General features: G+C 43.9%; 1 protein-coding gene across 1 annotated transcript; it reads left to right on the top strand.

Moving 5' to 3' along the window:
* The first annotated feature begins 64,873 nt into the window (after positions 1-64,873).
* On the top strand, positions 64,874-142,103 carry LOC126273118 (probable cytochrome P450 6a13). Its single transcript, XM_049976571.1, has 8 exons — positions 64,874-64,945; positions 82,341-82,610; positions 98,762-99,000; positions 108,945-109,207; positions 114,970-115,163; positions 117,340-117,558; positions 134,294-134,545; positions 141,765-142,103. Exons 2-8 carry the CDS (start codon positions 82,391-82,393, stop codon positions 141,929-141,931), a joined length of 1,554 nt encoding a protein of 517 aa, XP_049832528.1. The 5' UTR covers positions 64,874-64,945; positions 82,341-82,390; the 3' UTR covers positions 141,932-142,103.
* Positions 142,104-144,179: the final 2,076 nt, after the last annotated feature.

Below are 144,179 nucleotides of genomic sequence, written 5' to 3'. Positions count from 1 at the left end.
TCATCAGTTATTTTGCTCCCCAAATAGCGAAGCTCCTTTACTACTTTAAGTGTCTCATTTCCTAATCTAATTCCCTCAGCATCACCCGACTTTATTCGACTACATTCCAGCATTCTCGTTTTGCTTTTGTTGATGTTCATCTTATATCCTCCTTTCAAGACACTGTCGATTCCGTTCAACTGCTCTCCCAAGTCCTTTGCTGTCTCTGACAGAATTACAATTTCATCGGCGAACCTCAAAGTTTTTATTTCTTCTCCATGGATGTTAATACCTACTCCGAATTTTTCTTTTGTTTCCTTTACTGCTTGCTCAATATACAGATTGAATAACATCGGGGAGAGGCTGCAACCCTGTCTTACTCCCTTCCCAACCACGGCTTCCCTTTCATGTCCCTCGACTCTTATAACTGCCATCTGGTTTCTGTACAAATTGTAAATAGGCTTTCGCTCCCAGTATTTTACCCCTGCCACCTTTAGAATTTGAAAGAGAGTATTCCAGTCAACATTGTCAAAAGCTTTCTCGAGGTCTACAAATGCTAGAAACGTAGGTTTGCCTTTCCTTAATCTTTCTTCTAAGATAAGTCTTAAGGTCAGTATTGCCTCACGTGTTCCAGTATTTCTACGGAATCCAAACTGATCTTCCCCGAGGTCGGCTTCTAGGTCCATTCGTCTGTAAAGAATTCGATTAGTATTTTGCAGCTGTGGCTTATTAAACTGATTGTTCGGTAATTTTCGCATCTGTCAACACCTGCTTTCTTTGGGATTGGAATTATTATATTCTTCTTGAAGTCTGAGGGTATTTCGCCTGTTTCATACATCTTCATATTCAAAATAGGAGGATAGTATCCCGGCAAATCCAGAGCTTTTCCTCCTTTTTTGGACGAAATCTTGTTCAATAAAGGAAGGATAGGCCTACTCCGGAGACTTCAAGTTAAAGTGGTTTTTCGTCCACTATCCAAGGTTTCAGACCTTCTTGAATCGGTGAATAAAGAATTATTATTGTGAATGACTGGCTACAGCTAATTCTTTTGGGATTACATTACTAAAGGATCTTTACAGACACTCTTGGAGGAAAACCTTGTTAAAGGGCACAGTTAAACTGAATAAGGTAACGCAAGAAACCCTACTACGTCCACTTAGCGAACACAACAAAGAATGCCAATGGCGACTGCGCCTAGCAAGCTGAAAACCTCCAGACATCTGAGCTTAGCATTTCCGTCACCGTAGGTGCTGCTTGCTGCCAAAGTGCAGGGTAGAGGTCTGCGCGGATAAGAAAAGTGCAATCCGCATCCGCAAGGTCGTAATCCACATATATTTAAGTTTTGAATGAGTAATTAACAGTAATAGACAGCAGTACTTAGAATTATGGTACGTAATGACATAGTTATTGTTAGGGTGCCATTTCTGCGACAATTTAACTACTTTTGACTTCTTAAATCACAGGAAATGCTCTATACCTACTCTAAAGCAGACCATTCCAATCAGGAAAGCATTGGCGCTCCGGAGCACACACAGTAGCGGCTCGGATCTCGTGTGATTGCAAACGCTATTTAAAAAAAAATTAAATTCAATGTAATAGTATTAAATGATGAAAATACGTGTATAGAAACAATTATATTTCGCTGCTCTTGTGCTAAGGCATCTAAAAATGAAGATGGTTTTAAGCTGCTACTAGCACATTGCATCATTTACCGACAGTTTTTTTGTACCCACCGCTTGGATGTGTCAAATTTTGAAGCCATTCCTGTCAGCTGATGATTATATTATAGCTTACGCGTTCAGTCCTCGTCATTACCAGGTGAAAATATTTACAGTATTACGCCTACACTGCGAAACGCTGGCGCACCTGTGAAAAAATTAAACTGCCAGCAATAATTGACGTTGTCTGGAAGAAATAACTCGTCTTCCGAAGAGTGACAACAAAATCACTGGTTATAGAAATTAGGCGTCCATTTAGATTTAGCTAAAAATACGATTGAAATCTCGAACCTCACCTTTTGGCTGGTTTATCGAATTAAGACCTAGCGATAAATGAAATGTCTGTTTCATTCTCAACTAAACAAAGTTTTTCACACTTTAAAACATCCTCAACATTGGTCTAAATTACTAAGACAAAATTTGGCAGTAGATTTCGCAGTTAATACTTTCAATGTTAAAAAATAATTTTTTTCATAGTTTAATAGAGCTGAAAACGATTTCAAGATGTCAATATAAAAACCACTGTCCCATAACTTCAAATGTTAGGCACTGTTCCCTATTAAGCATTACCGAGTTAAAGTTAAAATGTTCAATTTTGTTACGAATTTCAGCACTTATCTTTACTAATTGGCTGGTACATTAAAAGACACATATTTTGTAAGTTTTCAATGTGATCAGAATAATCTTTCACGGGCTATCGCAGTCGTAGCTTGTTGGTGGTCGTGAGCCGTAGTTTGAAATCCCACTTGTAATTAATTACAAGGCCCGCCGTGCCACCGCCCTGTCTTCAAATTTGGCGGCACTTCAGGAACTCTAACGTCTGTCTTGGTATTTAAATAAGTAATTATGCTACTTTGTCCAGCCCCACACGAATGTGAAGTTCCACTTTTATGTCCAGGTCTTACATGTAAAACAAGCCACTATATCTTTCTTTTATCTTATCGTTGCCATCAAATACGTATCCGAATTTTTTTCCAAATTGGCGTATTTCAATTTTTTTTTTACTTCACTAATGTAAAATTACCTTTTTTCACCTTACACGAAATTGTATCCATCGATATGGTGTTCATTTGAAGAAAGAACTCTCACTGATATTTGCTACGATGCACGTTGTCACTCGGTCACCACAAAGTGCTAACTGAAGGCAGCGGAAAATTGCAACGGGCACCTGTCTGGCAGACAGTGGGCACGTTTTCCACCCAGAGAGCACTCCACAGGCCACAGAAATGACACGGTCGCGGAAACGGAGGACAACAGACATCCGCTCTACCCGGGCGCCACTAGAGTCCAAGAATGTCAACAGACTAGAAGTTTTCAACTAACATTGCAACATACGTACTGGGCAGATGCCTTGCTCATCATCCGCAGATGACACGCGGATATCCGCACCGGTCGAGATTTTATCCGCCAAGTAACAAATACCGCGGATATCCGCATCCGCGCAGCCCTCCAGTGCAGGGTCTTGCAGTTACGATCACGGGGCATGAGCGCAAAACATACATCATATGCAGTAGCTGTTCTGCCTTGCGGTAGGTCCGGGGGTGATACTTGGCCACCTCAGCCTGACTCGTAGTTCCGTCTGTACTTCCACGTAGTTACCGCTTTGCTCCCTGTCACCGCCCATTAGTTGCTGTCTTCTACTTCCTTTTCGGCTCTTTCCCTTAACCAACTCTTCAATTCCATGCTGCAGCTATTCATTTTGTCTTTATTTTTATTATTTTTATTTCACACATCTATTTCCTTAGGGCCAAACTGAGCAGTAATTATCCTTGGTCATGGAACAAATGTATGTAGGCGAAACCCATGCAGATGGCGAGCTGCTAGTATGTATTACCACAATCTACAATATAACACAAGAGTTAGTTTAATGTTTCCAGTATCTGCCAAAACAGAAAGAGTGACCCATGAGAATTTTCTTCAGTTCAGACTTGAATGTACGAAGATTAAGATTTTTATTAATTTCTGTATCAGCCAAGATGCCGTACAGAAGATACCGTCGCCGTTGTAAACAGACAGTGTACAAAACCATCGAGAACACTGAATTTGCTACAACAGCTGGAGACAGGAAGAATCGTATACCAGTCAAGTCTGTCGCTGCTCAAGCCTTGTTGGACGGACCTTCTGGTTTCTGTGGTTGTCGTCTTAATTTTAGTTTAGATATTAATGATTCTTTTGGTCATGGTAATGGATGGTTTACCGTAGCAATTGTACGTGGAGGTACAGGAGTACCCAATGTTCGCGGACTTGAAAGTTTTGTTGACAGAGACATTATTGCATTTCGTACCTACCATATGGCCGAACTTGCTAATAAAGACTTTGGTAAATCTGCTTATATGTCAACCTCTGCTTTGTCTTTGTATACACGTAATAGGAGGAAAATATCTCTAAATGAGTCTGTATTCATTTGGGTAAAAGGTAAAGGTGTATGTGAATATGTAAAGTTTGTTGGTGATTGTACTGTATATTTTCATAAATAAATTGTTACTATGCAAACTGATCTGTAGCGTAGCTGAGAACCGGACAAAGGTACATCTAGAACCGGGGGCTCAAAGATGCAACAGCATGTTACGCCTACAAGGCGTCTGACGCAACCCGCCGAGCAGCTTAAGCAATCTTGGCAGCGCGCCAGCGGCGGACTTAGCGCACAGTCTTTCTGCACAGGAGTCAGGAAAATACGAAAATGCAGATTGGATTTCTGCCTAGTATTATCTGAGTGGAAGCTGCTAATTCTTGGGAAGGATCTCATATCGTTAACAACAAACTACATTAATGAAAATAAATATTGAGAGGCCAGTGTCAGAGTTTCCAGACTCCTGAACAGGTGTCGACAAGTGGTTAGCCAACTTACACCATGTATTGCTCGAACTGCTCGTTTCTGAACCAAACGTATCCTTTATGAACAGAAGAGTTACCCAAGAATATAAAGCCGTATACCAAGAACGAAAGGAAATAAGCAAAGCGGAACAATTTTCCTGTTGGCTTCTCGTTTATTGCAGGTTCTGGTGTAATGGTAAATGTTGCTGTATTGAGTTTTCAAGCACAATCGTGAACAAGGTCTTTCCATGACAGTTTACTATCTATTTGGACACTTACAAGTATTAACAGTTCAGTCTAGCCAATAAATAATAAATGTCGTGTGACTAGGAACGGAAGGTTCCAAATGATTGGAAAAGAGCACAGTTAGTCCCAGTCTTCAAGAAGGGTCGTCGAGCAGATGCGCAAAACTATAGACCTATATCTCTGACGTCGATCTGTTGTAGAATTTTAGAACATGTTTTTCGCTCGAGTATCATGTCGTTTTTGGAAACCCGGAATCTACTCTGTAGCAATCAACATGGATTCCGGAAACAGCGATCGTGTGAGACCCAACTCGCTTTATTTGTTCATGAGACCCAGAAATTATTAGATACAGGCTCCGAGGTAGATGCTATTTTCCTAGACTTCCGGAAGGCGTTCGATACAGTTACGCACTGTCGCCTGATAAACAAAGTAAGAGCCTACGGAATATCAGACCAGCTGTGTGCCGGCCGCGGTGCTCTAGCGGTTCTAGGCGCTCAGTCCGGAACCGCGCACCGATACGGTCGCAGGTTCGAATCCTGCCTCGCGCATGGATGTTGTGATGTCCTTAGGTTCGTTAGGTTTAAGTAGTTCTAAGTTCTAGGGGACTGATGACCACAGATGTTAAGACCCATAGTGCTCAGAGACATTTGAACCATTTTGAACCAGCTGTGTGGCTGGCTTGAAGAGTTTCTAGCAAACAGAACACAGCATGTTGTTATCAATGGAGAGACGTCTACAGGCGTTAAATTAACCTCTGGCGAGCCACAGGGGAGTGTTATGGGACCATTGCTTTTCACAATATATATAAATGACCTAGTAGATAGTGTCGGAAGTTCCATGCGGCTTTTCGCGGATGATGCTGTAGTATACGGAGAGGTTGCAGCATTAGAAAATTGTAGCGAAATGCAGGAAGATCCACAGCGGATAGGCACTTGGTGCAGGGAGTGGCAACTGACCCTTAACATAGACAAATGTAATGTATTGCGAATACATAGAAAGAAGGATCCTTTACTGTATGATTATATGATAGCGGAACAAACACTGGTAGTAGTTACTTCTGTTAAATATCCGGGAGTATGCGTGCGGAACGATTTGAAATGTAATGATCAAATAAAATTAATTGTTGGTAAGGCGGGTGACAGGTTGAGATTCATTGGGAGAGTCCTTTGAAAATGTAGTCCATCAACAAAGGAGGTGACTTACAAAATACTCGTTCGACCTATACTTGAGTATTGCTCATCATTGTGGGATCCGTACCAGATCGGGTTGACGGAGGAGATAGAGAAGATCCAAAGAAGAGCGGCGCGTTTCGTCACAGGGTTATTTGGTAACCGTGATAGCGTTACGGAGATGTTTAGCAAACTCAAGTTGCAGACTCTGCAAGAGAGGCGCTCTGCATCGCGGTGTAGCTTGCTGGATGAGGTATCGAATATACTGCTTCCCCCCCCCCCCCCCCCCCCTACTTATACCTCCCGTGGAGATCACGAATGTAAAATTAGATAGATTCAAGCGCGCACGGAGGCTTTCAGACAGTCGTTCTTCCCGCGAACCATACGCGACTGGAACAGAAAACGGAGGTAATGACAGTGGCACGTAAAGTGCCCTCCGCCACACACGGTTGGGTGGCTTGAGGAGTATGGATGTAGATGTAGATGTAGAAGTCGGGTAGACTGTCTGCCGGGTGTAAGTCCATCGATTTGACGCCACTTCAGCGAATTGCGCGTCGATGGGGATGAATTGATGGTGATTAGGACAACACAAGGTCCAGTCCCTAAGCGGAGAAATTCTCCGACCCGGCCGAAAATCGAATCCGGGCCCTTAGGATTGAGATTCTGTGACGCTGAGCACTCAGCTACCGGGGGCGGACACAACTGTGTAAGAGGCCATACACAGATGATGCTTACTGCTGTCGATTACTTACCCCCGATATGAAGGACGGCGTGAGGCAACGACACCCTCAGTATCACGCCAACTGCACACAGTTTGATTGCCAACCTGCCAGAGACTTCTGCAATCCAGTAACCGAGAGATGAGACACCTATCAAATATGGGCATTCTCAACTGGGACCTAGGATACGAACTGCATCAACACAGAGACATCCTCGCTAATCATATGCCCACTTTATGTGATCAAAATGTCATTTTTACTTGAATTTTGTGTTGGAACTGTAAAAACCGAGTCGTAAAGTGATTTAGCATCAATTTATTTTCTACAGGCCATGAACTTATGTCCTTAGCTGCAGTATTTCATACACTGCCCATGTTGCACTCAGCATCCTTCACTACCTAGCAAGTGTCATCGGCAAACAGAAATACTTTAGAATCAACGGTTGTAATAGAAGGTACACCATTTATATGTATAAGAAACAGCAAGGGTTCCAGAACCGATCCCTGAAGCACCCCCAACTTAACTGTGCTCCAACGAGACCACCTCACAGCCATCCTCTTTGCTGTGGAGAGTGATTCATTGCTGTCTGTTCTTAAACTGTGTGAGAAACCAATTGTGAGATACCTCTCTTATTCCATAATCGTCGAAGGCTTCAGTTAAATCAACTAGGATGCCTAGTGTCAGTAACTTGTTTTTTGATCCGCCCAGTTCCTCACCGAGAAAAGGGAATATAGCGTTTACACTTAAGTGCTAACCTTTCGGCGCTTGTGAGCCCGTCGCGAGATGGAAACCCTACATTTCAGCATGATAATGCGCGACCGCATGTTGCAGGTCCTGTACGGGCCTTTCTGGATACAGAAAATGATCGACTGCTGCCCTGGCCAGCACATTTTCCAGATCTCTCACCAACTGAAAACGTCTGGTCAATGGCTCGTCACAATACGCGAGTCACTACTCTTGATGAACTGTGGTATCGTCTTGAAGCTGGATGGGCAGCTGTACCTGTACACCCCATCCAAGCTCTGTTTGACTCAATGCCCAGGCGTATCAAGGCCGTTCTTGCGGCCAGAAGTGGTTGTTCTGGGTACTGATTTCTCAGGATTTATGCGCCCAATTTGCGTGAAAATGTAATCACATATCATTTCTAGTATAATATATTTGTCCAATGAATACCCGTTTACCATCTGCATTTCTTCTTGGTGTAGCAGTTTTAATGGCCAGTATTGTATGTGTTTGCCATATGTAAACAAACTGCTCTACTCACAGTCGCTAGGTGAGACTGATGTACAATGCAGAACGTTGGTTGTAGGTGTCCGTTCATCGTCTTCAGTAGGTACACCTGTCCGATTAGAATAGGTGGCAACCAGTGAGTGAATGTTGTGAAACACAAACATTGTTTCACATGGAACGAGCTAAGTGACATGAACTTGGCCTAAGGCGTTGTTCACGGCAATGCAAGGGCGGATTTACCAGGAACGTTATCCACATCTCAGGCTGTCCCAGAAAAATATTTTGTGGCAAATGACACACATGTGAGAGAGCCAGGATCTGTGTGGGCTAATTAGGACGATACAGCCAGGAGACGCCTGTTCGTGAGGCTGAGTCTGACGTAGATGTTACACCGCATAGAGTAAGATCCAACGACAAATACTAGACGAATCGCTCATGAATTTGGCGTGGACCGGTGTCACGTCTGAAGTGGCATTCATGAGACTGGTCTACATCCTTTCCTGCGACAAAAGGTGCAATCTGTGGGTCCTGACGGCATCCTTAGTCGGCTGGAAAATTGTTTACGGAAGAGACTTGCTTTAACCGTGAAGGCATATTCAATTGACAGCACAGCCACCTTTGGACACTACAGGATCCTTGTGCAAAGTACGTCCGTGGTCAAGAGCGATTCACTGTAAATATGTGGTCAGAAATTGTGAAAGACTCGCTCACTGGACCCTACACGTTACCTCAAAGGTTGAATGCTCCCACGTACCTTGTGTTTTTGCAACAAGTATTGCCTGAACTCGTATAGGATGTACCGCTTTGAGTTATGCAGACCCTTTGGTTCCAACATGACGACACAACTCCGCATTTTGCTCACGCTATTCGAGATCACCAAGACAGGACATTTGCTGTCAAATGGATTTGATGCGGTGGACCATGGCAGTAGCCTCCACGTTCGCCAGACTTGACATCGCTGGTTTTTATCCTCTACGGTATCACGAAAGGCAGCGTGTATGCAGTATCAGTGAAGGATGAATAGGCCTTGGTGGCTCGCATTGTGGCAGCGGCAGACGTGATTCAGACTACCGCTGGTGTATTTCAGAGAACACACCAGTCCCTGCATCGCCGCTATGTTTTATACCATCGTGAAAACGATGGTCAGTTTGAACATTTGCTGCGACGTACTCACGTTAATTAAGTGCTGGCAAGTCTGTCTACAAGAGCATGCTCATTTTTATAACGAAGTATACGAATACAGCAACCATCCGCAATACCCAGATTTCAGCTATAGATAACAATCTTCAGTGTGCAAATACAAGGATATTACAGATTTAGAACTGTTTTAGATAAAACAAAGGTAAAACATCACGTTATCTAATAGAAATGATCCATTCAACATAGATTTGAGTGCATTATAATCCAGCAAACTCCTAGCGGTACATGTTACCATACGTCTTTATTGTTGTGCAGGCACGAGCAAACTGAGGTTTGCTCTTTACAACAAACACAACAGCCTATGTTAGCGCCATTTAATGTAAGGGACGCTCTGTACATTTCAAAAACTAGCTAACACATTTCCTTTCCGATTTAGACAGCTGAAAATTATTTCTTCGTTAATAAAATCAAGTGTATTTACATATCATCTTTAAAACACATGAAGAAACTCCGATTTATAAGGGTTTGTAATTAATTTAAAAGAAAAGTTCATACAAACCCTTTTTCAAAACACTAGAGGTATGAATTAAAAAATGCCTTCAGTCACAACTTTTCGTGTTTTATTAAGTTCACGATGCATTTCGGACCTTTTAGGTTCATAATAAGGCGTAATGAGTCTTAATACATGCTTTACTTTTTTCTCTTGAATGCATATTCCTCATAATCGAAGAAAATCGTTTTTACCGTTTTATCACCAACCTACATCTTTTCTCCGTCGTTTTCGTACATGTAACTCCATTCGAGAGGCACATTTGCATACACATGTTTATTTTAAATCTGTTAACATCATAGTGAAATACTGAAGGTCAACACGACATGGGTATTTTAACCAAATACAATTATTAAAATCATACTAACGTCCTCTATTGACGTAAATTTCACACGTAACGGGTGCTGTTGGTGTCGCTCCCACTGTGGTGTGCTACTTTTAAAGAACGATAAAATACTTTGCCTTATACTTAGCGCTTAATGCTAATAGATTGATTTTTTTATTTGTTTGATAGCGTTACTTACACTACCTGACGCGAACTGAGGCTGTTGTACTTGTTGTAAGCAACAACCTCAGTTTCCTCCTGCCTATACACCAATAAAGGCGTATGGCGACACGTACTGCTGGGAGTCTGTTGGGTTATAACTCACTGAAATGATTTGCCGACTAAAAGGGATCATTTCTATTGTGGTACAGTTGTGTTTTACTTATTGGGGTGTATAATATAGTTCTGAATCTATAATTTCCTTGTACTTTAGCACTGGACCTGAAATATAGATATGTAATAATTAAATGACACCAATGAGAATGCGACTGATTGCTGTATTCCTACCCTCCCTTATAACAATATACAGTCGCTGTGCACAACGGTTCCGTATGGAGTCAATGTTAGTGGACGCTCGTTTTTCATTTAGTTTGATCCTTTTAGGACATTTTGTAACATAAAATGTGGAAATGTGATTGTTTTCATATCTAAAGAAGTGCTGTATGTTACTTCAGCAAAGTCCGATAAAAGTGTATATGAGGCTTCAAGTTTTTATTTTCCTCATCGTGACGATAAGTTGGTCCCAACATTTTGCCGGCCGCTGTGGCCGAGCTGTTCTAGTCGCGTCAGACCGGAACCGCGCTGCTGCTACGGTCGCAGGTTAGAATCTTGCCCCGTGCATGGATGTGTGTGATGTCGTTAGGTTAGTTAGGTTTAGGTTTAGTCTAGGGGACTGATGACCTCAAATGTTAAGTCCCAGAGCCATTTGAACCATTTTTGAATCAAACATTTTACTTACCTACACATTTTTCGTTAATTAATTTTAATTTCGAGTAAAAACGACCAAATGTCAGATTTCACTTACGATCATGTGGCGCCGAAAAACTTGCAACTGCGACCCCTATTCCTATACTGAAATTCCTTTGTTAGTTGCTATTTTTCTGCCCTATTCTTTCGCTCACGTTGGTTTTCTGCACTCTGCCTCTCCACTGCCTTCCCTCGTTACTTCGCTCATACCAAGTACGTCCAGTTTGCTTTTGTTCCTCTCACTTAGTGCCTATAGAATTTGCCTTGTTGTAGGTGTCACAACATTTCATGCATTCACTATGCCGGGAAGATTTCAAGATCCACGAGTTCATTCTTATTTATTATCACACAGTCGCTGTCGTTGTGTGTTAAATTTCTTGCGAGTATGGGAATATTGGCAGAGAAACTGTTGTCCTTGTTGGACAGTGCATTGTATTGCCATGCAATGAGCGCCGATTGTGATGGGGCGTGTCGCCCAGCTGTTGAACAGTGCAGTTACAGAGAGGTTATACTTGTAGGTGACATGCTGTCCTCTTATCTCGGCCCCAGTCTACGAGTATAGTCTCTGATAATTGTGCTCATGACCATGTATCAGTAGTAGCTGACAGCCACGCCACTGGTGCTAAATTTCAAAGAAACATGATGTGGGAAACCTTCAACACGAAGCATAATTCACGAAAACTAGTAACGTCCCTCTTTATTACGTCACAGCTTTAGAATACCTTATATGACAGCTACCTCGTCACTCCACTTAGTCCCCTGTAAAAGCAGTGTAAGCTAAAAATTCACTTCACTAAATTCTTTTCCCGGTACGTACACAGGAACAGTGTTATAAAACTTAGATCCTGATTCTTCATTGTTTCAAAAAATGCTCTCTTTCCTATCTCCAAGCCGGCCGCGGTGGTCTTGCGGTTCTAGGCGCGCAGTCAGGAACCGCGCGACTGCTACGGTCGCAGGTTCGAATCCTGCCTCGGGCATGGATGTGTGTGATGTCCTTAGGTTAGTTAGGTTTAAGTAGTTCTAAGTTCTAGGGGACTGATGACCACAGATGTTAAGTCCCATAGTGCTGCCGGCTGCGGTGGTCTCGCGGTTCTAGGCGCGCAGTCCGGAACCGTGCGACTGCTACGGTCGCAGGTTCGAATCCTGCCTCGGGCATGGATGTGTGTGATGTCCTTAGGTTAGTTAGGTTTAAGTAGTTCTAAGTTCTAGGGGACTGATGACCACAGCAGTTGAGTCCCATAGTGCTCAGAGCCATTTGAACCTATCTCCAAGACTTTCCTCGGTGTACACGGATCACGTGTTAGAACTAGTGTGACGACTCTTTATGGTCGAACAGTGTGATTATTGGTGATTGTTGTCATGCAAATGACATGTTCATTGAGGATGTGAAGATCCTTATCTGTTTTGAAACATACTTGTCACCCGGTGAAATGTTAGCGGGAATACTATTTTCTTGTAAGTCACTAGCAGAACAATATTAATTACTAATGACCATTATAACGAAATGCTTCTTAAATTCTGCAGTAGAAGGTAATTGCATTCCAAATAGGACTTCTGCAGTAACCACAGACTACATTTCCCACTCTCGCCCATCATGGCTTCCTTCTGCCATTATCTTCGGAACTCATGCTGTTAGTTCCCTGAGAAGCCGCATGTGAAGCAGTGTAAGGGGAGCTACTTCTACATGTAAGCCTACTTACATACTCCGCCATTTATCGTGTGGTGAGTGGAGGAGGGTACTTAGTACCGCTGCTAGTCATTTCCTTTTCTCTACCACTAGAAAATATATAGCTCCGTATGAGCCCTAATTGCTTCTATATTAGCTTCGTGGTCCTTAGGCAAAGTGTACGTCGCTGGCAGCAGAAGCGTTCTGCAGTTATCTTCGAATGCCGGTTCTCTAAATCTTGTTCCGCGAAACGAACGTTGTTTTCCTTCCCGGCATTCCCACTTGAGTTCACGAAATATCTCCGTGATATTCACTTGTTGATCAAATCTGCGGGTAACAAATGTAGCAGTCGGTCTCTGAATTGCTTCTAAGTCTTCCGTTGATCCGGCCTGGTGGGGATTCCAAACACTCGAGAAGTACTCAAGAATGAGACGCTATAGTATTTTATATGTGACCTCCTTTACCGATTAAATTATAATTTCCCCAATAACCCAAAGTCGACCATTCACCTTCTCTACTACTGTCCTTCTGTGCTTATCCCATTTCACATCGCTTTGCAACGTTACGCCTAGATATTTAATGGATGTGACTGCGTCAGTGCTCTTTCGAAACTGTTCTACAGTCTTTCTACAGTCCATGAACGACGACACCTTACCTTACCTCACACCAGCATCAGCAGAGGGCGGCAGATTTCTGCACACCCTGTCGTGTTGCTTAAGAAGTCTTCGACCCACTGACGTATCTTGGAATCTATTAAACATGCTCATAACTTCGTTAACAGTCTGCAGTAGGGCGACCGCTTCATGGAAATCAACGCGAGTTCATTATTACGTCTTGGTTTCTAAGAGTCAACAAGTGTCATAGTTATCGTCAGGCATCACAATATAACACGTTCCTACCGCACTATAAAGGGTCGCCAATTGTTTTTGCAACTCTCTTGAAGTCGCACTTGTAGTAAATCCAATGAGAATGTGGGAAGGTTCAAATGGTTCAAATGGCTCTGAGCACTATGCGATTTAACTTCTGAGGTCATCAGTCGCCTAGAACTTAGAACTACTTAAACCTAACTAACCTAAGGACATCACACACATCCATGCCCGAGGCAGGATTCGAACCTGCGACCGTAGCGGTCGCTCGGCTCCAGACTGTAGCGCCTAGAACCACAGGGCCACTCCTGCCGGCGTGAGAAGGAAAAAGCCACAAATATTCAAAATAAACGAGTACAAAATTAATCCCAGTTTTCTTATTCACAACCCGTTTTGAATAATAATTTGTGATAATCTATAGAAAATGTCCACGGAAGCTAACTAGCTGCCCCTGGTGAGTTCCTCTGAAGAAACAGCATTGTAATGACTGTAAGGCCTGCCTACCACAAGACATCCATAAATTTGACGTCCGCCAGCAATATCAACATTCATGCATCAATAACCGATTTTACCCACGACTTTCTGGACCCAAGGAGAATGACGGGACTGCTGCGTTTACACCCGTATTCATAATGGCGTTTAAAGCGAGGAAATATCGGAATACGCTATCGGTTGCTGTGCATGAGAAAGTGTATGACGTCATGGAACAGCGGGAACTATACCGAGTTTATTTCGACGCGCTGGTGGAATTTAACAAGCTGTGGAACCAGGAGACAATATCGGATAAACTGAGAGGATGTAAGAACTTGAAGTAACAGTAACGACTCCACCAAAGGGGATTACTTTTAACCTGCGACCATATACTTCTACTTAATCACGAGATCATTTCAAAAATAATAACACTACAGAAAATACAGTAAATGATGCTAATGTCATCAGTACTTTAAGAAGGGGGAAATTACTAAAATATCTGGATTGGACTTTGATTGCAGTTTTTTCCTGATATTAATTATCAGAGTACAATCATCAGTCAGCCTTCAGTTACTCGTTTCAGCAGTTCATCATTAACGTTACGTCCATCTTTATCTCAGGCAGTACACCAAAACCCATTTAAGCTTGATACTGAAATATTGTGTAGCAAACCGTCACGCCAAGTAATTACATTTTAAAGTTCCCGGCACTGTTACAGCAGTGCACCCAAATACTAATGCCCCCCAAAATTCACTACCATACAACGTGTATTAAAAGAAGTACTGCATCTAATGTTTATAAATAGCCGCCTACCTAGCCAATCATTGCAGTGAACTTAATTCGCGATACACTGCTTCCCATCTTGTGACTTAAGTAACCAATCGCTGTTCAAAGTAAGTGTTGAATGCCTCTACCGTTTGTAGGCCCAGGTGATCACGAATCTTTTCAGTCGCAGTAACAAAATTCTGAACTGACGTCCTTTACTATATCTGAGAACCGAACAACATCTCAGCCATCAAAATACAGTTAATTACCACTGTAATGTACGCTTTGGTCCTGTACACATCCATTACAACTAAGTACCCTTCCTTCCAACAAGACTTTCGTCATTTCCAAAAGCTCTTACCCGATACACTCAGCTTACATACCCTTCCTCAGAACACGCTATATCAGTAAATATCACTTTTGCGTAAGTATGAATACTTCTTACATCTTTTACTATAACTATTATTACGAAGGGACTCCGAAAAGTAAGGCCAAGTAACTATTATTGAATGCTGCATTACATTTCGGAGAGACACAGATACATGACACTTTTTTTTCAACATAGCCACCAAGTCTCTGTGAGCAACGGTCGGAACTTTCCACCAGTCGTTCAATTCCTCAACGATGGAAACCCGTTCCTTGGCCACGGAAACATTCAAGGATCGCTGTGTGAACGTCTCCATAGCTTGAAAGTCTGCGAATCATTTATTCTATTGCCTGAACATTGTCATCTGTGGTCAATGTCTATGGTCTTCCTTCCGGATCAGCGCCACCCTATTCTGTGCGGCCTTGGTCCAATTATTGTCATCATTTCACTTTGGCTGGACACTGTATTCCATTTGGACCAAATGCCGTCAGAATTTTAAGGTGGATCTGTGTACATTCTAGTCAGTTTCCCAACTGACCTGCGTACTTCCGTTGCAGTACATTTCCCGTTGCCCTATCATTCCATTCGCACCTGACTGCAGCAGAATTGTGCCTGTAGAAAACACAGAACTTATACTATCCTCTGATCAAGCCCCATTCTTGCTGCGGAAAGGTTTTAGCGTGGGACGGCATGTGTAACTTACTTTTTGAAGCCATCGCGTATTATTAACAGCAGTAGTAGAGTACCTAGAAGTGATACTGTTAAAGCTATTAATTCTTATTCAGCAGTTTAAATTACATTGCAGCGAAATACACTCAGTTCTCTTTTCAAACATTTTCATTATTTTAACACAATTTTATTACAATTTATCATGCAGTGAGACGGCAAAGGTGATGGGATACCTCCTAATATGGTGTCGGACTTCCTTTTTCCCGGTGTAATGTAGCAACTCGAAGTGGCATGGTCTAAATAAGTCGTTGGTAGTCCCCTGCAAAGATATTGAGACATGCTGCCTCTAAAGCCGTCCACAATTGCGAAAGTGTAGTCGGTGAAGGGTTTTGTGCACAGACTGACATCTCGATTGTGTTCAATAAAGATTTGTCGAGCAATCTGGGTGGCCAGGTCATTCACTTGAATTTTCCAGAATGTTCTTCTAACCAATCAAGAACAACTGTGGCACCGTGCCATGGCGCGCTGTCGTCCCCAAAAATTCCAGCGCTGTTTGGGAACATGGAGGCCATGCATGGCTGCAAATGGTTTCCGAGCAACGGACCGCCAATGATCGGTTCTGTTGGACCAGAGCTCCATTTAATGCAAACACAGCCCACGCCATTTATGGAGCCACCGCCAGCTTGTACAGTGCCTTGTTGACACCTTGGATCCAGGGCTTCGTGGGGTCAGCGCCACACTCTAACGCTACCATCAGCTCTTACCAACTGAAATCGGGATTCATCGGACTAGTCACCTGTTTTCCAGACGTCTAGCGTCCAACTGGTATGGTCGCGAGCCGAGGACTGGCAATGCAGGCAATATCGTGCTGTCAGTAGAGGATATATTTCGCCGCATTGTCCTAATGGAGAAATTCGTTGTACGTCGCACATTGATTTCTGGTGCTATTTCAAACTGTGTTGGTTTGTCTGTTAGCACTGACAACTCTAAGCGAACGCCGCTGCTCTCGGTCGTTAAGCTAATGCCATCGGCCACTGCGTTGTCCGTGGTGAGAGGTAGTGATTGAAATTAGATATTATCGACACACTGTTGATATTGTGCATCACAGAATATTGAATTCTCTAACGATTTCCGAAACGGAATGTCCCATGCGTCTAGCTCCAACTACCATTCCGCGTTCAAAGTCTGTTAATTCCCGTCGGGAGGCCGTAATCACGTCGGAAACCACATCACATAAATCACCATTGCCGGCACGGTAACTCAGCGTGTTCGGTCAGAGGGTTAGCTGCCCTCTGTAATAAAAAAAACTGAGTTAATGGATCAATAACGAACTGAAAGGGGTGTCTTGCGACTCCCGCAACGAGCAGATGAAACGAACGAAAACGAACAAAATGAGATTACAAAAAAAAAAAAATGGTAATGTGCTAGCCTCCCATGCAAGCGGGTCCGGGTTCGATTCCCGACCTCATTATAATTTCACCCTCATCACCGGCGTGCAAGTCGCCCAATGTGGCGTCGAATGATATAAGACTTGCACTTGGCAGCCGAACTTCCCCGAATAGGGGCCTCACGGCCAACGGTGCCATCCGCTCATTTCCATTTTACCTGAGTACAATAAGAGCTCCGCCAATACACCGCTCTATTATACCTTGTGTATGTGGTACTATCGCCATTGGTGCATATCGCTATCCCATGAATTTTGCCATCCCATTGTATTATAATTACTGTTATTTCTTAATTAACTACGCTGCGAAAGGTACTGTACGTGTGAAATCCTCGTCCGTTATGAGAGAGGGCTTGAAGGCTCTAATCTTATCATGATGGATATGAACAAATAAGTAAAAGAAACTACTGCTCTAAAATGCCAAACACTTATGAATAGACCTACTTATCACAGGAAAAAGATCCATAATTTCTTCAAGTCATAGTAATTAAAAATTTTTTTCGTTACTGGATTTCAATTCCCCCGCCCCAGAGGGGGAGGAGGAGGCTGGCTGACAGCAGCGAAATATGCTGCTCTACAGCCTACAGAAAAGTTAAAAAAACATAATGAAAATAGAGACAAACAAGAAAAACAGGCGATAAACCGGTGACATTGTAAAAAACTGTAAAATGGCGGTAAGCTGTGGAGTTTAAAATATAAAAATACTGCGGTACGATGGGGATGAAGACACACAAGATGTAGACAGGCAGAATTGAAAAACACGGCGACAGTCTGGTTTCTGTTCGCACGAGTTAAAAAACACAACTAGCGACATTATGCTGGCTGTTCGCAACACTGAAAGTGGACGCACAACACTAAACACTCACAACAGTGCTATACAGGTGACACAACGGCAGATGGGGAGGGGGGGGGGGGGGGAAGGTCTAAGTTTTAGAAACATTTTACATTTTACCGCAATACCCTAACGACATCCTGGGTGAGAGCAACTGGGAATTTTCCTGAAAAAAGTTTGTTTAAAGCACCAACTAAGCAAACATCACAAACAACAGACGGCTTTTATAAGTTACATAATATATCGCGTTGGATGGACCTCACATTTTAAGTGAAACTAGCTCCATTGATGTATACTGGACGGTTGATTTCAGTGAGATGGTTTCTCATTGCCTTTATGAATTTCTGCCTACAAATCCGCTGTCCGTCTCCTCATTGATTAAGGAATCCATAATTTACAAGAAGATATGTAATCTTCTTGAGAAATCTCGACGTCTCAGTACCTTTTTATCACATAAACAGAGAGGGCTTGGTAAGTGGTTCGAGCCAATCTCGGTACATTTAACGATGTATCGCATCAAAAACTGTCTTTTCCTCGTGGTAAATTTCTGTGATATATTTGCCATATAATACATTTCAAAAATGGTTCAAATGGCTCTAAGCACTATGAGACTTAACATCTGAGGTCATCAGTCCGCTAGACGTAGAACTACTTAAACCTAACTAACCTACGGACATCACACACATCCATGCCCGAGGCAGGATTCGAACCTGCGACCGAAACAGTCGCGCGGTTCCGAACTGAAGCGCCTAGAACCACGCGGTCACTACGGCCGACAATACATAGCAACTGTTTGCTTTACGAATCATTCTTGCTTATTTCTCGTCTTAAAATCGAACAGTAATACAAAATGCCGTTGCTCACTTATACATATGTTTTTGTACTCACTTTTTCACGTCAAATTTCTCATTTTACAATCAAAAATTTGCATAAATAGATATACTAAGTAGCCTTCACATTGTGAATTAACAAGTTCTCTCTTCTGATTGTTCGATCGTGCGCTATCTGTTGGTTAACCAGTTAACTACCAGCTTCTATATCTCTCCGCCAGATGACACACGCCTGCCAAGTCTGTGTTCGCAGCGCTCTTGGTCCTGGCAATCTGTTAGACTGCATACGGAACTGATTAACAAAGCAAACAGTGTTTTAGCGTTAAGAGCTGATGTGTTACATCTCCGTCAACTGATGGACTTCGTCGCCTAATTTGCTACCTAATGTCACATGCACAGCCTCGATGTGGCAGATGGTGAGCAGTGACTGCCTAATATGATACTATATCTACGGCCGTACAGTCCATGTATATAAGTTTTTCGTCATCCGTACATATAAATTTTGTATTGATCCACTACAATGAAAACTCAACGAGGATGAAGCGGCAAAGGGGCATGTAACTATGTTCTCAATAGCAAGAAAACCGAATGAATGGAAACGTTTATCTTTGCAACCATGGCAAACACTCCGCTTCACATTCAGTTACGCTAGTACACACATCAAATAAAGCTTTGCATCAACCCGGTTCCGAGAACTCCTGAACATCGATGTTGACTGTGGATATTCTATCACAGACATAGTTCCTTTGACTCTTCAGCGATGTCAGTAAACCCGCCCAAAGATGTCAAAAAAGGATCCAAGAGCTACGGAACTTAACATCTGAGGTCATCAGTCCCCTAGAATTAGAACTACTTAAACCTAACTAACCTAAGGACATTACACACATCCATGCCCGAGGCAGTTTCGAACGTAGCAGCAGCGTGGTTGCAGACTGAAGCGCCTAGAACCACTAGGCCACAGCGGCCGGAAATACCGCTGTTCGATCGCGTCCGCATTGTTATTTTGTGCCAGGAGAGGCTCTCAACAAGGGAAGTGTCCCGGCGTCTCGGAGTGGACCAAAGCGATGTTGTTCGGACGTGGAGGAGATGCAGAGAGACAGGAACGGTCGGTTACACGCCTCGCTCAGGCCGCCCAAGGTCTATTACTGCAGTGGGTGACCGCTACCTACGGATTATGGCTCGGAGGTACCCTGACAGCAACGCTACTATGTTGAATAATGCTTTTCGTGCAGCCACAGGATGTCGTGTTACGACTCAAATTGTGCGCAGTAGCCTGCATAATGCACAACTTCATACCCGACGTCCACGGCGAGGTCCATCTTTGCAACCACGACGCCATGCAGCGCGATACCGGTGGACCCAATAACATGCCGAATGGACCGCTCAGGACTGGCATCACGTTCTCTTCACCGACGAGAGTCGCATATGCCTTCAACCAGACAATCGTCGGAGACGTGTTTGGAGGCAACCCGGTCAAGCAGAACGACTTAGTAACATGTCCAGTGAGTGCAGAAAGGTGGAGTTTCCCTGCTGTTTTGGGGTGGCATTATGTGGGGTCGACGTACGCTTCTGGCGGTCATGGAAGGCGCCGTAACGGGTGTACGATACGTGAATGTCATCCCCCGACCGATAGTGAAACCATGTCGGCAGCATATTGGCGAGGCATTCGTCTTCATCGACGAAAATTTGCGCCCCCATCGTGCGGATTTTGTGAATGACTTCTTTCAGGATGACGACATCGCTCGATTAGAATGGCCAGCATGTTCTCCAGACATGAACACTATCGAACATGCCTAGGATAGATTGAAACGGGCTGTTTATAGACGACGCGACCCAACAACCACTGTGAGGGCTCTACGCCGAATCCCCGTTGGAGAGTGGAACAATCTGGACCAACAGTGTCTTGATAAAAGACAAAAACAGGCATACATCAATGCAATAGGACGTGCTATTGGGTATTAGAGGTACCGGTGTGTACAGCAATCTGGACCACCACCTCTGAAGGTCTCGCTGTATGGTGGTACAACATGCAATGTGTGATTTCCATAAGCAATAAAAAGGGCTGAAATGATGTTTATGTTGATCTCTGTACCAATTATCAGTACAAGTTCCGGAACTCTCGGAACCGAGGTGATACAAAACGTTTTTTGATGTGTCTATTTAAATGGCCTTAGCGCAACCTAGCCCTAAAGGAGCGAATAACTCTGTAGCGAGTCGCTGTTGTGAAGGGTATTTTGAAAGAAAATATACATCAGTCGCCTCTGATCTATTTCTAACAAGCTGTCGGCATCTCTGACTCGCTCTGTAATGCCGAGCAGTTGCCACAATCGAAGCGCTGTGATAGACGTATGGCAAAAAAAAAAAAAAAAACCATGCTGTTACTCATCGGGTTGGTCGTACCATCAGTGGCTGAACTTTGGACCCTTGTCGATAACGAATCTGTATTACTTCCGAGGCTTACCGAGATTATCTACACTCACTCGTGTCAAAGCGATGTTAATCAGATATCTTCCCAGGAGCGTGTACTGTAACTAATCGTATATGAGTGAAACGAGCTTCAAACAGTTGTTAATGCACCTCCAACGTCGGCTGCATAATAGGAATGATTTGCTACATACAGAGTCTCATCAAAAGATTCTGGATTCCCCTCTGTAATTCGGTATTGACCGCTAGACGTGACAACCGCCAGTATGAAAGGAGACCGGGAGTGCTATGTTGTCAGTAGCTGCAACAGCTGAATGGGTCTGTGGGCAGAGCTCAGTGACTTTGAGCTTGGACTAGTCATCGGATGTCAACTGAGTAACAGATTTATCAGGGGCATTTCAATCCTTATAAAGGTGCCGTAGTTGACTGTCTGCGGTGTGATTGTGAAGTGGAAACGCAATGGGCCAACTACAGCGGAACCAAGACAAGTCCTCGTAAAGGTGCCGTAGTTGACTGCCTGTGGTGTGATTGTGAAGTGGAAACGCGATGGGACAACTACAGCGGAACCAAGACAAGTCCTTGTAAAGGTGCCGTAGTTGACTGTCTGTGGTGTGATTGTGAAGTGGAAACGCGATGGGACAACTACAGCGAAGCCAAGACAAGTCCTCGTAAAGGTGCCGTAGTTGACTGTCTGTGGTGTGATTGTGAAGTGGAAACGCGATGGGACAACTGCAGCGGAACCAAACAAGTCCTTGTAAAGGTGCCTTAGTTGACTGTCTGAGGTGTGATTGTGAAGTGGAAACGCGATGGGACAACTACAGCGGAACCAAGACAAGTCCTCGTAAAGGTGCCATAGTTGACTGTCTGAGGTGTGATTGTGAAGTGGAAACGCGATGGGACAACTACAGCGGAACCAAGACAAGTCCTCGTAAAGGTGCCATAGTTGACTGTCTGAGGTGTGATTGTGAAGTGGAAATGCGATGGGCCAACTACAGCGGAACCAAGACAAGTCCTTGTAAAGGTGCCGTAGTTGACTGTCTGAGGTGTGATTGTGAAGTGGAAACGCGATGGGACAAATACAGCAGAACCAAGACAAGTCCTTGTAAAGGTGCCGTAGTTGACTGTCTGCGGTGTGATTGTGAAGTGGAAACGCGATGGGACAAATACAGCAGAACCAAGACAAGTCCTCGTAAAGGTGCCATAGTTGACTGTCTGAGGTGTGATTGTGAAGTGGAAACGCGATGGGACAACTACAGCGGAACCAAGACAAGTCCTCGTAAAGGTGCCATAGTTGACTGTCTGAGGTGTGATTGTGAAGTGGAAACGCGATGGGCCAACTACAGCGGAACCAAGACAAGTCCTTGTAAAGGTGCCGTAGTTGACTGTCTGAGGTGTGATTGTGAAGTGGAAACGCGATGGGACAACTACAGGGGAACCAAGACAAGTCCTTGTAAAGGTGCCGTAGTTGACTGTCTGAGGTGTGATTGTGAAGTGGAAACGCGATGGGACAACTACAGCGGAACCAAGACAAGTCCTCGTAAAGGTGCCATAGTTGACTGTCTGAGGTGTGATTGTGAAGTGGAAACGCGATGGGCCAACTACAGCGGAACCAAGACAAGTCCTTGTAAAGGTGCCGTAGTTGACTGTCTGAGGTGTGATTGTGAAGTGGAAACGCGATGGGCCAACTACAGCGGAACCAAGACAAGTCCTTGTAAAGGTGCCGTAGTTGACTGTCTGAGGTGTGATTGTGAAGTGGAAACGCGATGGGTCAACTACAGCGGAACCAAGACAAGTCCTTGTAAAGGTGCCGTAGTTGACTGTCGCTGGTGTGACAAGGCAGACCGGATTTACTGACGGGCAGGGACCGTCGAAAATTGTTTAAGGTGGCTGTTAAAAATATCATGAAATCAGCAGGAGGGTTCACTCGTTAGTTCCAGAATACTGCCGGCAGTCCAGCTAGCACAATGACGGTGCAGAGAGGGTTATAAAGAGAGGGATATAAAGGTAGCAGCAGGCACTCCGACTTAGGCCACAAGTGTCCCATCGGGTTTTCTTTGACCGGAGCCGCTACTGTTCGGTCGAGCAGCTCCTCAATTGGCATCACGAGGCTTAGTGTACCCTGATAAATGGCAACAGCGCAGGACTGCTCGTATGCTCACCCATCCACGCCCGACAGCGCCTAATTTCGGTGATCTGACGGGAACCGGTGTACCCACTGCAGCAAGGCCGTTGCCTTCATATAAAGGTAGGGCTACTGTTAATAAGCCACACACCTCTGTAAATGCTAAGTGACCCTTGAGGTGGTGTAAAGTGCGACGCTACTGAACATTGAATGACTGGAAACAAGTGATTTGAAGTGACGAATCACATTATACCGTTTGGCAACTCGACAGAATGGTTTGAGTTTGACAAGTGCACGAAGAACGTTACGTGCCAGAAGTGATGTACGGAGGAAGTGGTATTACGGTGTGTAACTAGAAATTAGTGATTTCGAGTGATGAATCATGCGAAACCCTGTGGAAATTCTATGGAGAGGGTGGTGGTGTTGATGGCGGTGGCGGCGTTGGTGTCAGTGTAGGAGACTATTCTTCGTGAATGGCGTGCGGTCCCCTTACTGAGCTTATGAAAACGCTAAACGCAGGGGAATACAAACATATTTAACAGCACTGTATACTGCGCACAGTAGATTTATTTTATGAGTCTCAGACGATAATATTTGTATCGACAGTGCACCCTGTCAGAAAGTAACATCTGTGAGGCGATGGTTTGTGAACAATAACATTCCTGAAATGCGCTGGCCTTCCCAGTGTCCCCACCTGGACCGAATGAAATACCGTGATGGTGAGTTAGAAACTCGATTTCGTTCCTGACCCCAGGGTCCAACATCATTACCTTCACTGGTTTCGACTCTTGAGGAAGAATGGGCTGCTGTTCCTCCACACACATTCAGACACCGTACTGAAAGTGTGTCCAGCAGAGAGGAGGCCGTTGTAGAGACGAATATTGGCTCCATGTACGTTCAGACAAACGTCAACCTTTGGTAGTGATACAATATACATTGTACTGTCCAGCTTCTTATCTTTAGCTGCATAAAACCCTCCATTATATCGCTTTGAGGGCACAAGCAAAGAAATCCGAGAGAAACATTAGCTCCTGAATCCGGTAAACAAGACTAACTCTGAGTAAAGTGATAATAAATCTGCTTTGCACTTTCCAAATAGTCAAGTAAGCGACAGAGAGTCGTCTATTGTATGAGATGCTAGCAATTTTTGTTGATGAGAACTGTAATCGGTGCACGGTATATCTCACTAGACTTCATCCACCTACATCTTTAAATTACAGGCATTGTTATAAGTTTACAAGTATTTAACTTCATCACCAATTCTATACCATATACAGCGAATGATACTCATGAAAGAATTTCCAGGAAATCCTTAAATGTGTTAGAACTAGGGAGACCTAAAGTGTTACAATATTTCTAAACAAATTTTTGTCCCAAATCTTTATTCATTAATTGACAAGGAGATGGCTTGAGAGGCTCTATATATCCTCGATGCAAAACACAGAGATGAAGAAGAGCTTTGTAATCTACTGGCCGAAGAGTTCCTGAAACGATTGGGGCTTATTTATCAGCTCACATGGGGTCGAATATGGGAAAGATGTTCTTACTATGAAATCCTGTGTTGTTTATAATGATTGTTGGTTTTGGGCGCAGCAGCAGCTCGGCTATATTCGGTCTTAGTAAAGTATTCCAAGATGATAGTCAAGAAGATAGTCTAGAATGCAGGAAATTATATCATTATATCCTGAATGAAAGAGCGCTCGTTCTCTGCGTCAGTCACCATGTACGCTGCAGTCACCCTCTCAGTGCCGTTACAATCAGAAATGAATGAATAATGAAGATGGACTGGACCCAATTATTGCTGCAGCAAATGCTTATAATGGCAGTTTGAGAGTTGAGAATACATCATTGATATCCGACGCTGCTGAGAGCATTAGTAAGACCACTACAAAATTAAAACGACAAATTGCAAAAAAAATATTTTTCACTATCAGTTACACCGCCCACTCACAGTAATGTGACCGCCTGTCAAAAGCCTGGATAACTTCGTTCTGCAGCGCTGACCGTTGCGATGCGTGCAGCAACGGAGTCAATGAGGTTGCGGAAGGTAGCGACAGGGATGTACAGCCATACCGATTCTAGAGCGGCAGCCAGCTGCGCTAGGTTTCTCGGTTGAGGATCTATCGCACGAGCAGCCTGAGTGATGTGGACCTAAGGATTCCGAATTGGGTTTAGACCCAGGGAGTTTAGTAGCCAGAAGCATGTGGTAACTCGTCCTGACGCTCTTCGAACCATGCACGTGCACTGCGAGCCGTGTGACAGTTGGCATTGTCCTGCTGGTAGGTGCCATAGTGCGAACAAAAACAAACTGCATATAGGGGTGGACATGCTCCCTAAGGATGTCTGTTTGTGTTGATCCATTATGCCGTTCAGAATGACGAGATCGCCCAGGGAATGCCACCAAAACATTCCCCAGACCATAACGCACCCTCCTCCGTCCTGGACTTATCCGACGATTACTGCCAGGTGTTTACTTTGAGACGTTTCACGCCGTAACCGCCGACAACCATCTCTGCGATGGAGCATGAAATGTAATTCATCTAAAAAGGCTATCTGTCGCTACGCAGTAGACGTCCGTTTGCTGAACTGGCGTGTCAGTTGCCGCCTTCGTCACCGATGAATAGCAGTCATCTTGGATGCGTGAACCGGGCCCCTGCCGAGGAGACCCATACGAAGCAACTTCACTGAGTGGTCATTGAGGAGACGCTATTGGTATGCTCTTAGTTCATCTGAGTGGTCAGTTGCCAAACAACAGGACGTCTGTTCTACCGTACATACCGCAGCAGTCATTCACGTCTGTCATCTGTGGCCCGTGCATCACAATTGCCTTCAAGCCGGTTTTGGATAGTACCATTTTACCGTGCACAGTATACTTTAACCGCGGCATCACTCGAACAGTTTACAAGCTTAGCCTTTTCGGTTCAAATGGCTCTAAGCACTATGGGACTTAACATCTGAGGTTCAAAAATGGTTCAAATGGCTCTGAGCACTATGGGACTCAACTGCTGTGGTCATTAGTCCCCTAGAACTTAGAACTACTTAAACCTAACTAACCTAAGGACATCACACACATCCATGCCCGAGGCAGGATTCGAACCTGCGACCGTAGCAGTCGCACGGTTCCGGACTGCGCGCCTAGAACCGCGAGACCACCGCGGCCGGCTAACATCTGAGGTCATCAATCCCCTAGACTTAGAACTACTTAAATCTAACCAAGCTAAGGACATCACACACATCCATGCCCGAGACCGGATTCCAACCTAAGAACGTAGTAGCAGCCCGGTTCCGGACTGAAGCGCCTAGAACCGCTCGGTCACAGCAGCCGGCTAGCCGTTTCGGAAACTCTTCCACCCTTAGCCCCGAAAGCCAACGCCCTTCATTTGGAGATCAGATAAATCGCTCCGTTTCCACATTACGATAGTAATTGCCCTGTTTTCCTAGTCAGACGGAACCATTCTATATACCCTGCAACGTTAGAGCCGCTATCTGCCGTCTGTCAGTGGTTGTTACACTTTCACGTCGAAAATACGCAGTGGTCACATTAACGTGACTGGACCACGTTGTAAGTAGGCTGTTTATATGTTTGTATACTGGTAGCGCTATGTAGCGCTCTGTATTACATCTCTGACTGCGCTGTGCTCACTCGGTAAGAGACTCTCTGTGGCTGGTCGGACTAGCAGTTGGAGGTGAACAGGCAGCCGTGGTGAAAGTTGGAGGTGAACAGCCTTCAATGATGGAGGTTAGAGGTTAATAATTAGCAGTGTTGGAGGTTTGCAGTATTAGCGCGAACGGACGATCTGGACGTGTCCTACTTGGAGATTGAAAATTATTCATGATTATATAATTTTTGGAACTGGATGTCACGGATGATTAAATGTTTGTCTTCAACTGGATGCCATATTATTGAGGCCAAAATACATTGTTTGCTTTGCAAAAATCTTTCCTTTGCTAACCACATGCCTATCAATAGTCAGAGCCGTCAGTACCTAGAATCTTTTATTTAGCTAGCAGTATTGGTTCAAATGTGTGTGAAATCTGATGGGACTTAATTGCTAAGGTCATCAGTCCCTAAGCTTACACACTACTTAAATTACCCTAAGACACACACCCATGCCCGAGGGAGGACCCGAACCTCTGCCGGGACCAGCCGCTCAGTCCATGACTTCAGCCCTCGGTTAATCCCGCGCGGCAGCAGTATTGGTGCTTGCGGCATTGCTGTAGTTCGGGCAATGAAGATTTTTATGAGGTAAGTGACTTATGAAATGCATAGGTTATTGTCAGGATTGCCTCTTATTCAGGTTATCATTTTCGAGCAGTCAAATTGCGTTGCGGTAGGATATTGTGGGTCAATGTTGAAATGATAAAGAATAGTAAAGAGACACTTTAAGTAAAAACATATTTTTCTTGTATTTTATAAAGAAGTTTCACCGTTAATGTCTCGAAATAACAGTGCTGCTCACCTTAGAGCAGTTATCTATAGTGATTCTTTAGAAGCTGATACTCGTCATAACAGATATGGTCACTTGGTTTTGCCACAACAGTTAGTTCTGTGTCCGGCTACCGTGGTCTAGCGATTCTCGAACGGTCGCCATTTCTAGAAAAACAATCCTGTTATTCCTGAAAGTGCTACTTTTGAGGGGAACGAGTGTGATGTTGAAGACATGTTGTGGACATGACCTTTGGCAACTGATGGGTCGGATGTAGTCCACGATTCTAGACTCTCTATATGAGCTGGATATGTGATGTGAATCTCCGGCATTCCCCCACTCTGCAGCGCCGTACACCGAGACTGGAGCAGCGACTTGTGCCGGATGAGAACGAGTAACGCTAATGTTGAAGTAGGGTACGGCTGCGGACAGAAGCGTTTGGGACGATCCCGATGCTCCACCACCTCTCCCCTCCCTCATGATGGAGCAGACTGCCCGGCATGTACTGAGCTAATATGCAGTTCTGATCCATCGCCCTGAGACTCAATGAATGTAGATGGACTGTTGGAAGGCATTGTGCTCCTAACCGTAGCCATGTTCAATCCCCGTTAGATCTCTTTTTAGGGAACAGTGCTATACAATGAGTAAGATTTACATGCTTTATCAAGTAAGTAAACGAAGAAAAATATGTCGCTGTATATCATTCCTCTTCTCTGAATTATCTTGGTTAGCGGGAATGTAAGTGTTAAACAAATACTTTTGAAAAATGTGACAGTGTCAAACCTTAATTCCTTCTGTCAGATTTAGTAAATCTGTTATGGTGCCTAGGAGAATTAAATACGTACAACCTTTGGTACAAAACAGAAAGATTAGGGATTAACGTCACGTCAACGATCATTGGAGACGGAGCATAAGCTCAGATTGGGGAAGAGCAGGGAAAGAAAGAGGACGTTCTCTTTCAAAGGAACCATCCCGGCATTCTCGATTTAGAAAATCACGAAGACATAAATCTGGGTGTCTCGATCAGAGTCTAATGTCTTACCAATGAGCAGCATCATTAGGTCAAAGTGCTCTGCACTCGCATGGTGCATCGAAGGACTGTCCATGATCAAATTCATTGATATCTAGCTTACTGTGCGTAATTATCCCGCAGACTCGCAGTATAGTATCTGATGGTGTAGGGATATATACTCTATTAAGCTCAACTGTCCCATTTGGAATGGCAGAAGGAACGTTATCTCCTCACTTCGACAGCTACCGAAAGAAAAACTGGAAGATAAGAATTTAACATCCCGTCGACAACGTTGTCCTTAGGGTTTTGGCACAAGCTGGAAATTGAGAATGATTGGATAAGCAATGAAATTCAGAACTCATTCTTGCAATCCCCAGAATGAAATTTCGCTTTCCAGTGAAGTGGTGCTCTTATTTGAAACTACCTAGCACAACAAACCGTGTGCCAGACAGGGACACGAAAACCGAACCTTTGCCTACTGTGGACAAATGTTCTACCGACTCTATTATTTCGTTAGGCATCAAGGATACATTACTTGAATTGAACAGCACTGATGTTACTGGTAACACAATATGCATATACTACAAATAAAATAGATTACATTCATTTATGGCAATAAAAGTCTTAGATTAGATCGATAAATTTATAATATACATATGGATAAAAACACTAGGATGAGTTACATGTAAAAGAGAAAATGTGGTTTTTATAAACAGTAATATTGACAACAGAGCTTCAAGTTGTAATAAAAACTATAGGTTAATATCTAAAGCTTCCGGCCAGGAGATTGCTTCCTCAGAGACCTCATGTATGCTGGTCAGAGTTCCAGCTTATTTCCGTAGGGGACACTCTGTGACTATGTGACGTATTGTTTGTCGTTGGTGTCCGCAGTCACACTTGGCACTTTCAGCGATTCCCCACTTATGCTTCAAGTCCTGACATCTTCCGTGCTTGGTGCATATGAGATTTAGGGTGGTCCACGACCTCCTAGGTAAGTGGAATCCAGGAGGGACTCGTGTAGGATCAGCAACGAGACCTGCAGAATCGGGATTGGCTGCGAACCATTCTTCCCGCCATGCTGTTTCTCGTTGGAAACCTTCAGAAGTAAGCCTTTTTCCAAGTCTCCAGGAGGGTTTCCTGGACTTAAGACGTTGCCTTTGAGTGGCATCACAGTCCTGGTGTAGCGGTAACTCGGGATTCTTGGAGCATTTCTCCCATTCCCTTTTCAATGTTGCTTGACGTCGTAACTTCGATGGTGCAATATTAGACAGAACAGGTAGCCATTCTGTGGGTGTGGATTTTATTGTCCCGGATACGCTTCTCATGGTTACATTCAGCTGCGTGTCTACCATGGCTGTATAAGCGCTGTTCAGCCATACTGGGCTGCAATACTCCGCAACAGAGTATACAAATGAGAGGGCAGTTGTTTTGAGTACTGATGCCTTAGCTCCCCAGCTTGTTCCGGCGAGTTTGTGTAATATATTGTTTCTGGTTCTCATTTTTAAAGCTGTTTCAGTTAGGTGTGTTCTATTTGTTAGCGAACGATCCAACGTCACGCCGAGATATTTTGGGGATGGGTTATATAACAGCAACTGATTTCTAAAGGAAATTTGCGGTTTACAGCGAGCATTCCTATTACTCAGATGGAAGGTGGAGGATTCAGTTTTATTTCTGTTTACTTTGAGTCGCCATCCATTAAAAAATTCATCCAGAATTCGCAGATCCTGAGTGAGAGTCATTTCTGAAGTTGTAAAATCGTTAGCCTGCGTCACCAAGGCTATGTCATCAGCATAGATAAATGTTCTTGCTTTCGTTTCTGGCAAGTCAGCGACATATAAATTGAAAAGTAGGGGGGCCAATACTGATCCTTGTGGTAGTCCGTCATTTAAATTGTATACCTTGCTTTCTTGACCTTTTAGGTGAACTTGGAATTTCCTGTTGGACAGCATGTTATTGAGTAATTGTGCAATTCTTTTACATGGAATTATTCTTAAGAACTTAAGAAGCATGCCCTTCCACCACACTGACCTATCCACACGACCAGCCTGAACAGCTTTACTTCCGCCAGTACCGTTCTCCTACGTTCCATAAAGAACTTCTCCTACGTTCCATAAAGAAATCGTCCAAGGCCTTTCTGCCATGGGACCAAACCACAAATGTGTCATCTACATATCGATACCAACGAGATGGTTTGTTATTAGCTTTGTCTAGAGCTAATTGTTCAAATCTCTCCATGTAAAGATTTAAAGATTGGCAATCGCAGGGCCTAATGGATTACCCATTGCTACTCCATCAAGTTGTTCATAAAATTCATTATCTTACTGGAACTGACTTGATGTGAGACAATGTCTGAAAAGAACAGTCAAATCTTCTGGAAAAATATCCGCTATGAAAATCATAACTTCGTTAACAGGAATCATTGTGAATAAAGACACAATGTCAAAACTTACAAGAATATCTTCAGGGGCCAGAGTTAGTCCCTCTAGTTTTTCAATAAAATGACGCGAGTCTTTTATATATGAGTCCGTTTTTCCAATAAATGGTTGAAAACAAGTTGTTAAATATCTTGCTATTTCATAAGTGGGAGAATTGATGGCACTGACTATGGGTCTTAAAGGAAAATCTATTTTGTGAATTTTAGGTACACCATACAATCGGGGACACATAGCTTCACTTTTCAACAAAGGTTTCTTGACTTCAGACTCTGATGTTCTGCTATTAATGTATAGCTGTGAACGGGTAGCTGGGGGTTCTTCTGAATGTTTCTCCAGATCTTCAGGAGAGCATCTCATCTTCGTAGAGCTGTAGGTTGGATGTTACTTAAAACTGGTAGCGATGCAGTTTGAGTGCTACGTACGCACCCTGTGATAAGTCGCACTGTCTGACTGAGTTGCACATCTGTCTTGCTACAGTGAGCACTGTTCATCCAAGTTGGACAACAGTATTCACCGACAGAGTATGATAGCGCCAAAGCAGTTGATCTTAGGGTTTGAGCGCTGCAACCCCAGCAGGTACCAGCAAGTTTCTGGATGATAGTGTTACGGGTCTTCACTTTTGCGGCCACTTTGGAGAGATGTAGTCGGAGAGTTAGGGACCTATAGAGTGTTATTCCGAGGTACTTCGGTGTGCTGCAGTAATTCGAGGTTTGTCCTCGGAGTTTAACTTCTGGTTTATAATCAGAGTGTCTGTTCCGTGGGTGGGATGATGAAGTAAGTTTTCTGAGGATTTAGGCGGAGGCACCATTTCCTGAAGTATGTGTCCAGGATTTCCATGGCGGCAGTTAATTTGCTTTCAGCAGTGGTGAAACTGGAGCTCTGGGCTACCAAACGGATGTCATCGGCATATATGAATTTCCTTGAAGTTGTGGCTGGTACATCATAATTGTATAAGCTGAAAAGGAGGGGGACCAGTACAGACCCTTGAGGTAGTGCGTCACCTACTTTGAAGACTTTGCTTCTGCTATTATCAGAGTAACGACGATATATGTACGAGGTGGCGCACATTTCCTTGTTAAGTATAGATGTTGAACTGAGCCCATTACCGACAGCCGCCTAACCTCTGGACGACGTCCTTCGGCAGCGTTCCGGTGGTGAATCCGCGTTGAGAGGTGATAAATATCTCGCGTAATGGGGGCACTAGTGCGAGAAAAGTCTTCATGGACATAATATTGTTCAAGAAGAAAAAGCCTGATATGTGATAGCGCCAGAGCGATCAGCGGTTCTCATGAACTATGTGCGAGTTCGTCGATCAACAGTCCAGTGATACTGTTGAGACTGTGATTTCATAATTTCAAGATTTTATGTTCGTAAAGAGCTGTAGTGCACACGAGGACATTAACCAAGGTGAGATCCCCTGTTAACTTAGGGAGTGAGAGGGTGAAACTAGCAATACGGAAGTGGAGCGGGTAGCCACATGAACGTCGCCAAATCTTGCGTAATGGCCACTGGGAGACCTGCATGAAAGTGTAGTAGCTCTGTTAAAGACGATGGAGACACTGCATTGTGTGTAAATAGTTTTCACTCGAGATATCCGTGGCACCATGGGGGTCACCATTCCGCGTCTTGTTCAGAACATCAGGACGGGCATTCGAAGTCAGTTGTTGCGAGCAATTGACATGTTACCAAAAGGTACAGTGTATTAACATTTATATGGCATACATCGCACAAATTTTACCTCTCACTACAGTGACTATACATCCGATCCAAGTGGGCTTCGGCTATTTTGTCAGCACCGGTCACATATTGAAGTTCAAGTGAGACTCCTTACTCGACCTTGAATATGTGTATTATGCGGGATACCATATAAATGTTAACACATTGCACCTTTTGTAACATGTCCATTGCCCGCAACAACTGACTTCGAACGCCTGTCCTGATGTTCTAAGAAGACGCCGAAATTTGAAGGCCGTGTTATAACGGGTGTCTCGAGTGAAAACTATTTCTAGACGCCGTAGAGTCTCCATCGTCCTGAACAGAGCCACGTTTTCATTCAGTAGTTCCCTTCCAGTGGCCGTCGCGCCGGACTGGGCGACGTTCAAATGACTGCCCGCTCCGCTCCTGCATTGCTAGATCCACCGTGTTGCCTCTCGAACCTCCTCATCGGTACGTACAGTGAATACGAGGTCTTCTGCATAGGCGTGGCATCTGAATATGTGTTCCCGTAGACTGATACCTGATAAACGACGTTGGAGGCCTCAGAGAAACGGTTCTAGCAAGATGGCGTACATGATCGTTGAAAGGAACCACCCTGATCAACTGACATTGCTATCGACACTAGTGTCATCTCCGTCCACTGGCCATCACCCTCGACGAAGTGTACGTGATTACGAGGATAAAGGCAGGTGGGAAAGCCATCCGTTCCATCACGAAGGTGTGGTTCGAATGCCTGATCGAAGTCGACGCAAAACATGGCTTCCTGCAGTCGACAGAGTGTTGCGCTGGCGATGACATCTCCATCATCACACAGTGTTGGCTGTAAGCTAGTTTCTCTACCCAAGGACATCTGCGTGGGTGACAGAACCTGCTACAGGACTTGTCTGAGATGTTTCGCGAGGGGGTTCATAAAAATCTTAAGATGTGAGATGGGTGAAGTGATTGCCCAATAGCTGTCCAGTCGCGTGCCTCCAGAGGGTTTGGATATCGTGATAATTAGACCTTCCAGATATTCCAATGGAGGTGCAGTCGTAAGGTACGGTAGTTCCTGATACATTCCCCTCCATCGTGGCAGCATCAAGTGTTCAAAGGTCCTATAAAATCTAACGGCTGTCCGTCTGATCCTGGTCGGTTGAGAGCCCCGCTGGCGAGGGTATCAGTGATGTCTTCAGTGGAGACGTTTGATAAAAGGAAGTCCGCCGCCTAACCACCAAGGGTATGGTGAACTGTCTATCGCTTGTCTCTAAGGGCCACAACGTTATGGTCTTCCTCATGATAATGAGCTTTGAAGGCTGTTATGATATCCACCAGCCGTCGGCCGTCAGGTAAATCTAAAGATGTTAGGATAACTTATCGGCTCATTTCACATTATTTGCTGTCAAACGTATAGTTTGGTTTTAGAAACGGTTACCAACGGAAAATGCTATATTCTCTTTTCTCTGTGACGTCCTGGATGAATGAAACGAGAGGTTTCGAACGCGAGGCATATTTTTTGATTCAACTAAGTCATTTGATTGTGTTGACCACAAAATATTGATCCAGAAGTTGGACCATTGGGGAATACAGGGAGCTTATCACAATTGGTTCTCCTCTTACTTTAAGAACAGACGGCAAAAGTTATTCTCCATAGTGTTGAGAATGGCTGTGATGTAGAGTCCGGGTGAGGTACAGTTAAATGGGGTTGCATCAGGGATCAGTGCTGGGTCCATCCCTGTTCCTTATTTACATAAATGATATGCCCCTTAGCGATCAGTTAGGGCCAAAATCTTAGTTTTGACAGCTTGAACCTCGACTTGACATTACGGGGACGGAGGGTACTCCATAAGGTCCAGGCGGAACATGTAGTAAAGTTCTGCCGTGCGTCGGTGCCATCGCATCCGTTCCTTGTCATATTGTACCAGTTGTAAGTAGGTTGTTTAGGGTTTTTTTTTAATGGTAACGCCACGTAGCGCTTTGTATGAAAATCACTGGCTGTGCTGTGTGCAGTCTGTGACTGGGTGGCATTGTTGTAATATTCGCTATTGTAGTGTTGGGCTGTTGGCTGTTAACAGCGCGTAGCGTTGCACAGTTGGAGGTGAGCCTCAAGCAGTGGTGGACGTGGGGAGAGAGATGCCGCAGTTTTGAAATTTGTAACACTGGATGTCATGAACTGCTACATACATTATGACTTTTGAACACTATTGAGGTAAATACATTGTTTGTTCTCTATCAAAATCTTTCATTTGCTAACTATGCCTATCAGTAGTTAGTGCCTTCAGTAGTTTGAATCTTTTATTTAACTTGCAGTATTGGCGCTCGCTGTATTGCAGTAGATCGAGTAACTAAGATTTTTGTGAGGTGAGTGATTTGTGAAGGGTATAGGTTAATGTTAGTCAGGGCCATTCTTTTGTAGGGATTAATGAAAGTCAGATTGCGTTGCGCTAAAAAAAAATTGTGTGTCAGTTTAAGCACAGTCATGTATAATTTTTCTAAGGGGACATTTCATACGTCCAGCCTTAGCCAAGGATACCTCACTGGAATCTTCTGATTTTTTCTTGTAGATTGTGTAATTAGTGTAGATTTTGTTTATTGTTAGCGCGTAATTGTAGAGAGTATCTCCTTTGTAGTTGCAGTCTTTCATTCTTGTACAGAAAAACAGGTGTGGCACGCATGAAAATTTGCACCAAGTATTTCGCAGCTGCGCTTGCAATTAACTAGATATTATTTTCAGTGCTATGTTAATGTGTTCTCTTATTTTTGCTCTTAAAATTGTCTTTTTCTGTGTTGTCGTGTGAAATATTGTGACAATAATGGCGTGTGAAAAACGTAATACTAGGCTCCAAAGTAAACTGAGAAATGACAGTGAAGACGAAAGCAGTGTGTTAGCGCCACCATGTAATGAATTAACTAATTTTCAAAGTAGTAATTTGGTAATTTTGCATAGGGAAATGGAGCGGGCTGCAAATAATGGTGTAGGCAGTGAAACAATTAGTATACAGGGAAGCATTATCGATCGATCGGTCGGCAACAGCTCGTCTCAGGATTACGAAATGACAGGACACAATCTTGCAAACACTGTAGATTCAGGTTTTGGGTCCTCACCGTATTTCTCAAATAAATCAAGACACATTTTCTGCTTTTCAAAATGCGAATATTGCCGGGTCAAATGCACTGCCGAAAAGCACTGAGGAACATGTTTCAGACACCAGTGCAGTGTTATTACAGTTATGCAACAAATGGGACAAAGGCTACAAAAATTAGACGCAACGCTTGAACGAAATCAGAAACAAATGGGACAAAATCTTCAAACGTTAGACACAATGGAACAACACCAGAGACAAACACAGCAACAGTTAGACACAATGGAACAATATCAGAGACAAACACAGCAAAAGCTTCAAAAGTTAGACACAATGGATCAAAGTCTTCAGAGTGCATTGAGAAGGTATAAGAAAATGGTTTGGCCAAAAAAGTATTTTGAAAGAGGATATGAACAAAAAAGTAGGGTTTAGAAACAACAGGTTTAGGTAGGATTTTCTTGGAAATAAATAATGAGGAAAGATAATGGAAAATGGACAATGAGGTAAGAAGTATGTGAACATATAAATACAGAAAGCATGCTTGGATAGGATTTTTTTGGTGCAAACAAATGTTGAAATAAGATGAAAGATCTATGGAATGAAGTTTTGGGTTGACTGCAGTACCAAATCTTACACTGAAAACAAACCCTGCACTTTCCTCTTGTGTTATTCTGCTGTGTGCTTGTATACCCTTGTTTATTCGTATTTTTCCTGTCTTTATGTGTTTAGCTGATGAGAATTATGTTGTAGAATTTTTTAATACTATGATATTTACTTTGTAATGATGTTTATACATTTTTATATGTTCTGTTTTGTTGCTCATGTGTGATGTTGATGTTTCAAAAGTTATTATGTTCTTTTATGTATGTACTTATGTCATAATTCCTGTAACACTGATGTATATGTTATTTCGATTCTTTTGTAAAGTCCGTATTACTACAAATGTTATCTGTATTGTTATGTACATTAATGATGTATTTTGTATCTTTTTTATTGTATTCTCATGTTATAAAATTGTAATTGACACCAGTTCATCAAATTAAGTAACTTGTAAGCATTCATTTCACAGCACATATTTCTGTTGGTCATAGTATATGCACAATATGTGAAAAAAAGAGGACTGTTAGTGTTTGGACGTGTGTTAATAATTCAGCAAGGGACTGGTTAACAGCATTGCTGGTGCTAAGGACAATTCCAAAAACTTTGTGAGTGCACAAGCGGTGGTTTATGGACTAGCTATACTCTCTGCAAGACTCTTCGATGGTGATTGTGCACCTGCACAGTCGCAACAGATGACTGCTGTCAGTCTCTACATGGACTATAGTGGGTCTGCATCTTTGATGGCCCACCAATACCATAATCTCTACCAGGACTACAGTGGGTCTGCTCTGTGATGACCTACCTACCAATATTCTTCAAAACGTCGATTGACTCTGCTGTGGGTTTGCTCTGTTGTGGCCCATTACCTGTCAGCATGTCAAGAGTCAACACTGTCTTTCCGTTGGAAGAACAACACTTCTTCAAGACTGCATGGAAATCCACTACTTCCGTGTGCATTCTCTTTGGCTGTTCAGACTTTGAGAAAAACACTGCAATTTTACTGTGATGAACGATCAGGACTGTCTTTATGGACTGTGAGAAAATTTTAGCTTTTCACCAACTTTGTATCAATAAGAGTGTGTATTTGATTTCTTTGTTATTGTAATTGTAAAAAAATTTAACAAATATGTATTGGCCAGTGCCCAAAACAATTTGTAAATTTTTTTGTGGGGAGCATGGGGCTATGTAAGTAGGCTGTTTAGGTTTTTTTAATGGTAACGCCATAGCGCTCTGTATGAAAATCACTGGCTGTGCTGTGTGCAGTCTGTGACTGGGTGGCATTGTTGTAATATTCGCTATTGTAGTGTTGAGCTGTTCGCTGTTAACAACGTGTAGCGTTGCACAGTTGGAAGTGAGCCACCAGCAGTGGTGGATGTGGGGAGAGACATGGCGGAGTTTTGAAATTCGTATGACTGTATGTCTGTTGTTGTTGTTGTTGTGGTCTTCAGTCCTGAGACTGGTTTGATGCAGCTCTCCATCCTACTCTATCTTGTGCAACCTTCTTCATCTCCCAGTACCTACTGCAACCTACATCCTTGTGAATCAGCTTAGTGTAGTCATCTCTTGGTCTCCCTCTACGATTTTTACCCTCCACGCTGCCCTCTAATACTAAATTGGTGATCCCTTGATGCCTCAGAACATGTCCTACCAACCGATCCCTTCTTCTCCTCTCCCCAATCCTATTCAATACTTCCTCATTAGTTATGTGATCTACCCATCTAATCTTCAGCATTTCGAAAGCTTCTATTCTCTTCCTGTCCAAACTAGTTATCGTCCATGTTTCACTTCCATACATGGCTACACTCCATACAAATACCTTAAGAAATGACTTCCTGACACTTAAATCTATACTCGATGTTAACAAATTTCTCTTCTTCTGAAACGCATTCCTTGCCATTGTCAGTCTACACTTTATATCCTCTCTACTTCGACCTTCATCAGTTATTTTGCTCCCCAAATAGCAAAACTCCTATACTACTTTAAGTGTCTCATTTCCTAATCTAATTCCCTCAGCGTCACCCGACTTAATTCGACTACATTCCATTATCCTCGTTTTGCTTTTGTTGATGTTCATCTTATATCCTCCTTTCAAGACACTATCCATTCCGTTCAACTGCTCTTCCAAGTCCTTTGCTGTCTCTGACAGAATTACGATGTCATCGGCGAACCCTCAACATTTTTATTTCTTCTCCATGGATTTTAATACCTACTCCGAATTTTCCTTTTGTTTCCTTCACTGCTTGCTCAATATCCAGATTGAATAACATCGGGGAGAGACTACAACCCTGTCTCACTCCCTTCCCAAGTTAGTGCCTTCAGTAGTTTGAATCTTTTATTTAGCTGGCGGTAGTGGCGCTCGCTGTATTGCAGTAGTTCGAGTAACGAAGATAAGTGATTTGTGAAGGGTATAGGTTAATGTTAGTCAGAGCCATTCTTTTGAAGGGATTATTGAAAGTCAGATTGCACTGCGTTAAAAAACATTGTGTGTCAGTTTAAGCACAGTCATGTATAATTTTTCTAAGGGGACGTTACACAGTGCGCGGCATAGGGGTAGCTTTACGTATTGTACCCACCACAGAAGCAGGGACCCGTTTAGTGTGATGTGTCATTCACAGGATTTCCGTTCATCCGTGACCATTCCAGTAAACCGGCAACGTTAAGGTTCCACTGCGTCTACTGCGCCATATTGTTTGACGCCCAAGGCTGATAGTGCACACGAAAACGCTATGGTCTGAGAAGGCTGAAGGCCACTTTTCCGCATTCTGGACGTCCGAAGCGAGTGGGGAAGTCAGATAGATGCGATTCAGTCGACTGGCTGAATGGTTCGTGACGTACGATATCACAGGCGATCGCCGTGAACTGTTTCCCAGGTATTCTCAGGACTGACTCGACATACTAAGTAACGGAGTCGCTGGTCTATGCCGGACAGCGCATAGACATTCACTTGATTGATCCCATGTATTGTTAGTTCTAGCCCTCGTTCTGAGTGCAAGTAAGTGACGTCTTCTGCTGCAACGTCATCGACACGATAATCGCTGTTCCACTATCTCCTTTGGCGGTTGGGGTGACATATCTAAAATATCTATAAAAATCGAGACGAGTCTCCATCTGTAGCTCTTGAAACAGGGCAATTTCAACGTCCATTGCTCATAACATGTCGAGCAACAGCTGAAGTATAACATACGAGCCAATCCTATTTAAACTAATGTTGGCTGCTCTGCGCGCCTGCATCAGCAGCACACTGCCATCTGTACTCATATCAGTAAGAACGGATGTCATCGGGTCTTTAAGCACCGTCTGTCAGCTGGCAAGACCCGTTTGACTAGGGCATCCTGTGACATTTCTTCATCTGGTAAATGGAAATGAGCGTTTGGCGTCTTTGGTCGGGAGGCCTCTTACGGAGCAGGTCCGGCCGCATTGGTGCAGGTCTTATTACATTCTACGCCCCAATTGGCGACCTGGGAGCCGGATGGGGATGAAATGATGATAAAGAAAACACAACAGCTAGTCCCTGAGCGGAGAAAATCCCCGACCCAGCCGGTAATCGAACCCGGGCACTCAGGATTGCAATCTGTCTCGCTGACCACTCAGCGGCGGACTCTCCTTCTGGTGGGGGTTCAGTAGCTATGGTTTGCACATGCGGCAGTCAGATCCGATCATAACTGATACACGAAGAACCTGTGTCATTCGGGTATCCATGCTAGTGGCTCGAGAACTGTCGCCGCTGGCGTTTTCAGCATTCTGCTGTTTTCTGGAGTCATCAGTAAATTGTCCTGTCCATGATGGGGGTGGTTACCAGAAACAGCACGTGAGACCTGCTCTTGGGAACCATCTGGCGGACACGTGATAGACTCGTCCTCCAAGCGCGACTCCGACTATGCCGTCGATGTCATGTCCTGTTTTTCCGTCGTTTTGGTAACCTCTGTTTACAGTGATGTGGTTCCATGACAAACAACGAGATGGAGTAAGATTCAGGAACGAAGGCGACTATAGGCACAACTGTGGCATCGAGCAATCGAGATCCATATCATCTTCACGTCTGTCAGCATCTTCATCCAGCACCAGGATCTCCAGTGAGAGACCAGCCGCTGTTGTAGACGGTTAGCCTCATCTCGTCCAGTCTTTGGAGTTTGTGGAAGATCTTGTGGAGGTTGCTGTACAGGTGGCTGGAGGTCACTGGGTCTCATTGCGCTGCGTAGGTGTGTGTAAGGGATCTCGTAATTTTGCATTGTGACATTCGTTTCACACATGTTCTTCTTTTCCGCATTCAGATCTTTGGCTGACCATCATTTACGCCAATGGTACGGTAACTACCGATGAAGAGGTAGGATGGGACATGCTGCTTTGGCCCCAGATGGATTTGCCACACTCTCTTCAAAAGTGGGTATGTAGAGAAGCGTGCCTATTCCTCTGCTACATGCCTGTGAACTGTTTCGTAAGGGTGCAGTGCCACCACCACGTCTTCCGCCGGCATTTTGAACTAAAGTTCGAAGATTTGGACTGTGCATAACCCCAGATCAGCATGTTCACCAATTACTCAACTGATATAGCCATCTAAATGCTGAAATTTGAGACTGTCTTTTGTCCATGGTAAGATCTTGTCACAAGCTGCTTCGTTTGTCAGTTTGACGTCAATCACACTACTAACGATCGACACGTTTTTTTCTAATAGTATCTTCACAAGGGATGTTCACTGAGTCACGTAGGAATTGTTTGGTGGAGAAAGCTTTCGGTCGCAGTTATTCATTCCAGAAAGTGAACATCAATGTTGCTTTACAGTAGGAAATAGCCATTCTATCGTTGATCGTAACACCTGCAAATATCGCTGTGAAAATAAACAAGCACGTGGCGAGGACGTCCACACCGTTAGGCTGCCAAAGGCAGACTGCCGCTTCAGCTATCAGCGGACACACACGGCGAAACCCAAATTTCCATATGTCGTCGTCCGTGTGTTATATCTGTACTCGTGCAGCACATTACCGTTATTCCTGTACCGGGGAGACAGTTTATTTGTAACCGCAGGTCCAGTACCAGCCGATAAACGCGATATTGCAGTGCCTGTATTGTGAAGAAGCACGATGAAATGTTCCTTTCCACTGCCTATTTCCTCACACCACAGCCACGGAAATTCTGCAATATTAGACAGTAGCTTCCTTTCCTTTCACAAAGTGCCCACCTCGTCCACATGAGTTCGCGACTGTAGTACAGTGGTGGTGGTGTTGCGATCGGGAAAGCGAAGCTTTGCCGCGGGGAGCAGTGAGCTGGGAACGACGGTAAGTTGCCTCACACCTATGGGCGTTTTGCTCCAGTGGAGAATCTGAGCTTTCGAAATGTGGTGCTGCAGAAGAATTCTGAAGATAAGGTGGTGAGATCACGTAACAAATGAGGAGGTATTGAATGGGATTGGGGAGAAGAGAAGTTTGTGGCACAACTTGACCAGAAGAACGGATCGGTTGGTAGGACATGTTTTGAGGCATCAAGGGATCACAAATTTAGCATTGGAGGGCAGCGTGGAGGGTAAAAATCATAGAGGGGGACCAAGAGATGAATACACTCAGCAGATTCAGAAGGATGTAGGTTGCAGTAGGTACTGGGAGATGAAGAAGCTTGCATAGGATAGAGTAGCATGGAGAGCTGCATCAAACCAGTCTCGGGACTGAAGACAACAACAACAACAGTCTCAACCTTACTGAAACCCAAAAGGTTGGTAATATACTGGAGGGTATGGCGCTGGCCGACCCTTTATGTATTACCTTCGCTAAAAGACCTTCCACCTACCTTGAATTGCATGCCTCCATTTTCGTGATTGAGGGGTTGGGTTTCGTAGACCAACAGCGGGACGATATTGATAATCATTGTCAGGACGCCATCGTGGATTCTACAGAACATAAAGATGATTCATTGAAAGGAGAGAGGGCTGGTGGATGTTTTTAGTGCCATGAAATGGGGCGTTTGGTACGCGAGTATCCTGTTCAATGGAAGGAGAGACCGAACAGCCGACGCCATTGGAAGGGTACCTGCTCCTCAAATGCTGTTGCCACGTTACAAAGCGGTGGGAGAGCCCTTACCTTACATTTGCGCTTAGTTTAAGCAACAGCCTATTTGGCCACTAATTTATTCTGGCAGTTCAGTTTCTCTTCCTGACAATCGGTGGTGTTTGGAACACAGGCTATTTGTAAATTACCTTGCTCGCGCCCTTCCTCCCGGAGTTGTCGGGCTGTTAATGGGAAAGTGTTGCCTCTGGTTGGGGAATTGTGAGCCAAGTTAAGCATTGTAAATTTTTCATGGCAAATCAATTCACTGGTGGTCAAGAACTTATCCGACAATTTAATTTTGGGGTGCGATTTTATCCAGAACACTGCGGTAATGTTGGATTATCGAGAGAGAGTTAACAATGGTTTTATCTTGGAACTCTTCCATTTGGTCTGTGTTTACATAGAAAACGGTAACATCAGAAAATTTGAGTCCGCTCTGAAGCAAAACACCTTGTTATTCGTTTATTTCTTTGTTCTCCAAAACTAGTTTCGGTGAAAAATATCACCATCATCAGTGGGGTTTTTTAATCTTATTTATTGTATATTACAGTGTGTTTTAAGCAATTATTATCGCTGTCTGCGACATATTTTCTGTGCGCTTTTTGTTTCTGTTGCCGTTTTTTACCTAGCGAACATCATGTCATGTTCGTTGGATGGTATTGTAGCTGCTTTTACACACAGAAAAACAAAACTTTCGCAGTCTGTTTCTGATCCTGAAAATTACACCATCTTGCTGTTCGCGTGTGTCAACGAATAACAAGGTGTTTTGCATCAAGGCGGACTCAATTTTCTGATATTAAACGAGAGAGTTGTTTACTTCAAGTTTCATCCTTTTTGGAGGTTGCTTTGTGTTCCTGTCATAGTCATTTGGAAGTTTTTATTGTGTGTTGCGCACCTATAGAAAATCTTAGGTCGGTCACTTGATTCAGAACGAGGCCAATCAATTATTGCTGCTTCTTAGTCTTTCCCCACAGGTCTTAATTGACAACCTTGGCCTAACGAATAAGATTGAGCATAAGATCATCATTACTGATGAGGTGGCAGTTCGGCAGTTTCCATATAGGCTGTCCCCTCCGAAAATGTATAACTTACGTTCTTCGATTGTGATGGAGTGACCAGAGCCTCTACATCGCTGTATGCATTGTCCGTAATTCTAGTACCTAAAGCCGAGAGTGGGAATTCCGTCCGGTGGCTGACTACAGATTAGATAACCAAAACGCTGTTTTAGAATGTTTAATGAGTTTCGCTGGAGCCTATACAGTTCTTGACCTTAATCAGGCATATTGTCAGATCCCTTTATCCAAGGATTCTGCACATATTACTGCCTTCTGTACGGACTGGCACTTATGAGTTCAACAGGGTTCCTTTTGGCTTGTGCACTTGTGTGGCTGTTTTGTCCCGTCTTTTAGATTGTGTCTTGGGTAATCTGAAATTTAAATGTTTATATAACTATCTCGACGATTATAGGGCTACCTCCGCTGATCATTTGAAACAACTGCAGGCGGTTCTGGTGCGTCTTGGGGAGGCAGGATTGACAGTCAAACTATCCAAATTTACGTTGGCGCGTAGGCAGATATCATTTTTGGGGCATTTAGTTTCTGCCGCTAGCATTAGGCATCCTTTGAGGAAACTGAAGAAGCCCTTAGTAATCCCCTCGTTTGGGCTATTCAGATTTCGAGCGCCCATTTCTTGACCAAGTGGATGCCGTGACGGTTCTCGTGATCTTGATATTCCTTGACTAGTTGGTAGTGGTTAGTCATCGTTAATGTTGTATTCTTTCTGATCTGAGGGAGCGACAATTGTTAATTTTCTTTGTGAGAAGACGCCACAAATTAATGTTTGTAAAATTTGTCGTAAAACAGTGTTCGCAGTAGAACTGGATACTTCATAGTATCTTGCTCTCTTTAACTTTGATGGATTAATCAATGAATGAAGCCGGTAATCTGAAAGTCAAAGATCCTACGCCTATGATAATTTTTTGTTCGATTTTATTTTTGTTCGATTTTATTTAAAGAATTGACGATCGCTGAGCTGGGCTGTGTAATATAGCAAGTGACGATCGCTGACTTGGGCTGCGTAAAGTAGCAATCGAAAGTAGACATCTAAGTTAAAGCTTTGAATTAAAGTCTGTCGATTGAAACTCCCTATCTCACTTCCCCAAATTCACATAAAAAAAATTTATTATCATATCTTTTTTATAATAAAACTTATCCCTCTCACAAAAATAATTACTTTCGGATAAAACGGAAGGTATCAAAGCTTTTACTACTTTCACACTACGTATTTTCACAATAGTTGCTCACACGAGCTAACACAATACAGACAACGTGATACAAGACAAAAAGAGATAAATTGACGAAATGAGATCCAGACACTATTGACTATTTATAGACTTACAATTCACAATTATACAAAAACATATACACGAAATTAGTTAAAATTATGATTTACGGCTGTATAAGAGTGGCTTCAGTGCTTCCACTTGTGGAATAGCAGCCGTTCTTCTGCAAGAACAAAACAGGGGTGGCATCCCATAACCTACGCTTCTAGGAAGTTGTTACCCCTTGAAGCTAAATACCACCTTTATGGATGTGAAGCATTGGCAGTCCTCTTTGCCCTCAAGTAATTTAAGTTTTATTTTAAGCACAGGGAGTTCCTTCTGGAAACGGATAACCAGGCCCTGAGTGAAGGCCTGCGTCGTCCCAGGAAGACTGGATGAATAGCACGCGCTGGGCGATTCTGATTTCTGCCTTCCGTTTTAAGGTCAGGCATACTAGGGGCCCCGATAATCAGGTGGCGCGTGCCTTAAGCTGCATATTTAAAGGCGAGGTTCAGGATCACCAGGAGAAGGGGGGTATTCCGCGGACTGGGTAAAATAGGTGTTGACGGAGAACTCTTTACTAATTTGAAAGGAAAGTAGACCTTAACCCTAGAATTGCCGGGATTGAACGGAGGTTGTTACAAGGGAGGCAAGGCTCTGGGTATGGCCTATACAAAGGACTACTTTGTTATGGTCGCCGTGGCAGTCGCGAACTTAAGATTTGTTTGCCTATGGAACTTGTCAGTCCTGTATTCAGTTACTTTCACGATAGCGTGGGGAGCGGCCACTTCTTCCTCTTCTTTTCACCTCACGGCATTACAACCCTGTGTGGGTTTTAGCCTCATCAACAATTTTCCTCCATTCTGCCCTCTCCAGCGCGGTTCACCGCTATCCTCGGACTCTGCGAGATTTTATATGTTCTTCCACATCATCTATCCACCGTTTTCGTTGCTTTCCTCTCCGTCTTCCTGTTGGCATCCTTTCAAAAACCTTTTTAGCTGTTCTTACAGTACCGATTCTGAGGACATGTCCAAGCCAGGCTATTCTTCTATTTTCATAATTCTTAGTATGTCAACTCCTTGTATGAGGCGGTCCAGCTCAGTATTCGTCCTAGATCTCCAGAAACCATTATTATCCTGAACTGCCCCATAGATCTTGCGCAGCGCCCTTCGTTCAAATATCCTGAGCTGCTGCTCATCAACACTCGTTAGCGTCCGTGTTTCCAATCCGTAGGTTAGAACTGACCTCATCGTGACCTTATATAGTTGCAGCTTCAACTGCCTATTTAGTAAGCTAGAGGTAGAAAATTTCTTAAACGTGTGCAAGCATCTATTACCACTTAGGATGGGCAGTTTTATTTCAGTTGACGTGGAAATTGTGCTTTTAATATTAGAGCCCAAATAGTCAAAGTTCTCCACATTCTCAAAATTGAAACCGTCTGCTGATAGTCTAGCCAAGTTATTACTTTCTTTCCTGGTGAAATTCAGGTATTTAGGCTTTTTTCATTTGTAGAAAGACCTGTAGGTTCTGTGGCTTCTTTCAGCTCGCATACTGTTCTCTAGTGACACCCTTCTTCTACTAATAATTTCCACATCATCAGCATATGGTCATATATGAGTCGACTTTGTGCCTATGTAACCAGATATCTGAAGCTTCCGCGTGGCTGATTCAAGAGTCAGATTGAAAAACATTGTAAAGAGTGAGCCCCCTTGCCTGACTCCTTTACTAATGCTAAACCAATTGCTCAGTTCTTCATCCACTCGCACTGCAGCCTTGGAACCAGCCAATGTTGCTTGAATAAATCAGACATACTTCGATAGTACATTCCAAGCAGCAGAAAATCATTTAGCATTTGTGCTCTATCGTGAATATCAAAGGACATCTTGAAGCCTATGAAGAGTTTATGAAGCTCACTGTTTTCATGTATTTGCCTCAACACAAATATATGGTCTGTTGTTGACCTATTAGGCCGAAATCCACACAAATACTCTCCCAGAACCTGTTGTAGATCATACTAGAGAAGATCTTATAGGTTACATTCAGCAGAGTAATTCCTCGGCAATGTCAACAGCAAGTCGTGTGTTCTGGGATTCTTTCCTGATTCCATATCAACTTAATAAGTTCGTTGATCCGCTTATGAAGATCATCTCCCCCTTTTTAGCAGTTCTACAATTACTTCGTCACTTTCTAGTGCTTTGTAATTTTTTAGACAAACATGCCTTCTCTATCTCCTTTAATGTTGGTTCCTCTATATCTGTATCTGCAGTGTAATAAAATGGATGCTCATCCCTGATAGAACAGCCCTCCAAACTTCCGTTGAAGTATTCTCTTCATCTATCCAGAACGTTTTGATTGCATATTAGCAAATTGTTTGTCTTTAAAAGCTGCTATTTTTGGTATATATAATTGAGTTTCCACTTAAATTTTCCTGTAAAATTTTCTGCTTTCATTCCTTTGGTAATACTCTTCCAGCTCTTCACTCTTTCTCTTCATGGCTTCCATTTTTTCCTCCTGCGTATGCTTGCTGCCTCTATTCTATTTTTATTATGTAAGGCCTAATTTGAGCTAGTGTACAGCTGCAAGTATTTTAGCCTTCCTTTTTCTGTTCCACTACGTGTGTAGTCCATCATAATACCAGGTTTCATTCCTAAGTCTCCTTGTTTCCCCCAGTATTTCATGCGCTGTTGTTCTAAAGGCATCTGTAATACAGTTCCATTCTTTGTCTGTATGATCTCTTCCATCTTTTCTTTGTAACTCCTGCCAGGGACCGATGGCCTTTGTAGTCTGGTCCCTTCAACCCCGCGATCCAACCAGCCAAGCGTAACTCCTGTCCCAATATTGTCTGGTACTCCTGAACAGTAGGCCTATCTTTCAGCTGTTCTATATTCCATTTCTTTACTCTGGTACCACTTCCTTGGGCAACCATGGCAAGTTTCATCCTCATTCTGCCTCCTACTTCACTACTGGGCATTAAAATTGCTACACCAAGAATAAATGCAGATGATAAACGGGTATTCATTGGACAAATATATTATACCAGAACTGAGTGATTACATTTTCAGGCTGTTTGGGTGCATAGATCCTGAGAAATCAGCACCCAGAACAACGACCTCTAGCCCTAATAACGGCCTTGATACGCCTGGGCATTGAGTCAAACAGAGCTTGGATGGCGTGTACAGGTACAGCTGCCGATGCAGCTTCAACACGATACCAATGTTCATCAAGAGTAGTGACTGGCGTATCGTGACGAGCCAATTGCTCGGCCGCCATTGACCAGACGTTTTCAATTGGAGAGAGATCTGGAGAGTGTGCTGACCAGGGCAGCAGTCGAACATTTTCTGTATCCAGAAAGGCCCGTACAGGACCTGCAACATGAAGTCGTGCATTATCCTACTGAAATGTAGGCTTTCGCAGGGATCGAATGAAGGGTAGAACCACGGGTCGCAACACATCTGAAATGTAACGTCCACTGTTCAAAGTGCCGTCAATGCGAACAAGAAGTGACCGAGACGTGTAACCAATGGCACACCATACAATCACGCCGGGTGATACGCCAGTATGGCGATGACGAATACACGCTTCCAATGTGCGTTCACCGCGATGTCGCCAAACACGGATGCGACCATCATGATGTTGTAAACAGAACCTGGATTCATCCGAAAAAATGACGTTTTGCCATTCGTGCACCCAGGTTCGTCGTTGAGTACACCATCGCAGGGGCTCCTGTCTGTGATGCAGCGTCAAGGGCAACCACAGTCATGGTCTCCTAGCTGATAGTCCATGCTGCTGCAAACGTCATCGAATTGTTCGTGCAGATGGTTGTTGTCATGCAAACGTCCCCATCTGTTGACTCAGGGATCGAGACGTGGCTGCACGATCCGTTACAGCCATGCGTATAAGATGTCTGTAACCTCGACTGCTAGTGATACGAGGCCGTTGGGATCCAGCACGGCGTTCCGTATTACCCTCCTGAACCCACCGATTCCATATTGTGCTAATAGTCGTATCTCGACCAACGCGAGCAGCAATGTCGCGATACGATAAACCGCAATCGCGATAGCTACACTCCGACCTTTATCAAAGTCGGAAACGTAATGGTACGCATTTCTCCTCCTTACACGAGGCATCACAACAACGTTTCACCAGGCAACGCCGGTCAACTGCTGTTTGTGTACGAGAAATCGGTTGGAAACTTTCCTCATGTCAGCACGTTGTAGGCGTCGCCACCGGCGCCAAGTTAGTGTGAATGCTCGGAAAATCTAATCAATTGCATATGACAGCATCTTCTTCCTGTCGGTTAAATTGCGCGTCTGTAGCACGTCATCTTCGTGGTACAGCAATTTTAATGACCATTAGTGTAGATCGCTGCGGGCTCTCATGAGCAAAATCAACGAGAAGTAGTTACTTCCATAAAAATAAAGAAGAGGAGGCGCCCCACCTATTCTAGTTTTGGTGGGGCGCGTTGAACCGTGTCGGCACCGTTTCCTTTCCGCGTCGTCCGCATAGGTGCGCGGCCACGGTGTAGTGCGCTGTTTATCAAGGGGCATTGTGGCGGTGTCGCGATAGGGGAAGTGAGGCGTTGCCGCGGGCGGGAGTGAGCTGGAAACCAGTGGCACTTGGCGGCGACGCCGTCCTCCCTCGGTGTCAACGGGGCTCGAATGTGTGGCGACGTGTACTAGCTTTTGGCGTTGGGAAGTTACGTGCCTGTACAGCGGCGTTCTGGGGTCAGGCTCTTTCTTAGTGTACAGCTCACTCAAGTCTTCCTGAATTGCCGTGTGATAATCTAGTTGGGTATGGTAGCTGTCTCGTGGCCACGGAATTAAGCCCCTTGTTGATTCTTCGCTTAGCCGGCCGGTGTGGCCGTGCGGTTCTAGGCGCTGCAGTCTGGAACCGCGAGACCGCTACGATCGCAGGTTCGAATCCTGTCTCGGACATGGATGTGTGTGATGTCCTTAGGTTAGTTAGGCTAAAGTAGTTCTAAGTTCTAGGGGACTAATGACCTCAGAAGTTGTGTCCCATAGTACTCAGAGCCATTTGATTCTTCGCTTACTGTAAATTTTGACTCTGTGAAACCCACTTCTCACTCCCGGTACCTTGGTAAATCAGAGAGGAGCCGAGAGGAGTTGCAAATTTCTGGCTGCTTATGTTTCATTATCCATGCTCGGCAGTACTTCTGACATTGTGTTTCTATTCTATCATAATGTTTTGTGATGCTCACACTGCGTTTGTACTGTAACACGTATAGTCAGCCTTAGCCATCCCGCTACAGCAGTGTTGAGTGTACAATAGTGGGCCGCACTTAGACGCACCTTTAGTCTGTTCCAGCACCACGGATAGTGTGCTATGCTGCCTTATGGGCCTCTCAGACCGCAGTGTCTATGCGGCTGTGCTTCTACACGCCACGCCAGACTGCACCATCTTCGCCGCGGAGGAGGTCGCCGCTCACTAAGTTATGCAATTGTAATCTGCTGTTTTCCTCATTCTAAAGGCTAGAGGTCACCGCTCGCTGCCTTACTGAATTGTAATCTACTAACTTTTTTTGCTGTTTTTCTCATTCTATGGGCCTAAATGCCCAGTCATTCTACGCCAGTTTGGTGCCAGTTGTTTTAACAGAATAGTATGTTATGTAAACTGCAGCATGTTTTTTTAATTAGTATATGAAGCTACAACTGTTGTAGACCGCCCATTCTTTTGATTCAGTAGTTTATTTAATGTGGCAATGTTAACCGTGACCGGTCTTGCGTGGGGTAGGGTTCCATGATCTTGCGTTGGCAGAAGAGCCAACACCGTGTAACTAGTGGAGGCCGAAATGCACGCGTTTTAGCTCACGCAGGCTGGCGTGAGGAGGGAAGGACTATACTGACGTGAGATCTCGAACATGACAAGGAATTAGAATTCAGAAAGCGGACGTAATTAGTTTGATACTTAACATTAATCCATTAATGATGAACGTCGCTCTTGACGGTACATGATTCACAATATTATCTGTTCAGAATCCATTCCTGAAAAATATGGAGCTTTGCTAGGTCATAGCAAATGACGTAGCTGAAGGCTATGCTATCGTCTCTGCAAATCAGAGAGTATGTAGACAGTGATCCATCGCTAGCAAAGTCGGCTGTACAACTGGTCGAGTGCTAGGGAGTCTCTAGACTAGACCTGCCGTGTGGCGGCGCTCGGTCTGCAATCACTCATAGTGGCGACACGCGGGTCAGACGTATTCTAACGGACCGCGGTCGATTTAAATGCTACCACCTAGCAAGTGAGGTGTATGGCGGTGCCACCACACATGATACGGAAACATTAAAAAAAAAAAAAAAAAAAACGAAAAGCACGTCGTCGGACCTGAATCTCTGGGACCACAATTAACGCTGACAGGTACTGTGAGACTCTGAAAAAACTCAAACGGACAATTCAGAGCCGAAGAATGTTGAGCAAGGGCATACACATTCTCCACGCTAACGCTCGCCCACACATTGTTCGGCAATCCGTTTCTCTCCTGCAACTGTTTCAGTGGAACATAATCACCCACCCACCCTATAGTCCTGACTTGGCACCCAGTGACTATCACCTGTTACCTAGGTTAGAAGAACATTTGGGCGGAAAGCGATTCAGCTCCGACGATGAGCTGAACAAGAGGTTCATAACAGCATGGTAGCGAGCTGGTATGACATGGGCATACATAAACAGCCACAACGTCTACAAAAATGCAAAGACAGAAATGGTTATTATGCCGAAAAATAGCTAAATTTTCAAGCTTTTAACTGATGTAAACCATTGTAGAAATAAGCAGGTCTATGTACTTATAAAAAACATAGGACCTTACTTTTGGGGTTACCCTCGTATGATAATAAGGTTTGTCAGATGGTGAATGCTGTGTACTTAAAAAAAACTGGCTCAATCCTTTTACGTCTTTGATTTTGGTTGAACCACACTCTGAAAGGACAGATTTCAGCTGGGACAACTTTCTGGTGTAACCCTAAACAGTACTTTAAGATCACGAAGGGAACTAGGAGATGTATAACACAAGGGTGTTATCCTGCTGGTAAACAGGTTCTGAATTCGATGCAGCTACAGTATAGTGTACTGTGGGAGCTATCAGTTCCACGAGTGAGTTGGGTTGCCAAGGGAATTACGGCTCCTTTCGGACCAAGGGAACATTCGCATGCTATGTTCCAGGTAACACTATTGTTAATTCAGTCGCATGAAAATGCTGCCTATTATGATCTCAGTTACCGAGCTGTAAGTGGTACATTGAATGAGAAGTTTGCTTTTGCACATCTCAAACTGGTTGTAATGCCATACTCGTGAGACTCACACAAGTTATCTTTTAAACGAACTTAAAGCACTCCGTCGTCAGGCCGCAAGTGGCCCATCGGGACCATCCGACCGCCGTGTCATCCTCAGATGAGGATGCGGATAGGAGGGGCGTGGGATCAGCACACCGCTCTCCCGGTCGTTATGATGGTATTCTTGACCTAAGTCGTTACTATTCGGTCGAGTAGCTCCTCAATTGGCATCACGAGGCTGAGTGCACCCCGAGAAATGGCAACAGCGCATGACGGCCTGGATGGGCACCCATCCAAGTGCCGACCACGCCCGACAGCGCTTAACTGCGGCGATCTCACGGGAACCGGTGTATCCACTGCGGCAAGGCCGTTGCTTTAAACGAACTTAGCACAAACCATATCGTACTTAATCATCGCTAGGAAAATTAGGCCTCAACGTTTCGTCATTAGTGATGAGCAAAATCTAAAATTGGGGAAGTATGAGGAATGTAGATGAAGCGTTTTGAACAGGTGACGGAAACCCTAAATTTGTGTGGACGGCAGGGAGTTTGATGAATGGCGGATTTGAAACCAAATAAACCAATAAAGAGACTAACGGAAAAGATTTCAATAACCCATGCAGTCGTCAATTCCATGAGACCCCTTAATGAGTCGTCATAACTTGAAATCGGAGTAGTCACGGTATTGGAAGAGAACCTGGAATTCCCACACACACCGCAGCAATAATCAGTTGGGCAAAGTACTTGTGCTCATTATCGGATAAGCGGTACCTAGTCATCGGTAATCTCGCACCCACTCTTATCGAAATGACCCCTGGTATGGAAACAAATGCTTAAACCATCGACTCAGAATCTAATGACGTCAGATTCACGCGGGGACACCTTCTCTAAGAGCCTGCTTGCACGTTGTGGAGTTTACAAAACCAATAACAGCAGCTGTTAGTAACAATAATGTGCTTCCTGATGAATTCATCAGAAGATTCATCATGGGACGCTGTCTCGCGGAGAATATTGGTATCGAACGAAACGCAATTAAGTGGAGTTTAAAGGTTTTGGGAATATCTATACTACAAAAAGGCAACATGGTCCCAGTTGTGGGTTGTGCCGGCCGGAGTGACCGAGCAGTTCTAGGTGCTACAGTCTGGAACAGCGCAACCGCTACGGTCGCAGGCTCGAATCCTGCCTCGGGCATGGATGTGTGTGATGTCCTTAGGTTAGTTAGGTTTAAGTAGTTCTAAGTTCTAGGGGACTGATGACCTCAGAAGTTAAGTCCCATAGTGCTCAGAGCCATTTTTGCAGGTTACGTATGTGACGGCTTCCATGTGCAACAAAAATTTGGTTATCAATATTTTGCGAATTTAAAGATTTAAAATGTCATAATCAACTCATTAAGAGGAATAATCTTGTGTTAATCTTATGTTAAAAGGTTAACGCAATTAGATAACTATTACAGTTCGAAACTGTGACCGCACGGGGTAGACCATTGAAGAGAAAGCAAATGGTCAATACTACGAGCAGACCGACGGAGTAGTGATGGGGATCACGCTCTCCCCAGTGGTGGCCAACCTGTTCATGGAGAGTTACGAAGAGGAAGCACTGGAAACCGCCGAATTGAAACCTGTATGCTTCTTTCGCTACGTGGACGACACGTTCGTCATCTGTCCACATGCACAGGAACAGCTACAGATTTTTCTACCACCTCTAAATTCGGTCCACCATGGAGACTGAGAAAGATGGAAAACTACCCTTTCTTGGTGTCCTAGTGGAACGTAGGTCTGATGGCTCACTGGATCACAGTGTGTACCGCTAGCCTACACACACTGACCTGTACCTACATGTCTCCAGCTGCCACCATCCGGCGCAGCTTAATGGAATGCTCAACACCTTGGTACATAGAGCACACTCGACCTCTGATGAGCAGAACTTGCCAACGGAAGTCAAACACCTGGAGACCGTGTTCCGCAAGATTGGGTATGCCAACCGCCAAATCCAAAGGGCCTTGCAGAAGTGCAGCAAGAACCGAGATGAACAACAACCCGAAGAAGAGAAGCAAGCTCTGGACTTTCTGCCATTTGCTGGCAACGTGTCGTCAAAAATAGGGAGACTGTTAAGGCGAAACAAGATTGACACAGTCTTCCGACCACCAGCAAAGATTCGTGACCTACTAGGAACGGCAAAAGATGACGTAGGCCTTAAGAAAGCGAGCGTATACAAAATCCCGTGCTGCTGTGGCAAATCCTACATCGGCAAACAGTTCACACGGTCGAGGACCGATGCAAGGAGCACGAACGTCACACCCGCTTACGCCAACTCAACGATTCGGCCCTAGCAGAACACTGCATTGAAACCGGACATACAGCGAAATTCGAAGAGACAAAAATCCTGACGGTCACAAGTGCCTACTGGGACGGTATCTACAAGGAGGCCACAGAAATTTGCGTAACAGATTACATAATCATCAGGTACACCGGGTTTCAACTCAGCAAGGCCTGGAAACCATTATTAAACACCATCAAAGAGCAACGGCGCGAGAGGATGCGAGATCTTTCAGCCACGGCGGACGGAGATCAACTGCGCCTACCACCGGGCGTGGTACAAATGGCTCTGAGCACCATAGGACTCAACTCCTGAGGACATCAGTCCCCTAGAACTTAGAACTACTTACACCTAACTAACCTAAGGACAACACACACATCCATGCCCGAGGCAGGATTCGAACCTACGACAGTAGCGGTCGCGAGGTTCCAGACTGTAGTGCCTAGAACCGCTCGGCCACCACGGCCGGCCACCGGGCGTGGCTGCAGCTACCCCCACCCCTCCCCACAACACGTCGTTCCGCCGGCCGTCCGCGCCGGGGTACGATTCGGGACCCCGCGGACATAAATACCACGGACACAGCGCAGACAGATCATTCCATCAGCACCATCTGATGATGGCGGAACGGTTATTCGCCGAAGTATCGTGGAACTTCGACGATCGGATCCGGCTGGACACCCGAGAACCTTGGATACAACACATTCGCCGGAAAAGCCTCAGATCACATATCCACAAAAGCTATTCGAAACTTGCACCCTTTGCAACTCGAACTAAAGTATTGCATCTCTCACTCACATGCCTACATTGATGTCTCCTCAGTGCAGCACTCCGTGAAGAATGGTCTGCCATTCCGCAAGAAACCTTCCAGCACCTGATTTGAACGTATGCTTGCGACAGTGGAGGCTAAGGCTAAGGATGGACCAACATCATATTGAATTCCAGGATTACCGATGGAGAGCGCCACGAACTTGTAAGTTATTTTCACCGAGTTGTCCGAATACTTTTGATCAGATAGTGTAAGTATATCTCTAAATGTATGTACGAAATTACATCATTGTACGACACTCTTCAGATAATATGACGTCATAAACACCGATATGGGTGAAAAACTGCCTTTTGCTTAAAACAGAGCACACTATACTCATACCATGTTTGATAGTGAGACCATTTTGCGACTTCCAACAAACTTTAAACATAATGTCAACCTTTTTCCCGCTAACGTTCTTAACGTCAAATATTTAACACATTAACTGATTTGCAAAGTGATCAATTGTTTGAAGCTGTTTCAACAAGGAAATCAGATTCTGTACAGAACTGAGAATTTACTGGTGTTTGTCTGTATCTACATCTAAAGTCAATATATTGCGGATTATAGGACTTCCGGTTCTCTTTCCTGTTGCAATCAGGAGTGCTGTGCACGAAGAGCGACTGTCACTAGTTCTCTGCATGGGCTTATACTTCTTTAATATTATTGTGATGATCCGTTCACAAGATGTATGAAGCAAGAGGATACACATTGTTTGACTGTTCTTGAAACGTGCGTGCGCGGAACTTTGTAGTATGTATTTCATGGATGCTCAACGCTCCTCTTATAGCGTCTGCCATGTGCGTTGGAGTGGCACGCCCGTGACGCTGTATTTACTACACCACCCCGTGATGAAACCAACTACTCTGAGCTGCATCTTCTCTGCTCCTCCTTTACTTCAGTCTGCTAAGAGTCCCAAGTCTCAAGAAGGAAAGTTGAGACAGGGAGCATAGTCATTCTGTTACACTACAGTGCTACCCTACGGCTGAAGGAATGTGTGTAAATCCTATATTTTTAAGGTATTTCCCCCTTTTGTTTATTTCTGTGATACGATTACCACATTTTAATAGACTAGGCTTTATGGGAAATGGAAATGGGGAACATATAATACGTAGGTTACTATGTATTTTTTGACTGTCTCTCTTTTAGTGTTCAACCCTGAGGTTGGTTTGCAGCAGAGCGCCATTCCTCTCTTCTGTCTGCTTTCCTCTTCATTTCCACATATGTGTTACATCCAACGTCATTCATGATCTGTTGCATGTATGATATCCTTGGTCGCCCCCGCCGATTCCTTCCCTCAATAACTCCTTCTGCTATTGTTCCAATGATATTGTTGTGTCGTAGGATGTGCCCTACAAGTTTGCCTCTTCTTGTTTGGATGTGCCTCCACAGAGATCTGGTTTCCTGTACTCTTCTAAGCACCTCTTCATTTGTTACTTTGTCTGTCCAGCTGATCTTCATCATCCTTCTATAGCACCACATCTCCAGGGCCTCTAGCCGTCTTCTCTCTGCTCTTCCAACTGTCCAAGTTTCACATCCATATAGGGCCACACTCCAAACGAAACCTTTCATGATGCGTTTCCTTATTTTCAGACTGATGTTGTTGCTGGTGAGTAAGTTCCTTCTCCGATTAAATGCAATTTTGGCCTTTTGTATTCTGGTCGCAATTTCTTTCCGGCTTCTACCATCCCTTGTGATTATGCTTCCCAGGTAAGTAAATTCCTGTATCACTTACAGCTCCTCTCTTCCAATTCTAATTCTCGGAGGTTCATATTCTGCTCCTGTACTGCATACCATCACTTTAGTCTTTTTCTTGTTTATTCTCATTCCATACTGATTGTATAGAATTTTTTCCGTTGTTCTGAGGACTTCCTCTAGATCTTCTTCTGTCTCCGTGACTATAGCAATATCATCTGCATAACGTACCATGTCTATCTTCTGCCCATTAATTTTGATCCCCACCTCAGTAGTTTCTCGAACTTGGTCTATAGCTTCCTGGATGTAAGCATTGAATATAAGAGGAAAGAGAGCACATCCTTGTCTTACCCCTTTTCTAATATTTGCTTGTTGTTCCTGGTGACAGTTCCTAATCACTGCCACCTCATTCTTATAGAAACTGAGTATCACGCGGATGTCTTTGTACTTTATTCCAATTTTCCTTAGCACTCTGAACATCTCTTGCCAGATAACGTTATCAAATGCCTTTTCCATGTCTATGAAGGCAATATAAGTTGGTTTATTTTTCTGTAATTGCTTTTCGATAATGAGTCTTAGTGCCAGAATCGCCTCTCTTGTTCCCAATCCCCTTCTGAAACCAAACTGATCTTCACTCAGCATTTCCTCCACCTTCTCTTCAATTCTCTTCAGAACTATTTTTATGAGAATTTTTGATGCATGTGATATTAGGCTAAGAGTTCGGTGCTGTTCACATTTTGTAGCTGCTGCCTTCTTTGGTATAGGAACAATGATAGATTTCTGGAAGTCTGTCGGTATCTCTCCTGTGTAATAGATGGACCTAATAAGTTTAAGCAGCATCATTTTCATGCCGTCACCAGCATTCTTTATTAGTTCTGCAGGGATGTCATCAATACCCGTTGCTTTGTTGTCCTGTAGTTCTTTTAGAGCTCTGTCAAATTCTTCTTGCAGAATGTCATCTCCCTTATCATCTTCGTCTACTTCCTCTTCTCTTCCTATTACTTCCTCCGAAAGAGGTGTTCCAGCATACAACTCCTCTATGTATTCTTTCCATCTCTTCAGCATGTCTTCACCAAACAGCATTTTCCCCTCTTTATTTTCTATTGTGCCTGAGAGTACTGTTTTACGTTTGTTAAAAAAAATTGATTTGCTGTTCTGTAGGCTAAATCAGTTCTTCCGTTTTGCATATTTTCTTCTACTTTCCTGCACATTTCTCCAAGAAAATTTTCTTTTGCTTTCCTAGCTTCTCTATTAACTAAATTCCTTAGTCTTCTGTATTCAGCTTTTCCTTGTTCCTCAGTTGCATTTTTGTATAATCTTCTGTTTTCTATAAGCTCAATAATATCTGCTGTAGAGAATAATAATTATTCTGTGGTGAGCTAGTAATCCTACGGGAAGAAAAGAGGCAGATGAGCAACTGTGTGGTAAATCGACGGATGTCCCGTAAATAAATGCAGTCGACAGACAGTTAAGTTTACGGGTATTCAGACCATTGAACAAATTAATCCGATAAAGAATTGTGCTCACAGGCTAACAAAGGAATTCGCCTGCGTTACATACAAAAGTGTCTTCATGATATCGTATTTCATTCATTAGAGTAGCTGCGGTACAAAGTGGTGCAGTGGACGAAGAAGAACCAGAAATATTTACGAGTGATAATCTGCATTATCTTACGAGGATCATTTCGTATCTAATGCCTCCTATTTGTTTTCGTGGAAACTACACAGATTCAGAAAGCATAACAACGCAGTTACTTACTGCTAGATTTCAACCGCACACTGACGTTTTTCCGCGTATTCACCACCATTCGTTTTGTACTTTATCCAACGATGAACAGTGGCACGCATGCCGCGCTCACAAACGGCAGCTGACGTTAGCCACTGCCTTGCAGCTTTCACGATATCTTCTGACTGTGGAAGACGCAGGGATGCAGTCCATCTCTCATGCGGCCCGAGATACGTATTTCTATAGGTGCTATATCCGGAGTGCCTGTTGGATTTCGTAGGACAGTCCAGTTAATCGTCGTAAAACTTTTGTGTGGCCTGACTTTATCGTGTTGGAAGCGAAAGTTTCTCCGCTTCTGTAACCTGAATCTGAAAATTAGTGGTTTCAGCCTGTTCAGTGTCGTCTTGTAGCGTTCTCGATTGACAGTTGCTTTAGGCCCCATCCACAAAAAAATCACCCTGCCTATTCCAGAAGACTGTCCACATCACTTTTCCTGAAGACGTCTGTGTCTTGTACTTTTTTCTTTGTTATATAATTTGCATGTCGCCACTCAAAGGCCTGTCTACATCTACATCTACATCAATATCCGTACTCCGCAAGCCACCTGACGGTGTGTGGCGGAGGGTACCCTGAGTACCTCTATCGGTTCTCCCTTCTATTCCAGACTCGTATTGTACGTGGAAAGAAGGATTGTCGGTATGCTTCTGTGTGGGCTCTAATCTCTCTGATTTTATCCTCATGGTCTCTTCGCGAGATATACGTAGGAGGGAGTAATATACTGCTTGACTCTTCGGTGAAGGTATGTTCTCGAAACTTTAACAAAAGCCCGTACCGAGCTACTGAGCGTCTCTCCTGCAGAGTCTTCCACTGGAGTTTATCTATCATCTCCGTAACGCTTTCGCAATTACTAAATGATCCTGTAACGAAGCGCGCTGCTCTCCGTTGGATCTTCTCTATCTCTTCTATCAACCCTACCTGGTGCGGATCCCACACTGCTGAGCAGTATTCAAGCATTGGGCGAACAAGCGTACTGTAACCTACTTCCTTTGTTGTCGGATTGCATTTCCTTAGGATTCTTCCAATGAATCTCAGTCTGGCATCTGCTTTACCGACGATCAACTTTATATGATCATTCCATTTTAAATCACTCCTAATGCGTACTCCCAGATAATTTATGGAATTAACTGCTTCCAGTTGCTGACCTGCTATTTTGTAGCTAAATGATAAGGGACCTATCTTTCTATGTATTCGCATCACATTACACTTCGCTACATTGAGATTCAATTGCCATTCCGTGCACCATGCGTCAATTCGCTGCAGATCCTCCTGCATTTCAGTACAATTTTCCATTGTTGCAACCTCTCGATACACCACAGCATCATCTGCAAAAAGCCTCAGTGAACTTCCGATGTCATCCACCAGGTCATTTATGTATATTGTGAATAGCAACGGTCCTATGACACTCCCCTGCGGCACACCTGAAATCACTCTTACTTCGGAAGACTTCTCTCCATTGAGAATACTGGCTCTTAGCGATAGCTCTGTGTCTCGTATCTGGTGATGATGCTGATCAGAAAATCGTCAGCTTCATGTGGCTGGTCCAAAGGTCCCAGCAAACTTCCATTCGTTGTAGCCTCTCGTAAATACTTTGCGGTAAGTAATGTTAGGTAATATTTTATCTAAGGATTTACAGACAATTATTATGTAGTTATCACGCGAGACGGCAGCCGAACAGCCTCGACTGAGGTATGGATTGTCGTGCACAATCTTTCCACCACTACAGAAACGCAATACGCACTGCCTCACGTTACTCGCGTCAACTATTTCCATGCACTTTTAATAAGAGTCGACGGATTTCAGTGGCGGCAATTTGTTCGCCGGACAGGAATCGGATGACACATCTCTGTTTGATGCGTACCAGGATGTCAGACACCATTCTGGAATGCTCGCCTGCTGCTGCTACCTGGTGCGAAAAATCGAAACTAACAAGAGATAAGTGCACTGATAAGAAATTACTACTATAACAGCATTATCTAGCTCGTGTATTCGAAGCGAACCCGAAAAAAACAGTTATTAGTTTCGGAATGACCTTCGGTAGTAGATAGAGTATGAATCACCGACTGTGCACGAGTTTTCCAGGGAAAATGGAACAATAAGCAGCGCTGAGCGCAGTTTATTGATGATAAAAATTGACAACGTGGTAGCACCATACAGATATCCATGCGGCATAACGTGAAGGCCAGGAAACCAAAGGAAAAGGACACTGATCAGAATATACAAAAGTCGGAGGCAGAACTATTGATTTTGTGCTTTTAGTGTAGCAATTTTGCTGTAGTTGAAAGAGTTAAAAGCGGTAACTATAGAACATGGGACTTTAGAATCAACTGAACCACACATTTCAGTGGCAGTAGAAAGCAACGTGTTAAGGCTATAAAAAGTGATTCTAAGGTAGAGTCGAATTTGACACACAAATGAAAACTGTCTGACCTACGCCCGCATTAGTTGGGGAACTTAGCATTTATGCTGAAGTAAATGGAGAAAGAAACAAAGTTGTAGATGTAAACAATGGAAATGAAAGCGCTGTTACTATGATGAAATATAAATTGGGCAATATGGATTGGAAGGTATCATAGCAGAAGAAACAATCACAAGTACGAAAACTGAGTGTAGCTAGGGAATGATTCAGGTTGAACAGAAATTTGTGCAGTTGGAGGTACAAAGCAGCCCTTAGTGTACCACTGTATGAGAGACAATTGTCACTGAGGGATAATGTGGAAAAATTCTTGATATTTCAAAGAGAGTGCAGCAGATCATTACATATAGGAGGGACTGAGGAGGAGACTTTGGTGATGGACCCAACTTTGGTGATGACAATAACAGAAATAAGTCTCGTAGTGAACAAAACAATTATGCTACCGTATCTACCACTCTATGGTAGGCTCATGGGTAACTCAGTGGTGACTGCAGATATACTTAGTTTTTCCTGTTCTGTAATATCTGCTTCCTTAGCTATTCTATGTAGTATTTTATAGCACATAGAAATGAGCCAATTGATCTGGCTAGGAGATAGAGGCAATTTCAAATGCTTTTCCAGTTATGAGCCACGGGGTATATAACTTTTAGCTTGTGTATATTTTAAATCATTTGGTATAGATGATAGACTGTCACAGTAGTAATTATGGTTTGCTAAAGGAGACTTCAAATATCAACACTTATTTGTTCAAGGAATGGTATAACAGTGGAAACCGACACGTTTTCAGAGAATTCAAATGAGTACCATCATTTTTTCATCGGGAAACTTCATATTCGCTGGCCACTTGCAGAGACAACACGTATTATTTTAGGGGATCATATGAGAGTCTGAAGGGGTTACAGGTAGAGACCTCATTGTTAGTTGGTATTGCAAAAGGTACCATTATGTCCCATGTGCGTAAGTTTATATTTTGGGAAAGCATGTGTACCATGGATGAAGAACAGTGCAGAGAATGAAAGAGTTTAAAAGCAGACGTTCTAACTAATGTGGTTTCATTGTGATGCTGCCAATTTCGAAAGCCAGGAACTTATAAACCTGCATATTATGAATGTTTACGTCGTTAAAATACCCAAGGAATTAACGTAGAATAATAATCAAAAACATATTGTTATGATTATGGATGAAAAGAAAAGAAAAAATTCAAGCAAATGGCAATTGTTCTGCAATGCATCTAATCCAAGATATCGTCATTTTGTACTAATTTTTTGAACAATCCGAAATTCACCGTAGTAGGTGGGCCATGGGTGGATGTTTTTTTTTTTCCTACTACATTATAAGAATGACAGGCTTCGACCGTTCTTATAGTTATGAGGTGTAACCGCCAACGTATAGTTTTTGCATGCTGCTCGGACATGATTAAAAGTTTCGGAAATTTAGATAAGAGGTCACGTTGTACATTTATAAGAAACTAAACTAGTATTTCGTGCTTGTTTGGTCCTTTCTGTCGATAGAATAAATGTGTATATGTATTTTAGGTTTTATTTATGGATACAGAATTTGTTGTTTAATATTGCAACTGGTCTGCAATGTAAGGCTAGTAGCAATATTTCAGAGCTTGAGGCTGTCCATGTTAACGATCTCCACTGGGTATTGTGTACAAGAATAATATATTATTTTTTATTTTCATTTAATACTTAAAAAATCAGTATTTTATGATAAATACTGATTTCTGTTCTAATAGTTGTTTTGTGCTTTAATGTGTGTGGTAGCTATTATGTGTGTTTTTCCCTATAGACTATTTTCAATAAAGAAATTCTGTGAATGACAGTGCTTAAAATGTGAATAAAGTGTACATGAAATAGGTTGATGATTTTGGGAGCGATGTCCAGATGAATGATCGAGATCAAAATCAACATCAGGCTAAAGAGCTAAACAAAAACGTCCACATCTACAGCAACACTGCGCAAGCCACCTGACGGCATGTGGCGGTGGGTACTTTTAGTACTGTTAACTGATTCCCTCTTCCCTGTTCTACTCACAAATGATGTGTGGAAAGAGTGATTCTCAGTAAGTCTCTATATTAGCTCTAATTTCTCAAATTGAGAACTGCTGGTTGGCGTCTGAAATCAAAATTCTTCAAAAAAAAAAAAAAAGAAAGACTGGCTTAACAGGAAATTTATGTACGTACAGTTAGAATTAGCTATTTACTTTAACAACTATATTCTGATAGAAAATTTAGATGAAGTCACCTGTATTAATGAATATATCAAGATCACTCACAATGAGCGTTATAAAATAAACTAATTAAAAAATAAGCATATACGACCTCACAACAAATGTATCCACACTACACACAAATTTTACAACAGAGTTTTCAATCAGATTTACATCATGTTCCCAGACAGAGAAAACATCCTGCTTAACAAAGGCCTGAAATATGATGTATAATCCAAAATGTAATGCATAACACGAACATGCGAAAGAAAACGCAACGAACTTACACACCTACCTAATATTTGTACGTTCTCACAATGTTTCTCGTGTGTTATTAATTCTTTTTGTAATCAGCTTTCTGTAAACTATGTACTAAATTTTGCTTGCGTGGTTTGCGAAAACCAATAAATAAACAAAGATAAAATAAAAGTATCTTTGAATCACTTTTTTTTAATTTTTGGTACATTTAGTTTTTGTTATAGTAATGGAAGGTGTTCTGCTTTCGGTATAAGGTCCATCATGGAATGAAACATGTCACATGCGGAATGCTACATTTTCAAATAGCATACAGAGCTGAGGACGAAATCGTTACACGGCCTTAACAGATTCTGGTGGCGGAAAAAAATTTTCACTGTCAGTATTTGGCCGGCAAGCGGAGGACAGGGGGGGAAGCGTAGAGTTTTTGATCACCAAACCTTGTGTCAGTGTCCTGGTCTAAATACCAAAACCTTCCGTAGTGTCTCATGAAGTGAGGGTATGTGACAGAATTGACACGTCTCATTGGCACTTTAATGTCAGTGTCCCCCTTGATGCTATTCGTGAGAATGTCCCGCCACCGGGTTTCCATTCCCTCATTATCATTATTATTATTATTATTATTATCATAGTCACAATTATCATACAACATAAATATTATAGTACAAAAGTGGTTCAAATGGTTCTGATCACTATGGGACATAACAGCTGAGGTCATTAGCCCCCTAGCACTTAGAACTACTTAAACCTAACTAACCTAAGGACATCACACACATCCATGCCCGAGGCAGGATTCGAACCTGCGACCGTAGCAGCAGCGCGGTTCCGGACTGAAGTGCCTAGAACCTCGCGGCCACAGCGGCCGGCCATTGCACTACACTACACACACAACACATACAGTACATTTAGTATTACAAATGTTGTAATGGAGCATGTTGCATAATGTAAACTCGTTGTTAGCGCGGGCTGCTAAATGTGTGTGTGTGGGGGGGGGGGGGGGTTGCGGGAGGGAAGAGGGAGATTGGAATGAACTTTCGTCCTTGATACACAAAAAGATGACCATGTGGTGAACGGCGTAAATCCGCTCAGTCACGAAAGCGGCAACTCCCGGCAAGATATGGCGCTGAGTCATGTGAACTAGCAGGACCGCGCGCCGCTATATATTCGCTGCAAGGCTATCTGTGAGCAGTTCAGCCATCGCACACATTGAAAGCAACACAGCCGTCCCTGCGCAACCTGCTAGCTACTGGACGCACTTTACGTAAGTCCTCCGTCAATCAAATATCTGTTTCAAGTCAGGTTCGTGCTTTTGTATCATCTGTGACGTGCGACGTGAGAAGTGACGCGAATGTGCTGTAGGGAACAGCAGTAGCCGATTTTGTAAGAGATGTACTGAACGCACTTGTCAAGTTCAAAATGTGAATCGGCAATGTTATTTCTGTTTGACAATGCAAGATTCCCAGGGGCGGGAAGCCTTACTGCGCAGGAAAAGAACATAGAGGATGTGGCTGTACATATTGCCTTTCTCCTACATGTTACGAGGAGACAAATGTGGGTGACAGCGGTGCTTTTGTGTTTTTATGAACGAGGATAGAATGAAAGAGAAGTAGACGAGGATGTCGGAGTCACTACATGGTCTGTTCCAGGAGCTACCAAGATTAATGACCCCATCTTAGACATTAATAACCATCAACACTGTCACTGCCCTCACGCCTTGAGGTTTTGAGGAGAGGACTGTAGCTCAACCCAGGACACTGGTACATAATCAGTTTACCAAGAACTTAACGTTACTGCGTCTCCTCCTTCTGCTAGCCAAATTTCGATTATGTTAAGCCGGCCGCGGTTGTCTCGCGGTTCTAGGCGCGCAGTCCGGAACCGTGCGACTGTTACGGTCGCAGTTTCGAATGCTTCCTCGGGCATGGATATGTGTGATGTCCTTAGGTTAGTTAGGTTTAAGTAGTTCTAAGTTCTAGGGGACTGATGACCACAGCAGTTGTGTCCCATAGTTCTCAGAGCCATTTTTTTGATTATGTTAATTCCCCGCAGCGTAAGAGTCCGACCCTGATACCTTGTTGTGGATTTCCATCGCTCTATTGAGTGGCGCCGCATGTTAGGGTCCTTGCAGTGTTTCAGGTAGATCAAATTAGATTTCAATGTCATACTAATAAGTCTGTAAACATACTCCAACACAACGTTTCAAAAGGAATTCATGTAGCACTGAACGCATACTCATCTCCCTGCAGGCCATGCTCAACTATATTCCAATTTAATAAGAGTCACTATGACGTCCTACATTACCGCCTGTCCCTTTGCCTTATTCTTAACACACTTTTTCTCATTACCCCTTAGAAAAATATCATTTTTTTGATTATATGTCCCTTTAAGCTGCATACTTGTTGGCTATATTTATTAATAGAATTTAAGTTTCACTTGTAGCATTTTATAGTCTTTAAGCTTCAGTTATACACTGAAGCCCCAAAGAAACTGCTACAGACATGTGTATTCAAAAACAGAGATATGTAAACAGACAGAATACGGCGCTACAGTCGGCAACGCCTATATTAGACAACAAGTGTCTGGCGCAGTTGTCAGACTGGTTACTGCTGATACAATGGCAGATTATCAAGATTTAAATGAGTTTGAACATGATGTTACAGTCGGCGCACTAGCGATGGCACACAGCATCCCCGAGGTAGCGATGAAGTGGGGGTTCTTCCCGTACGACCATTTCACGATGGTACCGTGAATATCAGGATTCCAGTAAAACATCAAATCTCCGACATCAATGCGTACGGAAGAAGATCCTGCAAGAACGGGACCAACGACGACTGAAGAGACTCGCTCAGCATGAGAGAAGTGCAACCGTTTCGCAAACTGCTGCAGATTTCAGTGCTGACCCATCATCAAGTGTCAGCGTGCGAACCATTCAACGAAACATCATCGATATGGGCTTTCGGCGGCGAAGGCCCACTCGTGTGCCCTTGATGACTGCACGACACAAAGCTTCACGCCTGGCACCGGCCGATCAACACCAACATTGGACTGTTGATGACTGGAAACATGTTGCCTGGTCGGATGAGTCGCGTTTCAAATGGTATCGAACGGGTGGACGTGTAGGATATGGAGACAACCTCATGAATCCATGAACCCTTCGTGACAGCAGGGGACTGTCCAAGCAAGTGGAGGCTCTGTAACGGTGTGGGGCGTGTGCAGTTGGAGTCATGAGGGACCCCTGATACGTCTAGGTACGACTCTGACAGGTGACACATACGTAAGCATCCTGTCTGATCACCTCCATCCATTCATGTCCATTCTGTATTTCTACGGACTTTGGCAATTCCAGCAGGACAGTGCGACACCCCAAACGGCGAGAATTGTTGCAGAGTCGCTCCAGGAACACTGAGTATAAACACTTTTGCTGAGCACCAAACTCCCCAGACATGAACATTGTTGAGGATATCTGGGATTCCTTGCAAGGTGCTATTCCGAATAGATCTCCACCGACTCGTGCTCTTACGGATTTATGGACAATCCTGCCGGATTCATAGCGTCAATTCGCTCCAGCATTACTACAGACATTAGTCGAGTCCATGCCACCTCGAATTGCGGAGCTTCTTCGTGCTCGCGCTGGTTCTACAAGATATTAGGCAGGTGTATCAGTTTCTTTGGCTCTTCATTGTATTAATAATAATTACATTTCAGTGCGTCTTTCTCGCTTATTTTCTTCATTAGGCCTGTATGTCTGGATGGCCCATTCCATAGTACAAAGTCACGAGTTCAACAACTGGAACGTCTTTATTTATTTTCATTTTCTTAATAGAAACTCTGGTTGTAGTTTACTGAAGTTTCAGGTCTATTCTCAGGTTTACGCTACTGAATCTAGACTTTCATTTTTAAAGCTCTTCTGCATTCGAAGAAAACAGAAAAACGTTATGTGAACATGAGACAAAAACTGTATACTGCATAGCCTGCCTGCACCTTTGTCAAGAGATTTAGAGAAAATTTTCAGTTCTTCAGAAAATACTTGTCGATCTACAAAATCACATTGTACAATACATTTTTAAACACAATTTCATGTTCTCATTACACTGAGATGACAAAAGTCATGGCATGGCGGGATGCATGTATACAGACGGCTGTAGTATCGTGTACACAAGGTATAAAAGGGCAGTACATCGACGGAGCTGTCACTTTTACTCAGGTGATTCATGTGAAAAGGTTTGCTGGTCGTAGGTCGTGTTCCAAAAATGAACAGCATACAGACAGAAGTGATGACACTTTCTGAAGACCTGAGCATCATTTTGCAGGACAATGATCAAGCACGTACAGTGCAAGCTGTTACTCATTTGTTTGACTGATGGGACTGCTAAGTGCTATACCACCTACTGCTCTCCCCTAACTAAAGCTCTCGTGGCTTCAACTCAGTTTCTAAACTGAAGGAAACACTTCACGTCATTCGCTTCAGAACTGCTACAATTCGTAGGGCAATAGACCACGCCACTTGAACTGTCAACACAACTGGCACTGCTAAGAGTATCCTACGACTCCCACATCGCTGTCAACAGGTTATACACAATTCTGGTGACTACTTTGAAGGTCAGTAAAACTTTCAAGCACGTATCTACTTTGTACGAGCTGTAAATAAATAGTTGCCACTATTAAAGTTCCAACCCTCGTATATATTCTACAACATAAAATATTTCATTCTCATTGCTTCTTTTGAAAGTTAATTTCGGTCATCGGCTTACTCAGTTCTAATATAAAATTCCTCTATGGTTAGTTTCGAGGGTAAAGTTTTACCCAGCTACTTACTAAACGTCTTGGGACAAAAATTTACCATACCATTGAGGAGAGGCTAATGGACCAATATTTTTTTACGTAATTTTTGCTTCCTTTCCTGCGAAATGACAACTACGCCAATATAAAAAACCAAACCCAGCTGGAGATAATAGTATTTTATATAATTTATTAAAGCTCGCCACAAAATAATACAAAATGAATAAGCAAAAGAGAAAATTTTTTGCATTTTTTTGGGAAAGAAGACAGTTCCTCGCGAAGGAGCAAGGCAGTAAATATTCTATTTCACAAGAAAAGAGTCGGAAAAATTATGAACAACTGTAGATTTACCAGACACCTGTAGTAATGTGCAAGGTATTATCACCAACCAAGTAGATACCGCAATTACTGATATGACTACAATATTAATGAACTAAGTCCTGGTTGTAACACTTTTTAGGGATATATAGTTGAACGATCACGTAGGATGAGTCGAAGATAAAGCAGGTTGCAGACTTGGTTTTATTGGTAGTATAATAGCGAAATACAATCAGTCCACAAAGGAGACTGCTTTCAAAACACTTGTGTTCCTCGAGTATTTTGCATCCATATCAAACAGGAGTAGCAGAGTATATTGAAGGTACAGAAAAAAGGACAGCATTTAGGGTCACAGGTTTGTCTGAAGCAATGGGAGAGTGTCACGGGAAATGCTGAAAAGACTGAGCTGGTAGGTACAAACTATCCTTTGAAGGCCTCCTTACAATGTTTCAAAAACCAATTTTAACTGATGAATTTAGGAATAAACTGCTAGCTACGTAACGCCCCCACCGGCTCGCGAAGACACTGTTCAACTAATTACAGCGCACACAAAGGCGTCCGTGAAATTACTCTTCTTGCGCTCCGTAAGTGAATGGAACGGGTGGAAACCCTAATAATTGGTACAATGGGAACCATCTCTGCCATGCACTTCAGAGAGGTTTAAGAATACGTATGTTAACAGACGTTGAAAGATGTTCGGACTAAGTTTCAACAAAATCTGCTTTTGCAACCGATGAGAAACGCGGTACTTATTCAAATATTGAGATATTTAAAACTTAAAGAGCGAGACAAGCAATAAGATTTCTTATCACCATCACAATTCTCAGCAGACCTCAGAGGGTCTTGAGATTCTTAAACTGGATGAACGAACAAGTCGTATTTGTTATTGAGACACATTTGAACCACATTCGATTTGCTGATGATATGTTTGACTGACAAACTACACAAAGGAAATGAAAAAGGAAATAAAATGGAAAATACACTCCTGGAAATTGAAATAAGAACACCGTGAATTCATTGTCCCAGGAAGGGGAAACTTTATTGACACATTCCTGGGATCAGATACATCACATGATCACTCTGACAGAACCACAGGCACATAGACACAGGCAACAGAGCATGCACAATGTCGGCACTAGTACAGTGTATATCCACCTTTCGCAGCAATGCAGGCTGCTATTCTCCCATGGAGACGATCGTAGAGATGCTGGATGTAGTCCTGTGGAACGGCTGGCCATGCCATTTCCACCTGGCGCCTCAGTTGGACCAGCGTTCGTGCTGGACGTGCAGACCGCGTGAGACGACGCTTCATCCAGTCCCAAACATGCTCAATGGGGGACAGATCCGGAGATCTTGCTGGCCAGGGTAGTTGAGTTACACCTTCTAGAGCACGTTGGATATCACGGGATACATGCGGACGTGCATTGTCCTGTTGGAACAGCAAGTTCCCTTGCCGGTCTAGGAATGGTAGAACGATGGGTTCGATGACGGTTTGGATGTACCGTGCACTATTCAGTGTCCCCTCGACGATCACCAGAGGTGTACGGCCAGTGTAGGAGATCGCTCCCCACACCATGATGCCGGGTGTTGGCCATGTGTGCCTCGGTCGTATGCAGTCCTGATTGTGGCGCTCACCTGCACGGCGCCAAACACGCATACGACCATCATTGGCACCAAGGCAGAAGCGACTCTCATCGCTGAAGACTACACGACTCCATTCGTCCCTCCATTCACGCCTGTCGCGACACCACTGGAGGCGGGCTGCACGATGTTGGGGCGTGAGCGGAAGACGGCCTAACGGTGTGCGGGACCGTAGCCCAGCTTCATGGAGACGGTTGCGAATGGTCCTCACCGATACCCCAGGAGCAACAGTGTCCCTAATTTGCTGGGAAGTGGCGGTGCGGTCCCCTAAGGCACTGCGTAGGATCCTACGGTCTTGGCGTGCATCCGTGCGTCGCTGCGGTCCGGTCCCAGGTCGACGGGCACGTGCACATTCCGCCGACCACTGGCGACAACATCGATGTACTGTGGAGACCTCACGCCCCACGTGTTGAGCAATTCGGCGGTACGTCCACCCGGCCTCCCGCATGCCCACTATACGCCCTCGCTCAAAGTCCGTCAACTGCACATACGGTTCACGCCCACGCTGTCGCGGCATGCTACCAGTGTTAAAGACTGCGATGGAACTCTGTATGCCACGGCAAACTGGCTGACACTGACGGCGGCGGTGCACAAATGGTGCGCATCTAGCGCCATTCGACGGCCAACACCGCGGTTCCTGGTGTGTCCGCTGTGCCGTGCGTGTGATCATTACTTGTACAGCCCTCTCGCAGTGTCCGGAGCAAGTATGGTGGGTCTGACACACCGGTGTCAATGTGTTCTTTTTTCCATTTCCAGGAGTGTAGTAATGGCTCGAGTGCTTTTGGTAAACCAAATTGGGATTTCAAAACTATGCTTCCATTGTAATCAAAAAATGTTTATAATCAGTACGTATTACCAGTAGTCAAGCAGTAACAGCAGAATGGGTTGGTCTAGAGAGGTGAGAGACTTCCATCGTGGACTAGTCGTTAGATGGCAGTTGAGTAACAAATCCATCAGGGAAATCTGAAACCTTCTCACGCTGTTCAAGTCGACTGTTGGCGATGTCATTGGGAAGTCGACATGCCGAGGAACAAATAGAAATAAACAAAATCCATGCAGACTGCATCTTCTGACGAACTGGTACGGTCGGCCATTGCGGAGGGCGGCTGTAAAAAGTCGCATGAAATTCGCGGAAGCAGTCACTCATGATATCCAAAGTGCTACCAGGAGTCGAGCAAGTACAGTGACTACGGGTAGGGCGTTAAAGTGTGGCGCACAGTGTTCGAGGAGCTCCTCGTAAGCCAGACATTTATGTAGACAGTGCCAAGCAACGACTGATGTGGTGTGAAGGACAGTGGACGACTGGAAACGACTGATTTGGAATGATGAATTACGCTGTATAGAATGGTTCGAGTTTGGCAAATGCCCGAAGCACATTACTTGCTATCACGTGTAGTACCAACGGTGAAAAACAGAGGAAGCGGTGTTAGGATATGGAGGCGCTTTAAGCGGTTAAGGTGTATTTTCCATATTGTGCTTAAAAAAACGCTAAATGCGGCAGGGTATGAAGACATTTTACAGCATTGTGTACTACACACAGTAGGGGAACAGTTCTGAGTGATTGTATCAGTATGATAATGTACCCTTTCGTAAACCAGCAGCGGTCAAGCAATAGTTTGTGGACACTAACATTCCTGAAATGGACTGGTTTGCCCAGAATCCCAACATGAGGAACAGCTTTGGAATGACTCAGAACGACGACTTTGCTCCAGACGCCACTGTTCACTATCCCTACATCCTCTACTTTCGGCACCTCAGGAAGAATCGGGTGACATGCCCCCACAGGCAATAAGACACCTCATTCAAAGTGTCCCTAGCAAAGTTCAAGCAGTCATAAAGTCGAAGTGTGGACCCACCTATATTAATGACCACTAGTATGTGTCCAGTTGCTGCTTTATATCAGATGGTGTATGTCAGTGAGATAGAGACTTTAATGCAAAAATAATATAAAAACTGAGGGTTGTTTAGCGAGATGTACGATGGGCATTACTTCGAGAAAGAAGAAGGAAATAAATGGACCAGGGAACATATTGGTATCGAAGATTAATGGTGGCCGCAGTTAAAATGGAAAGGAGCTAACCAGAACATGTAGCCTGACGAAAAAATGGCTCATAGACCAGCGAAGTTCTTTGCTGGATACGCCTAGAGCTCGATTCCTTGGAATATATGTGGCTAGTTACGCAGAAGCAATAAGAAAGCAAGAGCAATGACAGCTGTGAGAAAGTGTTAACATGGAGAGAAGATGAAGGGATATTTATTATAAAGAAATCAACAAATACGAAAGGAGTGTTGAAACTGAAACACTGTCTTAGGTAATCAATATGAAAATATAAAAAACAGATCAAATATATTACATGCAGATTGATAACTGTATGTTTCTGGGGTGAGTACTACAATCGTACATTACTGAACAGTAGTACCTCAGATCAATAAGGAAATGAAAAAGAAAATTCTCAACTCTTCCACTAATGTTCTGCCCCACTGGCGCCGGCAGTGAAGGTCGTTAATTTTTAATGAGCGAAAATGTGTCAAAATGACCAGCGGTCTGCACGCTTTGTCTGGGACACTGTGCTACAGTAAAATATTCACCCTCAACATAAATTTACATGTTTCTACTTTTCTTCGTGCAGGGGAAATGCTACACATGTTGCACATATACTTCAGACTAGGCGTCATCTTAAATTTGGCCCTGCCGCCATGAATTGTACGTAAATTGTACATTATTTCCTCTATATCACTGTCCTTCGTCTCTTTACGTAGGACTGGCAAAACTTCTCTGCTCCCTTTGTAAATGTGTCCTCCGCTACTGACGTGATCTGCTCTAACGCGTGAAGGAACATTTAGAGCCAATTATATGCATGCATCCACCTCTCTAAGCCAGACAGTGAAGACAGCACACGAGCACTCATCTTGGCGTTTGACTCTTGGGATGGAGTGTGCGAAATGTTTTCAGAAATCTATAACAATAAAATAATTGCATAGTTAGCAAAGTACTTTTGTATGTTCCTCGAGGCATCTACCACGCGTTTGTTTAGTATCTTACGGATATAAATACTCGTAAGACTACACAAGTAATTCTTCGACATTACAAAGTTGTGTTGAACACGGTCGGTTCTGTTGTTGATTTATTTAGGGATAAAACTTGTCTACGTTTTACAGTGAATGCCACTCTGACTAATCTTTCGCCAGAGTACAGGATGTCTCAAGCAACGGGACAGTAGTGACTGCAAGAAGTCAATCGTATCCAAATGGAAAGACAGTTCTGTCGAAAAAATTAAAAATTTCAACAATCTGGCTAAAAAATAGCCGAAGCGCAGCCATTGTGCTCTTATTTTAAAGGGAAGAGGTAGAGATGTTGGCCAGCTGTCGCGAAAGGCTTACGCGCAAAGGGAAACCTCGATTTTTGACGGATTTGACAAGTGTCTTTAAAAGGTTTCTTATCTCAGACACTAGTTTTCCGATTCGACTGAAGTGCTCTTTTGAGGGGAATCATTTTTATCACAATGATATCTATACTACAAAACGGCTGTAACGGAAACACGGCACACATCTCTCTGGCGGTTTCCAGGTGCAAAAAAATCTGATTTTCAGTATTTAGTGTAATTACTGGGCCAATGTAAAAGCTTAAAATGCTGCTATAATCTATTGATTAAGAGGTATAATCTTTCGTGAAAGGTTTAACACAATAAGTCAAGTACTAGAGTTAGAAAATGTCTGTATCTGTCTTGCAGCATAATTCAGGGCGCGCACTATATTCATACAGTATTTAAGAATGAGAGCATTTAGTGACTTTGCATGTAATTTTAAACGTTTTAAAAACTCTCTCGCTGACATTCACAGAAAATAATGAATGGAAAAGTTTATGATTTACTACATTTTTGCTGCTCATGCAATAAAGCTTCAGCACCAGATAAGCTGTAATTTATTACTTCTTTACTACTAACTCTGTTCACAACACGTTTTCCAGGCAGTATCCACATATCCCACCGACTGTACCTGCAAAATTATGTCATTTTACGATCTAGTTCAGGAAATACGATGTCATATATGATGAGGTGCATTCTATACAAGCGAGTTCGATTCCTTAAGGAATCTATTTGGGCAGGGGGAATGTGGGAAGATAGGTTGTTTACTAGTTCGTCTATAAGCGTGTAGCTCAAAACCTCAGAAAAATATAAGAATGTGAATTGGGCCAAAGTATGAAACTTCCCCATAAGATATCGGAATTATGAGAGTAATGTACAACTTAAATTACAAGTTACTAAAATACGACTATATATAGCAATAAATGGCACCATAAACACTGAACCTGTCACCTAAACAAACGCACGGGCAATACACGTAGAGGCAAGTGTTCTGACAACACGAGCGAGACTTGAGTAACCGGGTTGAGTATTGATCTGGATTTTTATGCTGATGAGACGAAGAAAGTAAAAAAGGACTTTTACATATCGAACTCTCTTGGTGGACCCAATATTACGATGGGAGCCCATATTTAGTCTAATATCAGTAATGACAATAAATTTTAATCTTTTTGTAATATTTGAAAACATCGTACATAACGGACGTTTTCACGAAAACACCAATGGCAGTGTCTGACACTGTCTATAATTTTTGTCTACCGAAATAGTGCAGCAAACCTTTTTATTCTTTAATTATTCCTTAATTAATCGTTACGAGCTCTCCTCAAAATATCAGTATTTTGGTATGATGCTTGTTAATACTTTCAGGGGAACGTTTCGCAAAAGTGTACTTCATGTGAAGCCATAGGCTGCCAAACAGTATAGTGTCAGTCACGTTAAGTTATATTCATTTGGCCGTCAAGTCGCTCTCATTTGTACTGTTAAAAAGAAGTCTGCACGCGGTTGCCCACAAACTTTCATTAACTGAAAGAAACTCAGCAGGACGTAACAGAATAGAATTCGCATGCCAGTGTTTTTGACGTTGCACTGGCGAACGTATTATCGATATAATGGGCGCAATGTGTCGCTAATTACTCCTCTGTCACGAGTCATTTCGAAGGTAGGGTAGTCTCAGGTGCTGCGTACAAAACTAGGACGTCACACAAATATAAACAATGCGATCTCCGTCACACGAAATTTTGGTACCGACAGGAAAGAACCTCTACAATAGTACTGACGTTGTATAACGTAGTAAGGCCTTGCTGTCTGGAAGAGCCCTCGGGATAGGTTCAGGCGCCTGACTGCAAAAGTTTTCTTCCTTCTGGTATGTAGCACAATTCGCCTGCCGACATAAGGACTTTCTGCTGTTCACGCTGTTGTAACAGCAAACAATTGGCCTGTATCCATTTTCAAAGCGACAGTCTTCTTGTTCAGGAAGCGCAAGATACAAACGAAAGATCAGATTACTCCAAACGGCGAATTTCTCTATGTCCGCTATCGGGTGTGGAGTTATAGGGTTCCACGTAATAGGCCTGGCGTGCACTACACGCAAGAAGGGGCTACTGGAGTAGCGGCGTACGTGTGGCGTGCACATTTTTTTTTTTTTTTTTTTTTTTTTTTTTTTTTTTTTTTTTTTTTTTTTTTTTTTTTTAAAGGTTAGAGGATCATCCCCGTCCCCCTCCTCCGCCTGGGGATCAGAGATGAACTGCGGTTCTAAAATTGCAGATACAGCAGCCACAGTGTTCTCACAGAATAGAAAAGGTTAATAAGATATCAATAAACTGTAGGAGCGTCCGTGGCAAGGTCACATAATTAGTATCGCTTACTGAAGGTTATAATTCCCATACAGTACTACCTACAGAAAATTGGTTCAAACCGGAAGAGAATGGCAAAGAAATCCTAAATTCAGATAGGATTGTTTATCGAAAGAGTAGATCAGTTGCCAGTGGTGGCGGCGTATTTATTTGTAATAAAGAATTAGTTAATATCTAGCGAGATTACCACGAAGTGATGCTAAAGAATACAGTTGTAAATTAAATTAGATGATGGCAGTGGCTTGAGCTGAACAATCAAAGTTAGGCAAACTTTAAATTCCTGTCCATAGGTGGTTACGTCGGAATCTTCTTTGATGTTTACTAGGTAAATCTTGGCTATTGAATCATCTACACTAAAGGTATTGTAATATAATTAATAATAAGCTGTACTGTTGAAACAGCACTGCAACAAAATAGTCGACATGTGGAACTATACGCTGCAATGTTATTTATAATGCAAAATGAAAGCCACATGTTTTAATTTTTTGAAAATGTGCAGAGAACTCGAATCAGCTGTTATTCTTAAAAGTACAGTACAGGAGGTGGACAGAACTATGGAAACACTAAAAACGAGGCACATTACCGTGCTTAACACGGTGTAGGAAAACTGTTGGCATTCAAAACAGCTTCCAGCCGTCTCGGTTTGGGTAATTACACCTCTGTGTGGTTTTCAAAGGAATCTTTACCCATTCTTCCTGCAAAAAAATTGTTCAAATGGCTCTGAGCACTATGGGACTTAACTTCTGAGGTCATCAGTCCCCTAGAACTTAGAACTACTTAAACCTAACGAACCGAAGGACGCCACACACATCCATGCCCGAGGCAGGATTCGAACCTGCGACCGTAGCGGCCGCGCGGTTCCTGACTGTAGCGCCTAGAACCGCTCGGCCGCTCCGGCCGCCATTCTTCCTGCAAAATAGTGTTCAGTTCAGATAATGATGCTGAAGGTGGATAGCGATCACAAAGGTTCAATAATACTGAGATCTGGTAACCGTGATGGCAAGGGGAGATGCGAAATTTCATCCTCGTTCTCACGACACCAGTTCTGGACGATGCGAGGTGTGTCAACATGGGCTCTGTCGTCTTGCTACCCTGCCTCACCATTGTGGAACAAAATTGTAACAAAATCATTGGCAGTAATGCGATCTTCCAGAGCAACCAAGCCAACGGTCTGGCCACAATGGTAACACCGTTTCCCGCCAGATCACCGAACTCAAGCACTGTCGAGCTGGGCTAGCACTTGGATGGGTGACCATCCGATCTGCGGAGCGCTGTTGGAAAGCAGGGTGCGCTCAGCCCTTGTGAGGCAAACTGAGGAGCTACTTGATTGAGAAGTAGCGGCTGCCGCCTCGGAAACTGACATACGGCCGGGGAGCGGTGTGCTGACCACCTGCCCCTCCATATCCGCATCCAGTGACGTTTGTGGGCTGAGGATGACACGGCGGCCGGTCGACACTTTTAGCCTTCATGGCCTGTTCGGGAGGGGAGAGTAACCAAGATATGGCTTTTTAAATCACCACCGAAGTCCTGCATATTTCACCCTTGGAACGTAAACTCGGCCAGAAGGTGGACACCGAGTGAAACAAGACTCATTCGACCAAATGAAATTCCTCCATTGCTCCTTAGTCCAAATTTATGGCTTCGGCACGACGTTTTCCTGTTATTGGTACTTGCGCCACCGGTGAATGGTTTTGGAAATCCAAATCGTCATGCGATTCCCTTCTCATGAAACTCCATTCATGTTGTATTCAAGCTGACAGGGTTCGCGAGTGTGACATTCAGTTCTGCAATAACTTTTGCAGTTGACGCCCTCTTATTTATCGTCACAGTCTCTTCAATGACCGTCTGTTACAATCGCTCAACACACACTTTCGTCCGCGTTGACTTAGTAGATCATGTTTTTCCGCTTTCACTGTTGCGTTATACACTCATGCTCATAAATTAAAGTTAATGATGATACATGGTGAAACAACGCTCTGGTGAGCGGTTTGCGCGTTTAAATCACCTCGGGGTATGACCATGCGGTGCATTTGACCTGCGCCGTCGCACGGAGGCGCTGGTAGCAGTCCACATACGCAGAAGTTTGTTGGTGCATGTCATAGTACGGTGCAGCGAGGAAGTGTGCAGACGTTTCCAGACGTGCTAATGGTGACTGTGTGTTGAAAATGGCTCAAAGAACACATATTGATGACGTTATGAGGGTTAGAATACTAGGGCGGCTGGAGGCTGGTCAAACATAGCAGGTCGTAGCACGGGCCCTCCGTCTGCCCCGAAGTGTGATCTCAAGATTATGGCAACGATTCCAGCAGACAGGAAACGTGTCCAGGCGCTACAGTACGGGACGTTCACAGTGTACAACACCACAAGAAAACCTATATACCACCATCAGTGGCCACAGACGGCCACGGAGTACTGCAGGTAGCCTTGCTCGGGACCTTACAACAGCCACTGGAACAGTTGTCTCCAGACCTACAGTCTATAGGCGACTGGACAGACATGGCTTATTCGCCCGGAGACCTCCAAGGCGCATTCCACTGATTCCTGTCACAGGAGAGCTGTTAAAGCCTGGTGTCAAGAACACAGTACATGATCATTGGAACAGTGGTCCCAGGTTATGTTCACAGGCGAGTCCAGGTGTAGTCTGAACAGTGATTCTATCCGGGTTTTCATTTGGCGTGAACCAGGAACCAGATACCAACCCCTTAATGTCCTTTAAAGGGATCTGTATGGAGGTCATGGTTTGATGGTGTGGTGTGGGATTATGATTGGTCCACGTACACCACTGCATGTCCTTGACAGAGGAACTGTGATAGGTCAGGTGTATCGGGACGACGTTTTGCACCAGTATGTCCGCCTTTTCAGGGGCGCATTGGGTCCCACTTTCGACCTGATGGATGATAACGCACGGCCCCACCGAGCTGCCATCGTGGAGGAGTACATTGAAACAGAAGATATCAGGCGAATGGAGTGGCCTGTCTGTTCTCCAGACCTAAACCCCATCGAGCACATCTGGGATGCTTTCGGCCGACGTATCGCTGCACGTCTTCAAACCCCTACGACACTTCAGGAGCTCCGACAGGCACTTGTGCAAGAATGGGAGGCTATACCCCAGCAGCTGCTCGACCACCTGATCCAGAGTATGCCAACCCGTTGTGCGGCCGGTGTACGTGTGCATGGTGATGATATCTCATATTGATGTAGGGGTACATGCGCAGTAAACAGTGACGCTTTGTAGCACGTATGTTTCGGGAGGGTTTTCTCAACTTATCACCAATACCGTGGACTTACAGATCTGTGTCGTGTGTGTTACCTTTGTGCGTATGCTGTAAAGTTTGGAAGGTAGGAGACGAGGTACTGGCGGAATTAAAGCTGTGAGGAGGGGCCGTGAGTCGTGCTTGGGTAGCTCAGTTGGTAGAGCACTTGCCCGCGAAAGGCAAAGGTCCCGAGTTCGAGTCTCGGTCGGGCATACAGTTTTAATCTGCCAGGAAGCTTCATATCAGCGCACACTCCGCTGCTCAGTGAAAATCTCATTCTGGAAACATCCCCCAGGCTGTGGCTAAGCCATGTCTTCGCAATATCCTTTCTTTCAGGAGTGCTAGTTGTGCAAGGTTCGCTGGAGAGCTACTATAAAGTTTGGAAGGTAGGAGACGAGGTACTGGCAGAAGTAAGGCAGTAAGGACGGGGCGTGAGTGGTGCTTGGGAAGCTCAGTTGGTAGAGCACTTACACGCGTTAGGCAAAGGTTCCGAGTTCGAATCTCGGTCCGGCACACAGTTTTAATCTGCCAAGAAGTTTCATATCAGCGCACACTTCTCTGCAGAGTGAAAATTTGATTCAAGATATTACGTTACCTTTGTTACGGCAAAGTGTGTGCGAAACTGGTCCCAAAGATGTATACAAAAGACCGTAAGAATCGTAGAATGGAAATTGGTTGGACTGGTCCAATATGAGCCTGAATATGATAATAATCTCAACACAATTTTGACTGGAGATGAACTGGGTTTTACCATTTCAAGTAGGAATCCGAAAGGCAATCCAAGGAGTAGCCACATGGGGATTTTTCAGTAAAGAAGAAGTTCAGGACAGAGCCTTCTTCTGGCAAAGAGATGCACACAGCCTTCTGGAATAGGAAGGGTGAGGCTGCTCTTGATGTCTTGGAGTCTAAAGCAACTGTCAATTAATACAGAGCGGTACGAGAAGGCACTGACTAGGCTGAAAGTCCCAGTTTCCTGAGTCAGGTCTAAAAAAAAGACATCCCCCACTAACGCCGGACTCCTCAACACTTTTGTGGCCAGGATCTCATTTCCAAATTTGCCTGGGCTGTCCCATTACGTCCACCATGCAGTCCTGATTTAGCAGCTTCAGAGTGCCACCTCATTGCACCCATGAAAAATGGCTACACGGCAAATATTTTCCAGATTCAGATGCTGTCTCAAAACTTTAAGGCAGTGGCTAGTCTCAGACAGCTCAAGTTTTTAAGAGCGCTGCATGTTCATATTTGGCACATGTGCTTAACGAATGATAGTGAATAATTGGAAAAATTATGTATCTACCTGGAGTCTTACTCTATTTAACTGTGTTATTGTGCTTTTAGCATTTCTTGTTGCTTCCACGAAAATACGGGGTTGTGCAGAGAAGTAAAACAATGGAATTTTTTATGTAAAAGGTCTTAAAGCTTTTTAGATAAAACAGATGTTATTGACATCCTACATCTTTATTCTTCATGTCTACATACAGAGTAAGACAAAAGAAAAAGAAGTACCACGAAGAAAGTATCCAGATGCACATAAATCGGTAGATATGATGTACATGTGCAGAAAAACAAATGATTACAATTTCAGAAAAATTAGATGATTTCATCAAGAGAGTTAATAACAAGTTCGTCCACCTCTGGTTCCTATGCAAGCAGTTATTCGGCTTGGAATTGATCGATAGGGTTGTTGGGTGTCATACTGAGACATCTGAGGAATATCGTGCCAAATTCTGTTGAATTGGCGCGTTAGAACGCTCAAATGCGGAGGTGGTTGGAGGTCGCTGCCCATAATACTCCAAACGTTCTCATTTGGGGAGAGATCTGACGATCCTGGTGACCAAAGTAGGGTTACGTAACCACGAATACAAGCAGTAGAAACTCTCGTCGTGTGCAGGCGCGCATTATCGTGCTGAAATGTAAGCCACGAAGGGCAACAAAAATGGTTCAAATGGCTCTGAGCACTATGCGCTTTAACTTCTGAGGTCATCAGTCGCCTAGAACTTAGAACTAAGTAAACCTAAGTAACCTAAGGACATCACACACATCCATGCCCGAGGCAGGATTCGAACCTGCGATCGGAGTGGTCGCTCGGCACCAGACTGTAGCGCCTAGAACCGCACGGCCACTCCAGCCGGCAGGGGCAACAAAAACGTACCACCATGATGTAAGGGTGTGGCGGATTACATCAAAAGAAATGGCCCCCAGACCATCACTCCTGGTTTTCCGGCTGTATGGCGGGCGACGGTCAGTTTGGTATACGACCACTATCCAGTGCGTCTGATGTTCAGATGCTTGTGAAGTCTTAAGGGACTTAACTGCTAAGGTCATCAGTCCCTTACACACCACTTAACCTAAATTATCCTAAGCACAAACAGTCACACCCATGCCCGAGAGAGGACTCGAACATTCGCCGTCCATGACTGCAGATCCGGGGTGTCTCTAGACTCATATTCGGTCTGCCAAGTTCTTGATAAATTAGACTCGATTTTGCAATCAGACATCATCTCAATATGTGAAATTCTATTTCGTTTCATCCTCAACTTCTGGGTGCTTCAATTTTTGTGGCAGGCAGTTAAGTGTGAGGCATTTATTTCGGAATGACCGTCGAACTAGGAGCTGTAGAAAGCAAAAATTGTGGAGGAGAACACTGATTAGAACATAGGAAAGAAATAATAGAATAAGTTGAGAGGAACCGCTATTTCAAATGAAGACGTAGGGGAAATCGTGTACTATGGCATCAAATCAGTGAGAAGAGGGATGGGATGAAAAAAAAAACTATCAGAACAGAAGCTCCAATAGAGAGGAAAAGAGGACGCCTCATATACTGACCAATTAGAATAACATAACTTGACATTTAAAGCTGTTGTAATCATAACTTTACTACTGTTTCACTATCTTAAACTTTTTTTATGATCGTGAGATGTTACAAGTGTACATTTGTCGCTTTTTTTCAGAGTTTTCATCAGCGAGCAAACGTTTTCGAAACAGTGCAGTGGTGGACGCAATGGGCGTGTTCTTTGAGTCGTGGCTGAGCGAGGCGGCGGCCGTTCTTCTTGCAGCAGTGGCGGCGCTGTATGCCTGGTTCTCACATCGATACACCTACTGGAACAAGCGTGGAGTGCCCCAGGTGGAGCCGCACGTACCTTTCGGGAACGTTGGAAAGCACTTTACGGGACAGAAACGTATGGAGTTCATCTTGCAGGACATCTACCGTCGATTCAAAGGTACAAACCATTTGTAAGCTATTCTGACAAATTTTGACGTTATTGGAAAGAATAAACCGCCATTTGACTGTGCATTCCTATACTTGTCTTCCGTACTATCTAGATTTCAGCTTTTATGCCATTATCAAGAACAATGTAATTTCTAAGACTTTCCCGGGGATTTGTTGACATCTCGTAAAATCGGGTGTACTGCCGGAGGTCCGCGTCTTACCAACACGATATTTCGACGTCGTAACTCGGCGTCTTCATCAGGTGTTCCCTGAGACTGGTTGGCGAGCTGACCTCGTCCCATATTTATGCCTGGGCGGTGTGTGGTGCTCCCTATGCCGTCCGCGCCAGCTGTGGCCATTTCTGTCGGTGGTATCAGTCTCTAGGCGCTTCCTCTTCGGTCCGCGCCCGTTGCGGCTGTCTTCTGAGGTATCGGACGTCCCAAGGCGTTCCCTATTGGGTCCGCGCCCGATAGGCGCGATCCTAGCACTATCATGGCTCTGCTGAAGCTCCTTATGCTGTCCGCGACCGCGGCGAGTTTCTCTCGTGGCCGAGCCATTGTCCTGGCCTTCTGAACCCGGTGTGCGCCTGTGAGGTGCGCTTCCTGTGGCATCCGACTGTTGTTGGAGCTGCATATTATGAAGGCCATCCTCCAAGGAGCTTGCTGCCGCCTGGTGTCGCGTATGCCTTTCTGTTCCGTTACTTATACCCTCGGACGTCTGTAGCTCATTCCTGGAGGATGGAACTTCCTTCCGTTGTTTCTGTAGTAGTTCCAAAGCAGGATTCCACGCAGTACTAAGCTGATATCCTGCTTCTCGGTTGATCAAGTTCTCCGTCATCTGGATTTCAATCGATTCATTAATGACACTAGCCCAGAATCGGGGGGTCTGAGCCAGAATCCTAGTTTTGTCATACTCCATGGTGTGGTCAAGGCAATGTTCTGCTATTGCAGATTTAGTTACCTGTCGTAACCTGGTGTGTCTCTTGTGTTCTTTACATCTTATTTCAACTGTTCTTGTAGTTTGACCGATGTAAGCCATCCCGCATTCACACGGTACATGGTAGACACCAGGTTTCCTTAACCCCAAATGCCGGCCGCGGTGGTCTCGCGGTTAAGGCGCTCAGTCCGGAACTGTGTGACTGCTACGGTCGCAGGTTCGAATCCTGCCTCGGGCATGGATGTGTGTGATGTCCTTAGGTTAGTTAGGTTTAAGTAGTTCTAAGTTCTAGGGGACTGATGACCAAAGATGTTAAGTCCCATAGTGCTCAGAGCCATTTGAACCCATTTAACCCCAAATCATCCTTGACAGTTCCAAGGAGCGTCCTGATCTTGTTAGGTGGGCAGAACACACTCTTGATATTGTGTTTCTTCAGGATTCTGCTGATCTTGGCAGATATAGGGCCCGCATATGGTAGAAAGGCTACTTTCCTGGTCTCTTCTTCCTGCTCCTATTCTGTTGCCTCAGGTCGTCTGGCGGGACGGAGCGCTTTGTGGATGTCCCTGGTGGAGTATCCATTGTCTGAGAACACTCTTTGCAGATGTTCTAATTCCACTGTCAGGCTGTCTGGGTCAGAGAGTGTTTTGGCTCGGTGCACGAGTGTTCTCAGCACTCCATGCTTCTGTGCTGGGTGATGGCAGCTGTCAGCCTGTAGATATAAGTCAGTGTGTGTTGGTTTCCTGTACACACTCTGGCCTAAGGTGCCGTCTGCCTTCCTCTTTACCAGGACATCGAGGAATGGGAGCTGACCATCACTCTCTAGTTCCATGGTGAACTTGATGTTGGGGTGTCTTGTGTTCAGATGGTCCAGGAACTCATCCAGTCTTCTCTTGCCATGTGGCCAGATGACGAATGTATCATCAACGTATCTGAAGAAACACGTCGGCTGGTAGGCAGCAGTTGTAAGTGCCTCATCCTCGAATTTCTCCATAAACAGATTGGCCACTACCGGAGATAAGGGGCTGCCCATGGCCACTCCCTCAGTCTGCTCATAGAATTGGCCTCCACAAAGGAAGTACGTCGATGTCAAAATATGCTTGAAGAGATCCAGCAAGGCTCCATCAAATTTTTCACTAATAATATCGAGAGTGTCCTGAAGTGGTACCCTGGTGAACAGAGACACCACATCAAAACTGACCATGATGTCTGTGTCCGAGATCCGTAGGTTGTTGAGACGTTCCACAAAGTCCGAGGAGTTGCGGATGTGGTGGGCACACTTTCCCACATATGGTGCTGACATCTTCTTAAGGTGGGAGGCTGTAGGGTAGGTGGCTGCGCCGATATTACTGACAATCGGGCGAAGTGGTACACCCTGTTTATGGATCTTAGGTAATCCATACAGTCTGGGTGGTACCGGTGCTTCAGCTTTTAATTGTTTGACCACCTTCTCAGGCCATCCTGTTTCCTTAAGAAGAGACCGGGTTTTCCTGTCCACTCTATCGGTGGGGTCCTTCTCTAATAGATTATAAGCAGGGTCCTCCAAAATTTGACAGATCTTCTGGTCATAGTCAGTCTTCAGCAGTATGACAGTCGAGTTCCCCTTGTCCGCTGGTAACACCACCAAGTCTTCATCTTCCCGCAAACTCTTGAGCGCCAACCTCTCGTCTCTTGAGATGTTTGTTTTGGGCGGCCTGGCTCATGGTTAGCGTCCTGCATGTCTCTCTCCGAATCTCTTCTACAACACTTGATGATAGAGTGTTGACCACTTGCTCCATAGAGCTGATGAACCTGGAAACTGGTAGTTGTCTGGGAGTGACAGTTAAGTTTAGGCCCTTACTGAGTACTTTCAAGGTGACACCATCAAATGTGTGACCACTCAGATTTACCACTGTGCGTGTGTCATATGTTGGTTGCACTCTATTATTCAGGCGCTCAAATTTCGCCATTTGTCGAGCTGTAGCATTATGTTTGATGCATGCCGCCATCGCCCACGATGTACCATCTATCCTGTCCCAGTCTTCAGGTGCCAAGTTGCTGGCTAAATCCAGATGTAGACGTAGTAGATCCCTGGAGGTGACGTCCAGTCTATGCCGCATGTCCCGGATCCTTTCCCTCACCATGGCACGATGCTTGATCCTATTAGCCGCCCTGGATGTGATATGATGTTTAATCTTGGCAAAAACAGGCACCACGTCTCCTTCTCTGCATCTGAGCAGGAAGTTGAGAGAGCTCAACATCCTCTCTTTGCGCTGTCGTAGCTTGTCCAATAACTTCATTTTCATGCACGTTTCCCCCCCGTAGAGTCTTGCAATGACCCAGACAGTGGAATTAGAACATCTACAAAGAGTGTTCTCAGACAATGGATACTCCACCAGGGACATCCGCAAAGCGCTCCGTCCCACCAGACGACCTGAGGCAACAGAAGAGGAGCAGGAAGAAGAGACCAGGAAAGTAGCCTTTCTACCATATGCGAGGCCTATATCTGCCAAGATCAGCAGAATCCTGAAGAAACACAATATCAAGAGTGTGTTCTGCCCACCTAACAAGATCAGGACGCTCCTTGGAACTGTCAAGGATGATTTGGGGTTAAGGAAACCTGGTGTCTACCATATACCGTGTGAATGCGGGATGGCTTACATCGGTCAAACTACAAGAACAGTTGAAATAAGATGTAAAGAACACCAGAGACACACCAGGTTACGACAGGTAACTAAATCTGCAATAGCAGAACATTGCCTTGACCTTGAGCACACCATGGAGTATGACAAAACTAGGATTCTGGCTCAGACCCCCCGATTCTGGGCTAGTGTCATTAATGAATCGATTGAAATCCAGATGACGGAGTTCTTGATCAACCGAGAAGCAGGATATCAGCTTAGTACTGCGTGGAATCCTGCTTTGGAACTACTACAGAAACAACGGAAGGAAGTTCCATCCTCCAGGAATGAACTACAGACGTCCAAGGGAATAAGTAACGGAACAGAAAGGCATACGCGACATCCTTGGAGGATGGCCATCATAATATGCAGCTCCAACAACAGCCGGATGCCACAGGAAGCGCACCTCACAGGCGCATACCGGGTTCAGAAGGCCAGGACAATGTCTCGGCCACGAGAGAAACTCGCCGCGGTCGCGGACAGCATAAGGAGCTTCAGCAGAGCCATGATAGTGCTAGGATCGTGCCTATCGGGCGCGGACCCAATAGGGAACGCCTTGGGACGTTCCTCGCTCCTCGCTCGCAAATTCACAGAGCTTCATGCTCTGGTGTGTCGTAGGGTGAGCGGATCACGCCTCTCCTACTTCTATCTTGGGTTGATGGTTGTTTTCCTCTTTTTCTGGATCTTCGTCTCGGTTGCGTTGTTTCTTTTCTTTCTTCTAGCTCGTGTTGCGGCGTATATTTACGCCAGCAACAGATCTGGCCACCTTGTGGTCGGGAGCCAGTGCACCTGGTTGCCCAGGTTGCGGACGAGGTCGTTCTCCGAAGTCCTCGCGGCCGCATAAAATCTATGCGCCGCTTGCCGGAACAGGTGTTTGAGCAGCGGTACTCCGGCTATTCTGTGGAGTTCTCCGGTGCTGATATCTCGTGGCAGGTGAAGCGCTAACCTAAGCGCCTTGTTCTGGACCGTCTGCAGCTTGGCGAATGACGAGTCGGCCGCGTTGCCCCACACCACAGCAGCGTACTCTAACAATGGCCTGATCAATGTTAGGTACAGTGTAACACCGCAGTGTGGGGGCAGGGTCGTCGCTGGGTTCAGTAAGGGGTATAGCAAGCGCAATCTGCCAAGCGCTTTACCCCTTACTTCCTTGATGTGCGCCTTCCACGTCAGGCGCCGGTCCAGTGTGACGCCTAGGTAGCGACCGGTGTTCGACCATGGGATGGGGCCTCCCATGATGTTGAGTGGCTGGAGGTCGGCCGGAATTTTAGGCGTCCGCTACCTCAGAAGAGAGCCGAAACGGGCGCGGACCGAAGAGGAAGCGCCTAGAGACTGATACCACCGACAGAAATGACCACAGCGGGCGCGGACGGCATAGGGAGCACCACGCATCGCCCAGGCATAAATATGGGACGAGGTCAGCTCGCCAACCAGTCTCAGGGAGCACCTGATGAAGACGCCGAGTTACGACGTCGAAATATCGTGTTGGGAAGACGCGGACCACCGGCAGTACACCCGATTTTACGAGATGTCATCAAGAACAATGCTAAAAGTTCTTGCTTTAAATACACGCTGTAATGGCCGTGAGCCTGAGTTACCTTTGAGACTGGAAGAGGTGCGTTGACAGTCAAGATTGCCTTTTAGGCGACAAAGACGCCATTATCAACACCTCACTAACTTTCAACGAGATCGTGTGATAGCCTGACGAGGAGCTGGATGTTCTTTTTGCCATACTGCAGAAGGACTTGGCAGGAAGGTAGCCAGTGTACATGACTGCTGCCAGCGGCGGCCATAAGAAGACCAGGCTCCGGACGGCCACATGGCACTACCGAGAGAGAAGCATCGCTCTGGCGCATCATACAGCATCTGCTGCAGCAATATGAGCAGTAGTTGGCGTCTCAGTGACACAACGAACTGATACAAATCAATCAAGAACAACTCCGAACCAGATGCCTTGTAGCGTGCATTCCTCTGACACCAAACCACTGACATTTGCGACTTCAGTGGTATCAAGCGAGAGATCATTGGAGGGCACGGTGGAAGTTTGGTGTGTTTTCTGGGGAAAGCTAGTTCTGCCTCGGTGCCAGAGATCGCCGTGTATTGGTGAGGGTGAGGGCAGTTAAGGACCTGCAAACAACTTCCAGAATGAGATTTCCACTCTGCAGCGGAGTGTACGCTGATATGAAACTTCTTCAAGGTTCGCAGAAGAACTTCTGTGAAGTTTGGAAGGTAGGAGACGAGGTACTGGCAGAACTGAAGCTGTGAGGAAGGAGTGTGAGTCGTGCTTGGGTAGCTCAGATGGTAGAGCACTTGCCCGTGAAAGCCAAAGGTCCTGAGTCCGAGTCTCGGCCCGGCACACAGTTTTAATCTGCCAGGAAGTTTGCAAACGACTTGTCCGTGTGCTAGACACATTGGGCCTACATCTTGAGTTATGATCTAGGGAGCGATTTACTGAGACACCAGAAGCACTCTAGTAGTATTCCCTGACAGCAAATCTATACGTTAATCTGGTGATCCGACCTGTTGTGCTCCCATTCACGAACAGCATTTCAGGCGGTGTTTTCCAACAGAATAATGCTTGCCCATATACCGCTATTGTAACCTAACATACTCTACAGAGTATCGACGTGTTGCCTTGGCCTACTCGATTACCAGGTCTGTCGCCAATAGAGCGCGTATGGGACGACAAGTCCAGCATCATCCATAACCAGCATAAACAGGCCATGTATTGATGGACCAAGTGCAGCAGGAATGGAACTCCATTCAACAGACTGACATCTGCCACCTCTGTAAGACAATACATGCACGTTTGTACGCTTGCACTCAGCATTCTGGCGGTTACACCAGTTATTAAGGTACCAGCATTCCACATTTCCAGTGGCTTATCTCCCGCTTGCATTAACCATGGGTTGATGCAATGTTAATTACTTACTAGACAAACTTTTTCCCGAAATTACATTACTTTACATTAATTACCTTTTGGTGTTGCAATTTTTTTCCGTCAGTATATGTTGTCAGCATCTTATTGGAAGGTGGGCTCTCGAAAGTTCAGTAGTATACCTCACCGTGGTGCACAACGCCTCTTCTGTAGCATCTGCCACTAGTATTTGTTAAGCATCTGTGTAACGCTCTCGTGCCGACCAGCCTATCCCGTGACGAAACACTCTTTGATGGACTGTCTCTATCTCTTCTATCAGTTCTACCTGGTGAGGGTCCCAGATTGATGAGTAGTACTCAAGAATCGGTCGAACAAGCGCTTGTAAGCTACTTCGTTCATGAAGAGCCACGCTTCCGTAACATTCTTCCTATCGATCTCCGTCTGGCATCCGTTTTCCGACTAATTGTTTTATGTGGTCATTACACTTCAGGTCGCTTCTGATAGCTACTCCTAGATATTTTATGGTAGAGACTGTTTCAAGCACTTTTTCATCGATAGTTTGGTTGTACAGTAGTGGGTCTGTTTTCCTGTGTATGCGCAATGTATTACATTTCTTTTGTATCCTGCCTGGATAGGCGGAGCGTGGATCTGCTCCTGTGAACTGCTTCTGCAAAATAGACCGAGAGTGAAGGACGCGGGTACGAGCAGGAGACGGCGAAGTACTTCGGTACTGCGTGTAAATTTAAAGCAACTTTACTACAGGAAGAATATGAATACATAAATTGTTACTTAACTTTGGCTGAGATGAGCACATAGGTGCGAAGCCGTACATCAAGCAAAGCTAACATCGACTAGAAGTTACAAAGGCATAAATCTGTAGGGGCTCGCCCACTATGAAATAGAAGCAATGTTGCCTGGTCGTCTGCTCGTGATCAACTGGCTGAATGTGGAGCGGCGCTCGTCGTGCTCCACAGCGTCGGCTAGAGGGCGCTGTGGTCGGCGTTGTTCGTCCGCTCTCGTAGTGCCAACCTAGGGTCCATGATTCGACTCGTAGATGCCATCTGAATTTTTTCTGGGATGGGCAGGTATACTCATCCTTGGGGACCAAATGAGAAATTGATCCACAAAATGAGTGAGGAAACTGACACACAAAGAGATGAATTAGTGGCAGGTTGCACCTAACAGGCAGCCACACGATATTTGTATTTACCCTTATCAAGATGAGTAAAACGAAAAAGATGCTGCTACTAACTAGCATTAGAGAAGTAATCTTAACTAATGAGTTGTTTGTTTCAAAAGGAACCATGTCAGTCAATATAATTACAGTAGAAGTTGCGACGTCAATGTGCGCATCGTAGTTTACCACGGGAACTAAAGTGCCGAGGTAGGGTGCACCCGATTGGTATACTGAAGACACATTTCCGAGTGTGCTGTCATGCCATAAAATTTGCTACTGTAACACGTTCCATTATTTCATGCCATTCGATAGCCTATTATAGAATTAAGCTTGTTGCCCACACATCCTTTGGGGGGGAGGGGGGGGGGGGGGGGACTACAGATAGAGGAACTGGTGGAAATACACCTTCCGTAGAACCTCGTCAAAACGGACGACACTTTTCAGTTGGATTCCGAAATGAACCCCTTCTTCTTGGAAATGGTCTTGTCTGTTACCTCAAAAGACAAGGATGATAGACCTAGGGAGGACAGGACGCTCTGAGAAACCTATCATTTACAATTAAAGCACATGCTCTCAAGTGAAGCCTGCATTGGGCGCACGTGACACGACAGTCGTAAAGGATCGGAGTGTACAATCACCAGTTTACACCTGAAAATGGTCAGATCACCCTGTACGGAAACATTGTGACGGGAAGTTTGTAAGCCTGACACTTTTCCCTAAGCATTAGGGAACATTTGATTAATTGCTCTTCGTGAAATTTACCAGAATTTGTAGCCACGCTGAGTGGCCGCGCGGTTTGACGCTTCATGTCACGGATTGCGCGGCCCCTCCCGCCGGAGGTTCGAGTCCTCCCTCGGGCATGGGTGCGTGTGTTGTTCTTAGCATAAGTTATTTTAAGTAGTGTGTAAGTCTAGGGACCGATGACCTAAGCAGTTTGGTCCCTCAGGAACTGACGCGCACACACACACACACACAGACACACACACACACACACACACACACATACAGAGCAGAAATCGTATGTCATAACTCAGGTGATGCAGTCTGCTCTACCACGTAAGAATCAAACATTTCTGTAATAAGGAATTATAGACCAAGCGACTATTATAAAAAAATTATGAATGGGAAGTTCTGTATTATACGGGGTATCTAAAAAATCATTATATTAAAAAACACCACAGAGTGTCCAGATGAAAACTACATAGATTCCTGCTTTTGCTGCATTATGTAAAGCAAGTCAAGAACTCTTGAACAAAAGTTAAATACACTTATAAATGGGGACTTTCGTAACCAAAACAACATTTAGACAATTACTTCAGCCCACGTGTGCACATGGGGTGATGGAGGCTATTGCTTATACTTCTTCTGAAGAGATAGACAAGGTCATGTACAGGCGAGGCGTGAGCAATGACTTTCACATATCCTCACAGGAAGGTATCCAGAAGGCTTACGTCCATAGATCGCGGTGGCCACTTCGTTCGTCCACCACATCCTATCCATTGTTGTCGAAATTCTCCGTCCAGAAAGCAACAAACAAGATGACTGTTGGATTTCAAACACTTCAATCATGCATTCTCTGTCCGTTTTCAGTCCTGCACTTCTCTCTCAAGTCCAAAATTGACTCTCTCTGTCTGGTGGAGGGAAAAAATTATCGTTAGAATTTAATCGCGTCAATGGTCGTCTCGTTTGCTGTTATGTGTTTTGCCATCTCCCACACACGAGGATCTCTTCCTCACTTCAAAACAAACATTTCTTTCAGGCGGTGAGGAGATATTTTGGTTAAAGTTTGCTATCTCCTTCACCCAAAGCACGTGGCTTCGTCATGCTCATGGTCTTCTGGGCTAGGGCAATCTTTGTTAATACCTGAAAACCAATACGACGTTTCCGTTCGTACTGCACATTTCCTTTTTCTGTCACGATGATTCGTTAATTCCTTACTACCCGCACTACGGAGTACGGAGTTGATATTAAAATCCATGGAGAAGGAATAAAAACTTTTGAGGTTCGCCGATGACATTGTAATTCTGTCAGAGACAGCAAAGGACTTGGAAGAGCAGTTGAACGGAATGGACAGTGTCTTGAAAGGAGGGTATAAGATGAACATCAACAAAAGCAAAACGAGGATAATGGAATGTAGACGAATTAAGTCGGGTGATGCTGAGGGAATTAGATTAAGAAATGAGACACTTAAAGTAGTAAAGGAGTTTTGCTATTCGGAGAGCAAAAACAGAGGATGGTCGAAGTAGAGAGGGCATAAAATGTAGACTGGCAATGGCAAGGAAAGCGTTTCTGAGGAAGAGAACTTCGTTAACATCGAGTATTGATTTAAGTGTCAGGAAGTCGTTTCTGAAAGTATTTGTATGGAGTGTAGCCATGTATGGAAGTGAAACATGGACGATAAATAGTTTAGACAAGAAGAGAATAGAAGCTTTCGAAATGTGGTGCTACAGAAGAATGCTGAAGATTAGATGGGTAGATCACATAACTACTGAGGAGGTATTGAATAGAATTGGGGAGAAGAGGAGTTTGTGGCACAACTTGACTAGAAGAAGGGATCGGTAGGTAGGACATGTACTGAGGCATCAGGGGATCACCAATTTACTACTGGAGGGCAGCGTGGAGGGTAACAATCGTAGAAGGAGACCAAGAGATGAATACACTAAGCAGATTCAGAAGGATGTAGGTTGCAGTAGGTACTGGGAGATGAAGAAGCTTGCACAGGATAGAGTAGCACGGAGAGCTGCATCAAACCAGTCTCAGGACTGAAGACCACAACAACAACGACCACACAATCGGCCATCTGTACTCGCACTTGGAATGAGGAATAAAGGAGCTTAAATTAAATAATAGCCCTTACATTGAACCGTCTTCCTTCATAATATTTTTGAAATTTATTAACAACATAGTCAGCGATCTTAAAAGTGATTAAAATTAAAATTTAAAGCAGTCTTGATCGCTTTCGAGCAGTTACACGAGCGTCGGGGGTCGAAGAAACTCATCTAGCAGAGTCTATCCACCGCTCTGGAGTCTGAAGATGATTCTTTCATAGAGTCGGAACCGGTCACTCACTCCGATAAAAAATACTTTAACAAGATTGCGATCAAGACTGCTTTAAATTTTAATTTTAACATCTTCCTTCAAGCAGGCTTGAGTGCAGTTTTACGAAGTTAAAATTATGGTGGCACACACTATACGGCGCCGCCGCATGCGTCAGTCTATATGAAAGAGACCGATAGTCAGTCAACCTTCAATCTTACTCTGTTATTTCTCGATCTTCCTCTGATCATAATATTCTTCTCCACATGGATTTCTTCTGTAGTGTTGTCATACATTTAACAAGAACGTAATGAGGAAATTGCTTCATGTTACTGAGACTGACGTCTGGTTACACGTACGAGAGAGATTGCAGGCTCTAACCTTGGCAGGTGAAATAAATTCATAAATTCATAAGTCCTATAAATACTTATATAATATGTAATCTTATGAAATCGAATGAATATTTCTGAAACACCCTTTATATTCTCTTTTACGTTTACCTAAAAATTACACAAATGTTAGATACACTGATTGGAAAAAATTCGCAACACGAAGAAGGATCTATGAAGATAGTAACTGTTCTCGAAAGAACAGATACCATTGATGACCGTGCAGCTTCTCTAGAATAAATGATAATTAATTGAAACCCTCAGCTGTCGACAGGTGTTGTTGATATACCTCGATGTGGACAGCTCGATACCCATCGAGGTATATCAACAACACCTGTCAGCAGCTGAGGGTTTCAATTAATTATCATTTACCAAGAAGGAGTTATGTGACATAAAGCCGGCCGCGGTGGTCTCGCGGTTCTAGGCGCTCAGTCCGGAACTGTGCCACTGCTACGGTCGCAGGTTCGAATCCTGCCTCGGGCATGGATGTGTGTGATGTCCTTAGGCTAGTTAGGTTAAAGTAGTTCTAAGTTCTAGGGGACTGATGACAACAGCAGTTGAGTCCCATAGTGCTCAGAGCCATTTGAACCATTTATGTGACATAAACAAAAATTCGTAGGCGTGTTTCTACATCTCAAACATGATGTCTACTCAAATTTCAAGCCAATCGCCTAAGAGTGGCCCTAGTAGCGCCATTGACACGATACAAATTAGGTTTGCTTTAAATACGAGCTGTAACGTCCGTGGGCGTCAGTTACCTTTGAGACTGGACGTGGTGAGTTGATGTTAGTCAGGAACGCCTTTAACACGACGAAGACGCCGTTATCAACACCTCACTAACTCTGAACGAGATCGTGTAATAGGCCGACGAGATGTTGACTATTTTTTCTTCGATACTGCAGGAAGATTTGGAAGAAATTAGCCAGTGTGCATGATTGCTGACAGTGGTGGTCACGAGAATGTACGGTCCCAGGAAGACCGGGCTCCGGACGCGCACATGGCACTAACGGGAGGGAAGACCATCGTGTTTGGTGTATGAATGTGGTACAACGTAAAGCATCTGCAGCAGTTGGCACCACGGTGACACAACGAACTGTTACATATTGATTATTTCAAGGACAGTTTCAAGCCAGACGCCCTATAGTGTACAATCTACTGACCCCCCCAAACCAGCGCAGTTTGCGACTTCAGTTGTGTCATTGGAGACCAGGCGGGCACGCCTGGTTTTTTTTTTTTTTTTTTTTTCGATGGAAGCTGGTTTTTACATCAGTGCCAATGATGGTCGTGTGTTGCTTAGAAGGAGGCAATTGAGGACCTGCAACCAAAGCTAAAATACTAAACACCTTTTCCCAAAGTGGTTTCACAGAGGAAGACCGCACTGCAGTTCCTTCTCTAAATCCTCGCACGAACGAAGAAATGGCCGACATCGAAATAAGTGTCCAAGGAATAGAAATGCAACTGAAATCACTCAACAGAGGAAAGTCCACTGGACTTGACGGGATACCAATTCGATTCCACACAGAGTACGCGAAAGAACTTGCCCCCCTTCTAACAGCCGTGTACAACAAGGCTCTAGAGGAACGGAAGGTTCCAAATGATTGGAAAAGAGCACAGGTAGTTCCAGTTTTCAAGAAGGGTTGTCGAGCACATGTTGCTTATAGGCCTATATCTCTGACATCGATATGTTGTAGAATTTTGAAACATGTTTTTTGCTCGCGTATCATTTCATTCCTGGAAACCAAGAATCTACTGTGCAGGAATCAACATGGATTCCGGAAACAGCGATCGTCTGAGACCCAACTCGCTTTATTTGTTCAAGAGACCCAGAATATATTAGATACAGGCTCCCACGTAGATGCTATTTTCCTTGACTTCCGGAAGGCGTTCGATACAGTTCCTCACTGTCGCCTGATAAACAAAGAGCCTACTGAATATGAGACCAGCTGTGTGGCTGGATTGAAGAGCTTTAGCAAACAGAACACAGCATGTTGTTCTCAATGGAGAGACGTCTACAGACGTTAAAGTAACCTCTGGCGTGCCACAGGGAAGTGTTATGGGACCATTGCTTTTCACAATATATATAAATGACCTAGTAGATAGTGTCGGAAGTTCCATGCGGCTTTTCGCGGATGATGCTGTAGTATTCAAAGAAGTTGCAGCATTGGAAAACTGCAGCGAAATGCAGGAAGATCTGCAGCAGATAGGCACTTGGTGCAGGGAGTGGAAACTGACCCTTAACATAGACAAATGTAATGTATTGCGAATACATAGAAAGAAGGACTCGTTATTGTATGATTATATGATAGCGGAACAAACACTGGTAGCAGTTACTTCCGTAAAATATCTGGGAGTATGCGTGCGGAACGATATGAAGTGGAATGATCATATAAAATTAATTGTTGGTAAGGCGGATGACAGGTTGAGATTTATCGAGAGAGTCCTTAGAAAATGTAATCCATCAACAAAGGAGATGGCTTACAAAACACTCGTTCGACCTATACTTGAGTATTGCTCATCAGTGTGGGATCCGTGGCAGGTCGGGTTGACAGAGGAGATAGAGAAAATCCAAAGAAGAGCGGCGCATTTCGTCACAGGGTTATTTGGTAAGCGTGATAGCGGCACGGAGATGTTTAGGAAACTCAAGTGGCAGACTCTGCAAGAGAGGCGCTCTGCATCGCGGCGTAGCTTGCTCTCCAGGTTTCGAGAGGGTGCGTTTCTGGATGAGGTATCGAATATATTGCCTCCCCCTATTTCTACCTCCCGAGGAGCTCACTAATGTAAAATTATAGACATTCGAGGGTGCATGGAGGCTTTCCGTCAGTCGTTCTTCCCGCGAACCATACGCGACTGGAACGGAAAAGGGAAGTAATGACAGTGGCACGTAAAGTGCCCCCCGCCACACTCCGTTGGCTGGCTTGCGGAGTATGAATGTAGATGTAGATGTCAAACCTGTCTGAGTTCTAATACACTCGACCTACACCTGGAGTTAGGTCTGGGGTGCAGTTTCGTATGACAGCAGGGTCGTGGTTAACCCAGGCACCCTGACTGCAGCTTTGTAAGTCGATCTGGTGATTCGAAAGGTTGTACTCCCATTAATGAACGGCCTTCTAGCGTCCATTTTTCAACAGCACAACGCTCGCCCACATACCGCTGTTGTAACCCAACATGCTCTACAGAGTGTAGACATGTTGCCTTGGCATTCTCGATCACAAGATCCGTTTGCAGTCGAGCACATATGGACATTATTTGACGAAAACTCGTGTCATCCACAAACACCATTAACCGACCCTATATTGACCTATTAAGTGCAGCAGGCATGGAACTCTGTCCTACAAACTACCTCCGGCACCTGTAGAATACATTGCTTGGGCTTTTGCTTGCTTGCATTCAACATTCGGTCGATTACATCAATTATTAATGTACAGCATTTCACGTTTTCAATGGCTTGTCCCACGATTACAATAATCAGTGATCTTATAATGTTAATCCCTTAAATTTGTTACCTATCAAATGCATTTTGGATATTTCATTACTCTACAGTAATTATTTTTTGGTGTTGCTATATTTTTCCATCAGTCTTCTTATATAATATTAAAGACGGTGATGATAAAAATGGTATACGTAGTGAAATACTACTAATATCGAATTTACATTATTCACATTCCCACAGGTATTCCAGTTTCAGGCACCACTAAATAGGATACTTAACAAATGCTTTTCTTACCTGTGTTTGGAAGCAAATATAGTGCAAAGTCATGTTAAAAACTAGTTCGACCTTATTTATAAATATAGTTTTGTTTTTGGAGACAATATGTTACGTTTAATTCTTCTAGTTAATGTTTTTAATGATTAGTTGTTGCCACAACAGAAACCACTTGTTTCATTTCTATGTAAGCTACTAAAGAAAGTGATAAAATCAATAATCACGAGTTTTTAGTGTAAATACAAAGTACATACTTGAATCATTCAGACAAGGAAAGTATTCATTTGTCATCACTCTCGCTGCACTAACCACTACTGAATATGAGACCAGCTGTGTGGCTGGATTGAAGAGTTTTTAGCAAACAGAACACAGCATGTTGTTCTCAATGGAGAGACGTCTGGGTGAGGGTTTATTTCCCCAGGCAGAGTAATAAATATAAATAATATACGTATCATGTGTAACACGGATAGGGCTATCACTAAGAACGTAAGTCCCAATGTCTCGCATTATTGCGTTGTATGTAATTATGTATCATTGTCTAGATTTTCATATTCCTTCTGTTCTATTTGTGCGCTGAAGGAATATGAAAACCTAGACAGTGACTGCTTTCTGTAAATTTTTTCTCGCTTAAGACACAGCTCGAATTTTTGATTAGTTATTTAGACAGTATCAGTGTGATACATAATTACATACAAGTATAGATTTAAGTGCCAGGAAGTCATTTCGGAAAGTATTTGTATGGAGTGTAGCCATGTATGGAAGTGAAACATGGACGATAAATAGTTTGGACAAGAAGAGAGTAGAAGCTTTCGAAATGTGGTGCTACAGAAGAATGCTGAAGATTAGATGGGTAGATCACATAACTAATCAGGAAGTATTGAATAGGATTGGGGAGAAGAGAAGTTTGTGGCACAACTTTACCATAAGAAGGGATCGGTTGGTAGGAAATGTTCTGAGGCATCAAGGCATCACCTATTTAGTATTGGAGGGCAGTGTGGAGGGTAAAAATCGCAGAGGGAGACCAAGAGATGAATACACCAAGCAGATTCAGAAGGATGTAGGTTGCAGTAGGTACTGGGAGATGAAGAAGCTTGCACAGGATAGAGTAGCATGGAGAGCTGCATCAAACCAGTCTCAGGACTGAAGACCACAACAACAACAACAACTTGTGCACTTGTGTTTCCATGCTATCGCTGTGCTATCAAATCATTGAGCCTTTGAACACACTTTCAAATTTGGGCTCCATAAGAATTTTTGTATCTTCCAAATTTTTCATTCTTACAGTTACAATGAAAGCAATTCTAGAAGATTCATAAAAATACTGTAAAAAAAGTACATTTGACGCGGTAACAATGTTTTTATGATCATGATCTGTTTTTGTGTTTCAGATGAGAAGTATGTGGGAATATATGCATTCACCAAACCAATACTCGTCCTGATTGATCCGAACCTCATACGCCTGGTACTAGTCAAAGACTTTGACTCGTTCACAGAAAGAATTATCCCCAACAACGAGCAAGAACCACTGAACCACAATCTCCTCTTCATTGGGGGTAGCAAATGGAAACGGTTGCGGACCAAGTTGACGCCAACATTTACGACAGGAAAGCTCAAGATGATGTGTCAGGTGAGCAACAGTTAAGAGGAAAATGTTATATATGTAATTTTGAGACCAATGGCTTCCGTTGGGTATTAGTCCTACGGTGGCTCCTGTTTCCATTTTGGAAACCTCACTTGTATCACTGACGAAGCGGCACTATTTAAGTTTTCAGATTCACTCTGTTCTACTTGAGTGGTTTCGATTTTTTTTTTTAATTTTCGAAAGGTGCACAGTAAACTCGAACAAACACTCACACAAATTTTGGATTCTCACATTCTTCTTCACATCAGTCCCCAAGTTTCACTAAGGTCTTACAAACACAGTGGATCTCTGCTCCAAGTTTTAACCCTTTAGTTAAGCAACAGCTGGCATACAAAACCTCTTTCTATCGTACGTATGTTGATAGAGGTTAAATATTTATATTTCCACTAAGTTTTTTGTCTATTTATTAATCGGCGTTGTTAGTGAAAATTAAATTCCATAAAAATGAACGAGTTCTATCAAGAGATTAATGTGCCGATAGTGTTGAAAATCGATACTAGCTCCCGGTACTTGATGGATACTGCGTGTGGTATGTCACGCCGTAGCTCATCATGCATCAAAGCGCAAAATATGCGTCGTATCTGTTCTTACACGAACTCAGCAGTCACACTTACAACAAGGAAGAACCGAATAACGAGAGAATTATTATTAACTTTAAGACTTCTGAAACTGAAGATATTTCCCAAATATGGATTTCAAAACATCTGAAACCTTACGAAGTTAATAATGAATATTAGAAAACATAGACAGTATCTGGGGACTGTAAATAAATTCCTAATAATACTTCTGTATGTTACAAGCTATAACGAATTTGAGGGCACGCAGTTTTCGAAACGATCGATATTCCCTACAATATCACATGCAAGGAATTTACTAATTTTTGACCGTGTTCGCAACAACGAACAAAAATACCATCGGCGAATTCGTAATAATGCAACACGAATCATTGAGAGTTGGAAAGCCCTGCCCCTTTGCCGCAGTTATTGTAGAAAGCCACTTTTGATATCGAACTCAAAAAGATCACTTCACGTCATAAGCCCACATGAATCTGAGTAGAGTCAAAAACAACTGAAAGACTTTAGGAAGCAACAGTATCGGAATTTTCAGAACGTAAATACAAGTCTCTGTCACCGAACAGCTTTCACTTTCAAACTGCCCTCACTATCGGAACTTTAAAAATGGCTCTTAGCACTATAGGACTTAATATCTTAGATCATCACTCCCCTAGACTTAGAACTACTTATACCTAACTAACCTAAGGACATCACACACATCTATGCCCGAGGCAGGATTCGATCCTGCGACTGTAGCAGCAGCGCGGTTCCCGACTGAAGCGCCTAGAACCCCTCTGCCACACAGGCCGGCTCCGAACTTTGCATCAATGATAAATAACCTGCTGTTCAGATTGGCATAGCTGTATTTCCTAATGGTTCGATGATATTTCATTTGCAATATAAAGACACTTAAATTTCTCCAATGTAATTTGTACATTACTCTAAGTTACTGAAACCAAAACTTTAATTGTTAAACATAATTTAAAACAATAATATGTTTACTCTGTTAGCGAATAATCTCTCTATCACGTTCCTGGAAGTTACCAGCTTTTATTTGGGTGCTTCAATTTATATAATTGCGAGACTCTGGCTGGTCAAAGTTTTCGTGTTAATCATTGGCTGCCATGTGATATCCATATTGTGTCTCGGCGAACGTAGCATCAGCTGGCATTCAAGATGGCTGTGGCCAGGGTGAGCTGAACTACACATTTAAGAGCAATAACTCTGACTGGTTGACATCGCTTAATCTTTCTTCTGGTGTTCTCCTGAATTCCTGCCCATCTTTACTTTTGATTACCCAGCTCATATTCTTCATCCAACCAGTCGATCTATTTTTTGTAGTTTTCTTTTCTCCCTAGGATATTCTCTTATACTGAACTGAACAACAAACACGTGGCAAAAAACGATCCCTTGAAAAGCGAGCTAGGGTAAAGATCGTAGGCATCCGGAATGGTGTCGGAATGGGGGCAAGGAGGGCAGGGGAGAAGCTAGCAATTTGGGGAATTCCCTCCCCACCTGTATAAATATCTGCGGACAGATCATTGGTTCGTCCATTGTGCAGACCAACAACAACATGAGGTAGTTCTTGAGTGGACAGAAAATTGCTCGGCCAATAACTGCGCAGAGGGCGAGGAAGGGGTAGGGGGGATACGGTAGTGGTGGGGTCTCCATTGTGAACGACTACGACACAGAAGGGCAGGTGTAGTTCAACTGAAGTCTATAAACAAATTGTATTCTACAGTCAGCGAGTCTGCAAACAATCCTATTAACGGTTTATGTTACCATAACCAATAAATTCGACAGACATTTGTCTCTCATAAGAGTAGTTACGCGGATCTCCTATGGCATTTCAGCAGATATTTGCTGTTTCTTTTTTTTCAGTGGGTAGCTGGAGGCAGCCCAAACCAATACTGCCCGTCAACACTTTCCTGTGAAGTCTAGTGTCAACGAAAAACATTTGCGTGTTTCTCATTACAAACAAAGTGATTTTTAATGTAGACTTTAATGAGCCCATTTGATAGAACGGTCCCGAGTTAGTCTAATGTAATATTCGATTCAGTGATATATGTTAAGAGTGACAGTAGGACAAAGATAACAAATACTCCAGCAGCGGCTGAGTAGTGATGCTGCATGATGGTAGTAACCAGTGCTCGGCACGGTGGCAAACGAGGCCTGACAAGTCGGGCAACGAAGACGTCGCGAAGAAATGTTTACCAATGTGACAAGTTCTATAACACACTGGAGCTGCCAGTGGACGCATCTCAGTCTTACTGCCGCCACGCCACACTGCATACACAAGCACAGCCCTACAGAAGTAAAGGACACGATTTTGATAATTGGCAAGTGCTAGGTTTTTCTTGTACAAGCATCTTGTTTAGTTGTTGCTATAGTGAATTTTTCTGAGAAGATTCTGTACTACATTTGTTTTGGCATGCGTAACGAGTATGTTAGGCAAGTAGCCCGGGTGTACGCAGGAAGGTATCCGGAAGGAGAAGAAGACATCGTTGTGCAGAGACGTTTCGGGTTGTGGTATAACGAGCTCGAGACACAGGGCGTTTACGACAGGCGAAACGTCGGCTAAGCAGGTCTATGCGAAATCGAGAGAATGCCATTGTGTTAGATATGTTACACACAAATCCACACAACAGTACAAAACGCTCGCTAGGAAGTTACAAAACTCACACTACACGGTCGCATTTTGTAAGACTCAGTCACGCAGCTATGCCGCCGGTACATGTATGAAAGGATTTCACTGAATGACAAGGCTAATCATCTCTTCTTTTGTGAATGGGCAGTAAGCCGACCTAGTGATTTCTTGAAACAGAATATCTGCAGTAGAAGGCTAGATACAATGAAACAGTGATTAATTTTGATATCCTTCTTTTAGTCGCTTTTTTTTTACTTTGTTATATTCTAAGCTTTTGTTAGCTATTGATCCGTGAGAAGACTTCTCGATGTTTTTAAATGTTCCATGGACTGCTAATGGATCACATGTCCACAATGAAGAATAACTCATAAAGTAGCTCATTGTTGATTATGGAATGCAAATCGACTACAGTAAACTACTTTGACAGAAACTAAATAAATTAGTGACTGTTTAGTGGCCGAGAATTGCTTTGTAAATGTGTATGTTTGCCAATCACTAAGTGCAGTAATTAAGCTAAATTAAATGTGTTTCGTCTAGTCTGTGCTATATTTCATTACCCTCTGACCGGCCGGCCGCTGTGGAAAAGCGGTTCTAGGCGCTTCAGTCTGCAACCGCGCGACCGCTACGGTGGCAGGTTCGAATCCTGCCTCGGGCATGGATGTGTGTGATGTCCTTAGGTTAGTTAGGTTTAAGTAGTTTTAAGTTATGGGGAACTGACGACCTCAGATGTTAGGTCCCATAGTGCTCAGAGCCATTTGAACCATTTTTGAGCCATAATCTCAGACCTTCATAAAATTCATGATATTTTGTGGTGTTAGGGATATGGAAACTGAAACACTTGGCAGTCTTGAAAGTGATACTCTATAAGGCACTATTACTACAGTCACTACGTGGATTGCTGTGAACCGGCCTCTAATGAGTGTGATACTCACAACAGACAGCAAAGGATAGGTAAACATTGGTTCACTTGAGCGAGTTGATCCGTCTCGTGTTTTACTGTCCCTGTTAATACACATCGCTAAACCGAATATGGTACAAGAATAATCTGGGACCGCACTATCGAATGGACTCATAAAATCCTAATTTAAAAAATCATTTTGTTTGTAACGAGAAGCTTACCGATGCTGATGGACAGCATTTGTTTGGGATGAAAGCAGCTACACGTTGCACAAACGAAATAGCAAATATCTGCTGAAACACCAGAGAAAAAGCTTCTGGCGACCGATAACAGCGACGCCCTGTAGATGTTTATGTTAAGTAGTTTCTTACTATAGTACTGAAAAATAGGTAGTTGTATAAACAGAGACTCAACCAAATGAAAACAAGGCAGATCATGTGCTGCCAGTAGGAAACCCCAGAAAATAAAAAAGGGGTAAAAATAATGTAATGGAAAACTTTGTTCACTACAATACAGACATTGTAAAATAAAGAACAAGTACCATGTGGAATTTTTGTGTCACTTCTGTCATCACCTGTTCGAGAATACTACCTAAAAATAAAATTTCTTTTTCTTCAGCCGTCTCTCTACCAAGCAGTTAAGCCTTGAAAAGTACTTTTGGTCATGTTTACCCCTCCTCCTCTACTCTCTTTATTGAGCTATTGGATAACTAGTGGTTCCTGCAAGCCTCTAAAGCCCAGTTGTAATGAGATTTTTACTTCCTCTTTCACCTCTTCCGACAAAAAGTTTGTGGTATTGCATACAATCATAGGTTATAATTATGCAAAACTTTCACTGCAGTTATACTGCACTAATACAGGGACGCTATGCTTTGAACAATAGAGTATTTATTGTTAAACTTTCTCTACTTCAGCAGGTCTCCACAAAAAGCGAGTGATCGTAAGAGAACGAAACTTTGTGGAAACATATACACGCATCAAAAAACGTTTTGAATCACCCTGGTTCCCAAAACTCCTGATGATAGACGTTGATTGTGGATATTGTATCACAGACACAGTCCCTTTGACAGTTCAGAGATGTCAGTAAACCCGCATAAAGATGTAAATAACCATGCATCAGCAGCACCTTTAAGACGGAGGGGGTACGACAGCCGATCAGTTCCAGTCATTCCACAAGGAAGAAGGTACACGGCTGGTGTTGTCTATAGTTCAACCATGCCTAGACAGTGAATACCGCGTTTCGATCGCGTTCGAATTGTTACTTTGTGCCAGGAAGGGCTCTCAACAAGGGAAGTGTCCAGGCGTCACGGAGTGAACCAAAGAGATGTTGTTCGGACATAGAGGAGATACAGAGAGACAGGAACTGTCGATGACATGCCTCGCTCAAGCCCCCCAAGGGCTACTACTGCAGTGGATGACCGCTACCTACGGATTATGGCTCGAAGGAACCCTGACAGCAACACCACCTTGTTGAATAACGCCTTTCGTGCAGCCACAGGACGTCGTGTTACGACTAAAACTGTGCGCAATAGGCTGCATGACGCGCAACTTCACTCCCAACGTCCATGGCGAGGTCCATCGCTGCGACCACGACACCATGCAGCGCGGTACAGATGGGCCCAACAACATGCCAAATGGACTGTTCAGGACTGGCATCATGTTCTCTTCACCGATGAGTGTCGCATATGCCTTCAACCAGACAATCGTCGGAGACGTGTCTGGAAGCAACCCGGTCAGGCTGAACGCCTTAGACACACTGTGCAGCGAGTGCCGCAAGGTGGAGGTTCCCTGCGGTTTTGGGGTACCATTATGTGGGGCCGACGTACGCCCCTGGTGTCATGGAAGGCGCCGTAATGGCTGTACGATAGGTGAATGCCATCCTCCGGCCGATAGGACAACCATATCTGCAGCATATTGGCGAGGCATTCGTCCTCATGAACAACAATTCGCGCCCGCATCGTGCACATCTTGTGAATGACTTCCTTCAGTCAGGAAACGACATCGCTCGACTTAAGTGGCCAGCACGTTCTCCAGATATGACACCTATCGAAAATGCCTGGGATAGATTGAAAACGGCTGTTTATGGACGACGTGACGCACCGACCACTCTGAGGAATCTGCGCCGAATCGCCGTTGATGAGTGGGACAATCTGGACCAACTTGATAAACTTGTGGATAGTATGCCACGACCAATACAGGCATGCATCAGTGCAAGAGGACGTGCTACTGGGTATTAGAGGTACCGGTTTGTACAGCAATCTGGACCACCACCTCTGAAGGTGTAGCTGTATGGTGGTACAACATGCAATGTGTGGGCCGAACTGATGTTCCCAATTTTCCAATTCCAATTTTTTGTGCAGTTTGCGGAACTCTAGGAACCGAAGTGATTCAAAACTTTTTAGATGTGTGTATAATGAGATGTGGAAGAGAAATAACACAAAAACCATTGAAAGGAATGCATTTTAGTTTCCACACCAGAGGGTAACATTTGTTAACGGCGTACCATGTTTAAATCCCCGTTTAGATACGTAGCTCAGTGTGTCGATCATCTGCATCCACGTCAGCCTGGAACCGCACTAGAGACTGTTCGCTGCACGATGGACCACGGAATGTTCAGCTGGGGCACTGCTTGAAGATCGCACATTGCGTCCAACACTCTCAGTCATGGCAACAGTGACTTCTTCAACAATTTGTGGCAGCCTCTCCCAGGAGCAGTTCCCAAATCGCCAGTTAATTCGAACTACCGAATCACGTTGTTAAACCCCAGTGCGGAAAGAACACTTCTCCGTGTTACTGTAACGCGTCGCTACTCGTAAAGAGCACCTTGTCCAGTTGACAGTCTGCAAGTGTAAAGCACACTAATGTTTGTTTTACAACCCTACGTCGCTATCGGTGCTAACGGCACAACATGACGATAGCACTATTAACAGCTCAAATCCTGCAGCACACAGTCTGAACATCATTCCTATAAAGTTGAGCATCCATACGGTAAATACGAGGGTTATTCGGAAAGTAAGGCACGATAGGTATCGAAATGGAAACCACAGTGAAAATCCGATGACGTTTTGCACAGGTGTGTTGAGAAATGTCTCTAGTATGCCCGTCGATCGCGTTACGTCGTCCTTTTTAGTTCTGAGCACACAGGGAGCACATAAAGATACCTAGAACAATAGTGTCTCCCGCCAAGTACGAGGGCCTGGTGACAAATTTCGCCTGAAGCTGTGCAGCCAACATTACATAACTGTCGTGCGTTTCCTTCTTCAAGACAATTCTCAGCCGCATTCTGCAGGGGCAATGAAGATACTCCTGCATTGTTTTCAATTGTAAATGTTTGATTACCCACAATACAGCCCGTAATTGTCTCCCTCTTTCATCTCTTCTCACATGAACTGCTGGCTATGAAGACAACATTTTGGCACAGACAACCAGCTGAAGGCCAACGTAGAGAACTGGTAGAAAGCACTGGCAGCTGCCTTCTATAACGAGGGTATTGGAAAGTTGGTACAACGCTACGATAAACGTCTAAGTCGGATCGGCGACCATGGAGATAAGCAGCTGGAAGTTGTAGCTAACTGTTGCAAATAAATCAGTTTTGATTTTCACTATAGTTTCCATTTCGCGACCTATCGTTCCTTACTTTCCGAACAGCCCTCGTAGCTTCTGACTCAAGTAGCGAATTATCAGTTATAACCTCTCTGAGGAGAGAACGCTCGAAGTGTGCAGGTCGGCAGGCTATAGTCAATTTATGTGGCTGCCCCCATTCGGAACAAAGGGATGGAATCGCCTAGCGCCCACCATAAGAATGCGTTTCTGCACCTGCGCGACGATACTTTGCTGGAGCTCCAACTAAAATGGCGATTGGAAAGTTTCGCCTAGATCTTCTCTGTGTGGCATGCACTCATTCCAGTCCTCTACTGTTATAGACACACCTCTACTTTTGTGATTTCATACTACTTTGCGGTAGCCAATTTAAAGAAATTAATGACGGCAAATTCATTTCGATAAGTAGTCCTTGCAAATGAATATAAGAGGTCTCGTATTTTTGATACACGCTATGGCATAGTATTGACATAACTATGATGTCAAGTGTATGAGTGTAAATGTTGGACTCGTTATAAAGAATCCTTTGAAATGGAGATGTCTCCACGTAGTTTAACCGTTAGAGAACGACTGAAAAGCACATTTGTGATCGACTTGTTTAATGAGATCGGGTCGTGTGATATTTTCATATCTTTCTACGAAGCTGTGATTATGTAACACGAGTTACACTGCAACACGCCTCACATTAAAGATTTGCTTGGAATTGCACTTTCATAACTTTAGGTTGCCGTGCGAAGTGGTGCTCTGTCTCAGACACCTTGACACGGTTCGCACGGCTCCCCACCTCGGAGGTTCGAGTCCTCCCTCGAGCATGGGTGTTGTGTTGTCTTTAGCGTAAGTTAATTTCAGTTAGATTAAGCAGGACCGATGACCTCAGCAAACTGGTCCCACAGGAAATTACCACAAATTCACAAAACTCTAGTTTGGCATTACTAGGCTGAGATCAGCCGATGGATACTTTTTTTATGATCTTAATATTACATTTAAGAATGGCAAGTTCGCTTGAGGTTTCCACGTTAGTTCAACAACGCTCGGTAATCCGTTTTTTTCACTTTCTGAAGGTGGGAAATGCTAAAATATTTTCTTTAATGATATAACAGTATGGTGGAAGTTGTATGTACCGCGGAAATTTTTATGGGTGGATACAACAACTCAGAAACAGTCGAACCTCAATGACTGACGAGCAACGTCCTGTCCGGCGGCTGGACTGTCAACTCCTCCCCTTGAAATCCGCATTGACGTCATTATTCGTGGAGACTGATATGTTACAGTTGCATATGTAGCAGACACATGTTCAGTAAGTATTGGCAGAGTTCTTCACGTTATCGCTATCAAGATCAAGTACAGTCTGGATCCTGAAAGAGGTAATGCGAAATTGTATACAGACTTCCAAGAACATTATGAAAGGGAAGGTGATCCTTTTCTAAACAAGATTTTAGAGTGTGATATAACGTGGGTTCACTCAAGGAGGCATTAGGTGCAAAAAAAGTTCAGCAACAACGAGGGGGTCGAAGAATTCGTGGGGAATTGGCTCAAACGACAAAACAGAGAATTCTTTGGCATAAGACACACAAAAAAAACAGCTCGTAGTTGGGACAAACATACCCACCAGGGTAGCCGAGAGCGCTAACGCTCTGCTTCCTGGACACGGGTAGGCGCGCCGGCCCCGGATCGAATCCGACCAGCGGATTAATGACGAGTGTCGATGTGCCGGCCAGACTGGACGTGGTTTTAGGCGGGTTTCCACATCCCACTAAGTGAATACCGGGCTGGTCCCCTTGTTCCGCCTCCGTTACAGGGCTTGCAGACATCTGAGCACATTTGCACAATTCCCTGGATTACACTCGACAGTTAGGGTACACTAATTCTGTCCTGGGGGGGGGGGGTACGGCGTGACGGCAGGAAGGGCATCCTGCCACCTCTTAAACTTAACATGCCAAATCCGATTAACGATGGCTGACCCTGCGTCCCTGCAGGAAAATGCTCAAGTGATAGACAGATAGTTGAGACAAGCATATTAATATTGATGGCGATTACGTTGAGATTAGTGAAAGATTCATTTTGTAACAATACACATTTTTTTTTCTGCATCAGTTCGTCTATCTATTTATAGAATGTTCCTCGTATTTAACGACTCTGCTGGAATCAAGTACCGCTGTCTGTATTTTTACTATTACACGGAGACGTCTAACTCTTTTTGCTATTCACTAACAACTGTGTTCCTCTCGCAGACGATGCAGGACTGCGGCCGCGAGATGGTGGAGGTGTTGGCAGATTCAGCGAGTCGTGGGGAGGTGGTTGAGATGCGGGAGGTGTCCGCCAGGTACACCACGGACATCATCGCGTCCGTAGCCTTCGGCGTGGAGTGCAACTGCCAGAGGAACCCGGAGGCAGAGTTCCGACAGTGGGGGCGCAAGGTGTTTGAGCCCTCGCTCAAGTCCAAGATCGCTCAGATCATGTACGATTTCGTCCCCCTGTTAGCACAGGCACTCGGGTAAGCACATTTTCAATCTAATGCGCTGGTACTACACTCATGCTCATAAATTAGGATAAATGCAGAATGTGGTGCCACGAAACGTGGAACTACACAAAATTGGCGCTAATAGCATAGGCACATAGGGAACACACACGACACAGATCTGTAAGTCCATGGTATTGGTGATAAGTAGAGAAAACCGTCCCAAAACACATGTGCTACAAAGCGTCACTGTTTACTGCGCATGCACCCCGACATCAATATGACGTATCATCACCATGCACACGTACACAGGCCGCACAACGCGTTGGCATACTCTGGATCAGGTGGTCGAGCAGCTGCTGGGGTATAGCCTCCCATTCTTGCGCCAGTGCGTGTCGGAGCTCCCGAAGTGTCGTAGGGGTTTGAAGCCGTGCAGCGATTCGTCGACCGAGAGCGTCTCAGACGTGCTCGATGGGGTTTAGTTCTGCAGAACAGGCAGGCCACTACCTTCGCCTGATATCTTCTGTTTCAAGGTACTCCTCCACGATGGTAGCCCGGTGGGACCGTGCGTTATCATCCATCATGAGGAAGGTGGGACACACTGCACCCCAGAAAATGCGGACATACGGGTGCAAAATGACGATCCTATACACCTGACCTGTTACAGTTCCTCTGTCAAAGACATGCAGGGGTGTACGTAAACCAATCATAAACCCTTTCACACTATCAAACCACGATCTCCATACAGGTACCTTTCAAGGACATTAAGGTTCAAATGGCTCTGAGCACAATGGGACTTAACATCTGAGGTCATCAGTCCCCTAGAACTTAGAACTAATTAAACCTAACGAACCGAAGGACATCACACACATCCAGGCCCGAGGCAGGATTCGAACCTGCGGCCGTAGAGATCGCGCGGTTCCAGACTGAAGCGCCTAGAACCCCTCGGCCACACTGGCCGGCGGACATTAAGGGATTGATATCTGGTTCATGGTTCACGCCAGATGAACACACGGCCAGAACCACTGTTCAGATTATACCTTGATTCGTCCGCGAACATAAACTGGGACCACTGTTCCAATTACCATGTACTCTGTTACTGACACCAGGCTTTACGGGCTCTCCTGTGATCAGGGGTCACTAGAATGTACCTTTCAGGTCTCCGGGCGAATAAAACATGTGTGTTCAGTCGCCTGTAGAGTGTGTGCTTGGAGACAACTGTTCCAGTGGCTGAGGTGAGGTTCCGAGCAAGGTTGCCTGCAGTACTCCGTGGACGTCTGCGAGCACTCATGGTGAGATATCGGTCTTCTTGTGGTTTTGTACACTGTGGACGTCCCGCACTGTAGCGCCTCGACACGTTTCCTGTGTCCTGGAATCGTTGCCATAATCTTGAGATCACACTTTGTGGCACACGGAGGGTCCGTGCTACGACCTGGTGTGTTTGACCAGCATCCAGTCGCCCTAGTATTATGCCCTTCATAACGTCAGCAATATGTGCTTTGAGCCATTATCAACACACAGTCACCATTAGTACGTCTGGAAATGTGTGCTCACTTACTCGCTGCACCGTAGTCTGACATGCACCAACACGCCTCTGCGTTTGTCATACCCCGAGGTGTTTTAAACCCGAAAACCGTCCACCAGAACGTTGTTTCACCGTATATCAGTATTATCCTTAATTTATGAGCATGAGTGAAGATGACGGGTTGATAAACTTGCAGCGCTCCACGTGGCCTTGTCTTGAACCATGGTCGTGTTGCCGGAATCCCCTATATGAGTTTCACCCTGTGTTAGACGTTATGTTTACGTAAATATTAATCGAGCCGTTTACACTTGCGAAAATTTTAATTTCATGCATTAAATGTTGCAGACTATATACAGGGTGAATCACCTAAAGCTTTACCGCGCGGGGTATCCTTGCGGTCTAGGGCGTCTTGTCACGGTTCACGCTGCTTCCCCCGTCGGAGGTTCGAGTCCTCCCTCGGACATGGGTGTATGTGTTGTCCTTAGTGTAAGTTACATTAAGTAGAGCGTAAGCCTAGGGACCGAAGACCTCAGCAGTTTGGTCCCATAGTCCTTACCACGAATTTTTACCTATAGCTTGCACCGCAAATATTGTGGAAATGGGAAGTACTATTGAGGTGCGGTTTTCACAGAATGGATTGCTATGCATGATGTTGGCCAATGAACAGCTTGTCATAACACTCGTACTTACAAAGCCTAATATTGCGTAAACGCACATTTTTTAATATGGAACAATGCCTTTTAACATTAATAAACTAAAAGTAGGGTAAATTATCATATCAGTGGTCTTCGTTGCAGGATTCTAGTGCGAGTGCCTTACGAGATGTCTTATTTTGACAAGTTTCCACGCCGACACTTCTTTGTGCCATTCAACCCGGGTAGTTGCTAGATACGATGTTGCTATGTTTGTTTACAGCGTGCTTGTATGTTCCTTGAGTGCATTGTGACTTGCTAGTCAGTTAATGTGTGACAGTCCAAACTGTAGGTTGTGAGTGGACGATGGTTTTTATCAATGCAGAAAAAGCCTATATTCTCTTGGTACATGGAAAGTGTAGGAAGAATGAAGTTCGCTCTCCAGTGTATGCGGCAAAATATCTAAATAGACGTGAACCATGTCGGCAATTATTTTACCAACCTCTTCAACTAGTCATGTAGAAGTGGTAGTGTAACACCTAGACAACGTAATAGAAGGAAAGAAGAAGAGACGAGGGTGGGGGTATTAATGTTCTTGCTACTGTTGTAGTTGATACGCACGTTAGCTCCCGAACGAAAATGTGGCATGATCGACAGATTCCATCCACATCATATCTGTCTCCATCAGGAGCTTGTAACATTACAGGACATATTGGGACATATTGAAGTATTCGATACTGTAGACTTTTAGGGGATGTCGATACAGATATGCAAAATCTAAAGGGAAACTCTGGTGATGTTTAAATATTGTACTGTGTCAATATTAGGACATTTTGCACAGAAAGAATAAAAATAGAATTAATGTAAATATATATTAGTGTTAGTAACCTATTTTCATTCAATTTTGTAATTATATTTCATTTTGTAAAAGAAAGACTCACTGTTTGCTGTAGCTCTGATTAATTGTATAAATTATCAGTTTTGAGCTAAATTATTTCGTATAATATGGACAAGATACTTTTAAAAACTCACCAGCTAAAGAGAAAGTCTGTAAATGAACGTTTAATGCACACTTCTGGAACTTTCTATTGAGAAATTCTATATTATGATCGCAAAAATACGAAAACTTGTGAAAACTGTTTCATAACCTAATTTCTAAAGACGATTTGTATCAAGAAATATTGCTCAAAAGATTTATTTAGGTTTTGAAACACGATTTAAATCATTTTACATATAAATAGTTGTTCTAAATCACTCAAGAAATATCCAGAATCAAATGTCAAGATATTTCTGGAAACATCGGTACAAATCTGTTGAAGGTTATCCAGAAGCTGGTAGAAAAATGTTATAAAATCTATTTGGAAATTATGCTTGTAAGAATTTATATGTACTGATCCTTTTACTTACTTTAATCTGTACTAAAATTCTGTAATGTCTAATTTAGTTTTAAGTCGTGAATTGCTATCGTATTGTAAACAAAACATTGTCAAAGACTCTCATTGTTTGGAAAGATATTAATACACCTAGGAGTTGTCAGTTGCCAGTTCGGATATGCAGTGCGGTTAGCTCTGAAAGTCAGTTGTTGAGTCTGTGAAGTCTGTCAGTGCTGTTTGTAAATAAACGTCTGTAATGAAGAATTACTTGTTGTCGTCAGTATGAACTCAAGACCTTTTGCACGAAGCAGACACCTCCTAATGCAACGTTTTAATTTGGTTGAGGAAGCTGGGATCGCTATAAGTGCAAACAAATTGAAGTGGAACGTTTTAATTTGGTATTGAGGAGCTGAAATGTTATAAGCTGCATGGAAACGATTATCACAATCGTTTTAACTTCTGTACATGGGAATTAAGACAGGAAACTCCAGATGCATCATTCATCTAGTTTAGTGATAAAGCCACACTTGCCAATAATGGCAAGGTAAACCGCACTCTTGGTCTGTTGGCAATCCCCTTTGGCTTTGTCAGGTGGAACATCAGCGTCCACTGAGTGTGGGATAGTGAACCATCAGCTCATAGGCCCGGTTTTCAAAGATTGAATTCTGAGCGCGCACAAGTATCGCAGCCGCGTAACAGACCATCTTCTAGAAGACGTTCCTCTGCAGATCAGAAGGAACCTGCGGTATCAACACGATGGCTGTCCAGCCCGTAGTGCACGAAGTGGCACGGCATGTCTTCACGAATTATTCCCAAGTGGATGGTTTGAACGCAGAGGACCTGTACCTTGGCCGAACCTTTCCCCTGATTTGACGCCAGTAGACATTTTTTCTGTGGGGAAAGCTGAAAGTGCGCTTTAAAAGGGCATATCACCTACGCCCGTTGGTATGCAACGACGTATTACTGCAGCCTGCTCGGACATCTCCGCAGAAATGCTAGCACCTGTGCAGCAGTTGTTCCATGCCAGACTGGAAGCGTGTACTGGCACCGCCAGTGGGCATTTTGAACACAGGTTTTGATGCTCAGTTCTCTCGTTGCTGCTCAGAATCCACATAACTGGTGTCTGTACTTGTCTTGTTCCTTAGTGTGTAGTACCACAGGTGTTGAACAAGCGTCGGTGTGGAAACTTTTCAAAATACGATACAACGTATACGGCTCGAACTAGAATCCTGCAATAAGCACCACTAATATTCTAATTTATCGCACTTTTAGTTCGTTAATGTCAATAGGCATTGCTCCATTTACTCAAGTGTATTTTCGCACTAAAAATACGGTTTTTATGTATTGTTACAGTCTGTTTATTGCGTAACGATACAAACCCCTGACTAATAATCCTTTCTGCGAAACCTGCGCATCAACAGCACTTTCAATTTCCGCAATATCTGCGTTGCAAGTTTTAGGTGATTCACCCTGATATGTTTACTTAAATGTGGAATGCTTATCATGTGGTTCGCAAACATTTTGGTCTTCAAATAGTTTTATGCCTAACGATGACAACTGTTTCTTACGTATCAGGATTTGTATTTTCACGGTGCTTTCGACAACCAATTCAGCCTACTAACCATGGTCTTACACTTTGAGACTATCGTCTATTAGGCTGATATTGAAATGAACATGTTTGCGATATTCACGCTTGTATCTTTCTGGATATTAGAAATATACATTACTATTGAGGTAACTGTAATCTTAGAATCCCAATCCATGATCCCCCAAACATTTACTTTTAGTAAAACACCGAAAGTGTACTTACATTCACTTTCTTGGTGGCTTGCCACAGCACAAAAGTTTTTACTCTGATACTTATTGTTTTAAGGCTACATCGAACTTGTCTCCGTAATAGCAACAGCGACAAATTCTCTTGTGCATGGGTGAGATAGGTTTTGACGCACGAAAATTCTTCACAGCCGTATACAAATCCCTGGAGACATCCGAAATCATATCGTATTACATTTCCCATAAAAAGATTACGTAGAATGAAAGATGAAACAAAAACTAGGTTTCACAGTAACGCTATAGAGACTTATATTATTTTACCTGTGTTATTGTTTTTTCTGCCAGAACACTAGTAAGAAAAAAGAGAGGTAGAGCTACGTTCGTAACAAAATCGTTCACACAATGGTCACAAAGCACATTTATTACTCATCTAAGGGAGGACTGCTATTATGGAGGCAAATGGTACGTAAATACTGAAATTGTTCTCGGTCACAGTGTTGCTGGCGGAACGGAAGAAGTGTCGCAGTACTTCCGAAGCATGGTGAGAGAGACCGTGGAATATCGGGAGAAGAACGGCGTGACACGCAACGACTTCATGCATCTGCTGATACAGCTCAAGAACAAGGGCTTCGTCGATGACGATAAGCTCCACGACCTCAAGGACAGCTCCAAGGATGTGGACAACTGGAGTAAGTTCAGAGGACCAGCTATCTATTATCGTGTCGTGATTCTGATAGTTACTGGATTAGACACTGGATATTTATCAGCAATGACACAAAAGACCCCTGTGAACACACCATCATCACTGTACGAGTCGCATAACATATTTTACAAATCTGAAAAATTCTGTCATTTACTTCTCTCAGTTATTCAGAATTAAGCAGAGTGCCCTTCCGGAACTTGATTTAAGACATTCCACTGTAGCTACACATTCTCTTTTCGTAATAGAGGTGGCTATTTCCTGCTCTTCTTCCATGTTTATTTCCTTTATACAGTTTTTGAAAATATTGGCTCACGTGTGTGACTGTTCATAATATTTCGATTATGCCTATATTTTATGCTCTGTGATTGTATTCTCATGTTGAGCTACAATCTCTGGATATTTTGTTCTCTCTCTCGCCTCATCCCTCTTAAATTCGATTTTTATATATTTTGATACACATATTACAAGGGCTATTCGGATAGTAAAGAATGGAAGCCGCGAAATGCAAACCACAGTGAAAATAAAAACTGTTTTATTTGCAACAGTTAGCTACAACTTCCAGCTACTTATCTCCATGGTCGCCGATACGACTTAGACTTTGTCATAGCTTTGTACCAACTTTCCAATAACCTCGTTACAGAAGGTAGCCGCCAGTGCTTTCCGCAAATTCTCTACGCTGACCTACAGCTCGTTGTCTGTCCCATAATGTTGTCTTCATAGCCAGCGGTTCATGTGAGCAGAGATGAAACTCAGAGGGAGACAATTACGGGCTGTGTTGTGGGTAATCAAAACTTTTCCAATTGAAAACGGTACAGGAGCATCTTCATTGCCCCTGCAGAATACAGCTGAGAATTGTCTTTAAGAAGAAAACGCACGGCAGTTATGTAATGTTGGCTGCATAACTCCAGGCGAAATTTGTCATGAAGCACTCGTACTTGGCGGGAGACACTTTTGTTCCAGGTGTCTTTATGTGCTCCCTGTGTGCTCAGAACTAAAAAGAACGACGTAACGTGATCGACGGGCATACTAGAGACACTGTCCAAAACACCTGTGCAGTACTTCACCGTATTTTCACTGTCGTTTCCATTTTGTGACCGATAGGAACTTACTTTCAGAATAACCTACGTACATACGTTGTCCCTTGACTCTCTGCATGTTTTTGCGACATTTTCGTCCGCCAGTCTGTTTTTCCCTTGGTCTTCTATTTTAGTCGTACGGAACTATATACTTCTCCTGAAAGACGCTAATTACAGAGGCGCCGATAAGAAGTGAGTAAAGTAATAACAACAGCCTTACGACATGCTGAACAACACGTCGAGCACATCTAACTTTAATGTGTTATCACCAGAGTTTGCCTTGCTTTGTATATAAGAAATAAAGCAAAGAATTGATGAACCTTTGCACAAATGAAAGGCAGCGTTGTTTTCTCGTGTAATTCTCTTTCCGATACGCCACATGAGCCCCTTTCCAGCATGGAAACGTCCAAAATGACCGCAACGTTGTTGACACATCCTCACAGGTATATACAGGGTGGTCAGAAATATTCCAAAAAGCTTGTAATGGTGTTGCAAGGTTTTTTGGGCTGAGAAATAATTGTTAATCAAAAAAGTCGGTACGCTGCGCCGTTTCCGAGTTAATTAACACTGAAGTTAGACAATTTACGTGCAAATTCAAGCGGTCCGCCAGTCACGATTAATGTCAGTTGTTCTCATAGCGTAGTGATATCACACGAGACCTCTCAGCCTTTAGCTCAAGTTCGATCGTTACTACCGTTCAATGTCCATTTCTTCTGTCGCTGCCTCCTTCGGTGTCAGAAAGCAAAATGGAGAATGCGTTTGGTGACACTGTCTCTGTTGGACCGCTTGAATCTGCGCGCATAACGGTGCGAGAGGCCAACTTCAACGCTAATTCGTCGCAAAGAATCGACATGTTTTCGTATCACTTGTTTCTCTGCAGAAGCCTTGTAAGCTTTACTGACGGTTTCTGTTCACCTTGTGTATGCTCTTTGGAAATGATCCTATACTAAGGCTGCTATCTAAGGGTGGATATTATCTCAAAGACAGGGCATGGAAAATTTCAAATTAGACACAGTCTCTGTTGCACTCGCTCTGAAGAAATGTCGCGGTTTGATTGACGAACCTTGTTCTGTGCTTTCCGCTCAGAGCTTTCGATGGATGAGGTGGCAGCCCAGGCGTTCGTGTTCTTCATAGCGGGCTTCGAGACGTCTTCGACCACGATGAGCTTCGCGCTGTACGAGCTGGCCCTCAACCCGGACGTGCAGAAGAGACTACAGGAGGAAGTGGACGCCACGATGAAGAACAACGGACAGCTGAATTACGAGGCCATCACCGGAATGCCGTACCTAGACAAAGTCGTCTCAGGTGAGACTTCCATCTACATCTACATCTACATCTACATCCATACTCTGCAATCCACCTGACGGTGTGTGGCGGAGGGTACTTTGTGTACCTCTATCGGTTCTCCCATCTATTCCAGTCTCGTATTGTTCGTGGAAAGAAAGATTGTCGGTATGCCTCTGTGTGGGCTCTAATCTCTCTGATTTTATCCTCATGGTCTCTTCACGAGATATAGGTAGAAGGGAGCAATATACTGCCTGACTCCTCGGTGAAGGTATGTTCTCGAAACTTCAACTTAAGCCCGTATCGAGCTACTGAGCGTCTCTCCTGTAAAGTCTTCCACTGGAGTTTATCTATCATCTCCGTAACGCTTTCGCGATTACTAAATGATCCTGTAACGAAGCGCGCTGCTCTTCGTTGGATCTTCTCTATCTCTTCTATAAACCCTATCTGGTACGGATCCCACACTGCTGAGCAGTATTCAAGCAGTGGGCGAACAAGTGTACTGTGACCTACTTCCTTTGTTTTCGGATTGCATTTCCTTAGGATCTTCCAAACCAGTTACCTTCACCACTTGAAGAGTTTAACATATTGTGACAGCTAAACATTATTTTCTTGACGAGCGCAAAAATCATCTTGAACGGAACTAGTGATTTCTGAACAAAAGGGGAGCGGAGTAACCGCGTGGTCTTGGTTGCCTTGCCACGGTTTGCGCGGCCCCCACCGTTGGAGGTTCGAGTCCTTCCTCGGGCATGTGTGTGTGTGTGTGTGTGTGTGTGTGTGTGTGTGTGTTGTCCTTAGTGTAAGTTAAAATTCGATTAAGTAGTGTGTAAGCATAGGGACCGATGACCTCAGCAGTTTGGTCCCATAGGAACTTACCACAAGTTTCCAATTTTTTTCTGAACAAATAGCAGGAGCAGCTCACTGCTGATAGCCACAAGCACCCACTGTCCTTGGAAGACTATATCGTGCTGAATACGTCAGCGGTTATTATTGTTCCTGCGACAATCACACAATACATATGCACGCTTGACTTATTAATCGACTCCCACTTACATAAATCTAACAGTAAAATCCGATGTTATCTAACAGTTCTATCGCTTATCTTCTAAGAAATATTGTTACTGATTAGGAAACACATTTCTGTGAAGAAGCCTAAACGTTTATATCGTGTGATGTACAAGATTTAATTATTATTTTTAATCATCAACAAGGCTCACGTAACAGTTTCAGTACTCTTCTTCCTTTGCTGTTTCCAGTTTTACCAGTCGTCTTTCACATCTACATCTAAATGGTTACTCTGCAATTCACACTTAAGTGTCTGGCAGAGGGTTCATCGAACCACTTTCATACTACTTCTCTACCATTCCACTCTCGAATGGCGCGTGGGAGAAAGGAACACCTAAATCTTTCCGTTCGAGCCCTGATTTATCTTAGTTTATAATAATGATCATTTCTCCCTACGTAGGTGGGTGTCAAAAAAATATTTTCGCATTCGGAAGAGAAAGTTGATGATTGAAATTTCGTAAATACAGCTCGCGCAAAGAAAACCGCCATTGTTTCAGTGACTGCCACACCAACCCGCGTATCACATCAGAGACACTCTCACCCCTATGGCGCGATAACACGAAACGTGCTCCCTTTTTTTGCACTTTTTCGATGTCCTCCGTCAATCCTACCCGGTAAGGATCCCATACCGCGCAGCAATATTCCAACAGAGGATGGACAAGTGTAGGCTGTCTCTTTAGTGGGTTTATCTCATCTTCTAAGTGCTCTGCCAACAAAGCACAGTCTTTGTATCGCCTTCCCCACAATATTATCTATGTTGTCTTTCCAGTTTAAGTTGCTCGTAATTGTAATTCTCAGGTATTTAGTCGAATTGATAGCCCTTAGATTTGTGCGCATTATCGTATACCCATTTTTTTCGGATTTCTTTTAGTACCCATGTGGGTGATGTTGTGGTTGGCAGCCAACACCGTGTTACTAGAGGAGGCCGAAAGGCACACGATTTAGCTCACGCAGTCTGGCGTGAGGTCTGGAACAGGACAAGGAAATTAGAATTTAGAAACAACGGACATAGTTGGTGGAATACTTAACTTCAATCCATCGTCTCTTCGGTACATGATTCACAATATCAATAGAAACTGATAATGGCGCCTTGCTAAGTCGTAACAAATAACGTAGCTGAAGGCTATGCAAACTATCGTCTCGGCAAATGAGAGCGTATTTTGTCAGTGAATCATCGCTAGCAAAGTCGGCTGTACAACTGGGGCGAGTGCTAGGAAGTCTCTCTAGACCAGCCGTGTGGCGGCGCTCGGTCTGCAATCACTGATAGTGGCGACACGCGGGTCCGACGTATACTACCGGACCGCGGCCGATTTAAAGGCTACCACCTAGCAAGTGTGGTGTCTGGCGGTGACACCACAGGTGACCTCTCACTTTTCTTTGTTTAGTGCTAATTGCCACTTTTCGCACCATACAGAAATCCTCTCTAGATCATTTTGTAATTGGAATTGACCGTCTGACGATTTTACTACACGGTAAATTACAGCGTCAACTACAAACAATCTAAGGGGGCTGCTCAGATTAGCGCCTAGATCATTTCTGTAAATCAGGAACAGCGGAGGACCTATGACACTAACTTGCGGAGCGCCAGATATCACTTCTGTTCTACTCGACGATTTACCGTCCATCACTACGAACTGTGATCTCTCTGAGAGGAAATCACGAATCTTCTCCCCATGTTCACTTTTCATTTCTACTGTCCAGTTTGTTCCCGTTTCTTTATTTCTTCTGCCATGAAACCCTTCTAAATTTAGTATTGTATTCTTAAGAAGGTTTGTTTTTATTGTTTCATCTACATCTACATCTACATGACTACTCTGCAATTCACATTTAAGTGCTTGGCAGAGGGTTCATCGAACCACAATCATACTATCTCTCTACTATTCCACTCCCGAACAGCGAGCGGGAAAAACGAACACCTAAACCTTTCTGTTCGAGCTCTGATTTCTCTTATTTTATTTTGATGATCATTCCTACCTATGTAGGTTGGGCTCAACAAAATATTTTCGCATTCGGAAGAGAAAGTTGGTGACTGAAATTTCGTAAAAAGGTCTCGCCAAGACGAAAAACGTCTATGCTGTAATGACTTCCATCCCAACTCGTGTATCATATCTGCCACACTCTCTCCCCTATAACGTGATAATACAAAACGAGCTGGTCTTTTTTGCACCCTTTCGATGTCCTCCGTCAATCCCACCTGGTAAGGATCCCACACCGCGCACCAATATTCTAACAGAGGACGAACGAGTGTAGTGTAAGCTGTCTCTTTAGTGGACTTGTTGCATCTTCTAAGTGTCCTGCCAATGAAACGCAACCTTTGGCTCGCCTTCCCCACAATATTATCTATGTGGTCCTTCCAACTGAAGTTGTTCGTAATTTTAACACCCAGGTACTTAGTTGAATTGACAGCCTTGAGAATTGTACTATTTATCGAGTAATCGAATTCCAACGGATTTCTTTTGGAACTCATGTGGATCATCTCACACTTTTCGTTATTTAGCGTCAACTGCCACCTGACACACCATACAGCAATCTTTTCTAATCGCTTTGCAACTGATACTGGTCTTCGGATGACCTTACTAGACGGTAAATTACAGCATCATCTGCGAACAATCTAAGAGAACTGCTCAGATTGTCACCCAGGTCATTTATATAGATCAGGAACAGCAGAGGTTCCAGGACGCTTCCCTGGGGAACACCTGATATCACTTCAATTTTACTCGATGATTTGCCGTCTATTACTACGAACTGCGACCTTCCTGACAGGAAATCACGAATCCAGTCGCACAACTGAGACGATACCCCATAGCTCCGCAGCTTGATTAGAAGTCGCTTGTGAGGAACGGTGTCAAAAGCTTTCCGGAAATTTAGTAATACGGAATCAACTTGAGATCCCCTGTCGATAGCGGCCATTACTTCGTGCGAATAAAGAGCTAGCTGCGTTGCACAAGAGCGATGTTTTCTGAAGCCATGCTGATTACGTCTCAATAGATCGTTCCCTTCGAGGTGATTCATAATGTTTGAATACAGAATATGCTCCAAACCCCTACTGCAAACCGACGTCAATGATATAGGTCTGTAGTTAAATGGATTACTCCTACTACCCTTCTTGAACACTGGTGCGACCTGCGCAATTTTCCAATCTGTAGGTAAAGATCTATCACTGAGCGAGCGGTTGTATATGAGAGCTAAGTAGGGAGCTATAGTATCAGCGTAATCTGAAAGGAACCTAATCGGTATACAATCTGGACCTGAAGACTTGCCCGTATCAAGCGATTTGAGTTGCTTCGCAACCCCTAAGGTATCTACTTCTAAGAAACTCATTCTAGCAGATGTTCGTGTTTCAAATTCTGGAATATTCCATTCGTCTTCCCTGGTGAAGGAATTTCGGAAAACTGCGTTCAATAACTCCGCTTTAGCGGCGCAGTCTTCGATAACAGTACCATCGGCACTGCGCAGCGAAGGTATTGACTGCGTCTTGCCGCTTGTGTACTTTACATACGACCAGAATTTCTTCGGATTTTCTACCAAATTTGGAGACAATGTTTCCTTGTGGAACCTATTAAAGGCATCTCGCATCGAAGTACGTGCCAAATTTCGCGGGTCTGTAAATTTTAGCCCATCTTCGGGATTTCGCGTTCTTCTGAACTTCGCATGCTTTTTCCGTTGCCTCTGCAACAGCGTTCGGACCTTTTTTGTGTACCACGGGGGATCCGTTCCATCTCTTACCAATTTATGAGGTATGAATATCTCAATTGCTGTTGCTACTATATCTTTGAATTTGAGCCACATCTCGTCTACATTCGCATAGTCAGTTCGGAAGGAATGGAAATTGTCTTTTAGGAAGGCTTCTAGTAACACTTTATCCGCTTTTTTAAATAAAATTATTTTGCGTTTGTTTCTGATGGATTTGGAAGAAATGGTATTGAGCCTAGCTACAACGACCTTGTGATCACTGATGCCTGTATCAGTCATGATGCTCTCTATCAGCTCTGGATTGTTTGTGGCTAAGAGGTCAAGTGTCTTTTCGCAACCATTTACAATTCGCGTGGGTTCGTGGACTAACTGCTCGAAATAATTTTCGGAGAAAGCATTTAAGACAATCTCGGAAGACGTTTTCTGCCTACCACCGGTTTTGAACAAGTATTTTTGCCAACATACCGAGGGTAGGTTGAAGTCCCCACCAACTATAACCGTATGATTGGGGTATTTATTTGTTACGAGACTCAAACTTTCTCTGAACTGTTCCGCAACTGTATCATCGGAGTCTGGGGGTCGGTAGAAGGAGCCAATTATTAACTTAATTCGAATGTTAAGTAGAACCTCCACCCATACCAATTCGCACGGAGTATCTACTTCGACTTCACTACAAGATAAACCACTACTGACAGACACAAACACTCCACCACCAATTCTGCCTAATCTATCTTTCCTGAACACCGTCTGAGACTTCGTAAAAATTTCTGCAGAACTTATTTCAGGCTTTAGCCAGCTTTCTGTACCTATAACGATATCAGCTTCTGTGCTTTCTATTAGCGCTTGAAGCTCAGGGACTTTTCCAGCGCAACTACAACAATTTACAACTATAATTCCGACTGTTCCTTGATCCAAGCACGTCCTGTAATTGCCAAGCACCCTTTGACATTGCAGCCCATCCCGCTCTTTCCCGAGGCCTTCTAACCTAAAAAAACCGCCCAGTCCACGCCACACAGCCTCCGCTACCCGTGTAGCCGCCAGCTGAGTGTAGTGAACTCCTGACCTATTCAGCGGAACCCGAAACCCCACCACCCTATGGCGCAAGTCAAGGAATCTGCAGCCAATACAGTCGCAAAACCGTCTGAGCCTCTGATTCAGACCCTCCACCCGGCTCTGCACCAAAGGTCCGCAGTCGGTTCTGTCAACGATGCTGCAGATGGTGAGCTCTGCCTTCATCTCGTAAGCAAGACCGGCAGCCTTCACCAAATCAGATAGCCGCTGGAATCCAGAGAGAATTTCCTCAGATCCAAAGCGACACACGTCATTAGTGCCGACATGTGCTACCACCTGCAGCTGGCTGCACCCTGTGCTCTTCATGGCATCCGGAAGGACCCTTTCCAACATCAGGAATGACTCCTCCCGGAATGCACACGGAGTGCATACTGGATTTCTTCCCCTCCTTAGCCGCCGTATCCCTAAGGGGCCCCATTACGCGCCTAACATTGGAGCTCCCAACTACCAGTAAGCCCACCCTCTGCGATTGCCCGGACCTTGAAGGCTGAGAATGATCCTCTGAAACAGGGCAGGCAGCTGCATCTGGCTCAGCCAGAGACAGTGCCTGAAACCGGTTTGTCAGACGCACCGGGGAGGCTTTCTGATCAGCCTCCAGGGACGCCTTTCGCTGCCTGCCACGCCTTGGAACGACCTCCCAATCAACCACAGGAGGGGGCTCAGCCCCACTGCGGGCAGCAACCGGGGCAACCACAGCGGCAGACTGATCTGGGGACAGACGGGACGAGGTTGACATCCCCGTGATACCCGAGTCCGGCTCCCCACAGTGGTGCCCATTGGCAACAGCCTCAAGCTGCGCGACCGAAGTCAGCGCCGATTGCAGCTGTGAGCGAAGGGATGCCAAGTCAGCCCTCATCCGAACACAGAAATCGCAGTCCCTGTCCATTCTAATCGATGTTGAACAACAGTTACTGAAACACGAGTCCGTGCCTACATAACGCAAGCGAAACACGCAAAGAATGTATCAACTAACCTGTACAAATGCCTAACGACTGCGCTACAATCTGCTGAATTTACGATTACAGTAACTAAAACTCGAAATTGCACCTCCTATACGAAACTCGCAATTTAAATAAGAATCTACCAAGTAAACACTAAAGCGCGATGCTACATCTGTCAAATACTATAATACGTCCGAAATATATGAATTAAACAATGCAAGTACCCAAAAACACGCAAAGAAATTAATTAAACTATCTAACAAATAAGTAAGCTAGGGTTATACGACTTGCTGCTGCAGCTGCTTATCCAACGGCGGCAGGGAGCACAATGGAAGTGACCAACCGACACTGGCTGTTCAAAACAAAAACAGAAGACAGACGACTACGTGAATTTACACTATTCAGGTACTAAGGCGCGATGCTACAACCCTCAAATACTATAATACTCCCGAAATATATTAATTAAACAATGCAAGTACCCAAAAACACGCAAAGAAATTAATTAAACTATCTAACAAATAAGTAAGCTAGGGTTATACGACTTGCTGCTGCAGCTGTGACTCAAGGCGCGCTAAGTACCACCGGGACACAGACTGGCGTATCTAGTCCGACCGACCGCCGTGTCATCCATCAGCCAACCTATGCGGTATGGAGGGTTGGGGCTCAGCACACGGCACTCCCGGCTGTTGTCGGCTAAACTTCTCAGTTGGTATTACAGGCCTGAGTGCACCCCATTTCAGTCGTCTCACCGAGAAAAGAATTCTTGGCAGTATGGAGAAACGAACCCTGCTTCCCCACATAACCGTTAGCGACAACGGCCAGTCATCTTCTGAGCGGACTCCTATAGTCTACGTTAGTGCCGATTTCTATACAGTAACTGATTTGTTAGCCTGTTCTCTTTCATAAGGTAGAGGTGTCCAAAGACGATTAATCTTCGCTTTAACATTATTTCTGATATGTTCTCTATATTTTCGTAGATCTTCTCGATACTTCTCATCTCCCAACGTTTGTAGTTCATATTGCACCCCGTATTATTCTGATAAGAAACATAAGATCAGATAAAAAAAGGATGACGTTCATGACAGTAGCTACAAATCAGTAACACATTAACCGAAAATCTCTAAATTAGTGCGAAGAACTCATGTGTAGAATCAGTCGTGTTTCCATAAGGAAGCCGTTCAACATGTATTTGTAAACATGTGCCCCTTTGGAAATGTATTCAAGTGGACCTTCAGAATAATGCACTCATTTCTCTCGAAAGTCTGATGAACTGTTACCCATATCTTTTTCTGACTGGTGCTCACTCTTAATTTTGAATGAGTTCTTATACTCACAAACCCCATCAAGGAATTTATGAACAATGATGGCAATGATAAAGTTCCTAGACGCCTGAACAAGGGCCCACGAGAATATCGCACGACCTCACTTTACAGATATTGTTGATTGTCGTACTCTGAGCCAAAACTGTCATTTGTCAATGTACATAATTACCATAAAATATGGTACTATCGCAGGTAATAGAGCAAAAGTAAACAAAATAAATACGTTTCAATGTCAGTGACAGTGAAGATTGTGTTTATAACGAAGGTACCAGCATTCAGTTGCTGGACGAGATCCGGACACTTCCAAGAAAGCATCTATCACCAGTAGTCAATATTTCATTGTTCGATTTCACTGATAAGTTTTTGAGTCTGACCTAATTATATTTAGCTTCCGTGCTCGAAAATATATGCTCTGCGTTTTGTTGCATTTGTGTGATTCTGCCATCTGTAAACAGGTTATTGATGTGTGAAAGCAGTGGATATAGATCAAAAGTTAAAAAATGTGTTCGTTATAAAACACAACAGAATATCCATCACATTGACTGGAATGTATAATTAGCCAAAACTTCATCGCACGGCGTCTCATTAAGGGACATAAAGAGTACACGACTCCCAAATTGATCGCTGAGACCAAGTCAGGTAAAGGATGGTGCTTTCTGTAATTACTTTACGTAATTTTCAACACACAATAAAAAACACATCAGTATTTTGTTCAGTTGTCCAAAGAGTTAGCGACTTAATCTGAGTATAGAAATATTATATGAATGCAAATAGTGAATAAAATAGAGAAATTAATTTTAATAAATCTGGTGGCTAGTTAAAAAGACCACGTCAAAAAACAAGAGGCTTTAATCAAAATATCCACGGGTGTACTGCCGGTCTATAGTGTCCAACGGGCACAATATTTCGGCGATCAAACATGTCGGCATCATCAGGTGAACTGACGGACTGAGCTCCTGTGAACGTGCCAGCACGGAGATCCGTACGCTATGGCTGCTCAGGGGGAACTGGGTTCGGTCGCGGCGGCGGCCGATTTAAATACCCTCCGCCCGCGGCGCGCTCCCTCCGCCGTCCGCGCCCCGCGCCGCGGTAGCGCGGTGGAACAGATTGCGACGGCGTCTGAGATGACGTCGGTGTGATGGCTCTGTCCACCGTGGTCGTCACAACTATGCGTTTGCTCGATTTACTCTTGATTAACCCAATCGCTGGTTCCCAAGCCTTGCTAAGATTATAGCCACAGTCACGGTTTATGAGGTCGTCATTGGTGCGAATTTCGATGGCCTCTCTAACAACGCTGTCCCAGTATCTCGACGTCTGTACCAGAATCCTCGTGCGGTCATACTCCATAGCGTGATTTTCCGACAAACAATGTTCAACGACCGCCGACTTGCTCGGATACATCAGTCGAGTGTGCCTCTGGTGTTCACGGCATCGATCCTCGACGGTACGCATCGTCTGACCAATATACGACTTGCCACATTGACACGGAATCTGGTACTCGCCGGCCTTCCTCAAACCGAGGAGCACTGGTGGGGAGCGCCAAAGATGTATCGCAGCATGAAGAAATTTGAAAAGTTGCGCCACCGTAGATGTCGTTTGCTAAGTACTCTTGCCTTTCTAAAGAGATGTCGTTCCGAGAATGTTGTTCCAAATTTTGCTAAGGTTATGCATCACATCGATTCTGCAGCAGCTAGGAGAATCAAGAAACGAGCCACCCTCGCATTGGTACGTGAGAGAGTGCAATTCACCCGCCGGAGCCTTGAGTTTATCTCACAGGAATTACTCAAATTACATTTGCAACTGGCTACTAAGTTCACTTATTTTTCCTGGGATTGGATTGATGGTGTCACCTGGGTGTCAGCTGATTCCGCCCATAAGAAGGCTACGGGACGTCAAACAGCTAAGTTCTCACGTCTCCTTGACAAACCATCTCTGCAGGTTCCGTGCAAGACTGTCATCAATTTGAGTAGCATGGTGTTGAGTGATGATGCGGTCTCGGTTTTGCAGAAAGGTCTCAACTTCGCTCCCACCCCCAAGTTCACTCCGGTCGCAGAAATTGTTAGTGCTGTTGAACAGGTTGCAGCTCGACTTCCGCCAGAATCAGCCGAGGAAATACGTCGTGAAACTTGTCGTGCGTTGACGAAATCCAAGCCTATGAAGTCAAATATCAGCAGTAAAGAGAGGGCGGCCATTCGTGATCTGAGTGAACGCTCTGAAAATGTTGTTTTACCGGCTGACAAAGGCAATGCTACAGTTGTTGTCTCCCATAAGGACTACACTGATAAGATGCAGAGCCTGCTAAATGACGATTCTTACCGGAAGATCAGCGTTGACCCTACAAAGAAGGTGGAGAACAAGACGAGGGTTCTTCTCAAGGACGCAGATTAACCGGAGGGTGACGCTAAGAAATTGTTACCCCAAGGTTCGGTACCGCCTAGACTATATGGACTCCCGAAGGTTCACAAAGAGGGGGTACCATTACGCACCATTGTCAGCAACATCAGGGCACCTACATATTTGTTGGCCAAATACCTGACGGGAATATTAAGTCCTTATGTTGGTAATTGCCCTCATCACATCCGTAATTCCGTGTATTTTGTTAAACGCCTTGATAGCTTCAGGTTGGATGAGTCAGATATCATGGTGAGTTTTGACGTCGTTTCCTTGTTTACGAGGGTACCCCTGCGAGAGTCGCTAGAGTTGATTGGTCAGAGGTTTGACGAGAATACCACTGAACTTTTTAGGCATGTCTTGACTTCCACGTATTTTCTTTTTAATGGAGAATACTACGAACAAACGGAGGGAGTCCCCATGGGTAGCCCACTCTCACCGGTGGTAGCGAATTTGTACATGGAGAACTTCGAGGAGGAAGCCCTGTCGTCATCCGAATGGAAACCTACTTGCTTTTTCCGTTACGTGGACGACACGTTCGTCATCTGGCCACATGGTATGGATAAACTCCTTGACTTCCTTACACATCTAAACTCCATACACCCCAACATCAAATTCACTATGGAGACTGAGACGGAGGGTAAATTACCTTTCCTTGACGTCTTGGTCAGGAGAAGGGCTGACGGCACCCTAGGTCATGGGGTGTATCGAAAGACAACACACACTGATCTGTGCACGCAGACAGCTGCCACCACCCTTCACAGAGGAATGGGGTACTTAAAACTCTAGTACATAGGGCGCGCACTATCTCTGACACAGAGAGTCTACCCCAGGAATTGGAACATCTGAGAACTGTGTTTCGAAAAAATGGGTACTCAGAGTGGCAGATCCAACGTGCTCTCCGCCCAACCACTGCAGCACAACCTGTTCAGATGGATGAAGTCACGAGGGAGGAGGTAGACACTGCATTTATTCCATACACAGGCGCACTCTCGGGGAAAATCGCCCGCATTCTGAAGAAACACCGGGTCGGAACTGTGTTTTGTCCTCCGAATAAAACTCGTGCAGTGGTGGGGAGCGCCAAAGATGACCTCGGTTTGAGGAAGGCCGGCGTGTACCAATCCGTTCCATCGCCCTACCGTGGCGCGGGGCGCGGACGGCGGAGGGAGCGCGCCGCGGGCGGAGGGTATTTAAATCGTCCGCCGCCGCGACCGAACCCAGTTCCCCCTGAGCAGCCATAGCGTACGGATCTCCGTGCCGACACGTTCACAGGAGCTCAGTCCGTCAGTTCACCTGCTGATGGCGACATGTTTGATCGCCGAAATATTGTGCCCGTTGGACACTATAGACCGGCAGTACACCCGTGGATATTTTGATTATCAAATACGCCGAGAGAAACTCAAGAATCACAAGAGGCTTTAAGTTCACTGGATACATTCTAGAAGCAAGAAGGCCACCGCTCTGTGAAAAATAATGAACAATGCCGAAATAACTGGGTCAGAAACAGTCGAGTACTAACACGACTCTTGTGGATCTGTCATTGTTGGTGAGTATAGAATGGACAACCGGAAACAGTGGTATGTGCCTGGCTGGAGGACGTAGCACGTCCATATCGTCGATTATGATGACGATCATATTTGGTTTGTGGGCCGCTCAATTGTGCTGTCATCATCGCCCGTACAAAGTCACAGTTTTTACACAGTTCAATTATTTATACAATACAATCTAACCACTGTCACTAATGTTGATGATGAAATGGTGAGGACAACCCAAACATCCAGTCCCCAGGCATAGAAAATCCCCAACCCGGACGGGAATCGAAACTGGGACCCTGTGATCCAGAGGCAGCAACGCTAACCACTATACCACGAGCTGCGGACTCCATGTTGTCGAGGAGCTACTGTGGTTGTCTTAAGCATATAACGTTATCAGTTTCGCATTGTATACAAGAAAAAAAATTATCATCTCCTCTAGCAACTCAACACTTGTTGTTTGACAGTCCTCCAGTCAGCATCCCACGCGCTGTATCATCTTCGCACATATTTTATAAAAGATTGATTACGGTTGTCTCAGCCGGCCGGTGTGGCCGTGCGGTTCTATGCACTTCAGTCTGGAACCGCGTGACCGCTACGGTCGCAGGTTCGAATCCTGCCTCGGGCATGGATGTGGGTGATGTCCTTAGGATAGTTAGGTTTAAGTAGTTCTAAGTTCTAGGGGACTGATGACGACAGTCCCATAGTGCTCAGAGCCATTTGAACCACAGTTGTCTCAGGGCACCATTTAAGAGCCACATTCCGGAAAAAGAGTAGATAGTTCTCGAAAACATAGAGGTGAACATACCAGTCCGGCCCTAGGAAATTACAGATGTCTCTGTACGAGGCAGTCAACATCCAAATCGAGCGAGGTGGCGCAGTAGTTAGCACACTGGACTCGCATTCCAGAGGACTATGGTTCAAAGCCGCGGCCAGTCATCCTGGTTTAGGTTGTCCGTGATTTCCCTAAATCTCTTGAGGCAAGAGCACGGCCGAATTCCTTCCCCATCCTTCCCTCAGCCGATGGGAGCGATGACCTCGCTGTTTGGTCCCCTCCCCCAAATCAACCAATTCACATCTAAATTTCCATCAACATCCAGATTTTATATACGACTCGAGTACATAGCACTGTACCACATGTCAGGGTTTCTTCCCTTCCTACCGCGTATGGAGCCCCATGATTCAGAAAAACCTGTGATCGTGTGGTCCTCCTTTGTATATTTTCGTAATTCCCTGTTAACGCTTTGTGGTACAGGTCCGACAAATTTTAGCAGTATTCGAGGACTTTTTAGAAGGACTGTATTTTCCCAGTACTGCACAAACGATTTGGCCTAATCATTCGTTTCACACCCACACAAATTGTTACACCCTAATATTTGTATGAGTTGACTGATTTCAGTTGTGACTTACTGCTTTTTTTAAGTCCACAATTTTTAAATTTTTGGACGTTTAAACAAGTTTCCAATCTTTAAACAATTTTGAAATCGTATCAAGGTCTGACTGAATATTTGTGCGCCTTTTTGAGATGATACTTCATTATAGACAACTCCATTTTTTGCGTAATTCTGAGGCTAGCGTTAATATTATCTGCAGGTTATTAATGTGAAACATGAGAAGCAAGGGTTCCAATATAATTCCCTGGGGTGTGCCGGAATTTACTTCTAGCCTTCAAATATTGTTTATCGGAAGTGGATACCTCATGCTTTATAGTGCATTAAATTTCAAGCTGTTAAGTTCGTCCAAATGGCAGAAGGCTGGTTTTGTGTGTATAGTAATTTATAATCTGAAAATAATTTGTTACAATAAAAAATACTAAACGATTGTCGTTCAAATTAATCAAGAATGATTTCGGTTGATTAAAAAAAGCGCTGACGTTTCTGTGGGTATCGTATCATGTCGTTACGTTGTTCATGTGAGTGGTTCATGAGGTGGGTGTTGATGCAAATGATGGATCTTGCAGCTGTAGGTGATCGTCAGTCCCTGGTGTAAGTTGTGGGACAAGTTGTCGAGATGAGGGCTGATATAGAAGAAACAGTACAGTAGGGAAATCGCGAAGCTGGGATTGTGGATAGTATGAAGGGAAAAAATACTAGCGCTAACTTCCAGGTACGTGTTGAACTTGCGCTAGCACAGGAGACGTGTAACAGAACATGCTAGTACAGACGAAACAATGAACCAATCAGGGGTTTGGGAGATTTTATGAGGCAATGCGATTCTACTCTTCGACCTGTCGACAATTATAGGATTTACACCGATCTTCTAACCTTTTGCGTAGAGAAGGAAATTTTATTTGTCTGCTAGACGTTGAGGATGGAAGAGACTAAATGGATACGGAAGAAAAGTCAGGATGGGCACAGAAAAAATACGGCTACTTGGAGATTAAAGTAATAAGTAACAGGACTAAGGCTTTGAATCTGTGAAAGACTGGGAAAGTGTGTATTTCACCTTCAGTTCATTACCAATTTTAATAGTTTCAGTTTACTGACAACGTCTGGTTGAATAGTTAGTAGTTGGTCATTCCAGAACAGTTTAGCACCGTGAATCAGTCCGACGTATCTGAAGGATTTGATGCTTGTTTTGGTGTATTCTGGATGGATTTTTAAGGCATTGATCTTGATACATATTTTTCTAGCCCTTTCCGTTAGAAAGTGATTATACTATTTCTAAAATGTAACTTGATCCTAAGAGTCTTAAAAACATTTATTTCGTTTTGACTATTTTACGTTTTTAACGCTTAATTCATACATATTTGTGCTTGTATATTTCGTTGTAATTTTATAAGTAAAATTATTCTGTGTATTTACTTCGTCTGTTCTCCACAAATTATGAACTAGGTGACTCGACCAGTATAAATTTTTACTAGAGTGTAGAAAAATTTCCGCTATCAGTCACAATAAAAGGTTATTTATTTGGCACACGACCAGTTTTGGGCTTGCACCCATCCTCAGGTGTTTATATTGATGGAGACCATTGTATAAATACAAAAAGTTATTTGCTGATGACTAAACAGATATAAGTGGGACAATTGTAAGTGTCAAGGCAGCATTTGTCGCAAATATGTCTGTACTTACATAAATATGAAGCATCATTATCATTCATCTTTATGTAAGTACAGATATATTTTCGACAATTGCTCCCTTGCCACTTAAAATTGTACCACTTATATCTGTTTAGTCACTAGCAAATAATTTTTTGTATTTATACAGTGATCTTCAGCAATACAAACATATACATGATGTATAAACACCTGAGGATGGGCGCAAGCCCGAAGCCGGTCGTGTGACAAATAAATAACTTTTTATTGTGACTGGTAGCGGAAATGTTTCTACACCGTATAAAGGAACAGTCACGGAGTTCAACAACATCCGCTATGGATAAAATTCATTTAAATTCTTATTAGTTTCTTGTATCAGAGTCAGTCTCGTTCTAAAATAAATTTGACCTTTACCATGTTTACATTACTTTTAAACTGTTCTTGACCAATAGGTTTGGAAAAACATTCCATTACTGTCAGATAAATCACGTCTCGTACTAGAAAATGAATATTTCACGCTCGATGTTGAGTAGTGCGGTGTTTTAAATTTGCATGATTCGTTCTGACAGCCTGTAAAGATTATCAAAATGAAAGTAAATAGGAGGGCTGTTCGGAAAGTAATGTCCGATCGGTCGCGAAATCAAAACCACAGTGAAAAGCAAAAAAAAATTTTTGTCAACAGTTAGCCACACCTTCCAGCTATCTACCTAAATAGTCGCCGCTGAGACTTAGACATTTGTCGTAGCGTTGTAGGAACTTTCCAGCACCCTCGTCACAGGAAGCAGCCGCCTGTGCTTCCCACCAATTCTCTACGCTGGTCTGTCTTTCGTTTTTGTGCAAAAATTTTGTTTTCGTAGCCAGAGGTTCATATGAACAGGGATGAACAACGGAGGGAGCCAATTAAGTGCTGTATTGTGGGTGATCAAACACTTCCCATCGAAAACGCTGCAGGAGTTCATTGCCCCTGTAGAATGCTGCCTATGATAATCTTGAAGAAAGGACCGCATGACATTTGTTATGTGGGCTGCATAGCTTCAGGCGAAATCTCTCACCAAATCCACATACTTGGCACGGGACACCATTGTTTTAGGCGTCTCTACGTGATCTCTTTGCACTCTGAACTGAAAAGAGCGACGTGAAGCGATCGAAAGGCACCCTAAAGACACTGCCCAACACATCTGTGCAGAGTTCCATCGGAGTTTCACAGTGATTTCCATTTCGCACCAAATCGGATCTTACTTTCTGAATACGCCTCGCAATTTTCGCAGTTTCACCGAGCAAATGAAGAAGAGCGCGATAAACAGTTTTATATGTCACCATTATGAGGCCTCAAAATGTGTAATAGAAATTCAGATAAACTATATAAACATAAACAAAAATATACTTGTTTGTCTTACGTATTAGTTTTTTTGTCATGCTGATTAGAACAATAATTTAATATTTAGCGGCTACATTTTGTAAGGTTGTGAATGTGTAATGCACTATATTGTTCGAATATTCAGACTTTTAAACCAGTAAACTGTAATGGGAACCAGTATTGTGATTATTAGTGTTTGCGTTCACACAATCCACTCTCTACAATACGAATAAGTCCCTAGAAACAAAAGAATAAAACCGGCAAAACGCGACGTAAGCGCACACTGCCGCTGCTCTTTACGATACTGTATGTCTAGATATAGTACCCGGAAAACGTGCTTCTGTTCCTAGAAACGCTGAGGAAGTATCCGCCCGGCGCACTGTTGGGCCGCAAGAATATCCGTCGCTACCAGTTCCCCGACAATGGGCCAACCTTAGAGGAAGGAACCTCACTTATCGTTCCAGTCTACGCCCTTCATCACGATCCCAAGTACTTCCCAGAGCCTGAACGGTTTGACCCCGAAAGGTTCTCGGAGGAAGTAAAAGCAGAAAGGAATCCCTATGTCTACTTGCCTTTCGGCGAAGGACCTCGCCACTGCATAGGTAAGTCGTTTTGCTGCCGTTTCTTTTGTTCTCTGTCCTCCCGTAGTACGCCAAATAAACTTAAATCACGCTATGAATGAGTGGATGAGCTTTATGGAAACACGTCTCTCTGGCGTTCTTTTGTCACCGTTATAATTTTATAATTTATTTCTGCTCACAACCAGCAGGAAACATGCCGCAAAAGGGGAATACACTCTTATTTTGACAGCATCTTGGACTAATTTTTTGTTTCTTTCCAACAAAATACTCTAATACGCAAAATTAGTGATAACTCTGACGCAGAACGGAGGGAGTTTGACAGAACTTACCTTCATTCATTAGTTGTCTAATTATTTTTAATCATTGCTCACAGTCAGAACGTGGCGATCAAATATCTTTGTTGCCATGATCTGTAGGCGTTTAAACTGTATCAGATATGACGCGCGAGTGGTATAGGCTTTACTTCAGTCTCCCTTCAGCTTTCGGCTCGACAAATGAATGTGAATGCTTCACCAAAGATTTTTACTGATAAACGTAGAGTAGGAATAACCATGCACACACACACACACACACACACACACACACAATAGTTATTGTTATGCATGTAAAGAGAAGTATGTGAAATGACCACTTACTTTTCATAGGGGTGTACAGTAAATGTGTAATTGTAAATGTCATATTGATATGAGATACTTGATATGTTGAAAAATATCGAGGCACGGTGTTATATAGTCTTGTTGAATTCTACAGCTAACTTCTGCGATTTTATGTCCCTGTGCTTATGGCACAAGTGCTAGATAAATTAACGAATGTGTTTGACTAAACTGCCAGTCAGTGTATGCGAATGTTCGTGTGCAAATAAAATTTATACATGAGAGTCTGATTAATTACCTCCAATTTATGCGGGTTCTAAAACTCTTGTGTATATCTGAATATGTCTACATGAGACTGTATCCTACATAGTGCCATTGTAACGTAATTAATTAGAAAAGATTCGAAAAAATGAATCAGTGCAATAGAAAACGTAAAAAAGATTTTAGCTGTCTCTTCTTGTATTACTCGTACTCCAGAATTCGAGTAATGATCTTGCTTTTTTTTGTTGTTAATGATGTATGGTTTTACTTTACTGATGAGATGGTGAAAAATGTTATACACATTTTACTTGTCTGCAAAAAGAGAAGGGTACAGAGAGAAAAATTGAAAATAATAATAGACAAGCAGGTGTTGCATATCGCTTACCGGGCTTACTGTAACAATTCCATAGTTCCAAATGCGTTGTTTTTTATGACACTTGGTGCCGTCTGCTGCGTCATTGTAACATTATTAATTAGAACTGAGATTCGACAATATGAGTAAGTACAATAGAAAACGTAAAAAAATATTGTTAGCTGTCATTTTTTATCCCGCTACCGAAAAAATCTAAATAAAATGGAACCTGAGCTATGATACTGTGACGGAAAAGCACAATACCATTGCTCCTCACATCCGTTAAACAACACCAGTTCCTGGTATCAAATTGATAAGAAGTCGGTAAAACGCGAATACAAAGTTTCTCTGTACTTCTGAAAGTGATCTATCTATAGCAGCGAAGCAACAACGCTCAAAATACGCTAAGTGCTATACGGGCCAAATGCGGCGCCCCAAAATCACGTGACTTGAGCTGCAGAAGATTTTGCGGCTAGGACAATCGTTCTGCGCATCCGAATGCTCACTCCATACATATTTATACGCTATGGCAATAACTATGGAGTGAGCATCCAGATACGCAAAAACAAATTTTGGCCGTCAACGTAAATTGTCTCCAAAAGCTACGTCACTTTGAGTAACTATTCATCCTTTCATGTATTTCGATTCACAACCATAGCGCCTAAAATTATTCACAACTGCAATAACTAATAAATAAATGATTAAAAGAGCTCAAATACGTATAAAAAATGGTTCACTTTGTGACTTAACTTCTAAGGTCATCAGTCCCCTTGAACTTAGAACTACTTAAACCTAACTAACCGAAGGACGTCACACACATCCATGCCCGAGGCAGGATTCGAACCTGCGATCGTAGCGGTCGCGCGGTTCCAAACTGTAGCGCTTAGAACCGCTCGGCCACCCTAGCCGTCTCAAACATGTATAGTATTGAAGTCTGTGCTTAGCGCAGCATGTAAAGAAACGTCGTTATACCAAAACTCATGTGACATTCGCCGTTTGATGTAGACGACACGCGCATTACGCTATGCTAATGCTAACATACTCTTGCTTCATATTTATAATAAGCTGATTTGATCGAAAGACGCAGATGTAATTCATGGAACAATGATTAATTAAATCTACGAAATTAAGAAGAAAGACTTCGTCTCCGTCATGTGTGATGTGTTTGGACAGGGTTCCTGTGATCGTGTTCGTCAGAAAATTTAGCGTTATAAGGGTTCTTGAGACATTTAAAACGGAACGGAAGGGGGAAAAGTTTTAAAAGGCTGGAAAATCTCTTTTTGTACTGTGAGCTGAACGATGAAAGAGCAGCATACTCCAGTACGTGCGAGAAGCAAAATGACCTTACTTCTCTACGTTTACGTCTACATCTACGCTCCGCAAGCCACCTTATACTGTGTGGCAGAGGGTACTTCTCGTACTACAATTCATTTAAGCCTCTCTGTCCTATTCGCGAAAGGCTCGTGGAATGAATGACTGTAGATGAATATTCGTTTAACTCTAATTTCTCTGATTTTTTCGTTATGGTAATTTCATCTAACGTTGTCCCACTGTTCCCGGAACGTAAGTAATCCTCTCCGCGATGCACAAAGTCGCTTTTTCAACGTCTGACACGGTAAATTACTGAGCATCTCCGCAAGGCACTCGCGCCAATCCCGTGACGAAATATGTCGACGTTCTTTCGATCTTATCTGTTTCATTAATCCAATGTGGGAAGACTCCCACACTGATAATCAATGCTCAAGACTCGGTCGAGCTTGTGTTTTATAAGCTACTACTTTCGTGGGTGATTTGCATTTCCTTAAGATTTCTCGAATGAATCTGCTTTTCCTATAAATTGTCTCGTGTGGTAATAACACCCTATGTCGTTCCCGATGGTTACTACTACTTATTTTGGGGTACTGCCCGTTTCGACTGATTTATCGCCTGTGGTGTAGTCCGAACACTAGTAGATTTCTTCCCATGATATGTACAATGCCTTTCATTTCCTTATGTTCGGCGTCATCTGCCAGTCTCTGAAATAATCATGGTTCCCCAGCAGGTCATCCTACAATTCGTTCCAGTCTTCTGGCGTTGCTGCTTATTATAGGCAACCACATCACCTGCGAATCGCTTTATGAATCTTCCGACGTTGTGAGCTGGGTCATCTAAATGCAAGGCTGTTTATAAGAAAACGTCACATATTCCTATAGGAGGTGGTGTTAGTCAAGACTAGAACAAAAGTCCAGAAACCAATGCCAGTTAATGTATGGGTCGCTCAAGATCTGCATTTCACGACTAGCAATTTGTTTACAATTGAGGCTGGATTATGTAGAGATGGGATGGTAAATTACCACAGTATTTTACCTGTTTACATATCTCTGTAGTTGAATAAGCATACGTATTTGCAAATGCAAATCCTAGAGCAGTCATGGAGGTGAGGCATCAGAACTGCTTCGGTATCAATGTATGGGCAGGAATTGTCGCTGACTCACAGGACCACACACTTTAAAGATTAACAGGTGCTGTGTATCACCGATTTCTGCACGATGATCTACCAGAGCTATTGGCAAACGTTACCCTTGCAGAAAGACAACGATTATGGTTCATATATGAGGAAGCACGACCGCATTTTGTACACGTCGTGCGAGAGTACTCCACAGGAACGTCCCATGGGCGACGGATTGGTCGAGAAGGTCCGTTAGCATGGCTTCCCCATACGCCGGACCAGAATCTGTTGGATTTCTGGCTGTGGGGACATTTAAAGACAGTGGTCTATTCCCAATTCGTAATGTGCAGCCGTTATGGAAGTGTGTAACCAATGCATGTGATACGATCCAAATAAAACCAGATGAATTAGAAAGATGCGTGATTTGCTGCGAAGAAGGGCTGAAGGATATGTCAGGATGAGTGGTAACCACACGCAGCACTACATCTAGCGTCTACTTCCGGGACGGCCAAGAACAGTGCACACACGCAGAGCTCTCGCACACATGTAGATCTGTCTCCTTTGACTGCATGCTTCCCACATTACCACGCTACACCGTTGGCTGGTTGACTGGTTGATTTTTGGGGAGCGGACCGAACAGCGAGGTCATCGGCCGCAACGGATTAAGGAAGGATGGGGAAGGAAGTCGGCAGTGCCCTTTCAAAGGAACCATCCCAGCATTTGCCTGAAACGATTTAGGGAAATCACGGAAAACCTAAATCAGGATTGCCGGACGCAGATTTGAACCATCGTCCTCCTGAATGTTAGTCCAGTGTGTTGCGCCATCTCGGTCGGTGCGCTACGCTTTCTGATCATGGAAGATGGCGAAACTGAGAACGCTTCGCGTTAGATGGCACTGCTCTCGCGCAAGACTGAATAGATTGCACGCGGCTTGGTTTCATGTTTGTCATCAACTTAGATAACAAACCAAACACATTTTCATTTTTTTATTTAATTTATTGTGGTTCGCTGGAAATCCAATAAAATTTGTAGCTCTCACAAACTGTCGATACACAAACTAATGAAAACAGTATCTTAGAGTTTCGTCACTGGGGTTGTCACGTAATCGTCACTAATTTACTCTGAAGCACTAAAGAAACTGGCATAGGCATGCGTATTAAACTACAGTGATATGTAAACAGAATACAGCGCTGCGGTCGGTAACCCCTACATAAGACAACAAGTCTATGGCGCAGCTGTTAGATTGGTTACTGTTCCTACAATGGCAGGTTATTAAGATTTAGGTGAGTTCCAACGAGGTGGTATGGTCGACGCATGAGCTATGGGACACAGCATCTCCGAGGTAGCGATTGAGTGGGGATATATCCAGTATGACCATTTCATGAGAGTACCGTGAATATCAGGAATCCGGTAAAACATCAAATCTCCGACATCGCTGCGGCCGGGAAAAGATACTGCAAGAACGGGACCAACGACGACTGAAGAGAACCGTTCGACGTGACAGAAGTGCAACCCTTCCGCAAATTTCTGCAGATATCAATGCTGGGCCACCAACAAGTGTCAGCGTGCGAACCATTCAATGAAACATCACCGATAAGGGCTTTTGGAGCCGCAGACCCCACTCGTGTACCCTTATGACTGCACGATACAAAGTTTTACGCCTCGCCTGGGCCCATCAACACCAACATTAGACTCTTGATGACTGGAAACTTGTTGGCTGGTCGGACGAGTCTCGTTTCAAATTGTATTTAGCGGATGGACGTGTATAAATCAGTATAAATTTTAAAACTTAATAAACCACGGAACAATGTAGATAGAGAGTTAAAAATTGACACACATGCTTGGAATGACATGGGGTTTTATTAGAATAAAAAAAAAAAAACAAAGTTCACAAAATGTCCGACAGATGCCGCTGGACAGCAAAACGTCAGTGACTGCGCATGACAATCGTGTATGTTACAGAATCGCATCATCCCCAGCCTGGCTGATAAACACCTGCTGGAGCGTACGATGTTCATGCAGGAAGGCGCTCCACCCCATTATGCTAGACGCGTGAAAGATCTCTTCGCGCGTCGTTTGGTGATGATCGTGTGCTCAGCCGCCACTTTCGTCATGCTTGACCTCCCAGGTCCCCAGACCTCAGTCCGTGCGATTATTTACTTTGGGGTTACCTGAAGTCGTAAGTGTATCGTGATCGACCGGACATCTCTAAGAATGCTGAGACAACATCCGACGCCAATGCCTTACCATAACTCCGGACATGCTTTACAGTGCTGTTCACAACATTATTCCTCGACTACAGCCATTGTTGAGGAATGATGGTGGACATATTGAGCATTTCCTGTAAAGAACATCATCTTTGCTTTGTCTTACTTTGTTATGCTGATTATTGCTATTCTAATCAGATGAAGCGCCATCTGTCGGACATGTTTTGAACTTTTGTATTTTTTTGGTTCTAATAAAACCAACCCCATGTCATTCCAAGCATGTGTGTCAATTTCTACCACTTTATCTACACTATTCCGTGATTTATTCAGTTTTCAAATTTATACCGACTTTTTGATCACCCGGTATATTGTAAAAGATTATGGTCCCATCACGCATTCACATCATACTGTGTAAGGAACCTCTCACAGTGCTTTCCAGTGTTGTTACGTAGCTTGAGCAGCTTAAGAAACCGAGTAATGTGATGCAGCGGTAAGACGCAGGACTTGCATTCCGGAGGACAGAGGTGCAACAATCTGTCGAGCCAGCAATATGTAGATTTTCCGTGCTTTGCCAGCATGGTTCCTTTGAAAACGACACGGCCGACTTTCCTCCCTATCCCCACCCAATCCGAGAATGGACTCCGCCGTTAATGATCATGGTCGTAGACGACACGTTAATGCCAATTCTTCCCTTCTTTCTTCAATTAAAAAGAGAAATACTTTCACTATGTAGTGAAATGTACGTTTTGATGAAACTTTCTGACAGATCGAAAGATTCCGTTTGGAAATACTGTCTGGGATTTTGATAAAACTATTTCTAACACATCCCTTCTCCCGAACACATCCCTTCTGCCCACCAAGCTATGCAAGAAACGAAGCGAGGTGACAGATTTGAAAAGCCGGGTCCTGTAGTGAGATAAAGCACGCAAGCGCAGTTTGTGTGGTAATAATATTTCCTGCTAAAAGTAACACTCTGAAATGAAGTCATTCTGTGTCTCACAATTCAAATCTATTAGGTAATGCCATGAACAATTGCTTTGGCAATACGTAAACTATTATATTTAAATATAGTCAATAAAAGTAAAATAACATGCTCGAATTTGGGCAATTTTTTTATTTCTTATTTATCTAACTGTTCGATGACTGAAAGAAAAAGAAAAACTGAATATGATGCTTGTGTTTTATATCTTGTTTCCCCGTTTTCGCTGAAAAGTCCGCATGTCTACACGTTCTTTTTTTTTTTTTTTTTTTTTTACAAACGGTAGTATAATTTGTCAACACAGTCTTGCCAGTTGGATCCCTGATTGATATATTGCTACTAATGTAGTTGACAGCATAATGTACTAAGCTGTTTCGAAGATACGACATCAGCGCAATTAAACAACGATTTATCTTTCAGGTATGCGATTGGGCCTACTCCAGACCAAGATCGGACTGGCGTACCTCATCTCCAAGTTCGCAGTTCACCGCTGTGAGCAGACGAAGGTGCCGATCGAGTTTAATACGATTTCTTTCATTCCCATGCCCACCACTGGCATTCAGCTACGGCTAGCCAAAAGGAGTTAGCTACACACCGACTTGAGAATTACTTCAGTCAAATATTACTCGCATTCAGAATCTTAGAAAACATCCACCTTACTGTTTTAGACATTGTATCTTTGTGTGATAAGGACTGCTTTCGTTTATGTACATGTTTGTTATCTATAAAATATCTAAATAAATTATTTATATTGACTTACATATTTTTCTTTGGTTATTGTGTTCGGTTGCTTTTAAAAATTGGTACCCATGGAAAAGATGGAATTTGAGCGATGAGTTTACAGTCTGGATGACAAACACTGAGATTTATACGATACTATATTGACAACTTCGCTTCCCACATGGTGGTACAGCAGTGACTCAGGAATTATCCGCTGTCATCTGTAAAAGTAAGAAGTGGACCACATCGGAAACGATAAATGACGAAAGAATATATTGGTAATACAGGTGCTGGACAAAGCGTGAGCATCCCCAGTATTAAAACTCCATTCACGTTGCCTTATGTTTCCTCCCATACCACGTCAGCAGAAATTTTTGTGATTATTTTAGAGTTACGTTGAAGCTTACAGACATTCAATAAGGACCAACTGTTAGAGGAAGCTTGGTTGGTGTATCATTCCCAACATTCGCAAATCTCCAAGCGGTACTTAGAGCTACTGGATGTACGCCGACGAAAAACAAAAATTCCAGCATCAAGAAGGAGTTCTGTGACATAAAGTCGGTATAAGTGTTTCTACATTCGAAAGATGATGTCTATTCAAATTTCGCGCCGGTCACATAACAGTGGCACTAATAGCGCCACTAAGAGGATACAAATCAGGTTTGCTCTAACTACACGCTATAATGATCATGAGCGTTAGTCTTTGAGGTTGGACGTGGTAAGGTCTTTAAGGCCAAAAAGACGCCATTGTAGACACCTCGCTGAGTATGAATGAAGTCGTGTAGTAAGGCTACGAGAAGCTGGATATTCTGTTGTGACACTGCATAAAGACTTGGCGGGAATGTATTCGCTGCATATGGTTGCTCGCATCGGTGGTCACGGGAATGTAAGATCGCAAGATGACCGGGCTCCCTACGGTCACATAGGACCAACACCTGGAGCGATGGCCTGGTATGCTGTTTCGCATGATAGCAAGAGCACTTCTGTGATTATCATGGACACCATTACAGGCGATGTTTTCCAACGAGATAACACTTGCCCACTTGCCGCTGTTGTAACCGAACATGCTCTACAGAGTGTCGATATGTCGTCTTGGTCTACCTGACCACCAAATATGTCTCCAATTGAGAGCATCTGGGACATCATCGGACGACAGCCCCAGTGTCATCCACAAACAGCATTATCCATCCCAGTATTGACCGACCACTAGCAGCATGCACGGAACTCCATCCCACAAACTGACATCCGGCACCTATAATTCATTGACGTTTGCATGCTTGCATTCAGCAGTCTGGCGGTTACATCGGTTATTGATCTACCAGCATTTCAAATTTGAATGGCTTATCTCACGCTTACATTAACCTGTGATCTTGCTATATTAATCACTTAAGTATGTTACCTAGACAAATGTATTCCCGAAATTTCATTATTCTACATTAATTAATTTTTGGTGTCGCGATTTTTTTCGTCAGTTTAGTTTCATGACAGCAAACAGAGCTCAGACGAAAAATGTGTGTGCTAAAGACAATAATGAAGGAAAGAGCAAATTTGGTGATACAGACGTACACTTCTGTCACTGAATATTCAGCATGTCTGACCACTATCAGGAAGAGTTCGAATACTGGTAATGCCAGAGATTCAACGATATTTGGGAAAGTGGTGTGTTGGAAACATGCCCTTTCATACCACATCCAATGACGCTACTGGCAGAGAATGACGTGGTCTTCAGGGCCTGATTGCGGAGTTAGTTTTATTGACCAAGAGAGAAGGGAAGTCATGTGCGTTGTTTGGCGTAAGAAGGAGACAACTGCTCTGGAAGTAGCTCGTATAACAGTTTCTGACTGGAGACAACAATATCAATTGTAAGGTGTCAGGCAAATCCAACACCTTCCATGAACACCCTGACATGATAAGCAAATCCAGTACTATGTCACATAGCTCGGAATAAATCGTGACATTAAATTAACCAAAGTAATAGGAGTAACGAGTGAGCAAATGGAATACCACAGACTAACACAAGAATGCCTAAATGCATGTCGTACCTTCCCACCGTGAGACCAACACAGTTCCGAGGGGAGAAACGAGAACAGAAGACGAGAGCAGAACCGTGTTAAG

This window comes from Schistocerca gregaria, chromosome 5 (genome assembly GCF_023897955.1).
Source record: "Schistocerca gregaria isolate iqSchGreg1 chromosome 5, iqSchGreg1.2, whole genome shotgun sequence".
NCBI classification, from domain to species: Eukaryota; Metazoa; Arthropoda; class Insecta; order Orthoptera; family Acrididae; genus Schistocerca; species Schistocerca gregaria.
This window is presented reverse-complemented; position numbering and strand designations above follow the sequence as displayed.

Bases quoted from the DNA above. Each gene is read 5' to 3' on its own strand.
- LOC126273118 (XM_049976571.1), top strand. From the start codon at position 82,391: ATGGGCGTGTTCTTTGAGTCGTGGCTGAGCGAGGCGGCGGCCGTTCTT. The intron at 99,001-108,944 runs GTGAGCAACAGT...TTCCTCTCGCAG, and splicing joins AGCTCAAGATGATGTGTCAG to ACGATGCAGGACTGCGGCCG. The intron at 117,559-134,293 runs GTGAGACTTCCA...TTCTGTTCCTAG, and splicing joins CCTAGACAAAGTCGTCTCAG to AAACGCTGAGGAAGTATCCG.